This window comes from Zingiber officinale, unplaced genomic scaffold (assembly GCF_018446385.1).
Source record: "Zingiber officinale cultivar Zhangliang unplaced genomic scaffold, Zo_v1.1 ctg69, whole genome shotgun sequence".
Taxonomy (NCBI): domain Eukaryota; kingdom Viridiplantae; phylum Streptophyta; class Magnoliopsida; order Zingiberales; family Zingiberaceae; genus Zingiber; species Zingiber officinale.
In genome coordinates, this window is record NW_024589965.1 from 1 (window position 1) to 144056 (window position 144056).

At 40.2% G+C, this 144056-nt stretch overlaps 7 protein-coding genes, 1 long non-coding RNA gene and 3 other non-coding genes across 15 annotated transcripts; 6 read left to right on the forward strand and 5 right to left on the reverse strand.

Annotated features, from left to right (window-relative positions):
• The first annotated feature begins 21490 nt into the window (after positions 1–21490).
• Positions 21491–67314, forward strand: LOC122037624 (probable LRR receptor-like serine/threonine-protein kinase At1g06840). 3 transcript variants are annotated; one of them, XM_042597139.1, is made up of 20 exons: positions 21491–22117; positions 22272–22416; positions 23349–23420; positions 23594–23665; positions 25963–26106; positions 26182–26253; positions 26329–26400; positions 39882–39956; positions 41812–41880; positions 43561–43626; positions 43795–43866; positions 43979–44065; positions 44145–44210; positions 45198–45688; positions 46759–46905; positions 51541–51821; positions 53170–53221; positions 54944–55194; positions 63828–63962; positions 65463–65851. In XM_042597139.1, exons 2-20 carry the CDS (start codon positions 22313–22315, stop codon positions 65532–65534), a joined length of 2400 nt encoding a protein of 799 aa, XP_042453073.1. In that variant the 5' UTR covers positions 21491–22117; positions 22272–22312; the 3' UTR covers positions 65535–65851. The 3 variants fall into 3 exon arrangements, with proteins under 3 accessions (XP_042453073.1, XP_042453072.1, XP_042453074.1); XM_042597138.1 differs by lacking the exon at positions 65463–65851 and adding an exon at positions 66725–67314 and having other exon boundaries at positions 21509–22117; XM_042597140.1 differs by lacking the exons at positions 21491–22117; positions 22272–22416; positions 23349–23420; positions 23594–23665; positions 65463–65851 and adding an exon at positions 66725–67314 and having other exon boundaries at positions 25976–26110.
• Positions 67315–70988: 3674 nt separating this feature from the next.
• LOC122037622 lies at positions 70989–72989 on the reverse strand. Its single transcript, XM_042597137.1, has one exon. The coding sequence runs from the start codon at positions 72199–72201 to the stop codon at positions 71269–71271; it is 933 nt and encodes a 310-aa protein (XP_042453071.1). The 5' UTR covers positions 72202–72989; the 3' UTR covers positions 70989–71268.
• Positions 72990–73842: 853 nt separating this feature from the next.
• On the forward strand, positions 73843–73926 carry TRNAL-CAA. Its single transcript has one exon. It is a non-coding gene; the product is annotated as a tRNA-Leu (tRNA).
• Positions 73927–107274: 33348 nt separating this feature from the next.
• LOC122037625 (2,3-bisphosphoglycerate-independent phosphoglycerate mutase-like) lies at positions 107275–112974 on the reverse strand. Its single transcript, XM_042597141.1, has 10 exons — positions 112819–112974; positions 112337–112517; positions 111794–111921; positions 111419–111569; positions 111135–111338; positions 110375–110799; positions 109411–109603; positions 109246–109341; positions 108503–108658; positions 107275–107673 (listed from the first exon to the last, which is right to left on the reverse strand). Exons 2-10 carry the CDS (start codon positions 112487–112489, stop codon positions 107509–107511), a joined length of 1671 nt encoding a protein of 556 aa, XP_042453075.1. The 5' UTR covers positions 112490–112517; positions 112819–112974; the 3' UTR covers positions 107275–107508.
• A 1836-nt stretch (positions 112975–114810) lies between these two features.
• LOC122037628 (protein LURP-one-related 8-like) lies at positions 114811–115645 on the reverse strand. The gene is made up of 2 exons (XM_042597145.1): positions 115372–115645; positions 114811–115290 (listed from the first exon to the last, which is right to left on the reverse strand). The coding sequence occupies exons 1-2, from the start codon at positions 115627–115629 to the stop codon at positions 114943–114945; spliced, it is 606 nt and encodes a 201-aa protein (XP_042453079.1). The 5' UTR covers positions 115630–115645; the 3' UTR covers positions 114811–114942.
• Positions 115646–117147: 1502 nt separating this feature from the next.
• Positions 117148–120598, reverse strand: LOC122037626 (50S ribosomal protein L17, chloroplastic). Of its 3 annotated transcripts, none has more exons than XR_006127683.1 (4): positions 120326–120598; positions 118585–118994; positions 117572–117697; positions 117148–117420 (listed from the first exon to the last, which is right to left on the reverse strand). XR_006127683.1 is itself a non-coding variant. In XM_042597143.1 (3 exons), exons 1-2 carry the CDS (start codon positions 120540–120542, stop codon positions 118585–118587), a joined length of 627 nt encoding a protein of 208 aa, XP_042453077.1. In that variant the 5' UTR covers positions 120543–120598; the 3' UTR covers positions 117148–117420. The 3 variants fall into 3 exon arrangements, 1 of the variants encoding a protein (XP_042453077.1); XR_006127682.1 differs by having other exon boundaries at positions 117793–118994; XM_042597143.1 differs by lacking the exon at positions 117572–117697.
• Positions 120599–120667: 69 nt separating this feature from the next.
• On the forward strand, positions 120668–125014 carry LOC122037630. Its single transcript, XR_006127684.1, has 2 exons — positions 120668–120870; positions 124679–125014. It is a non-coding gene; the product is annotated as an uncharacterized LOC122037630 (long non-coding RNA).
• Positions 122677–124178, reverse strand: LOC122037629 (protein LURP-one-related 5-like). Its single transcript, XM_042597146.1, has 2 exons — positions 123838–124178; positions 122677–123200 (listed from the first exon to the last, which is right to left on the reverse strand). The coding sequence occupies exons 1-2, from the start codon at positions 124090–124092 to the stop codon at positions 122838–122840; spliced, it is 618 nt and encodes a 205-aa protein (XP_042453080.1). The 5' UTR covers positions 124093–124178; the 3' UTR covers positions 122677–122837.
• An 872-nt stretch (positions 125015–125886) lies between the features above and the next one.
• Positions 125887–126047, forward strand: LOC122037632. The gene has a single exon (XR_006127686.1). It is a non-coding gene; the product is annotated as a U1 spliceosomal RNA (small nuclear RNA).
• A 7389-nt stretch (positions 126048–133436) lies between these two features.
• Positions 133437–133597, forward strand: LOC122037631. The gene has a single exon (XR_006127685.1). It is a non-coding gene; the product is annotated as a U1 spliceosomal RNA (small nuclear RNA).
• Positions 133598–134230: 633 nt separating this feature from the next.
• LOC122037627 (ethanolamine-phosphate cytidylyltransferase-like) lies at positions 134231–143984 on the forward strand. Its single transcript, XM_042597144.1, has 8 exons — positions 134231–134917; positions 136592–136827; positions 137751–137929; positions 138586–138657; positions 141121–141188; positions 141307–141427; positions 143692–143757; positions 143840–143984. Exons 1-8 carry the CDS (start codon positions 134592–134594, stop codon positions 143981–143983), a joined length of 1212 nt encoding a protein of 403 aa, XP_042453078.1. The 5' UTR covers positions 134231–134591; the 3' UTR covers position 143984.
• Positions 143985–144056: the final 72 nt, after the last annotated feature.

Genomic DNA, 144056 nt, shown 5'->3' on the forward strand with positions numbered 1-144056 from the left:
GAGCATGCAGGTGGTTGAGTCATGAGTAGAGGCTGAAATTGGCAATGCTTGTGTATCGACCAAGTAACAATTAAAGATTACAAATGTTTGTGCTTGTGTCTTTATGTGATGTGGTTGCTAGCAGGTTGTTGCGAGCAAACATTGGTGGTTGGTGTTGGGTTTTTCGGGCCGCGAAAACCACTTTTCGCGTCGCGGAAACCCCGAATCACCCAAGGCCAACGGATCCGTGCAAGGAAAACCGAACGATAAATACGAGTACGAGTTTAAAAACCGTTTAGATCTACTCCTAGATCTACATGTTAAGAACTTTACCTTCGATGCGTGCCCTTTTTCGTATCCCGCTCGTCCAAGATTCGTCGGATCTCGAAAGTATCAAGGATAGATACTTCTCTATATGTATCCACACGAACACACTAGGTGGAGATGACCAAAACAAGGTGTGCTAGCACCTTTGGATGGTTCGGCCAAGAGAGGAGAGGGAGAGCAAAATTGGAGCAAGGAAGAAGATGAAGGAATGAATGAGATTAATTCCAAAATGAAACTTATCTCACCCATTCATGTGGCCGGCCACATTAAGAGCATGAGTAACTCCCATGGAATGCCAAGAGTCACAACTCTTGGTAACTCCCATGAGGTGGCATTCCACATAAGCAACCATGATGATGTGGAGCATTATCATTGGTCCACATCTTGCCCACTCACCAATGAGGTGGCATAAAGTCAAGTCAAACTTGACTCTTCATCTTCCTCTCAAGTCAAGTCAAACTTGACTTAATCTCTCTCATGGTTGATCTAATCCAACCATTTAATTCAAGCCAATTTAATATAATGAATCTAATTCATTTAATTAAATTGATTTAATGAGTCATAATCCAAATTAGACTCATTAAACACATGAATCAACTTGAGTCTAACTCAATTAGCCCAATTAGGATTACTCTTAATCCAATTTGATTCATCAAATGAATCTAATCCTCTTGGTTCATCATATGAACCTAATCTCCATCTAAATGTCCTTAGTGTGTGACCCTATAGGTTCTTGTAACGTTGGCAATGCCCCTAAACCCATTTAGAAGCATAAGTAATGAGCGGTATCTAGCAACACATCATTACTACCCAATGTTACAAGAATGTTGAGATCCAACATCACCTTGTGACTACTAATTGTGACATCGTCCTTCTATCCTGGACACCTAGATTGATCGATGTGAGGCAACGGTGTCATCCTCTAATCAATCTAAATCTTGAACTCAGTAGACTCACTGCTCGATCGAATGAGCTCGGCATCTGTTGACTCATTTAGGCGTAACCGCACTTGGTCCAACTCATCGAGAATATTGATGTCGCTCCCGTCGTATGGGAGGGATAGATCCCATCTACATCACTCATCCCTCTGTTACATACCCGATGTCGTCTTTATAGTCCACGGGTGACGTTTGAAACAAAGTAACTCCTTATGTAGGGATCCATGGTGACTTGAGTCTAAGGACTAATAGTCGTACTAATAGCCGAGAAAGTATATGACACTCATATAATCCATGATACTTTCTCACGTCGGGTCGTTCAGTATCATTCTCTGTCGTACTCGACGATATCTCCGTGACTTGTGAGATCAAGTCATCGAGCTGACCTACATGCTAGTCTTATTGTATTAACATTGTCCCTGAATGTTAATACTCGACTAGGAATGATTTAGAGTAGTGTTCCCTATATCATCTCACTATCGATTCAACTAATCGATTGATATAGGTATGAACCTTCTACTCAAGGACGCTATTATACTTAGTCTATTTGGCACTAATACAAATAAGTATAATAACCAAACTGATCCTGTCCGAATCGCCGAACCAAAGGACGTTGGGCACGTGACGCTCTCCTAGTCGATGACGCAGGCCTCCGAAGCTCCGGCGATCCTGCATAGAAGTCGGGCCGGGAAGGAGTTCCCGGCGGCGACCTTCCGACGCTCAAGTCAGGTAAGTGGCGGAAAAGGGAGCTCCCAAGCTTGTAGAATGCGTACCTCCGGCGAAGTCTACGGTTCTTTATATAGGGTGATGAAAAAGCTCCTACACGCCTATCGAGGCAGCGTCGTGACCCGTGTCTCGGTGGGTACTGTCGAGCTTACTGACGCCATCTGCGGCAATCCCATTCGCCTTGATGGGACAACCGGACACCCCATTGTCGGACTAGAGTATGCTAGCCGTATGATTCGGCTGTCAAGATGTTCCCCCTTTATCGCTCATAATCCGGCGTCCGAAGGCCGAGTGGAGTCCGTCCGTACCCTTCCTCCTTTGGCTGGGCGGCACTCACCTCGCGTCCGGCCGACATTGGGAAATTTCCGATTATGTAGAGGCTGCGATGTCGTTGTTTCTGGTTCTTCTCGGCTCTTAACTCTTGTTTGACGAGAACCTGACGATCGAGGCGCCTTTTACTACCGACTGTCCCTTAGTCAGCCGATCGGTCTGGTCCCTTTCTTCCAAGTCCGGTCGGCTCACCCTTCTTCGGCGAGCTGCTTGGCTATTTGACCTCTACGTGGCGTTGACCCCTCGTTAGGGGGTCCCGGGCTCTTACCACCGGATCACTTGCCTTCCCTTCGAGTCTAGTCGAAGGAGGCGAAGTCCGACTGACTGGACTGCCGATCTGACAGAACAACGATCATTGTATTGGGCCGCTCAGCCAGGCCTAATGATGCTCGTCCGTTCGGCGGTATCTGATCCGTGCCTTGTGGTCTCTTGGACCCCATGTCCGATGCTCTCCCCTACTATTCATCACGTGCACTGCGCACGGTAAGGGGAGCTCATTAAATGCGGCCAGTATCCCGCTGACACGTGGCGATCATGCGTTTGTCAGCGTATGGCGGTGGCGTCACTTCCGATGGGACAGCTGCCGTTTGAAATGGACGGCTGGATGATGACCTCGTTATCAACGACCTGGATCGGACGGTGGAGGTTGCTCCCGGGCGGCGATATAAAGCCCGCGACTCCGTTTCCGCCGCCTCGTTGCTTCATCCTCCTAAGGCGCTTCTTTGCTCGTTTTTTTCTCCGGCGACCTCGCCCCTCCATTCTTCGGCAAACCCCAGGCCCTCGTCGATCATCTTTCTTGCTCGTAAGACCCTCCTTCTTGTTCCCCAACGTTTTCTGCACTTTGTTACTTGTTTCCCTCAGTCGGTTTTCCTCCATTCCTTGCTTGAACCTTCTCTTTCGGTCCCGTATTCTCGTATTTCGCCCATGACTAGCACCTCGCAATCGACCGACGACGCTCCGGGTCTATGGTACGCGACCATGGAGAGCCGCTTTGATGAGGAAGACGCATTGCGTCTCGTTCGGACTTACGACCTGCCGACCAACCACCAAATAGTGTTAGCCACACCGACCGATCGTGTTAGTTAGAGCCCTAGAGCCAATCATTTGATGATTGTATGGACTCATGTATATCACATTCTTGTATATTAATAAAGGCATTTGTTTGATTATTATACTTATTTATATTAGTGCCAAATAGACTAAGTATAATAGCGTCCTTGAGTAGAAGGTTCATACCTATATCAATCGATTAGTTGAATCGATAGTGAGATGATATAGGGAACACTACTCTAAATCATTCCTAGTCGAGTATTAACATTCAGGGATAATGTTAATACAATAAGACTAGACGTGTAAGTCGACTCGATGACTGATCTCATGTCGTGGATATAGATATCAGTGACACGTGGGTACGCATTGAGAATGTATATTGAATGACCCGCCACGAGAAAGTATCGTGGATCGCTATATGAGTGTCATATACTTTCTCACGTGGCTATTAGTATGACTATTAGTCCTTTGACTAAAGTCACCGTGGATCCCTACATGAGGAGTTATGTACTTTGGTTTCTCGAACGTCACCCGTAAGGTGGACTATAAAGGCGACTGGGTATGTAACAAATTACGGAGGGATGTGAGTGATGTAGATGGAATCTATCCCTCCCGTATGACGGAGCGACATCAATATTCTTGATAGAGTTAGACCACGAAGTGCGGTTGTGCCCAAATGAGTCAACGTTAGATGTTGAGCTCGTTTGATTCAGTGAGTCTACTTGGGTTCAAGATTTAGATTGATTAGAGGATGACACGGTCTATGCCTCATATTGATCAATCTAGATGTCCAGGATAGAAGGACACTTGTCATATATTGTGAGTAGTCGCAATTGGTAGTCACAAGGTGATGTCGGATCTCGACATTCTTGTAACTTGGGTAGTAATGATGTGTTGCTAGATACCGCTCATTACTTATGCTCCTAAATGGGTTTAGGGCATTGCCAACGTTACAAGAACCTATAGGGTCACACACTTAGGACAATTAGATGGAGATTAGGTTCATATGATGAACCAAGAAGATTAGATTCATTTGATGAATCAAATTGGATTAAGAGTAATCTTAATTGGGTTAACTTGAGTTCGACTCAAGTTGATCATGTATTTAATGAGTCTAATTTAGATTATGACTTATTAAATCAATTTAATTTAATGAATTAGATTCATTATATTAAGTTGGCTCGAATCAAATGGTTGGATTAGATCAACCATGGTAGAGATTGGGTCAAGTTTGACTTGACTAGAGATGGAAGACCAAAGGTCAATTTTGACTTGACCTTTTGCCACCTCATTGGTGAGTTGGCATTAGGTGGACCAATGATGATATTCCACATCATCATGGATGCCACCTCATGGAAGTTACAAAGCCATTTTCTTATTAACTTCACATTAATTGCATTTAATGGGGAGTTACTCTAGATGAAAGTGGCCGGCCACTTTGTGAATGGTGGTGAATTCATTTTCATTCATGTGTGGTTTTTCTTCCTCCTTCTTCCTCTCAAGCTCTCCCTCTCCCTCTCTTCCTTGCCTTGGCCGAATCTCACCAAGGTGCTAGCACACCTTTGTGTGAGATTTTCTCCACCTACGTGTCCGTGTGGATACATCTAGAGGACCGACGCTTGACGGTCTAGAGATCCGGCAACACCTTGGACTAACGGGAAAGCGAAAGGCACGCAACAAGGGTAAAATTCTTAACATGTAGATCTAGGAGTAGATCTAAAAGGTTTTTCCAAATTCGTACTCGTATTCTCTTCGGTTTTTCCTTGCACGAGATCCTTGGCTTTGGGTGACTCGGGGTTTCCGCGACGCGAAAAAGCGGTTTTCGCGGCCCGAAGAACCCAACAGATCGGCCTCGTGAACCGCCGCCCGGCACAGTTCTTTTCTTCCGAGACCAATTTCTAGCCGGACTGCGTTTTCCACCCCACAAGTTTTTCTTAGAAGTTTGCAATTATTTTCGCATTCCGCTCGGCCAGGTAGTTCCCAACTCTATTAGGCTGCTGAGCGGAGTGATAGTTTTGTTCAAACTGAACGGCATCCCCTTAGACCCAAAAATTTTTCATTACTTCTACTATCCCAAGCAGGCAGAGTGGGGTACTTTTGTTTTTCAATCTAGGATAGGTTTCGTCCTCTTCGATAACATGCCGAGCTCCAACAAACATTGGAAGGAGCATTTTTTCTATATACGTTTTCCCGAGCGGCCAACTTTTCGGACCAAATGGCAGACGGCGATGCCGGCGCAACCGGAGCTCAGCAAATTTAGAGGCGACGTGGCCTACCTTCATGCAGTCGAGCTGGTTGGCGTATCGTATTGACAAGCTACTCCTCCCGGAGTAATGCACATATTCGGCTTGTCTCCTACCACAGACCTGCCCTGCAGCATGAGTAAGTTCCCTTATCTTCCCGTTTGTTTTGTTCTAACTGATTTATTTTTCTGCAACTGAAGTCGTGTGGCGCCAAAGCTACCGAGAAGCTCAAATTGAAGGCTTCTCGATCGAGGCGGTGACGAACAAGGAGGCGGGCCTTTCCCCAAACTGATCCGGCGGCGAAGAAGGTGAGGGACACCAACCGCCTCCGAGCCTCGACGCCTGCCTCACGACGAGGCCGGGCGGCATGTAACCTCCACTGCCGAGGTGGAGGCCGCTCGGCCGATGGCGTGCCACCACGCACTTAAGGCGCCGACCGAATCCGCATCCGCCTCAACTACACTTGATGAGTCACAGCCCGAGCGGGGCGCGGATGCACCGGTGCTGGGACGGTTTCCCTCGAGTACTCCGACCCTCGTGGTTCTCCGAGGGCCGGCTCTGAGGTGCCGCCGTCGCCTCATACGATTGGGCGAGCTTCCATCCTCGCCCACCGGTGAGCCGTCCGGTAGGCCGGCGCTTCCAAGAGCGAGCCGGCGCCGAATTTAATTAAAACTGCTCGCGCTTCCTTCGAGGCGTGCACTGGCCGATCGGCTGTGGTCCCCGAGCGCCAGTTACACTGACCACCTCCGCCCAAGCTTGGATGGACGCCGGCGTCGAATAGCAGTTGACTCCGGCGGCTCGGCAAGAATCTCAACGAGCCACCGGTATGCCTTTCTTTGTTTGCGTGTTTAAATTATGTTTTAACCTGTCTACATGCTAGCAGAATGGTGAAGCAGATCGCCATTAGCGATCGACCGCCGAACCGGAGGACGAGTTGAAAAAACAAAAGGCTGGGGCAGTCGACGGCCGCTCTGGAGAAGGCCAAAAAAACTACTGGATGCCGAACGGAAAAGGGCTTCCGATTTAGCGAGCAAGGTCGTTCGGCTTGAAACGATGATCAAGCAACGAGATAAGGAGATCAAAACGGCGACCACTCGGAAGCAACAGGCCATCAATGATATGGACCGCATGAAGGTGGAGATCAGGGGGCTGGAACAACGCATCAAAGATTTGGACGCCCTGCTAGCCACCGAGAAAGAGAGCCGCTCGGCCGATCTCCAAAGGTTTGATGGAGATTTGAAGGATCTTCAGGCCGCCAGCGATGCTGCCCACGCCGCACTTAAAGAGTATCAAGAGGGGGAGTCGGCCCGTTCTGACGAAGTGAGGAAGACTTCGGAGAGAAGTTTACTGACAAGATATCCCTCACTTTCGAGGAGGCGATCAAGGCGGCGGTGGGCTATCTGAAGACCAAAGGCCACCTGCCTGCCGAGCTGACCATCCCCCCCGAGGACCTCGCGAGCGTGATGGACTCCATCCCCGACGCTCTTTTTGATTTTGATGTGTGAGAAGCGTTTTTATGAACTTTTTTGTATTCCCGCCGTTCGGCCCAACTTATTCCTGTAATGACTTGTTTGATTTACCTAATGAGTAATAGATGACCTTCTGCTCCTCTCACTTCTGTTTTAGCAAGGCATTTTTCCCTCGTCACGTCAAAGTGTTCTTTATATCCTTTCCGCTCGGCACCACGCTTCTGTCCGGCTCAGTTCGATCGTCTTAATGACATCTATCATGCGACCGCGCAGCTGCTAGGCTTTCGAACGTAGCCGCTCGGCATTTACATGCTAATATCTCTAGCTTCCACTGACGAACTTTTTCTTTGTGCCTTACCCCCAAAGGGGTTTTCCGTACATTTTTGATAAGCGAGCCGCATGACCGTGCTATCGCTGATCAGATCACGCGATCGGCTATCCGCTCGGGCGTTTATGACGCCTACATCTCGATATTTAACGCCGGAGCTCGACGGCTTCCGCCCGGACGTTTATACGCCGGCTCGTCTCTCGATATTTAACGTCGAGCTCGGCGGTCTGCTCGGACGTTTATAGACGCCGGCTCGCCTCTCGATATTTAACGTCTGAGCTCGACGGTCTTCCGCCGGACGCGTTTATGACGCCTCGTCTCGATATTTAACGTCGGAGCTCGACGGTCTTCCGCTCGGACGTTTATAGACGCCAGCTCGTCTCTCGATATTTAACGTCGGAGCTCGACGGTCTTCCGCTCGGACGTTTATAGACGCCGGCTCGTCTCTCGATATTTAACGTCGGAGCTCGACGGTCTTTACGGCTAACTTCGACACTGCCGATCGGCGGAACCCTTGGCCATCCTTTGCATTAATTTTGTTTCCTGCATTACAAGGACATGGGCGACCAACATATACAAAAACGATTTACATTCGTGCACCTTTCATCCAGCTCGATAAGGCTGGAGATGATTTGCACTCCACGGTCGATCTAGCTGCCGCCCTTCTTCACCCTCCAAATAATATGCGCCCGAGCGGAGCTTTTCAATAACCTTGAAGGGGCCCGCCCACGGTGCCTCCAGTTTGCCGACGTCGCCGACCGGCTTGACTTTCTTCCAGACAAGATCGCCGACCTGGAATGATCTGGGAATTACACGGCGGTTGTAATTTTGCTTCATCCGCTGCCGGTACGCCATCAGCCGAATGGACGCCTTGGCTCGCTCCTCGTCGACCAAATCCAGCTCCATGTTCCTCCGTTCGGCGTTGCCGTTATCATAACTCTGAATCCGGACGGCCCCGATGCCGACTTCGACCGGAATGACCGCTTCGCCCCCGTACACCAAATGGAACGGCGTGACACCTGTCCCTTCCTTCGGCGTCGTTCGGATGGCCCATAAGACGTCCGGCACTTCATCCGGCCAACTTCCTCCCAAATGGTCGAGCCGGGCTCGCAGAATGCGAAGAATTTCCCGATTGGTTACTTCAGCTTGACCGTTGCTCTGGGGATAAGCCACGGACGTGAAGTGTTGCTCGATGCCGTAGCTTTTGCACCCTGATCTCCTCTCAGGCGCCCATTATCACCAATCGATGAGGGATGCCGAACCAACAGATGATGTGTTGCCAGATAAATTTTTTGACCATCTGTTCGGTGATCTTGGCTAGCGGCTCGGCCTCCACCCACTTGGAAAAATAATCAACCGCCACTAGCAAAAATTTCCGCTGCCCGGTCGCCATCAAGAATGGACCAACAATATCCATTCCCCATTGGTTGAACGGACACGAAACTGTGGATGCCTTCATTTCTTCTGCCGGTCGGTGGTCAAGTAGTGGTACTTTCGCGTGAAAGGCACGCTGACATTGTCGCGAGCGATCCGCTTGTAAGGTCGGCGTGGTATCCGTAGCGGGATCTTCCTAGCAAGCGCTCGTCCGACCGGATGTCCTCCGCATGATCCTTGATGTACCTCTTGGAGGATGTAAGCCGCGTCTTCCGAGCTCACGCACTTCAACAGCGGGCGTGAGAAAGCCTTTTGTAAAGCTGATCGCCGATGAGTGTGAACCGACCGGCTTTTCTCCTTAGCAGCTGGGCTTCATTCCGGTCGGATGTGCCCGATCGGAGGAACTCTATGATGGGTGTCCGCCATCATTGGAAATGCGAGGCCTTCCATCCGGCCGACGCGTGGGCCACCTTTTTCAATTGGGCTGAATGGCGACCGACGCCATCGTTGAGCTCATGAGCTCGCTAACTCATCACCGCTGATTTTACGCCTGGGTATCTTCTCGACAATAACTTCTCTAAAATCGGCTTTGAACTTCGTAGAGCTTGAGCCGAGCACTATTGATTTCGAAGGTACCAGAGAGCCGACTACGAGTCCGAGTGGAGTGTCACCCGACCGGCTCCCACATGTGCGCAGCTATGAGGGCCTCATACTCCGCCTCATTGTTGGTAGCTTTATAATCCAGTTGGACGGATAGGTGCATCTTTTCTTCTTGTGGAGAGAGTGATATCCAATCCCGCTTCGAGCCGAGTGGACGACCCATCCACATATTCTCCACATAGCTTCCGGCTTTGCACCTCAGCCACAAAATCGGCCAAGGATTGCGCTTTGATCGCCGGGCGGGTGGTATTGGATGTCAAATTCACTTAGCTCCGTCGTTCACTTGAGTCCGGATGCCTCCGGATTTAGTAGAACACGTCCGAGCGGGCTATTGGTTTCACAATAATAGTATCGCCAGAAATATGGATTTGCGAGCGGCGAGGACCGAGCGAAGCTAGCTTTTGAGTCCAAGAAGCGAGATTCAAGATCCTTTAAAATGTGACTAAGGAAATACAGACTCTTCTCATCGCCCTCACCAAGGCCAATTGCACCTTTCGAGGATAGATAAATACAGAGCGGCTCACTTATAGGGAGCGAATTCAGATATGCCTTTAAATCTTGAACGCCCGGCATCTTCGTCCATTGAAATTTTATAGCCTCGCGTAAGATCTTGAAAAACGGAAGGCTCGGTCGGCGGTTTTGGAGATGAACAGGACGAGCGGTTATCCGACCGCCAAACGTCAGACTTCCTTGTATTTCTTGGAGGCGGTATGTCTTGTAGGGCTTTCTTCTTGGGATTTGCTTGATTCCCGCTCGGTCACTATGTACCTCAGGAAGCGCCCTCCTTTGGCTCCGAACAGGCACTCGGGATTTAGCTTGACTCCGTATTTGCAGCGCTCGGAAGGTTTCCTCCATATCTTTGAAGAGATCGGCCGCTCGGACTTTATGAGAATGTCGTCCACATGAACTTCTAGATTCCGCCCGATCGCTCTCTGAATACTTTATTCATCAGGCGATATGTGACCCCGCATTCTTCAATCCGAACGACATTACATTATAGCAATAAGTGCCGGTACCACGGTCGACTTTTCCCGATCTTCTCAGGCGGCGGCACTGGTGATAGCCCACAGTAGGCGTCGAGCATACAATTAATTCGCGATCGAGAGTCCACCAACTGATCTATCCGGGGCAGAGGATAAAAGTCTTTCGGGCAAGCTTTGTTGAGATCCCGAAAATCTATGCATACTCTCCACTTGTTGCCCGGCTTGGAGACTAATACTACGTTAGCCAATCAGCTCGCGAACTGTACCTCGCGGATATGGCCGGCCTCCAAGAGTTTCTCCACCTCCGCTCGGATGATAGCATTCTGCTCGGCGCTGAAATCTCTTTTTCTCTGCTTCACAGGCCGTGCGTCCGGTCGGACGTGTAGTTCATGCTGCGCTATACTTGGTGAAATTCCGGGCAGCTCATGCGTCGACCAGACGAAGACATCATGATTTCTTCGGAGGCTTTGGATCAATTCTTCTTTCTGCTTCTCTTCCAGATCGGACGCTATAAACGTTGTGGCCTTCGATCAGGTTAGGTGAATCTGCACTTCCTCTTTTTCTTCATAAATTAAAGAGGGTGGCTTTTCGGTGATGGCGTTTACCTCGATCCGGGGCGCCTTTCGAGCGGAACAGGCCTCTGCTCGGACCATCTCGATGTAGCATAGCCGAGCTGCCAGCTGATCTCCCCGTACTTCTCCTACTTTATCCTCTACGGGGAACTTGATCCTCTGGTGGAAGGTTGAGACGACCGCTCGGAATTCGCTGAGCACCGGTCGTCCCAGAATGACGTTGTAGGACGAGGGAGAGTCGACCACCACAAAGTTTGTTGTCCTTGTCCTCCTGAGCGGCTCTTCTCCCAACGAGGTAGCCAGCCGGATCTGTCTGACCGGCCGTCATTACCTGTAAACCCGTAGAGCGGAGTTGTCATGGTATGATTCGTCACCGATCAATTCGGTGATCGAACGCCTCAAGATGATGTTGAGCTTCTGTATCTACAAAACGCGGTGGATAGTATAATTCGCTATTACCGCTTTGATGAGGAGATCGTCGTGGGGTACTTAACTCCTTCCAAGTCCCCTGGCCCGAATCGATTTGCCCGTTCTTGGCTGCAGCCAACGGCATGGATTTGGAGTGCCGGACGCCGCTTGCTCTGTTGGAGTCTCCTCCGGTCGGCCCGCCAAGAATAACGTTGATTTCGCCTCGGAGATATTGCTTTTATTTTCCTCTTCCGAGCGGACGGTCGAGACCGTTCTCGGACTCGGCGATTCTCCCGCCTTGGAGGGCGGTGCCGATCGGACGTGCCTATCACTCGCGCCCGATCGGCTTCTTGAATTCTCTGTCGTCGACCGAGGGAGACCGTCGTCCGGCATTCCGGGGTACGGATGAGACACAAAGGAAGACTTGCCTCGTTCGATCCGTCCGTGGAAGGAGCGTTGCCCGCCGCAAGGATCGATGGCCAGTGTCGCTGTGTTGGTGACGCAGAGCGAGGTTTGAAGCGGTGGGGAATTTTACGAAGCGATCATTTGGAGGAGCCCGGTTGGGGTTTCTTTTTTCCTAGCCGCCCTCTTCCACGTTGATGTATTCGTTCGCCGTGTAATACGTGATCATAGTCTCGGGCGGCTTTGACGAGCGATCGAAAGAAATCCCCATCCACCGGGCCTTGTGCGAAGGCATTCATCATGGTTTCGAGGTGCCGTTGGAATGTCCATCGCCACTGGGCTGAATCGCGTAAGCTCGAGCGATTCACGGACTTCTTGCTGATGGCGACAGGCTCACGCTTTCGGTAGCGTCACCGCTTCGAAATGGTGGAGGAAGGCCGTTCGAAATTTGAAGCTCGTGATGGATCCGTCCGGCAACCTCAAACCACCGTTGAGCCGAGCCCGAGAGGGTGGTAAGAAAAACTCGGCACTTTACTCCATCTGTTGATGGAGAGTAGCCGTGTTATCGAACTTACCGGATGATCATCCGGTCGGTTGTCCCATCAGACTCGCCGATCATCTGAGGCGTAGTGCTTCGGGCAGAGGGTCTCGAGGATAGCCTCAAAATCGGCGATTGATCCGCCGAGACGAGTCCGCTCGGGGCTTTCCCTTCCGTCATCTCGCCTGCATTTCATCCGAAGAAGATCCCATCCGGTGGGCTGCCCGGCCTGGTGCGAGCGAGCCGATGAAAGCGAGCGGTGGCGGTGGTGCTTCGCTCGCCGGACGCAGGTTGCCATCGCCCGCTCGGATCTTGCCTGCTTTTGTTCCACAAGTCATGCCCTTATCTCAATCAGAGCGTCGAGTTCCTCAGTTGAAAGTGTCACCGCGTGCTGTCGTCCAGCCTCGTCCATTGTTTCCGATCGGATACAGGAGCGTTCCCACAGACGGTGCCAAATTGATCCTGTCCGAATCGCCGAACCAAAGGACGCTGGGCACGTGGCGCTCTCCTAGTCGATGACGCAGGCCTCCGAAGCTCCGGCGATCCTGCACAGAAGTCGGGCCGGGAAGGAGTTCCCGGCGGCGACCCTCCGACGCTCAAGTCAGGTAAGTGGCGGAAAAGGGAGCTCCCAAGCTTGTAGAATACGTACCTCCGGCGAAGTCTACGGTTCTTTATATAGGGTGATGAAAAAGCTCCTACACGCCTATCGAGGCGCGTGCATGTCCGCAGCCCATGCCTCGGTGGGTACCTGTCAGAGAGCTTACCTGACGCCATACTGCGACAGTCCCATTGCGCCTTCGATGGGACAACCGGACACCCCGTTGTCAAACTAGGAGTATGGCCTAGTCATATGATTCGACGGCTGTCAGAAGATGTTCCCCCCTCTTTACTGTTCATAATCCGGGGCGTCCGACCGGCTGGACAGGGAGTCCGTCCGGCCGGCCCTTCCTCCTTTTAGGCGTTGGCGGGGCGGCACTCACCTCGCGTCCGGCCCGCCGTTGACATTGGTGTGCTGGGGAAATTTCCAGTGGGCGCTATGTAGAGACTGTTAGCAGTGTCATTGTTTCCTGGTTCTTCCGCTCGGCTCTTAACTACTGTTTCGACAGAGCGTCGGAACCCCGACCCGGTTAGGGCGCCTTTTACTACCGAATGTCCCTTAGTCAGCCGATCGGTCTGGTCCCTTTCTTCCAAGTCCGGTCGGCTCACCCTTCTTCGGCGGGCTGCTTGGCCATTTGACCTCTACGTGGCGTTGACCCCTCGTTAGGGGGTCCCGGGCTCTTACCACCGGATTACAAACAAATACCTTTATTAATATACAAGAATATGATACAATGAGTCCATACAATCATCAAATGATTGGTTCTAGGGCTCTAACTAATAGTTGGTGCTCGCATTCTCATAAGTCCTTATAACGAGTGGAAGAAAGAGGTCTTGTTATGAGAAGAGCTAGTATTTGTGGTGCTCCCCTCTCCTTGGTTCTAGAGTTGCTTTTAGATCTTTAAAAGGAAAATCCCTCTTTGATCCATGAGGCCTTGTGGATGTGCCTAGCATGTGGCACTCATCCTCTTAAAGGTAAGGAGAGTCTAATTGATGTGCAAGATTTGATGCTTGATGCTTGATGCTTGATGCTTGAAGAAGAGGGTGCATAATTATAAAAATTAAATCACAAACCAATACAATGGGACTTTAGGGTAAATCACTTGTGGACCCAAATATTGACTTAGTCGAGTTCATTTGCTAGATCTACCTAAATCAACTAGTTAGACCCATGGAATGAAATGTCTGTTCTGTGTCGCTCGGCATGGACAATTTTTATGGTTCCAATTTCAAGATGTGTCGTAGGTGCCTGAGCAGCCGCGGGACGCTTCCGACGGAGCTGAAAGCGTTGGGACGCTTTCAGAGACGTCGGGAGCGTCCCGCAACGCCTTTGGAGCCGAAGGCACCATTGGACGCCTCCTGCGACGCCGAAGGCGTCACAGGATGCCTCCGGTGACGCCTCTCACGCCGGTGGAAGAGTCCGACGATTCCTTTGATGCTGCCGAACGTGTCCGGCGCCTCCGGATGCATCCCCCTATTCGCTGTGGCCTCACGACCGATTTTTTTCAAGAAATTAAATTTAATTAATTTAAATAATTCCTAAGGTACGTGTGATATTTTGAACGGACTTTTATAAGCCCTAAGTAAATTATCTTAATAAAATATATAAAAAATATATTTAAAATTAAAATATATTTAATAAATTTTATTAATTAATATTTTAAAATTTTATATTTTTAATGTTTTAAATTTCATTTAAAAATTTTAAAAATATAATAATTCTATTTATATTCTAATATTTTTTTTAATTATTTTTTATTATTTTAAATTCCATTAAAAATCCTTTAAAAAATCTAAAAAATTTAAAAATTCTATTTTTTTAAAAAATTCTAATAAATTAGATTTATATTCTGATTTTTTTATCATTTTATATTTTTTTACTTGATATTTTTTTACTATTTAAAATATATATTATTTAATTAATAATTAATTAAATGAATAATAAGTTAATTTATATAATTATTATATACCTTTGTATTAATTTATATACTTATTATTATAGATAGAACAATTTTAATTCGAGTTATTGATAGATCAATTTTATTTAAAGAAAATTATATTTAATTATTTTTTCTACAATATTAAGTTGTTCAATAATTGAGAATTTATACAAAATCAATATACAACTTATTTTTAAATACACCATAAACATATTTATATTATAATTACTATATATAAATAAAAAAAATACCGAAATCACATCGGTATGACACGATATGATATCGAAATTATATCGTTCCAGTCTAAGATCGAAACCTTGACACGGGTTGAAATTTTAAATCTTGGTTAGACCATAAATTTATTGATTTTATTTATGTACTAGAAATTTAGGTAATGAAGAAGAATAGGAAATTATGTCACATAAATAAATAAGTTCCACCTCACAAATAAACACATTCCTTTTATGACATTACAATATGATGTATAGTAATAAAATAATTGGAAATTAAACGAAACAACTTTTATCTTGATACAAAGTTACTATTAAATAATGAAATATAAATACAACAACGACCAAGTCTTATCCCACTAGGCGGGGTCAGCTGCATGAATCCTTCTGCGTCATTGGCCTCTATCTCCTATTATATCATCATCTATACAACAACAACAACCAAGCCTTTTCCCACTAGGTGAGGTCGGCTGCATGAATCCTTTTACGTCATTGAGCTCTATCTCCTATTATATCATCATCTATATTTAAATAAATTTTATCTTGTTTTATTGTTGTTAACCAAGTCTTTTTTGATCTTCCTCTTCCTCGTTTGATATGCATGGTTATCATAGTTTTACATCGCCTAACTGGAGCATTTATTGGTCGTCTAAGTACATGTCTGTACCATCTCAAACGTGTCTCTCGGAGTTTTCCTCAATAGATGCAACTCCGAGTTTCTCTCTAATGCTCTCATTTCTTATTTTATCCATCCTCGTATGTCCACACATCCACCTTAGCATCCTCATCTCTGCAACTCTCATCTTCTGCTCATGTGCTCGAGTCATAGCCCAACATTCAGCTCCATATAACATAGCAGGTCTAATTGCGATTTTATAGAACTTACCTTTATGTTTAAGAGGTACTTTACGGTCACATAAAATACTCAACGCTCCCCTCCATTTCATTCATCCTGCTTTTATTCTATGTAAGACATCTCTCTTAATCCCTCCATCGTTTTGCAAAAATGATCATAAATATTTAAACCTCTCGGTTCCGAGTAACTCGTCCTCTCCTATCTTAACAATTGTTTCATTACTTCTAATATTGCTAAATTTAAATTCCATATATTCTGTCTTTAATCTATTAAGCTTAAAACCTTTCCCTTCTAGTGTTTCCCTCCAAGATTCTAGTTTAGCATTTACTCCTTCACGTATTTCATCTACCAAAATAATATCATCTGCAAACAACATGCACCATGGTACTGTGTCTTGAATGTGCACAGTGAGTTCGTCCATAATTAGTGTAAAAAGATAGGGACTTAGAGCTGATCCTTGATGTAGCCCTATCTTTATTGGAAATGTTTCAGTTATTCCGCCTGAAGTCTTTACTCTGGTCATTATATCCTCATACATATCCTTAATTAGCTCAATATATGTTACACTAACACCTCTCTTTTCTAAAATTCTCCATATATCATAAGTTTTTTCTAAGTTAATGAATACCATGTGTAGATCTTGTTTTTGCTCCCGATATTTTTCAATTAATTATCTAAGAAGATGTATAGTTTTTATTGTCGACCTTTCAAGCATGAACCTAAATTGATTTTCTGTCACTGTGGTCTCCTTCCTTAATTTTTTTCTATTACTTTTTCCCAAAGTTTCATAGTATGGCTCATTAGTTTAATACCCCTATAGTTTGCATAATTTTGTACGTCTCCCTTGTTCTTATATAAGGGAACTAGAGTACTTATCCTCCATTGATTAGACATTTTTTTCGTTTTCAATATCATATTAAATAATTTTGTAAGTCATTCAATACCTTGTTTCCCTAAGCACTTCCATACCTCTATCGGAATATCATCTGGTCCAACGATTTTTCCATTGTGTATCTCATTTAAGTTTGTTTTACTTATGAAGTTTGAATTCTACGATAAAAATTAAAATTTCTATGCTCATTTGACCTACTTAAATTACCTAAGTTAAGTTGGTCACCTAAACCTTCATTAAAAAGTTGATGAAAATACTTCTTCCACCGCTCTTTTATTTCTCCATCGTTTACTAATACCCTATTACATTCATCTTTAATAGATTTTATTTGGCTAAGATATTTTGTTTTCCTTTCTCTCACTTTAGCTATTCTATAAATGTCTCTTTCCCCTTCTTTTGTATCCAATTTTTGAAATAATCGTTCAAAAGTTTCATTTTTTTGCTTCACTCACTACTTTCTTAGTTTCTTTCTTGGCTATTGTATATTTTTTTTAAGTTTTCCTCGTTCTTACAAATATATAATTCTTTATAAGCTATTCGTTTTTCCTTCACTTTCTCTTGTACTTTCACATTCTACCACCAAAATTCTTTACTTAGCGGTGCATGCCCTTTTGACTGACCAAGTACACTCTTAGCTACTATTTTCAACTTTGATACCATCTTATCCCATGTTGTATTAAAGTCATCATATATTTCACCTAATGCTTGTACTTCTACCTTCTCCTTAAATATATTTTGTTTTCCATCCTTTAACTTCCACCACTTAATTCTAGGAATCGTATATATTTTCTTTCTATTGATACTATGTTTGAGGTGTATATCCAACACTACTACCCTTGGGTAGTTAAGCTTTCTCCAGGGATGACTTTGCAATTTTTACAAATCTTTCTATCCTTCTTTCTAACCATAAGAAAGTCAATTTGCGATTTATTATTCCCACTTTTGAATGTGACTAAGTGTTCTTCTCTTTTCTTAAAAAATGTATTGGCTAATATGAGGTCATATGCTATCGTAAAATCTAATATAGTTTTCCCTTCCTCATTCCTCGTTCCAAACCCATAACTCCCATGCACTCTCTCATATTCCTCATTTTTCACTCCGACATACCCATTTAGATCACCTCCTATTAAAATCATTTCATTTGGTGGAATATTTTGTAATATTTCATCCAAGTCCTCCTAAAACCTTGATTTGGTAGCTTCATCTAATCCTACCTGTGGTGCATATACGCTAATTATGTTCATAATTTCTTTTGCCACTATTATCTTTAGGGCTATAATTCTATCCCCTTTTCTAACTACTCCTACAACTTTATCGTTTAACAAACTATCTACAATAATATTCACTCCATTTCTTGCTTTATTCTTTCCAATGTACCATAACTTAAAATCTGAGTTCTCTATCATCTTTGCCTTTTCGCATGTCCATTTTGTCTCTTGTGCACACAAAATACTAATTCTTCTCTTAATCATCATATCTACTACCTCCATTGATTTACCAGTGAGAGTTCCTATGTTCCATGTTCCAAATCTTAGATTATTAGTTTTCCTATCATATTTGTTCTTATCCAACCTATGGTGTGAGAACTCTTGCCTATTTAACACTACACCCAAGTTCTCATGAAGATGTAGCGGTCGTTACAGTTGGACCCTATAACTCTTGCATATTTAGCACTACACTCGAGTTTTGGAAATGTAGCGGTCCTTGCCGAGTTGGACCCTGCCAAGGTTTAAAATTTCGACCCGTGCCGAGGTTTCGGTCCCAGACCGGAACGATACGGTTTCGATATCGTATCGTGCCGGTATAGTTTCGGTATTTTTTATTTATATATATAGTAATTATTGGATAAATATATTTATTGTGTATAATTTTAAAATAAGTTATATATTGATTTTATATAAGTTCTTCATTATTAAACAACTTAATATTGTTATAAAAAATAATTAAATATAGTTTAAAAAAAATAATTGATGTATAAATAATTCTAATTAAAATTGATACATCATAATATAATATGTTAAATGGAAGCAATGATTCTTGTAATATTTTACTTAGATAACTTACTTTTATAGTTCTCCAATGTCGAGATTAAATAATCATAATTATATAAATTAATACAAAATATTATTTTATATATAATATTCATATAAATTAACTATTTGTTTATTTAATTAATTAATACTTTAAATAATATATATTTAAAATAGTAAAAAAATTAGAATATCAATTAAATATTAAAACAGTAAAAAAATATAAAATAATTAAAAAATATATAAGAATAAAAATTTGATTTATTAGAATTTTTATGATTTTTTATAAATTTTTTAAATATGTTTTAGAATTTTAAATATTTTTTTTAGAATTTTTAAAATAATAAAAACAATTTCAGAATATTATTTAATAAAAATTATTATTTTTTTAAAAATTTAAATATATATTTTTATATTTTATTAGGATAATTTAATTAGGATTTATGAAAGCCTCTTTAAAATATCACAATTAAGTGGGAATGAGAATTGTTTGATTTATTTAAATTACAAAATTAATTTTGCACAGTAACCCACGCGAACGCAAAGCCGCGACTCACCCGCGACGTCACGACCCATCTGACGCCTCGCGGACGCCTCCGACGGCGCCGGAGGCGTCCGACGACACCTCCGGCGACGCTTCCGGCGGTGCCGGAAGCGTCCCGTGACGCTTTCAGCGCCGCCAGAAATGTCGTGTTGCGACGCCTCCATAGCCCTCGAGCGCCCCACGACGCTTCCGGCGGCACGGGAAGATTCTGGTGACGCTGTCCATGCTGCCGCGCGACGACGAGCGATGCACGACGCAACAAAATCTTCCCTAATTTGGTGCCGGTTTCGGTGCACGGGCGGAACGGTAAGTTTCGCCTGTTCCGCCTGGCACGGAACGAAATCTTCAACTATGGACCCTGCAACGCATTTCTTCCGGGGAACAACCTAGCATTAACACAATAGTTTAATGGATCCATTCATTGAATATTTGCCGTAGTGTTGACGCTGGCTGGCAACCTAACGCAACCCTCCTCCTTTATCTGGGCTTGGGACCAGCCATGATCGGTCGTCATGAGTGGAGTTTTATATCATCATCTATATTTAAATAAATTTTATCTTGTTTTATTATCGTTAATCAAGTCTTATTTGGTCTTCCTCTTTCGTAGTTTGTGGAGGGTATCTCTTTCACAATTTGTGGTTGCAATTAGTTCCATGCAACATGTGCGAAGAGGTTGACGAAAGGACTTCATTTTAGACTTTGGATTATCCCTTTTAGGAAACAACATCGGCAACACTGTATCATGTTGGTAAAGCCACTACTTTAGATTATGAGTTTGCAAGTAATGGTTGTTGCTCATTATCGATGGAAGTGACACCATCCTAACACCAATTAGGGTCAAAAAGTGTTCCTGAGGTTTGTGTTGTTGTATGGAGTGAGAGATCTTGGAGATGAGTAATAATAGCGAGTCATATTTAGTAGGATCTTATGGCAAGCAACTACATTGAGAAAATGTGGGGCGATGACCTGATTGTAGGAATGTAGGGAGAAGTCACGTTGCACGATGGGCACGTGAATCTTGGCTCTAGATGGAAAAGGCTCATGGGTGGCAGCCGAGGTTCATTTGAGCAACAATGTCTCTATTAAGGATAAGAGGCACTAATGTGTTGATTGGTTGCTTCATAGTGATTTCCTTGTGTGACGGTGATAGTGATAACAATAGCTCACACAAAACTACCTTGATGAGAGTCTTGTGTTTGCAGGGAGTGTGGTGGATGTAGGAGATGGGATTCTATCCTCATTGTTCACTTGCTAAAGCCGAGATTTGGAGATCATGAAATGGAAGTTAGTCTTTGAGAAGAGAGATTCATGGAAGAAGAAGACAACCTGCACATGTGGTCAGGTTGTTGTCTGTGTCAATAATCTCCCTAGTGCAGGAATATTTCTTTTGAAAATTCTAACCTTGGAAGGTGTCTCTAATACCACAAATAATTTGTGGATAGAAAAATATTGTATTGACTTCATAAAGGCATAGCCCTCTGGATATATATGAACTCACTATAAAGTCCTAAATCTGAAACTTACTAATATGGGCCTAAATTGACTGTGCCAATCTTTTTTTTTGGATTGTTAATGATAAGAAAAATAATGCTTCTTTTTTGCTTTGTGTTATGATTGTTAAATTTTCTTATATGCTACAAAGTGATATTTTGGAAGCTAAAATATATAGGATATGTTTATTTTAGTGTAAGCTTGCTAATAATAAAATATTTTGGCTATCCTTAGAGCATCCATATCAGTTTCTCTTTAATATCACTAAAATTTGGGCTAAACCATCCACTTTATTAAATTTAGACAATTATTTTTCACTACATGTTACATCAACTATCTTAAAATTTCCATTATCTTTATTTTTTTATTATTTTCTTCTCTCTCTTCCACTTTTTTATTATTTTTTCTCTCTCGCTATGTAATATCTACTTTTCATTATCTAATCCATTCCCTTTATTTTCTCTTTCTCCCAAATTAAATGATATTTTAGTATTTAGGGAATGAATTTCATTCCCTAAATTTAGAGAAGTATTATTCATGAAATCTAAATTTCGGGAATGGATAGAGTAACTGATGCAAAAGTTTTTTTACGTAAAATGTAAAATTTAAGGTAAATTCTGTGTTTAAGGAAGTTGATGTGGATGCTTTTAGTATAGCTAACTGTGAGCACCATTCAAAATATTTAACCCAATTTCCCAAAAGGGTAACTATGTTCGTTGCTAACTAATAACATATAGAAGGAAATGCATATTCTAGTGAGTGAATACCGGTCCTTATTGTGGATCGCATATATGCCTAAGGTAGGCCCTAATTGTAAGCTCAAAATTATATTACAGGTTTATTGTTGTTCTTGTATTGTTTAATGTTAATGTTCTGGCTAATTGAGCTCCTTTATGAATATTTAATGTAGGTGTCCATTTGTAACATTCCATATTTGCAATATTTTGCATTTGTAATAATATCTATATTTCAGTAGAGGAAGGACTAGCTAGGGTTTAGTAAGAAATAACTCCCCTTACATGGTATTGGAACCGTTTCTTTCCGTCCCATTTTCATTTTCTCAGGGAGAAAGCCCTTTGTCATCACTGCCTAAGTGTCCAGTCAAAAGCTTCCAATCCTGAATCATAGAGAAAGCTTTGGAAATCTAAGTAGAACTAAAGTTGAATATGTGAGATAGACTTGCTCTGTTTCAGTAATTTGTGATTTGAAGGTATGAGAAAGCTTTGAAATTTTGTGCAAGTACTCATGCATTACATGCTTTTCTATGTTAAGATTTGGCATAATACTGCAATAGCCAGAATTTGTAATTCTTAAATTTCCTTTGAGAAGGTTATTCAGGAATGATAATGGTTGCTTATATGCAGTCTATGCATTAAGGATTATCAGGAGCAATTTCACTGATCCTATGGGAAACCTCAAATCTTGGGACAATGGAGATCCATGTACATCAAATTGGACAGGCGTATTTTGTGCTACATCAAATGATGAATACCTACATATAGAACAACTGTATGATTGACACTTTGAGAAATCTTTTTTTATGGAAGTTGTTTCGACATTTTCAAATATGACAATGATACATTCGTATTTAATTTTAAATTTCTTTTGTTCTCTATTCTATTTCCAAAACATTCCTTTATTTATTAATTGAATTTCTTTGAGGAAAGGGAATAGGAACGTAGCTTTTCAGTTCTTATTTGACCACTATATTCTTATTCTTACCTTCATGCACTTGGCAGCATAAGTTTAGACCAAGGTTCCACGCAATGCTGTGGGAATGCTCCTGGACATATCTAGTTGAATGGACTTGGCTTCCTCTTTGTTGAATTATCTACACTAGCCAACTTCTTCCATCCAACTATATGCCTTCACTTCAAAAACAAAAATATATACTAGTTTAAAGTAGATTCCAAAATAATCGGTTGTTTAAGTGGATTTCCATTTACACTTCTGTTACCAGTCATCAAAAGACAATCTATGAATCATATGTTTGCTTGATGATTAACGTAAGGCATGTAGAATCTGTGATGAATTTGATTAAAAAATAATTGCTAAATTTTTGACATTCTCAGATTTTCTTAAAATAAATAGTTACCTATTAATTTGGACAAGAGGAGACTAGAGGTGTGACTTTGCTTTTCTCAAGACATTTTGATTCCAACGAAAACTTGAACTCAAAGAATAAGATCAAATCAAGCTTAACTCGAGAAGAATTTATAGAAATTTAGAAAATTGAGTTAGGGTATATTTGAGCTGAGAGTTCGAAAGAGTTGTATACTATTCAGATATGAAATAGCACCACCCTTATTCTTCCAATGCTTAGGTACTTTTGGTAGTGAATCAATTGATTACCTTGAAATTTCAGTTGTATTCAGTTGAGTTACTATGGTTGGATGTATATGCATATTTTTCACTTCATGCTGACACATTTTGCCTCCCAGGCAATTGTTAAATTATAATTTATCTGGAGTTCTGGCACCTGAGCTTGGTCTTCTGTCGCAATTGAAAATTATGTGAGTTATGATATTATTTGATTGCTGAAAGGTGACAATTTGAGCTTACTAATATGCTTGCAATATAGTTGAATTAGGTTTGCCTTACATTATAGAGCTGGGTTTAGATGAACACTTTTTCTTACTCTAACTGCTGACTAGCCTTTTGATTAGGTTTATTTCCAAATTTATAGGGATTTTATGTGGAATGCGATAAGTGGAACTATCCCAAAGGAGATAGGCAATATTACATCCTTGAGGCTTCTGTAAGATTTTATCCATTACCAGAGATTAGTAATAATGTACATTTTATTTTTCTTCCGTGGTACACTTGGTCACCTTCTCTCAGTTTCTTTTTTCTAATCTGAATAAATATGTGCTATGCCCTTTTGCGAAGAAATACTGTACTAGATCATGTATGTTTAGTCTGGGAAAGTATTAAAATGGATCACTGCAAACTTTTTCTGTAGGCTCTCCGATAGTATTAGGGAATGTAACTTGATTGTTTCATTATAATATGGCTTATATCATATAGATATTTCTAGAGTGTTGTTTTTTTCTCAAACTATCTCAATTTCTCTAAAACCTCTGAGGCTGGCATATTGGAATCTTGAGCTATCACTATTTAGTGAAAATCCTGGATTACCTTATAACATCCTGTTTATCTTATAGAAGTAACATAGTGTGCTTATTTGGCTACAGCTATTTAAACCACTGAAATATCATTTCATAATCTCAATTCTTTGCTACATGCTTGCATTTGAGATTGTGTTCTGAGTTCATCGCAATTTTCTTGGCAGTTGGGAAACCTATTTTGATTTTTGGGGTTGGAGGAGCCTTGGTGTCTTATCCTAAACAACTTCGATCATATATTCACGCAACATACAATTTCTTTAATTTATAATAATCAGATTTGATAATAAATTGGGCATGAGCCAATCCAAAGGACAACTGGAACTTAAATAGAACTGTGAATTTACAATCGATTCTTGCATACTTAAACTATATGTTTGATCGTTGAGATGTTATGTGATACATGAAATTTCTCCATCAATTAAGTGAAAAATGGTTACCAGTTGCAATTTCTAGTCATTTGATCTGTTAACTTTGGAGATCTCAATGGAGTTAATGTCATGTTCACATGGACGTGCTCGCGCATGTTCATCTACAATGTTGCCATATTCTGTTTGGCTGAAGTTTCACCATGGAGTTTTGGGTTTTTGTCTGCATGCCAATGTTGATTCATTACCCATATTAGACTTTCTAACTTAAATTGTTGATTTTGTCTTAAATTTATACCTTTTAAAAATCGGTGCTGTTATTTAGCATCTGCGTACAGTATGCACAATGTAAAGAATGGACGACTTAAGCTGGATACCTGGCACCAACTAAAAAAAGAATGGACGACTTAAGACCTACCATAGAGATGGCCATCTTTATGAGTCACTTAGGAATGGTATTAATATTGCTCATTATATCAGTGAGTTTGGTTACCAAGTTTTACCATAGGAGTCCTACAGCCCCACCAGTTGAGCATATTAGGCTGCTATGCTGCCACTACTGGTAGTGCTGATGGCCTTAAGTGCAGCAAATCTAATTCCGAGGCCTGGATCTTGTAACCTCTGGGAATGCCTCAAGGTTTTGATCTAAGTTTTAAAAAAATTAAAAAAAATCGACTGCTTGCCTGGTTTTCTAGGGATAAAGCTGCAATTTGTTGAGAACTTATCAGCAAATTTCAGGATAGGAAATATTGTTACTGCTCTTAAACTTCTGGTTAAGATTCTCAATAAATTGCGAATTCTATTAGCAGTGGATTTTTATTATTTCGATTTACAAAGTTGCCTGCCTCCACTATGCATAGTTAACTTCTCTCACTCTCTTGTGTCCTACCATCTCTCATGCCACTAGTTCTTATTGCACTCCAATCTTCATATGCATTCATAATGTGGCAAACATCAGCATGGTTAGATGATGATTGTTTTTCTTTTTTTCCTGTATTTTGACTTGTGATGTTATCATCTTATTTATTTTGTTATTTTTAAATAAATAAATTAATTAATGCTTTTGTGTGTATATACCTGGAGGCATATTTGTTAGGCTATTATTTGTTGTCCTTTTTTTTTTCCCATTGTGAGGATAGTAGATTAGGTGTTTGCTCACTAAAAGGTTAATTGGGCTAGACAATTGAAAACAACAATTATTAGGACATTAATGGGGAAAATCTTCAAGATGAGCAGGATCGTATTTCTTCATATGACTGCAAGTTATTTTCTCTGTTTGCTGTGTAAGATTTAACAACAGTAGAGTTGCAAGTGTTTGCTTCTCTTGTGTTGAAGATTGAAGTTATTATTTATTGTGATTCCCTTTTCCACTATTATGCTTTTTATTATAATTGTTATGCAACTATTTCATTTTTCTCTTCATTCTACTTTTTGCTTCTTTTATATTGGCAATACCTACCATCTTAGACTATTGTTCTATCAATATTATTTAGATGATTACATTTCTTTAAAATTTCATTAACCAATATGTTTATGTTTGCCCTTTTATCTTCTATCTGCAGACTTCTAAGTGGCAACAAGTTATCTGGCTCTTTACCTGATGAGATTGGCAATCTTCCTAGATTAAATAGGTTACAAATAGACGAGAACCATATTTCAGGGCCAATACCCAAATCATTTGCTAATTTGAGAAATATAAGTCATTTGTGAGTAGGTCCTTGTTGCTCATAATTGACACTTTGTAGAGGATTCTTACTGATTTGCTTTATTTTGTTCCTTAGACACATGAACAACAACTCATTGAGTGGGCAAATTCCATATGAGCTGTTTACACTGCCAGTCTTATTACATCTGTAAGTGTTTTGCAGCTCCTATTCTAGTCATGTATGACCTAAATTTACTTTTGTTTTCTTGTGTGAATTTGGCAGTCTGGTGGATAACAATAATTTATCTGGATTGCTTCCCCCGGAACTTGGATCGCTGCCAAATCTGAGAATCCTGTGAGTTTTCTACATGCTCAAATTTTTGTAAATGTAGGTTTTGTGAAATACTACTTTGCTTAGTTTTATTAGAAAGGTGGCATAAGTTGCATGGAGCTGAATGGAGAATAAGCGAATATGATTCATGTAGCCTGTCGAACTCCATCAACCACTGCATCATAACCATAGGACAACACAACAAGAATACACACAACACTAAAATAGTGATGAATGCTGAATTTTATTCTGACTGTTTATGCTGATAAAATGGAAAGTGGACGCATACTGGATGAAAAAAAAATACTAAAAAGGAAAGTGCATTAAGTAAACAAAACAATAAAAACAATGTGCAGTATAAAACTAAAATGACACTAGAATTTGCTGCTGAAGTAGTCATTGAATATCTTTGAACATGAGTTAACTGGTGTGTGACCAACCTCAAATGGTTGCCTCAAATTGTGAACCTGGAGGTCAATGGAAGGTTGTGTGTAAGCACACAAGTGCAAAGTAAGTTGAAGAGGATGGGTATGATTGCACGAACCCTACAATCTCCAAGTAAAAAATGATTTAAGTCTGCATAATGCATGAGAGTGTTGCCCCTTCCACTCAATTGTGTGATAGAGGTCTTGATACAGTGATGGATCATAGTCTGCATAATGCACTAATTGATTAAAGGCAGAGCGTAAAGAGGAATTCTTTAAAAAAAAAACATAAGGCACCCACCCAAGCATGACAAGATCATATGAAGCAGGAAATAAAATCATTTTCTTCTTTTATTTAGTCCCAAAATTTTCTTTTTTCCAGTTCTTGAGCAAGCATCATATCTCGATTTTTTTTGATAAGTAAATTTTATAGCATGAACCAAGAGTATAAGAATTGGCCCATTAGGAGTGACTTATCATATTAGAGTACATTCGCAAGGGTATACATGAATTTGCACACTCCTGAAAGTCTTCTCACAATCTAACTCATCCTCACCAAAGAAACTTTTATTTCTACCCCTCCATACATGGTGTACCATAGAAGACAAGACAAGATGATGAGCCTTTGCCAACATTCTACTCCCACGATAATATCTCTCAAAGACCCTCATCATCCGCTGGTATGTGGACATTTCCTGTCCCATTTGCAGCCAATCTTTCATCCTCCATAACTCCGCCATAAAGGGGCACCCGAAGAATATATGCTCATATGGCTCCAACACCTATAGACAGAAGGTGCATTGTTGGTCCTCTGGTACTCCTATTTGTCTCTTGTGGGTAACCTCCTAAGTGCCAACATCTAGAGGGTAACTACGTGACTTGGCTGTACATATGTCTTCCACATTGTCCAAGTCCATGGCTTCTTAGGACTAGGTTGCCTAAAGAAATCATATGCATGAGCCACCCCACCATCTCGACAAAGCCATTATGCTAGCTTTTGTCCAGCAACCTCTAGTGACCCTGTAGCTGATAATATGAGATCTCGTATCTGCAGCAACCGCTTGACTAGAGGTGATTATGTGTTGGCTGCCTCTCAAGTCCATAAATCCGGACGCCTGAGGTAAGTGTGATGCACCCACTTTATCCTCCAAAGTACTTTAGCCAAGAGGGCTAAATTCCAAATGCGTAAGTCTCTAAATCCCAAGCCGCATCCATCCTTCGGTCAACACATATATGCCCATGATATTGGAGGATGCTTAGATATTCACATTAAAGAGCTGCAAATGCTGTAGATGCGATCAACAATGTCATGGGGCAAAGGAAGGATGGATAGCTAGAAGCACTCAACCTCCTGTAAGACTAACGTGATTAGTTGCGCCTTGCCAGTATATGACAGAGTCTTTTTCAACTAAGCATTGATCCGACAGACCAGAGATTCAAGTGGGGGCTATAATAAAAAAGTCGGAGGCGCACCGCCGCTAGTGGGATCCCCAAATATTGGAAAGGCATGGTTCCTTCTTGAAAACCAGTGATGGTAAGAATCTGCTAGCGTGTCGAGTTTACAACTCCAACCAAGAAAATATTTGACTTTAGCCTATTAACCTGATGTTCTACCGTTGCACCAAAATCTAATAAACAAGTAGTCAGCGCACCTACGAATGCTACATCACCTAAAAGAAGATCATCCGCGTAGTCCAAGTGTGCTAAATGGAGATAACCACACTGAGGGTGAAAATTAACGTCCTCTCTTATGGTGCATATTTGTAGCTATCTCCCAAAAATCTCGACACAGATGCCGAAAAGATAAGGCGATAATGGGTCTTGCTGCCTCAAACCTCTGGCCCCTCTGAAGTGTCCAAAAATTCCTCTATTGATAGCCAAAGAAAAGGATGTGGTGGCACACATTCCATGATCCGTAAAACAAATCATGGTTTAAAGTGCTACACCGAGACGGTCGAAACGGGCGAAACATCTCGTTTTGCTTGGTGACTAGCACCGGCACGACCCCCGCACGAGACCCGCGACAGGTGCGACGTATTGACTGTGGTCATAACGGAGGGGTCGCTCGACCCTGCAATAGCAGCGGAGGGGTCACATAACCCTTCTGCTGCCGTCGCGGAGACATCGTGCGACCTTGCGGTTGCTGCAGAGGGATCGCACAACCAACGCGGTCACGCCGAAGGAGTCACGCAATCCCTGCGGCCATGACTGGTTGTGCAACCCCGCGACAGTGCCGAAGTCGTGTAGGCTCGCGAGTGGTGTCGGATTTCAGATTTTTTTTAATTAAATTTAGGTTAATTATTTTAATCAACTCCTAGCTATGATTGAGATAATCTAAAGAGACTTTATTAAACCCTAATAAAACTATCTAATTAATTTTATATTTCATATATTTTAATTTAAAAATTCTAATAAAATTTTATTTATTTATTTATCTATTTTCATATCTTTTCCTTTTTTTTAAAGATGATTTTTTATATTGTTTATTTTTTAAATATTTATGTTAAATATTTTAGTTTTTAATTAATATATTTTATATTTAAAAAATACCGAAGCTATATCGGCACGGCACGATACAATACCGAAACTGTATCGTTCCGGTCCAGGACCGGAACCTCGGCACGGGTCGAAATTTTAAACCTTAATACAAACTGCACAGGAAAGTTTAGTCCCAACATAGTTTCTTGCTGAAAGTCCCACTTGACTGAATCTAAGGTCTTCCGGAGGTCAATCTTTATGATGCATCAGGGTGATATCATCTTTCTGTTATACCTCTTAAAAAACTCCTTTGCTAAATGGATGTTGTCAATGATGAACTTGTGCTGCACAAAAGCCGCCTGAGACTGATGAAGAATTTGATCCACAACTTTTGACATTCTGGCTGCCAATACCTTAGAAATAACCTTAGAATACTGTACAACAGCAGATACGTCGATAATCTGATACTCTGCTAGCATGAGCCGATTTGGGACAAGTGCAATGTGTGGTTCCATCGACACAATAATTTTCCACTGCGAAAGAACTCCTGTACAATAGCAACAAAAACCGGCCCTATAGTGTCTCACGACTGCTTGAAAAACTTGGACCTGTATCTATCCGATCCCGGTGCTCTATGATCACCGATGTCAAACAATGCCCCCTTAATTTCATCAATGGTTGGCATACAGACAAGTTCATCATGCTGATCAGAACTCTCAACCGGCCAAACTGCAAGCTATTCTGTGGAAATTCAGTCTGGTCCACTTCCATGCCAAGCTGTGTTTGGAAATGGTCAAAAAAGGCTTTCACAACTTCCTCAAATGATGTGGTTAGTTGCCCATCCATCTTCTCCATAGCCATGATCTCATTTCGTCGGTTGTTCCTCTTCACGAATGTTCCTCTTCACTAGAGCATGAAAGAATGAGGAGTTGCGATCCACCTGCTTGAAATATTCCACCTTCGCACATTGCATACAAAAGTTGTGTTCAGCAGCACTTAAAGGTGCCGCGTCTTTGTTGTATGGCCTTGTAATTATCTGTCATGGTGTCATTTGCAAGCCCCTTAATCTTAGTGTTTTCCAAACATTGATGTGCCGCTGCTGTCCTCTGAGTTATGTGCTGAAAATGGTCAATGTTCAGCTGTTTTAGATCAATCTTCAGTTGGTTTAGAAGTTGTAGAAGCCGAAACTATTGGTGTGCCATTCCGTGTTTGCTGGGAATATTCTGTTCATTTGGTCTCCACAACCTGCGAGAACAGTTCATGCTTGGCCCACATGTTAAAAAGCTTAAAAAGTTTAGGAATCTGGTTACCACCATCTAGAGTAGAAACAATGCATGCCAAATGATCTGATAGGCAGCCTGGTGGGTGAATTCCGCAAAGCTGCGAAGCTCCGCTTCTAACCATGATTTGTTGATAAGAGCTCAATCTAACTTGCTACAAATATTCCATTTGTACATGTGTATCGGCAGCCCGTATATGTCAAATCTTCCAGCCCCACAGAAGACACAAAGCTTTGAAAGTCGGAGGCGCAGTATTGTGTTATTGGGAATCCTCCACATTTTTCATCGGCCGATAAGAATGAGTTGAAGTCCCCTAACATGAGCCAAGGTCTCCCCATAACAGAGGTAAGACACTGTAGGCCATCCCCTAATGGTCTCCATCCAACAATAGTAAGTTTTCCATACACGAAGGCGATCGTAAAAAGTTTGTGAGGCATTTTACAAGTCGCCATGCAGTGAACGAACTGATCATGCCACACTTGCACCTCTAGACCAACCCTTTGGTCATCCCACACCAATAATATTCGACTTCTGCCCTTTGGATTATCCTGTTGCTCCACCTGAAGTCGTTGAAACCTTTGAGATCTTAGTTTTTGATAACTCGAAACCGATAGTTTTGTTTCCAACACTCCTAGAACGCTCAGTTTATTTTTTTCGAAGAAGGTTTTCACCCTCTTTTGCTTGAGGCCTTTGTTGAGGCCTCGAATATTGCATGAGCCGACCTTCATCATGCCTGAGACGGCCTAAATCGTCCAGAAGTACCTGGTTTGTTTCTTCCTCTCACAGGTGCAGTTGCTTCTTCTTCCAATATAGCGGAGGTTCCACCTGTTCTTACTTGCCGGCCTTATCTTTGGGCATGACATCCACTTGATCTCCTTCTGCTATAGCTAGAGCCTTATCCTTAGAGTCATTGGGGGATAGGCCTGTTGAGTCCAGTCCGGTGCCGGCAAAGCAGTGAATTGTAAAGGCTGAGGGCGAAGTGCTGCTGGCTCAATGATTGCACATGTAATGGATTAATCATCTGTTGGATATTGGGGCCTTAAATGGACCAAAACGATTTAGAGGAAGGAAGCCATCAATTGTTGAAAGTCGTAATTGACTTCAAAATTGAAATCTACGATTCGCGTAGATAGATTTAGACTATTAATTTGCTCAAAACCGATTAAGGGTGAATGAGAAATTAATGTTTAAAGTCAACCCAAAATAACATTTGTTATTCATTAATAAAGTGCATAGGAGAATAGTCCCACATCGGAAATTTTCGATGTGTATTCTCTACTTATTAATGAAGATGTGTTAATGGAGTTAACACAAAAAATAAAAGGACAGGTGACCCCTTAGCCCAGGGCGAGCAGGTGCTCGCACATGTGAGCCCGCCACCCGCCACGTGCGCACGTGCGCAATGGGCGCTTTGTAGGCGCACTTTGCACTTCGCACGTACGCATCGTCGCGAGGAGCTTAAATTTATGCTCCAGGTGACATTGCAGTGCCTGCGTGGCACTCGGGTGACGTGTCAGGCTCTTACCTGACGTGGCAGTGCCTATGCGGCATCCTCGTGGGCAAAGGGAGATGACTGGACAGTTGACTTAGGGAATGGATGGCTACCGTTGATCAACGTTGATCAAATAGATATGATGGATCGCTTGTGATGCGATCTAGAGCGTTGGATCGCAAAGAGTAACGATCTGATGGCCTGGGATGAGGCTTGATCTGAAGCATCGAATCAATAGATCCAGATCCGATGGCTGATGACAATAGGCGAGATCTGAGGGTCACAACTCCTCAGATCTAATGGATGAGATTGAAGTGGGCTTGGTGAAGGGTTACAACCCTTCAGAATAGATGATCTAGATCGATCCAGCCCAAGGAACACATCCACTCACCCAAAGGACACTCAACCTCTTCGTTCAGTATAAATAGAACCCTCCAGATGATGGAATACTCACTCAATCTTCTCTTCTCTTCCTCAAGCATTCATCTCATCTTGTGCATTCAAGAGTCCAAGAAGTCTACTAAAAGGTTCGCTGGTCTCGGAAGTCGGAGTGCTACGATTCCGAGACGTTCGTCGTCGTTGTATCTTGGGAACGAATTGCAACAATCCGTTAAGCACCGTAGCGGAGATAGTGTCGAACACTAGCCTCGACGATCAGTTTGCATACTCCAGAAGCTAACCGGAGAAAACAGTCGTAAACGATATTTCCTGCAAACTGATATGGATACCAACGACATTCCGACGGTCGTTCCGACCGTCGTTCCGACCGCCATTCCGACAACCATTCCGCACGGAGAAAAGCCGGAGAAATTCACCAGAACCGACTTCAAAAGATGGCAACAGAAGATGTTGTTTTATCTAACAACGCTAAACCTTGTACGGTTTTTGCACGAAGACACGCCAGCCGCTACGGAAGGAAGTAAGGCTGCTAGCGATGCGTGGTCTCATGGAGATTTTCTGTGCCGCAATTATATACTCAACGCCTTGGACAACACGTTATATAACGTATATTGTTCTCTGGAGACGGCAAAATCTTTGTGGGAATCCCTTGAGAAGAAATACAAGACCGAAAATGCTGGATTGAAGAAATTCATCGTCGGTCGATTTCAAGATGGTGGACTCAAAAAGCGTCTCATCTCAAGTCCAAGATATGCAATTAATACTGCATGATCTGGACGCCGAAGGCATGAAGCTGAACGAGACATTCGCAGTTGCTGCGGTAATTGAGAAGCTCCCTCCGTCATGGAAGGATTTCAAGAATTACCTAAAGCACAAGCAAAAGGAAATAGGGCTGCAAGACCTGATCCTGAGGCTACGAATAGAAGAGGATAATCGAAAGCTATCCGACTCCAGAGGAACCAAGCGGACTATAGACGAAATGTCCAACCTGGTCGAGCCGAACGCCAAAAGCCGTTCAAAGGAAGGCTCCAGCAAAGAAGTTCAAAGGCTCGCTACAACTGTGGAAAGGCGGGACACCTATCCAAAGACCGCAGACGCCCAAAGAAGCCAACGAGGGGCCAAAGGATGTTGCGAATCATGCGCAACCTCTCTTGAGGACTTGGATCTCACCGCGGTTGTATTTGAAGCCAACTCGTGGATATCAACCCGAAGCAATGGTTCATCGATACCGGAGCAACTCGTCATATCTGCTCCGATAAAGCGATGTTCTCCAAGTATACTCCGATAAATGGCGGAAGCTCTATACGGGTAATTCCACGACGCCGCCAATTGTTGGACTCGGAAAGTTGTTATCAAGATGACGTCCAAGGAGCTAACACTCATTGACGTACTCCATGTTCCCGACATCGTAAGAACCTAGTTTCGGAGCGGCATTGGTAAAGGCCGGATTTAGGCTAGTGTTCGGTCAGACAACTTTGTACTTACGAAGAATGGTGTCTTCGTAGGAAAGGGGTACCTAGAAAAGGGTCTATTCAAAATGGTTGTAATGCCTGTACTCCAAAATTTTGATGGTAATAAAATAAATGCTTCCAGCTATGTTGTTGAGTGTTTTAATTTATGGCATGATCGACTCGGACATGTGAATAATAATACTCTCAAACGTCTCGTTAAATTAAATTTATTACCAAACGTCAATGTTGACGGAACACTCAAATGTGAAGTGTGCGTGGAAGCGAAAATGACGAAACTACCTTTTCATTCGGTGGAAAGGACGACAACTCCTCTAGAGTTAATACATAGTGATCTATGTGACTTGAAATTTGTGCAAACTAGAGGAGGTAAAAATATTTTATTACTTTTATCGATGACTGCACGAAGTTCTGTTATGTCTTTCTTTTAAAAAGTAAAGATGAAGCCTTAGAGGCGTTCAGAACCTATAAAACAGAAGTTGAAAATCAACTTGACAAACGAATTAAATAATTCTTAGCGATAGAGGTGGAGAATATGGTGCACCGTTTGATGAATTTTGTTCAGATCCTGGCATTATCCATCAAACAACGGTGCCTTACTCACCTCAATCTAATGGTATTGCTGAACGTAAAAATCGGACACAAAAAGAGATGATGAATGTCGTGTTAATAAATTCAGTCTTACCTCAAAACTTGTGGGGGGAAGCAATATTATCGGCAAATCACATTCTCAACAAAATCTCTCATAAGGAAAGTGATAAAACTCCATACGAATTATGGAAAGGTCGCAAGCCATCGTACAAATACCTGAAAGTGTGGGGGTGCTTGGCAAAGGTCGAAGTACCTAAACCAAAGCAAGTAAAGATCAGACCTAAAACGTTCGATGCGGTATTTGTCGGATATGCCCATAATAGTAGTGCATATCGTTTCCTAGTTCACAAATCAGATATTCCCGATATACATGTGGAACAACCATAGAATCTCGAAATGCGATATTCTTTGAAAACGTATTCCCAAATAAAAGAGAACGTTGAAAGTGATAACAACGGAAGTTCAAACAAAAATGGCGTTAACTTAGTGTTATAAAAGGACTATCGACGATCAGTGAAGAGCCACGTCGTAGCAAACTAGAGTTGAGAAATCGTTCGGGCGCGATTTCATACTGTCAGAAATGGAACCAAGAACATTAAGTGAAGCTCTCTAGACCGATGCTCCAATGTGGAAAGAAGTTGTCGATAATCGAATCTATCGTGAATAATCATACTTGGGAATTAGTAGACCTTCCTTCCGGTAATAAACCATTAGGTTGTAAGTGGATACTAAAACGTAAGTATAAAGTCGATGGATCAATTGACAAGTATAAGGCCGGACTTGTAGCCAAGGGTACAAGCAAGAGGAAGGCCTTAATTACTTCGATACATACTCACCGGTGACAAGGATTACGTCCATAAAAGTGCTAATAGCCATTGCAGAACTGTATCTCCAAATACATCAAATGGATGTTAAGACTACATTCTTAAATGGTGAGTTGGAAGAAGAAATTTATATGGAGCAACCCGAAGGGTTCATGGCTCCTGGAATGAGAAAAGGTGTGTCGACTTAAGCAAGCGCCTAAACAATGGCACGAAAAAATTGACAAAGTAATGTTGTCAAACGAATTCAGAATAAATGAATGTGACAAATGCATTTATGTCAAAACACACCAAGGCTATGTAATTGTCTGTCATACGTAGACGACGCTAATAATGGGCGTAATCATGATGTAATCATGACTACAAAGAAAATGTTGACCGGAAATTTTGATATGAAAGATATGGGTCAAGCAGATGTTATATTGGGAATTAAAATTCTCAGACATCAGAGGGATAGTTTTAACACAATCCCATTATGTAGAATCTGTATTGAAAAAATTCAATGCGTACGATCTCTCTACGGTGAAAACACCTATGGATCTAAGTCAACACTTAGCAAAACCATGGTGAGACCATATCGCATTGGAATATTCTCGGATAATAGGCGGTTTGATGTATCTCACAAACCGCACACGTCCGGATATTGCCTGTACGGTCAACAAACTGAGTTGTTTTACGAGTAATCCAAACGACACCCATCGGAAAGCATTGATGCGAGTTCTCGATATTTGAAATATACTATGAACTATGGATTACATTATGGAAAATATCCCGTATTGGAAGGATATTGTGATGCTAATTGCGATATAAAAGACTCCAAATCCACTAATGGATATGTATTCACGATATCTTGGAAATCCACTAAGCAGACTGCATTGCTCGGTCAACTATGGAATCCGAGTTTATAGCACTAAAAGCAAATGAGGAAGTCGAATGGTCATGAATTTCGGAAGATATTCCTAGTGGGTGAAACTGTCTGCCGATTAATCCATCGTGATAGTCAATCGCGATTGGAAGGGCAGTAATATGTATAATGGGAAGTCACGACATATACGTCGTAGACATAATACCATTAGGCAATTGATCTCGAATGGAGTGATTTGAATCGATATGTTAAGTCCAAAGATAATTTGGCGGATCCTCTAACGAAGGGTTAAGTCGAGATCAAGTATACCGCTCATCTAGAGGAATGGGATTAAAAATCTACAACTAAAACGATAGCGGTAACCCAACCTTGTTGTTGGAGATCCCAAGATCTTGGTTCAATGGGACAACGGTTACAGAAGTTGTGGTCCAAAGACATTAGATAGTTTATCTCATCCCAATCCTAGGATGAATTTGTCCTGTCCTACCTCATGGAGTGAGGTTAAGCTTATGCTTTTAGTGACTTCTATACCTGATAAGGTGGAGTATGGTAGGATACTCTTGATAGAAGTGTCACCTATGTGAGTGTGAAGACAGGCCGCTTCAATGAAACACTCATGAATCCAAGATGGTATCCATGGCCGAAACGGAACCAACCATGAGAACCTAAAGTAGGTGAGATAGATCTCTGTGTGGGTGTTATTGTCTAAGTATACACCAACAGCTGAGCAGTTCAAGACATCACGTTCACTGCGCAACCTAGTATACTCGATAGCATTTCACTACGGAAGGTTCAAAGCCACAAGCTACCTCTCCCGATGCAGTGACTTATCGATTGGACTCTTGAAAAATGTCAGCATGCATACACGCATTGCATTAATTTCCATTCATGTGGGGGATTGTTGGATATTGGGGCCTTAAATGGACCAAAACGATTTAGAGGAAGGAAGCCATCAATTGTTGAAAGTCGTAATTGACTTCAAAATTGAAATCTACGATTCGCGTAGATAGATTTAGACTATTAATTTGCTCAAAACCGATTAAGGGTGAATGAGAAATTAATGTTTAAAGTCAACCCAAAATAACATTTGTTATTCATTAATAAATTGCATAGGAGAATAGTCCCACATCGGAAATTTTCGATGTGTATTCTCTACTTATTAATGAAGATGTGTTAATGGAGTTAACACAAAAAATAAAAGGACAGGTGACCCCTTAGCCCAGGGCGAGCAGGTGCTCGCACCTGTGAGCCCGCCACCCGCCACGTGCGCACGTGCGCAATGGGCGCTTTGTAGGCGCACTTTGCACTTCGCATCGTCGCGAGGAGCATTGAGGAGCTTAAATTTATGCTCCAGGTGATATTGCAGTGCCTGCGTGGCACTCGGGTGAGGCACTCGGGTGACGTGTCAGGCTCTTACCTGACGTGGCAGCGCCTATGCGGCATCCTCGTGGGCAAAGGGAGATGACTGGACAGTTGACTTAGGGACCGAGACGTTCGTCGTCGTTGTATCTTGGGAACGAATTGCAACAATCCGTTAAGCACCGTAGCGGAGCAATATCGTTTACGGAGATAGTGTCGAACACTAGCCTCGACGATCAGTTTGCATACTCCAGAAGCTACCCGTAGACAACATCATCTCACAAGGTAAGTGTTAAAGAAAAATACAGAAAACACCACCTGAACAAGGACTTATATAGCATTGGCTCATTCCCAAAGATCTCTAAAGTCCTTCAATCGATGGATCTACAAGGATACACTAAAAGAAACACATATACTCTCAAAGCATAACACTGACAGTTAAAGAAAAATGAGAAAAATAATCTATGAATGCCAACTCTAACTTCCTATAAAATATCACTAAAGCATATCACTAGACTCACCCCTTCTTCATGAGAGAAAACTCACCCTTACAAACTAACCTGAAACATAAAACAGAAACTTAATGAACTCAAAAGCCAAGCTGATAAACAAAAGGAAACCAGTAATCACTCGTTCATAAGGGTTCCAATCCAACTTCAATACAAACAGGAAGATAACAAGAAACTGCTCTATTGTTGTCTTTAAATGATAACACATTCTCAAGAATCAAGCATACTCGGCATAAGAAAAGTGAAATGTAATCACAATGACCAAGGTCACACTGGAATGAGAATTATGTAAACAACATTTGCTATAAGGCATAAATTAGGAGCATAGGGCTGATCTTTACGTTGATAGCCTATCCAATATAGCCACATGATATGCAATTCAATCTCAAGGGAAGGAGGGGTACCTTCTGTTCAATTAAAAAAGGAGACAAGGATAAGGGAGGACTCACAAGCAGCAAAGCAAGAGGGAAACACTAACAGTGAAACTGATTCAACTACTCGGCTGAAATACAAGTTGACAAGGGAAGAAAAGAAAGAAGTGCTCAACTATAGCAACATGCCAGCAAAGATGAACTAGAAAACCAGGCAAGGTCTCCTTGGTAAGGGTTTCAGGGAAACAGTTAGGTGACAGGTCTAGGAAGTCAGTGCTAGGAAAAAAAAAATTCTGACACAACTAGGTCTCTGACATCTGGTGGGTAAGGGAACATAAGAGGAGTACCTCTGACCGAAGCTCTTGATGACATAGGAGTAGGATTTGAAGATGGAGCAGTTGAGGACAATGGGATGAGTAGGGTGTGAGGCTCACCAATGTTGGCGAAACTTTGGCTGAGGTGTCGTGGGGACTTATCCTGCTGGGTGCTGGAGAAGAAATTGCAGGGGCTAGCTGCCACAAGAAGGGAGGAGGAACACAGTAGGTTTTTTGCAAGAAGGGGGGAGGGAGAAGGGCTAGGTCCCTCAGCAAGCAGTGGGAAGGAAAAAGGAGGAAAAGAAAAAAAAAAAAAGAAAAAGAAATATAGAAAACACTGTTATATGATGGCTGGAGAAGAAGAAAATGAAGACATGGAAGTAGATAAAACAGAATAAAGATCTTGAGAAATATAGCTAAGAACACTTTTGATTGTAAACTTGGGCTGACAGATTCAACCGGCCAGTGTCAAATGCCATTTTTTTTGTTTTTTTTTTTTTGGAAAAACACTCAGTTCAAGTTAGCCTGCATGTTAGGCTTGAAGTTGGCCAGGTTTTGTCCAACCCTCACAAGCTAGGTTACTCCACACTTGATGTGTGTACAAGAAGAGAAGAGGAAGGCACAAAAATGAGAGAGAAGTGGCTTGTGAGATATAAGTGAGATTTTTTTTTATTGTAAACTTGCCTCTTTATTCCTTTCATTTATGGTGCATATAGAGATTGACAACAGTGTACAACAGATACATCTATTTATATCTGATCAAAGCTACATGTGATATTACTCTCCTCACATGTATCATTGCTCACTTCTCGAACAAAGTGCTTTCCCTCAGGCATCTTGGTAGCAGGACCACTTTCATAATGCCCACAACTAATACTACAGATAAAAACAATCATACACTTCGCTAAGCAGTAAGGATGATTAACCACACAAAGGAAACACACACCAACAACACGAATCAGTGAACTGTGAGTATTAGAGAACAAAATATGGAAGAAGAAGAGTAATCTTTTCAAAGAATAAAAAATGAACAAGTAGTGTACCCAACGCATAATTCAAACGGTATTCTTGTCTTTTTTATTAAAAAAAAGTTTAACCTCATGTGACACTATTGTTTTCTTTATGTTTGCAGTCAGCTTGATAACAATAATTTCAGTGGCAGTTCCATTCCAGCTTCATACAGCAATATGACAACACTTGTAAAATTGTAAGGCCTTCCTACAGCTCTTCATTTAATTGTATTTTATGAGCTTACTCCTTTAGTTTGTTCCTAAAGATCGCTATTACATGGACTCCATTTCTTCATGGCGCTATAAATATTCTGTAATAGTTAATCAAAGTTAAGACCCTGACATGTGACACGATAGTAACTGGAGGGAAGTTGGTTCTATTGAGAGGTAAGGTTTTGACATGTTGCACTTTAACATTACTTAGTAACCCGAAGAAGTTGGGTATATGATTACTTCAGCCTCAGTAATGAAGTTTGGATTGCTTAAAAATTTCTCAACGTAACTATTCAGCAACAGCTTGCAGAAGGAAATGACCAATACATGGACTATGAACTTGATCTTGTTTGTCGTAAGTATCTCCAACTAGATGGTAAATGTTTGACCATTCACAACACTCTTTTGCACCTCATATCGATGCAGGTGGATCTCACCTCAATTTTACATCAAACTCTTTGAGCAAAAACTTAAGTTTTTATTTATGTTTATCTCTTGTGATTCTCCATGTAGAAATGCATTTGTAACATGATCTATGAATCTGCCAATGAAACATCACAATGAGACAAATAAAGAAATTATAGGTATCTTTGTCATCGGTGAAAATTGACTGCATATTTCACATCATAAATTTCTTTATCCTTTGCCTGCTAGTTCCGCTCTTGTAGATTCTGTAGTTTGAGCCTTCTTTCATTGATCATAAATTCGCCATAGATTGCCATTGCCTAATTTACCCCCAGACCCTAGCTCCTCAACCAAATTTGTTAGTTTTGTCAATCAGATTGTATGGTATTTTTGTTAATTTTTGTTGTTGGATCGATCAGATTAATTGAGACAATTAGATAATTACATTGAATTTAATTAATTGTCTAACTTTTGTTGATCTTTGTGGGGAGCCTGGAACCCTTATTTGTGATGTATTAGAAGTTTGATTAAATCCTCGTTATTCTGGTTGCTGCTGATTGATTAAATTGATATTTGTCAATAGATTGCATCACATGACAACATAGTGTATATCCACTTTGATTTAGTTTGATAATAGTTTTCATTTTGACACTGATAGCAATTTTTTATTTGATACTAATTAGAACAAAGCAACCCTTTACTATGCCAAGAAAGATGATTGTTGTTAATCTTGATTGACTAACCATCTATCCCAAAACTTCGCTGGTAGGAAAGAAACTAATTATATAGTCATATTTTTAACACTCCCCTTTTATTTGTGGGTGGGGTGCTTTAACTGATTTATCCCGATCTCTGAGTAATCCTGATCTCTCAACACATGAATTGATTAGATATATACTTTTTTATACAGGTGGAATCAGAACCCTAACCTCCTGCTCTAATACTACTAAAGTTGATTGGCTAAGTACTTTCCCCAAAACTTGAGCTGTTAGAAAAGAAACTAATTTATATATTTATATTGTTAACAATGAAACTAAGTCAAAACTAATAACTCACCTCTCTCGTTAGCAATCTCTTCGAATCACAACCTTTGCTTCCAAGGTTCATGGTCCTGGTTTGCTATCAATTTTGGTAACATCTCAAACACATAGCATATTGATAGAGAGATGATACAACTCCGTATGGGTCGGAATATTGTATGGGTTTAAATCATAATTATTCTTCCATTTTTGTTTAGAGAAAGAAATCAACTTAGCTATCTACTGACTATCACAGTTTTATATCTTTGTGTGCTGGAGAGATTGTTAACCATTTCTAGAATCCCATAAGTTTTTGAATTTTTTTTTTCATGTTCAAAACGTTTTGTTTCTTAACAAGATGCAGTGTTATGTTCTTTTTGTCTTAATGGTTGATCACATTTTTTTTTTCTGACAGGAGTCTTAGGAACTGCAACTTGCATGGAACTATTCCTGATTTGAGTAGGATGCCTCAACTTGGCTATTTGTACGTCCACTGTGTTCTTTTCAATGACATAGAATATACATATCATAATATTTTAGGTTTTAATGATCTCAAGTATGTTTCTTAACATTGATAAAGTCTGTTTGATTACCCAGAACCTTTTCCTTATCATATTAAATGCTGATTGCATCTTGTAGTTTATACTTTTTATTATTAATGTCCTTCTAAACTCCACAGGTTATCTGTTTGAAAACAAATACAACGGCTGCAGACTTCTCAAAGTTGTAAATCTGGGTCACTGGGTAATAATGTTAGGGAGTTATGTGAGAATATGTAAGGACTAAAGGTTCCTCCTCTTTTAGTGAGGTGGATTCCTTCTCACTTTCTTGAAGGTGGGTTCCTTCATGGCTACCTTTCTCTCTTCTTGGTGAATTTCTTGTAAATGGAAATTTTTCCTTGGTGTGGTTGGCCTATCGGGTGTAGCATTGACTACTACCTTATCGACGACTTCTTCCTCCTTCATCTACTGCCAATTGTTCTACATTAAGTAATAAAAAGAATTCATAAAGAGTTGGATCCCACAATTATGGGAAAATGCAATAGGTAAAAAATAACTTCTAAAAAGAGGCTGCAATCCCACTAATCTTGTATTCTTATACAGATTAAAATATACTTCTGTGGTTGCATATACAAATAATTATTTTCTGATTTAATATGGTTGAATGTGTCTACTAAACAAACTTACTTCAACAACAACAATAACAATCAAGCCTTTATCCCACTAAGTGGGGACGACTATATGGGTTCTCTTATGTTATTGATAAGCAAACTTACTTCAATGTATACAAATTATACATAGTTATTCAAGGCGTGAGGCGCCCAGGAGCGCATAGGTGCTATGGGGCTTGAGGTGCACGATGCAAGGTGAAACACCCGCCTTACTGAAGTAAGGCGCTCTGGTATAAATTTTTACAATTCAAACATATATAGGGAATTTCTACCAAAATATTTCACTAACAAAACTATAGTTCATGAAATATCAAACAAAAATGTAAATTTAAAATTCACTAGCAAATAAATATATTATGCACATAATTCAAATTTTAAAAAAACTTTAAATATCTAAATCATCAAAATCTTTATCATCTTCCTCAATCATATCATTACCATCATCACCACCAGGTATTTCAGATTTGTATAGCTAAATCTTCATCTATTTTCTCAAGACCGATTTCTTCCTCCTCTCACATGGCACACACTTAAGGCACACAGGCAAAGAGGTTTTCTTGGCTAGGCGCAAGGCGCAACCAGGCGAGCGCCTTTAATAACTTATGCCTTTTTTTCATATTTTAGTTTGTAACTCATGAGTTATAATACAAGTTCAGGTATCTATTTTGGTTCTTAATTAGTCTGTAGGATCACAAATCTGATTATCCAGAGTTCATAGACCCTCTATCATGCCAAGGTTGTTTGACAATCACCTACTTGATTATCATTAACTAGGGTATTGACACATGTTTTCAACCACATTCTTGCTTAATCTGCTCGTACATGATGAACTATCTATTGAAATCATATTTGTTTCAGCTTGTTTGCAATCTTATTCTCCCATGGGTTTTGTCAAACCTGGAAAATTATCTTTGTTATTTTTCTAATGTTACTCAATTTTCTTTTACCTTTCGTTGGCTTTCTTTTAATTGTTCATAATTTTTAATATTTCAGGGATCTTAGTTGGAACATGTTGAATGGATCCATACCATCTAATCTTGCAATTTACATAACAACTATGTATGTGAGATTTCACTGCTTTGTTCTTTAAACTAATTATGCACCGTTCTTTCATGTCCCTTTCCTGATTTTAACTTAGAGACTAAAATACTTTAATTTGAATGCTATATATAAAATTGTTGATTCTTTCATGCATTTCTCTTTGATGAGTCTTTTGGTTTCTTACAGTGATCTATCACACAACTTTCTTAATGGAACAATCACTTCAACCTTTAATGGACTTCATAAGCTCCAACGGGTGTAAGTCAAAGATTAGCAAGACGTCATAAAATTTTGTCATGTCTTTCAATCAGAAGAAATGAGCGAACATAGAATACACTTGATTTTATGCACATATTATTTAAATATGCAGGTCCCTCCAGAATAATCAACTGGTTGGTTCTGTTCCATCCTCTATTTGGCAGAGCAGAGCTTTCAATCCAAATGACACATTAATCTTGTATGATCTCTCTAGCATAAGATATAGTCTTTAATACTTTATAACTCGCCATCTTACGATCTCTATATGCTGCATGCAGGAATTTCCAGAATAATTCTCTTACAAATATAACTGCTGCTGACTGTCCTTCAAATGTCACTGTATTGTAAGCTATCTTGTGCAATCCTTTGTTATTTTCTTGTTGGCCTTTTCTTCAGATTGCTTTCACTGGATACATTGTAGATGTTCTTGTTTTGTGTAATCATTACAATTTTCTTTTCGGTCCTTAGTCTTCATTTAAATCATAATTCTAGCCTTTTCTAGTTTTGTTTTATACCATATTCTCTTCTCTTTAATAAACTTTATTGTTGTTAGTGCTTTCTAATTGCAATTATGCTCTTCCTAGTTTTTGGTTTCTTACCTTTTGTCTCCTCATGTAGTCTCGTTCCCAAATACACTCCAGGGAATTTGTTTTTCTTATGAGCTAGAGTTTCCAAGGATTGTGATGTTGACACATGCAGTTTGCTCAGTCTTTTAGGTGTAGCAGTGTGAAACATATAAATATACGTGTTAGAATGTATTGGACGACTTTAATCAAAGTTCACAAGATTTGTATGGAGCAGACATCTCCTAAGAACTCAATGATGACACTCAGAATTGTTGGATAAGTTTCAAGGATTTGGTGGAGAATGGTGCAAAGATGAAAAGCATAAAGTAGTTCTGAACTATTAATATATAGTTAGAATTATGTAAATATAATGTGAAAATCCATAGTCTAGTACACATATAGCTAAATGGGGCTACCTAGGTTTTGATGGACTGGTTACCCATTTCCATAGAATCTATAAAACTTCATCTGCATAGAGAGTATCAATTGCAATATTTAAATGTCTATTTTTTTTTTTCAGGTTTTGATTGATAGATCATTTAGATAGTGTTATCATATATCAACTATTTTTTATAGATTCTATGGAAATGGGTAACCAGTCCATCAAAACCTAGGTAACCCCATCTAGCTATATGTGTATCTAGCCCCATCTATATATATATATATAACATGAATGTTTACAATCTTGTGTTGTTTAGTATGAATAACTTGAGCTTTGTGATTTATGTATATCATTTCTTACATTCTGGTTGCTACTATGTTTAGGTTATTTGGAAATCCTCTGTGTATCAATGCAAGCCAACTCAATATAGTTCATTTATGTCAACCAAAGAGTGTCAATCAAACTTCTGAAGGTCCAACAACATATCAAAATACTTGTCCCCCTTGCCCAGTAGATGAACATTATGAGCGCAACCCATTATCTATGTCATGCCAATGCTCCCTACCACTCACAGTTGCATTTCGGTTGAAAAGCCCAGGAATATCAGATTTTCCACCGTATATGAAGGATTTTGAATCCCATCTGACCTCACTTTTGCACCTGCTGTCTCACCAATTGTACATTGAGTCGTACATGTGGGAGAGTGGGCCAAGGCTGAATATGAGCTTAAAGTTATTTCCTAATAGTTCTAGTCTATTTAATAGCAGTGAGGTTGTTCGTCTTGCGGGCACCCTAGCTTCATGGGAAATTCACATTTCAGATGTTTACGGACCATATGAGCTTCTTAGCCTCTCGCGGGGGCCCCGTGAAAGTGGTAAGTCTTCTTTGACTATCTTTGCATATTAATGTACTTCTTTTGCTAGTCATATATTGACACGTAAAAAACAGCAACACTGAAAACATTGTTTGTTCACACAACTTAAACCTCCAAGATAATTGAAGAATAGACAAACTTTATGATCATGCATGATCTGTGAACAATGGACTGTAGTAATTTAGTCAAATTAATGAGAAAGGGCATTCTAGTGATCTTTCCTATGACCATCGTCCATAGATTTTGATGGGAGAAAAATGTGAGGAATAGACCGTTTCAACTTGATTTTGGTGCCTTTGGAAACATGGAAACAAATTTTCTGTTAATAATGATCTAAGCTAAAAGGCCGCGGGTTCGAATCCAGGAAACAATCTCTTGCAAAGAGCAGGGTAAGGCTGCGTACAATGGATCCTTCCTCGGGACCCCGCATGAAGGGAGTTTCATACACCGGGCTGTTTTTTTTTTTTTTAAATGATCTAAGCTAAACTGAGTTTTGGTATACATACTATATAAACTAAGTCTAGGATGGGAGTGGTATCCAAACAAGATTTTGACAATGTTTCCATCTCAAAGAAAGGCTACTTTTCAGTTTTCACTATTCAGCTGTGATATACCAAACTTGTTTCTGTTTCTATTTCGAAAGGAGGTTAGTAACTTAGCACACATAGATGATACTGTTGGAGCCTAAGGTATGGACAAAAAGTCATTACAGAACTTTAACAATAATCCTTGAGATATAGCCAACAAACAATATAACTCATTGTATCGAATATCAAAAAAATATCTACATCGATGGCTGTCAGAACTGGATAGATAAAACCATCAGGCAATGCGATCAGAACAAAAGGAAAGATCATGTTCTTACAATGCATATTTCCTGTTTAAGTAACATATTGTACACTATCATGCAGATATGTTTTTGAATTAGAATATTTATTGTGGTTATTTTTTTTGAAAAATTAAAACCCTCTTTTTGACTTTAATCATCATGGACTCTTCTTATAAGTTATACATTGCTTGCAATCAATATTTGTTATTGCAGACTCTTCAAAACTAATTGGTTATTGCAGATTCTTCAAAATCAAGGTTAAGTAAAGGTGCTTTGGCGGGCATTTTGTTGGGGGCTATTGTAGGTGCTGCTTCTCTATCTGTGATGTTAACAGTTCTCATCATGAGGAAACATCCCAGATATTACTCCATTTCAAGGAAAAAATCTTGTAAGTTCATTTATTCTGAGAAATTACCTTTAACTACAAATGCTAATCAGATGTGAAAGTGTCTTCTAGGTTGGTTTAAAACCAGTTTAATCAACAATTAACAGAGTAGTTGTCTGATACATATCATCAGGAAGCTCTGTTTGTTTCAACTAGTTGGGTAACCTTTATAAATTTTATTCTCCATTGAGGTCTATTTATAGCAATTTTGGTAATAATATTCAAATAAATTAAATTATTTTTTTGTTATAGTAATTAATGTTTTTTTGGTCTTCTACTCTTGTACCTTTCACTTGAATGAATTTAATTCTCTAGCTATAGAATATATCGGCCACCTTTGAACAATCCATACATTCTCAACTTATTTTCTCTCTTTTTATTTTTATCTATTCTTGTAACTCCACAAATACATATTAGTATTCTCTTCAATTCCAAATATACACTATAACTAATTGTTGTGATCCTCTGTTTTTGCTTTGAATATGTTTATTATTATTTTTTTCGTATGAATATGGGTTTACAACACTAATGTTGTAATTATATTTTGGATGTGTAGAATTTGGAGAAGGAAAACATTGTATTTCATTATCATAAAATAACCATATACATAAGGATACAAAAGTAAAGATTTGTATTTCATTATTATGAAATAACTATATGAAATAAATCCACTACAAAAAATAAATCACAAATTGATTTTCTTATGGTTAAGAAGAGAGATAGGAATATTTGTAATGATTGCAAGGTCATCTATGGAGAAAGCTTAATTACCCAACATAGGTTAGGAGTGTTGGATATACGCCTCAATCATAATATCAATAGAAGGAAAATATACATCTCCTAGAATTAAGTGGTGGAAGTTAAAGGATGAAAAACAAAATATACTTAGGGAGAAGGTAGGAGTACAAACATTATGTGAAATATATGGTGACTTTAATACGACATGGAATAAGATGGTATCAAAGTTGAAAATAGTTGCCAAGAGTGTACTAGGTGACTTAAAGGGGTAACACCACCAAGTAAGGAATCTTGGTGGTGGAATGAGAAAGTACAAGAAAAAGTGAAGGAAAAACAAACGGCCTATAAGAAATTATATTTTTGTAAGACGGAGGAAAACTTAAAAAAATATACGATACTTAAGAAAGAGGCTAAGAAAGTAGTGAATGAAACAAAGAATGTAACAAAGATGGTTATATCAAAAATTAAACACAAAAGAAGGGGAAAGAGACATTTATAGAATAACTAAAGTGAGAGAGAGAAAGACAAGATTTTATCTAAACAAGATGTATTGAAGATAAATGCAATAGGGTACTGGTAAATGATGGAGAAATAAAAGAGCAAAGAAGAGGTATTTTAATCAACGTTTTAATGAATGTTTAGGAGACCAACTTACTTAGGTAATTTAAGTAAGTCAAATGAGTATAGAAATTTAAATTTTTATCGTAAAATTCAAACTTCAGAAGTAGAACAAGTTTTAAATGGGATGCAAAATGGAAAAACCGTTGAACCAGATGATATTCCAATAGAGGTATGGATGTGCCTAGGCAATAAGGTATTGAATGACTTACAAAATCATTTAACATGAAATTGAAAGTGAAAAAAATGCTTGATCAATGGAGGGTAAGTACTTAGTTCTACCCTTAGTTCCCTTATAGAGGAATAAGGGAGACATATAAAATTATGCAAACTATAGAGGTATTAAACTAATGAGTCGTATCATGAAATTTTGGGAAAAAGTAATAGAAAAAAGATTAAGGAAAGGAAACTATGGTGACTGAAAATCAATTTGGGTTTATGCCTAGAAGGTCTATAATAAAAGCTATACATCTTCTAGACAACTAATTGAAAAGTATTGGGAGAAAAACAAGATCTACACATGATATTTATTGCATTAAAAAAAGCTTATGATAGAGTCAGGGAAATTATGTGGAGAATTCTAGAAAAAAGAGGTGTTAGCGCATCATATATTGAACTAATTAAGGATATGTACGAGGATGTAACGAGCAGAGTGAAGACTTCATGTGGATTAATTGAAGCATTTCCAATAAAGATAGGGTCATGTGAAGGACTAGCTCTAAGTGTATGTTGTTTGCAGATGATATTGTTTTGGTAGATGATACACTTAAAGGAGTAAATGTTAAACTATATGTTTGGCGGGAAACGTTAGAAGTAAAATGTTTTAAGCTTAGTAGAGTAAAGACAGAATATGTGGAATATAAGTTTAGCAATATTAGACGTAAGAAGATAATTGTTAAGATAGGAGCTGACAAGTTGTCTAGAATTGAGAGCTTTAAGTATTTAGGATTATTTTTGCAAAATGATGGGGGATTAAAAGAGATGTCTTACATAGAATACAAGCAGGATGATTGAAATGGAGGAGGGCATCGGGTGTTTTATGTGATCATAAAGTACCTGTAAAACTTAAAGTGAAGTTCTACAAAATGGCGGTTAAACTTGTTATGTTATATGATACTGAATGTTAGGTTATGACTTGAGCACATGAGTAAAAGATGAGAATTACAAAGATGAGGATATTAAGGTGGATGTGTGGATATAAGAGGATGGACAAAATAAGAAATGAGAATATTAGAGAGAAAATTAGAGTTGCATCTATTAAGGGAAAACTCCTAAAGAGATGTTTAAGATAGTACAGGTATATACTTTAGATGACTAATAAATGCTCCGGTTAGACGATATGAAGTTATGTCAAATACGCACATTAAACGAGGAAGAGGAAGACAAAAAAAAGACTTGGTTAACAATAATAAAATAAGATAAAATTTATTTAAATATAGATCATTGTAGGGGATAGAGCCCAATGACGTAGAAGGATAAGGCTTGGTTGTTGTATCCATATAGATAAGTTATAAACCCTAAATCTAGAGTACTAGTGTAGCATAAACCCACTACACCTAATACCTAATGAAGCCAATACGAACCAACTTGTTATATGCCCAATCTTCCCATTTAAGTTGGAGTATAAATGTGTCCAATCTATGCTGAATTTGTTATATGAATTAGATATATAGGCTAAGACATTACGACACGAGAGAAATTAAAAGGAAGAAATTAATGAAGCAAACAACCAATGATCCCTTTTATCACAGATCAACAAAGCTCTAGAAAAGTTGATGGAGCACACAAGCGACAATCTATTCAACCATTGATCAACACATCAATAAAGAGAGAAGATAAGAGATAGACGAAGTGAAATGAGAATGATGACAGATCTTGGAAACTATCTCTCAAGTGGGTTCCTGAAGTGATGCATACAACAATGCACAATAGACTGAGAGACCAAGATTACACCTATCTTCTCTTGCCCTTTCCTGATCACCCCTAACTTCAAATACCAAAAGATTATTATCAGATCAACCCTCTAAAGGCGAGAGACCTTATCAGTCCCAAACAATCACAGCCAAGCTTGATTTGCATAAATTATATCCAACCTAACCAATGCCATCTCACTTCTCTTTTATTAAATCAGCTACACCTTTCTCCCAAGAAACCTAGATCTGCTAAGCCAACACCTTCAATGAAATCAGCACAGCTAGAGCGACCTCCCTCAAGAAAATCTAGCTCCTCTTCTTGTCTTTAGTTTTACAAATGTGGTTAATATCTCCTACCACTAATGAAGTTCAGTTGGTATTCTGAACGATACTAAATAATCTCCACTGACTATCTCTTTGAACTAGCAAATTTCAACCAGACTCTAGACAACCTTATTGGAAGAGATTTCATTCCTCTTTACCCATCTCTCAGCAACATCAGCATTCAACTGTGTCTCTTGACTGTTCCAACAACATGAAACAAGGGTCAAATCTCCTTATATGCAGAAAGAGATTCTCAGTGCTGTCTTTCTTTCATTGTCTCTCACGTTCTGAAAAAATACCTATCACCAAGCCTTTTAGATAAGACACCCAACATTGCATTCCACCCTTTAACAATGGCCTAAACTTATTATGTCTACCAGGCATCGCTAGCACCTAAATCTTTATTCTTGTATACACCTACCTCTACAAACACTATCCACACAAAGTTCTTATGCCCTATTTTTCTACAGTTATTAAAAGAATTAGGCACATTCTTGTAAGATATGGACTGAAAAGAGATTATTCCAATCTCAATCCACAGTGCTTGCAGCAGTGGCCAATCCAGACTAATGAGAACACAAAATTTGTCAAACTTAGCCTGGTCCCCTAAGTAGTGACCTGGTCAATCTTCTTAGTGCTTTGCACAACCACAGCCAATGGATCTTCATGGTTCTGATCAAAAGGTAGCTAGGAAAATGCAACCTTATGAGAACCTCCATAGTATGCTCCACAAAGGGCTGCAAGGAAGGTCGTTTTGCTTGTTTGCTCTCTGAACAACTGAACCTTCTAATGTACTGTTATTAGTTCTACATATTAAATATTGGGTGAACTTAAGTTGTCCCTTTTACTTTTACAAAAGATGATTGAAAATTGTCAATTTTTAGAAAATCTGTGCACCTTCCCCTAAATTTTTCTTATATATATGATTGCCTAAGGAATGTAAAGGGCGAAGAATTAAGCATCATCATAACTCAAATTTACACTTAATTGAAAGATTAATTGAAGATGTCATGGTATGTTCATTTCCTTCTCCTTCTAATTGCAGCTGTGACAACTCTGAAACTCAACAATGTAAAATGCTTCACTTTTGAAGAAATGGTCCTAGCTACAAGAAATTTCTGCAAATCCACTCAAGTAGGCCAAGGAGGGTATGGAAAGGTATATAAAGGAACATTAGATGATGGAAGGCTTGTAGCCATAAAAAGAGCACTAGAAGGAACTTTACAAGGTTCAAAGGAGTTCTTGACAGAGATAGAGTTTCTGTCAAGGTTGCATCACCGTAACTTAGTTTCTTTAGTTGGATACTGCGATGAACAAAATGAACAGGTTTTTCCTTTGCAGATTGATTTATCTCCGCTTTTTTTCCTCAGGAAGTTTTCTGCTAAATATTTAAATACAAGAATTTGGACAATTACTCAATTAAGCTTCTTTCTCATTAATCTATGTATGTGGATCTGTGGAACTTACTTTATAAATTTGTAGAATTTTGAGTCAGAGAGCTCACAATTCAGAAAAAATCTGCATGTTTCCATTGTTTAAGAGTAATATCTAGCTAGATAGAATATTAATGATGCTGGAAGGTCTGCATGGGAAAAACTATGTTGTATTTTTTGTGGTTTTAATGCTCAATAAATTTCTAAATATGGAATACTGTAGTTACTCCAATGTAGGATTTTCTGATAGCTTAAAAAATCCTTGCTAACTCCAAAAAATCTTACTAACCTTGTAAAAATCACTTGACATGGGCCCAATCCGTATCTGTTTCTCTATTTTGATTTCGCATGTGATTTATCATTACAATATTCATCTGTAAGGTGGGAAAGCTCTTTGCTATGAACATATTTATGTTACTAGGCCATTTATAAAACTAAAACTGTACGTTCAGAACTTACTGTTAATTTCATTCACAATTTGGTCTGATCCCAGGATACTGTGACTCACTTATACTGCTGCAGTCACTCTTCATAGATTTTCTTGCGTAGGGTTTTGAAAAAGAATCAGCCAATCAGATTGTCAATTCTGTGGTGAATTTGGTCCTTCTCCTAATCTAGTAATATTGGTATTGACCTTTGAATATATATGTATGAGTTGATCCATGCCTAATAGTTTGGCAACTTATGATTCCAAGCTTCTCTAATCCATCTGACAGCTCTTGGTTCATTTAAAAATACAATAAATCTACAAGTTATTTAAAATGGAAAAACTGGAAAGAGAACCCACCGATATATTATTAGAATATAAGTTTTTGTTTTTTGGTGGTGTAGCTAGACCCTTGATTTATAGGAAACACTCAAAGTTGCTAGCCTAACTCAATGATGAAAACTAACTTCTAGGTATTGACACACAACAATATAAAGACCCTTTATGTGGAACTAGAATTGCTATGTGATAGATGTTTTTTGTTTTGTTCAATGTCTTTGTTAGTATATAAGTTTCTATTTGAATGGAGGAGACTGATTGAATCTCCATAATAGAAGGACAGGGTGGTCTTCATACATTCTCATCCACCAAAATCTTGAAATTGACTTCATAGCTTTTTAGAGTTTGTTTGGATTACAATTCTTTAACAATTATGTTGTTTTATTTAACTAACAGCTTACTGATATTTGGTGTTTAATCTAATTTTACCTTTATTGGTGTTATTAGTAGTATCATAATTGACTCTACTTTGCAGATGCTGGTCTATGAGTTTATGTGTAATGGTACTCTACGTGACCACCTTTCTGGTATGCATATCATCATAATCTCTTCATAAAGCTTTAATCACTATTCCTGTAGCAAGAACATTTTGCAACTATAAATTAAAACCCATGTTTTTTGGATCATTGAAATGAGTTTTTCTCAATGTGACGTGTGGCAAACCTTGGGAACAGAGGATGCTTCACATGTGGTTTAATAGAAAAGCCACGGAGAGTCCATGCATTCAGCTGTGGCCTATACGCCGCATTCTGAAAGCTACAATGTCCTCTGTCACTGAATGTGTGCATCATGCAAGTTGGTTGCTGACGGCAGGGACGGCTGCCAGAAGAGAAATATATCATCTTCTGTGGCAAACAGGGTCATCATTTCATCCTCATAGTTTGATCCATCACTACCTTCACCACTAGCATATGTTCTAATCTCACCATCATCTCAGATTTTCTTCTGAATCTACCACATTTCCACCATGCAAATCTCACCTTCCTCCCTCTTTCCATTCCAAGCTATCCTGATCGAAAGAAAAGGAAGGCTTTAGGTTATCAACCCAAACCATAATCAATTAAACCAAAGAGAATTGGATCTCACAAATTCAATCAAAACTCAACCAAATCAAGCTTGATTCAAGCCCAAATTTGGATGAATCCAACACCAGAATTATTATCCACCCAGTACAACCCTCAATTGACCAATCTAACCCCAAAAACACAAACTGGCTCTAAATGCCACTAAATCAGCCTTAGAACATGTTAGTTTAGCTAAAAATAATCTCACTACCACTAGTGATCCCAAATAACCAACCGTGGAATCTACTAAAAGAAGGCAGTCTGGTGCATGAAGCTCCCGCCAATGCCGGGTTCCGGGGAAGAGTCAAACCACATTGAGTCTATTGTACGCATTCTTACTCTGTATTGCAAGAGGTCATTTCCGCGACTCGAACCCCTAGCCACAAGGTCACACAGCAACGACTTTACCATTACATTAAGGCTCCACTTCCTGTAATCCACTAATTAGTCCTAATTAAACTTCAATACATAATAAGAAATTTGGTTCCAAATTTCATGTTGCTACTTCAAAACACTCCAAAATCTATATGAGCCACAACTAGGAGATGACCAAAATAACTATAGCAAGCATACAACTAGACCCACTAAGCTTCCTTGATTCACTCACGGCAGCACAACTCCTCAAGCCACAAGCCATCAACTACAATTTGATAACTAAAGCTTCCTTTCTAAATCTATATATCACCCACCAAACAAGGGCATAAAGGCATAAAGGGAACTAAGCAATGAACTTAAACAAGTAAACAGTGTCTTTTAGTTTATGAATTTGGACAGCCTAACAATTCATATCGTCTCCTAAATGCCAAAGTCTAAAATGGCCCACTTGATACATTTTGCTATCATGTGTGTTCCTGAATGAAGATCTTGATTGGAAGGTTCAGCAGGGCATAAAAAGACAACAAGAAAAGAATTCATGTGATGGCACCTTCCTTTTCTTGCTCCGGGAGGTGCATGGACCATTTTTAAGGATTGAGATGTTGTTTTGAGTTATATGTTCAGGCATGGTGAGACTTGAGAGAACTACTCAAAGATACTGTTTCCTTGAACAATTTGAGAATTAATCTCTATATTTGAAATCTTAACTTTGTTAGACAGTATGCTAATCTGGATAGTGTTAATGAATTGTTGATCAACGCTTTCAAACTGTTCAGTTTTCTTAGCTAACTAATGCCCTCTGTTAATCAGAGAAGCGAAATGAATCTTTGAGTTTCTCGAAGAGGTTGCACATTGCTCTGGGTTCAGCTAGGGGCATTCTGTATCTACATTGTGAAGCAGATCCTCCTGTATTTCATCGTGATATTAAAGCAAGCAACATACTATTGGACTCTAAATTTCATGCTAAAGTAGCTGATTTTGGCATCTCAAGATTGGCCCCTGTACCGGACAAGGATGGAAGCATACCTGGCTATGTATCAACTGTTGTAAAGGGCACGCCAGTAAGTATGGATTTCTGCATGACGTATCTCTTGTTCTCCTTTTTAATTTATAGCCACAGCTAAGGTTCATGATTCTAAGAACATGAAGTATTTAGTGAATGTAAAATGATGTGTACTAGTCAGAATATCATATTAAAGAAAGTCCTTGTTATGGACTTCTTGGCCACGTCAACAATTATTTCGGATTGCACATTAACACTTAAGTGAAAAAGAGACATACATTTAATTTAATGTTAATTGTATTTTCGATTTAATATAGAATGTGACGTCATAATTATAATTTGTTTTGATATACTTATATGAAATTATCCACTTCTTCTTGATAATCGAATGAGTTTGATTTTCAAGATTGGTGAGAATTAGACCAAATTTATGTATGTATTCTGTCTTCTCCTTTATCATCTTCAAGAAGATTGGGTTCTCCTCTCAATGAATCTAATGAGATATGGCACTTTACTGGATTATGTCGGTTAGCCTTACCGATTACCAATTACCAATTACCATTGGCTCCCATCTTACGTATGCACCTAGCAACACCTCAACTCCACAAAGTAAAGCAAACAAGGAAACAAATATCGCAAGAAAGAAAATAGTTTTGAAGAAAATAAATTGAAGATAAATTCGATATTGGTTCATCCACAATAAAAGGAATGAAATTGAAAATCTTTGAGAAGAGAAAATATTCTAGATTGACGTGCATCTGTAATAAATGAAATTAAATTGCAAAATATTCAAGATTGATGCATCTACAATAAATCATAGATTTAATTTTTGTTATTTGGTAATTATTATTTTCTATTTTGGTAATAAATAGGGAATAATTATAACCCCTTTTAGATTAGCCTATTTCCTTCATTTAGAATATATATTTCCATATTTATTGTTGAGTCGAATTTATAAAAAAGTCCAGAGTCCTATATTTTAATCATCTTTGAATTAATACAATTTTCAATTTCTATGTGTGAGACTTTTTCCTCTAGGTGAGGTTATTTCCTCATTCGCTTATCAATTTTGTTCCTAGTTCTTGGGTGGTTTGACAGTTCAATTTTGGTGTTGCATCACAAAGACCCTTATAATAGCTTGCTACAACTACTCAAACGGCTCTGTTGATATTATGTAACCTATTTGAAGACCGCACAAGAAGCACAACAACAAGAATAAAGAATTTTTGTTCCAAACATTCCTCTCTGTCCTCTTCTACAATGAGTATCCCTCTTCTTTGTTGCAGTTGTCTTTTGTCCTCCTTGGTGCTAGCATTTCTCCATGCAAAAATGGCCTATTCTCTTACCCTTCCTATATCAATTAGTACCAAAAACAAAACTAAAACACTTTGTTCACTCCCGTAGGTCACATTTGTATTCCTTGGACCACCCACCTACCAAAATTCACATATTCTTGTTGTTGAGGAAATTATTCCCAACGAGATACCTAGGTAGCCCACTTCTGCCTATATATATTACTGCTAAATAATATTTTAAATACAACCTTAGACTTTTATCTATTTGCAACTTAATCCAAGACACTACAACACTCCCCCTTAAGTTGGTTTGTATATATTACAAAAATCCAACTTGTTACAAAAGTACTCAACCTTAGTCCACCTTAGTCCTCTAGAGGTTTTGTCAACAAGTTTGCCTATTGATCATGGAGTTGACAAATAAAGCGATGATCTCATTTAATTGTACTTGCTCTTTGCTAAAGTGACAATCGATTATTTATTTTGTTTTCTTATGAAATACAGGGTAGGGTTAGAAGATATGATCATAGTAATCTAATTGTTGCAATACAACTTTCATTGGCTCTGCTAGGGCATATCCTACCTCAATCATTAATTATTTTATCTTAGGTAGTTCACTTGTAGCTAGGGTCATTGCCTTATATTTTGTTTTTGCACTTGATCTTGCTATAGTTGTCTGCTTTTTGTTCTTCTAAGAAATAAGTTTTCCTTCTAAGAGAACATAATAGCTAGAATAGATCATTTGTTTATCTATAGCAGAACCTACCCTCGCTAGATGTGAGTACTCCACAATTTGAAGATGACCTTGATCACATAACAAGATACCTTTTCTCGTAGAACTATCTCTCCCAAAATTTGAGTCATCAAATTAATAATAAATGAGATGTAAGGATTGGTGACCGGTGACTGAAAGATAATTTAATTTTTCTACCTACCTTTTGTATTTTTCTGGTTCAATTAGAGTCTCTCCGTCTTGATACTATTATGACATTTAGAGCCATAAGTGTATTTGCTAGTTTAATCCTTAATATGCCAATCTCTTTGATCATATCCAACACATATTTACATTGTGAGACATAAATACATTCTTTTGAGCAAGCAACCTCTATATCAAGGAAGCAAGTAAATTATATACCAAGGACGTACTTGAAATTACTCAAGCCTTTAGTATGGATGCGTCGTTAAAGATAACCTCTTCAACCTCCTTGAGCATATTCAACATATACTTACATTGTGAGACATAAATACATTCTTTTGAGTAAGCAACCTCCATAAATACATTGTCAAGATTACTTGCTTCCTTTTTTTGTAAAGAAATAAAAACACAAGTAATCTATATACCAAGGAAGTATTTGAGATTATTGAAGTCTTTAGTATAGACTTGTTGATAAAGATAATATTTCAACTTGACAATCCCAATAGAGACATTACTAGGGATGATAATGACATCCATATAGACCATAACAAGAACACATGTTTTGGATTTTGATATGAAATAGAACACCTAGTGATTCGAAATACTCCTAGTGGTACTGAAAAAGAGTTGAACTTAACTTCCTGAACTAAGCTCTCGGAGATGGTTTAAGTGTATACATTGATTTCTTCAGTTTACACAAGAACTGTCTCCTCAGCAACAAACGTAGAGTTTGCTCCATATAAACCTCCTTAGAGAGTTCACTGTAAAGGAATGTAATCTTAATGTCAAGATGATGAAGTGGTCAGTGGAATACAATAGCTAGTAGTAGAAAAAGATGAATTGAAGCAATCTTGGTCACCAAAGAGAATATAGAAGATTGACATCTCATAAAATAAGATTAATGCTCTCGGGTGTATGGCGTAGTTACAGAATCCTATATGACAGTGATAGAAGAATTCAACTTAACATGAACCAATTTGCTCACAGATTTGGATTGTGAGTTTTCTTCTTTGTTTCTATGGATAAAAGGTGATAGGATCCAAAAGGAGAAGCTTCCAGAGATCAGCCTCAAGATTTTAGAACTAGGATCACAAGGAGGAATTTGGACCACAAGGAGGAGCTTCCAGAGATCATTCGTGCCATGGACATATGGTGTTGTAGGAGGATGCAAAGCTTCTTGACCAAACCTAGCTCACATTCACTCCTAAATGCCAGTCTCTTGCGAGTGAGTGATGACATTAGGGAGTGAAGCATTGAAATTGAGAGTTGAGTTGATTCAGGAGAACTTCCATAGGAGATGACACTACTTTAAATGGATCTAGAGATTCACAAGAGGGAGAGACACAGAGACAGAGGTGCCACTAGAAAGAGAATGGTTTTGATAGAAGGCAATTTCTCAATGGCAGAGGAAAGATTCTAGGCTATGAGGAACTTACACTTGAGATCTTGACCAGGAGGGATAAAGGAAGCTTCAATTTGTGAATTCTTATACAACTTTGTCTCTTGGATATAACCATTGTGATTTACACTCTTGGACAAGATCAGGACTAAGGTTGATTAAGGAACTTGACTCTAATACTATTTTTTTGGGGGGGTGGAGGGATTGTTTCCCAAGATACTACACCTTCTTGTATGTCACATATTGCCTTATTACTATTTTCCATACACATCACAATCAATTTGTTTATTTACAATCAGGATGAACAATTACATACTTGAATCTGTGTCGCAGGGAGGAAATGCACATATTGCAACATTCAAGATTTAATAGGAGCTAATGATAGTGAACTAACATACTAGTGTGGCAAGTATAACAGAACTTGTAGATATCATACACAAAAAAATGGATCATTTTTGTACATCCACTTTTTTCAGTTTGAAATGACTAAAAAGATATTTGATTCCTAATAACAGGAAGAGACAATTTAAAATTTTCAGTTTTGTTGTAAAATAAAATAAAAAATGAGCAGAACAGTACATCTTCTTCTGCTTTAGATACAAATAAAAAGAATTAAGGAAATAACTTCCTAAGGAAATAACTTCCACTAACTGCTATAAACTGCTATAACTTCCACTAATTGCAATAAACAGTTATGAACTACTTCTAAAGCATAGTTTTAACACTCCTCCTTGCTTTAGGAGCTGCAAACACCAATTTCTTGTCTCAGAAACTCAAACTTGCTGACAGGAAGAGGCTTTGTGAAAAGATCCGCCAACTGATCTTCAGATTTACAATAAATTAACATCACCGATTCTTCTTTCTGCACTTCTCTTAAAAAAAACAGCTTTATATTGAAATGCTTAGTTTTCCCATGAAACACAGGATTGTGGGAAATGGCAATAGCAGCTTGATTATCAACAAATATTTGAGTGCTTCCTTTTTGATCAAACTTGAGATCCATTAAAATCTTCCTTAGCCACAAAGCTTGATTAACAGAAGTTGTTGCAGCAACAAACTCTACTTCTGCAGTAGATTGAGCCACTGTTTCTTGCTTCTTCGAACTCCAAGAGAAAACACCAGATCCGAGAGTAAAACAGTAGCCTGAAGTGCTCCTCATATCATCAATGGAACCTCCCCAATCACTGTCTGAAAAGCCAATAAGCTTGAATTCTTTGCTTCTTCTGAATTTGACTCCAAAGTCACTTGTCCCTTTGACATAACGAATTACTCTTTTGGCAGCCTTGAGATGCAATTCACTTGCACAATGCATGAACCGAGACAAAATGCTTACAGCATTTAAAATATCAGGCCTTGTTGCTGTGAGATACATTAAGCAACCAATTAAGCTTCTGAAATACCCTTCATCAACCTTTTCAGCACCATCTTCTTTACACAACTTCTCCTTTTGATTCATAGGAGTGCTTACTTCCTTGCATTCTTCAAGCTTAAACTTCTTTAATATCTCCTTTGCATACTTCTTCTGACAGATAAAAACTTCATGCTTAGCTTGTTTAATTTCCAATCCAAGAAAGGAAGTCATCAATCCAAGATCTGTCATCTCAAAAACTTTTATCATTTCAAGTTTGAACTCCTCAACCAGCTTTGCATCATTTCCTGTCAGTAGAAGATCATCAACATAGAGAGAAACTATGAGAAGATTACTGCTTTCATGTTTGACATAAAGAGTGGCCTCAGATAAGCTTTTCTCAAAGCCCAAACTTAGCAGATGATCATCAATCCTGCTATACCAAGCTCTTGGAGCTTGCTTCAAACCATAAAGAGCTTTCTTGAGAAGAAACACATTGTCTTCCTTCCCTTTCCTTTTAAAACCTTCAGGCTGCTCAACATAGATTTCTTCTTGCAGAACACCATTTAAAAAGGCTGATTTTACATCAAGCTGATATACTCTCCAATTCTTGTGAGCAGCAACAGCAAGCAACAATCTAATGGTGTCCAATCGAGCAACTGGTGCGAATGTGTCAGAGTAATCCACACCAAATGTTTGAGCATAGCCTTTCACCACAAGTCCTGCTTTGTGTCTGTTGACAGAGCCATCAGCATTGAGCTTGGTTCTGTACACCCACTTGACTCCAATTACTTTTCTATCTTGAGGCCTTTCCACTAGGATCCATGTCTTGTTCTTCTCAATCATGAACAGCTCCTCCTTCATTGCAACTATCCACTTTTGATCATTTTTAGCTTCCTCATAGTTTGCAGGTTCACACACGGCAATGTTACATCTTTCATAGATGTCAGAGAGCAGCCTAGTTCCTCTTACAGGAACATCATCTACTGCTTCATCCTGCAAACCTTCTTCATCTTCAGTGTTTAAACTAGAAAACTTGAATTTCAAGTCTGTCACAGTGTGATTTTTCTTCTTTGTATCCTCCCAGTTCCATGCTTCATTCTCCATGAAGTAAACATCCCTACTTACTATAATATTTCCAGTCTGTGGCTGGAAAACTTTATAGGCTTTGCTGACATTACTATATCCTATAAAAATACCAGGTGCAGCTTTTCTATCCAGCTTATCACGCTTGTTTTGTGGAATATAAGTAAAGCATAAACAACCAAAGATTCTAAGAAATTTCAGAGTTGGTTTATAACCATACCAAGCTTCAAATGGTGTTTGATCTTTCACTGCTTTTGTGGGAAGTCTATTTTGAAGAAACACAGCCGTGTTTGCTGCTTCTGCCCAAAAACTTTTTGGCAAATTCTTCTCATGCAGCATACACCTTGACATTTCCATGATATATCTATTTCTCCTTTCACTAACTCCATTTTGTTGAGGAGTGTAGGGAGCTGTAAGTTGATGTTCTATGCCTGCATCTTCACAAAACTTGTTAAATTCTGTAGAAGTATATTCTTTCCCATTATCAGATCTTATAGTCTGAATTTTGCAGCCACATTCATTTTCAACTCTTGCCTTAAATTTCAAAAAAACTTGAGCTACTTCTGATTTGAATTTCAAGAAGAAAATCTAGCACATTCTAGTGAAGTCATCAATAAAGGCAATGTAATAGAGACTACCCTTTAAAGAAGGTGTTCTTTGAGGCCCTGAAACATCCGTGTGAATCAATTGCAACTTCCTTGAAGTTCTGCCAGTTGACTTGGAGAATGGTTTTCTATTGAGCTTGCCGAATTGACATGCCCTACAATATGAAATCTGATCAGCAAATTCTGGAAGCTCTTCTAGAATCATCTTGGATTTCATTTGCAGCATTCCTTGGTGATGATAATGCCCGAGTCTCTTGTGCCAAATCTCAGTGACATTTTCACGAATTGAGAAAGCAGTTTGCTCCTCCTCTAATGGTTTTAGAGCAAAGCTTTTGCCTTTCATCTTTATCTTAAAGATATCTTGATTGGCTGCATCTTTAATGAGGCAAAAATTGTCTTCGAAAACAACTTTAAATCCCTTTTCAATCAACTGACCAACACTCAACAAATTTTGATGAATTTCAGGAACAAAAAGAACCTCAGAGATGAGTTTTGTACCTGAACAACTGGTTATGGCAACCGTTCCCTTTCCTTTGACTGAAATATAATCACCATTTCCTATTCTTACTTTGGTGATTTTAGTTGGGTGCAAGTCTTTGAACAGTTCCTTGTCATTGGTCATATGATTGGTGCAACCACTGTCAATTAGCCAACTCTCAGTTTCTACATTGCTTGCAAAACAAGTTGCTACAAAAAGTTGATCCTCGTCTTGATCAGCAACTTCGTCTTGATCAGCAACTTTAGCCTCTTCTTCTTGCTGTGGATTCTTATTTTTGCAAATGACAGCTTCATGTCCCATTTGATTACATTTTCTGCATTTTGCATCGGGTCTTCTCCAACATTTGAAAGGTGGATGACCTTTTTTGCCACAATGATAACATGGAGGATAATTCACTTTTGCACCAGCTTTCCTGTCTCCTGCCTTGTTCTTATTGCCCATTAATGAACCTTCTCCTATTGCTTGAGGATTCTTGTTTTTCTATTTTCTGAAATTGCCAACATCATTATGCCTGGCTGGTAAGGCTCCTTCAATTTCTCCCTCTCGCCTCATTGCACGCCTCTGTTCTTGTGCTTGTAAGGCATTCAAGAGTTCTGCCAGTGTAATTCTGGTCAGATCCTTCGTATTTTCGAAAGTAGTGATGGTAGCCTCAAACCTTTCGGGCAGAGTTACAAGAATTTTCTCAACAATTCTTGAGTCTGTCAATGAAGAACCTAGTAATCGAACTCGATTTGCTATCCCAAGAAGTTTGTCAGCATACTCCTTGATGGTCTCTGTTTTCTTCATTTTCTGCATCTCAAAATTACGAATTAGATTCAACACCTGCATTCCACGAATTCTTTCATCTCCTTCATATTCTGACTTGAGATAATCCCAGATCTCCTTTGCCGTCTGAAGAGACATGATTCGAGAAAATATAGTGGCTGAAACTGCAGCAAACAAACAAGCTTTAGCCTTTGACTTCTTCTCCTTATGTACTTTGATCTAAGCCATGGTAGGATTTGCAGGAAGTACAGGAATTTCGTAATCAACATCGAGTGCTTCCCAAAGATCCAAAGCATCCAAGTATGTCTCCATGCGTACTGCCCATATCTGGTAATTATCTCCATCGAACACTGGTGGAGAAATAGTAGAGAAACTTGCTTCTGCTTCCATGGTGTGTTAAAGTTACACAGGTCCCTTAAGAAGAAAGCTTTGATACCATCTGTTGTAAAATAAAATAAAAAATGAGCAGAACAGTACATCTTCTTCTGCTTTAGATACAAATAAAAAGAACTAAGGAAATAACTTCCTAAGGAAATAATTTCCACTAATTGCTATAAACTGCTATAACTTCCACTAACTGCAATCAACAGTTATGAACTACTTCTAAAGCATAGTTTTAACAAGTTTGTCTGAAAATGATGGAAGACATCTTTGCTATGTTCCAGATTCATTTCAACTTGTGTAAAGTAAAATTCCAAGTAGATTTATTATCATATATTCCCACAGGCTCGCTGCTTATACTTTCAAGTTCCTTAGGTTGGTTTTATTTACTTTTCAGGGTTACCTTGATCCAGAGTATATTCTAACTCATCAGCTGACAGACAAAAGTGACGTGTACAGTCTTGGGGTTGTATTCCTAGAACTTCTGACTGGGATGCGACCAATTTCACATGGCAAAAACATTGTAAGAGAGGTAAATAACTGTTTTGATGTTTTTGTCTCTTTTTCTTTTCCTTTCTTTCCTGGAGTGGCTTGTTCTTTGTTCAACTTCAAAATAGTGTTGTTTTTATTCTTCGTATATTTCTATAGGATCTTATAAAGATTAAAGTGACAATGTCTTCAAATGAGTTGGTATGTTCCTTGTCTGCGTCAAATTGAAACCATAGCATAATGAAGTTTGTCAAGATAAAATGAAATTTATGAGAGGTTACAGAGTGGAAAACATATATTAGAATTTCAACATCTGCTCTTGTAATGAAGAGTTAATAGCTGGAGAGACTAAGTAAAGCCCAGCATAATCTAAGAGACACGAATCATAGAGAGGAGAGTATAAAAAATATGAAATTTGCTCGAGGAAAGATGACATAGGAAAAGGACAAAGATTTATCCATCCTTTTGAAGCTTTAACTGATAAAGATAAGTGTTGTTGAGTAGGGCTTCAAACATCTTTGTAAAGGGAGACATGCTGGATGGAGATTGATATGTCAATCATCTCACTCCAATACAGTATATGCTGGGAGCGACTAAGTTGAATCTGACACCAGCCCCAAGAGAAAAGAGATACTAGAATAAAAAAACAACTAATTTCATCTTATATCATGCACAAGATAATTAAAGGACGATGAGATAAAAAACTAGACCTCAAGATGAGACAAAAAGAAGAATAAGAAAACATGAAGACCGGAAATAAATGATCTAGCATAAGTATCTTTTAGTTAACTATTTTATCTTTTTGTTCACCCACATCTCTCTCTCTCTCTCTCTCTCTCATTTTTAATGATCCCAACCATTCCAATTTTTGTAATCCTTCCTTTTCTTTTTAAAACTAGCACTTTGTTTTCTTAACTTTCTGTAGCTTTTTTCCTAATAAAACTACATTGTTCACTTCTCTTCCCTTTTTTAAACAACCATATTTTTTCTTAACTTCAACCAAAGTTTGAAATCTCGTTCCTTCTTGAGGTTTTACAATTGGAAGAAGATATGTCAATGGTCTACCAAGGTAGTGCTGGTCTACACTGATCATCTAGAGGAATTGAGGGGAGGAAGAAGAAGAAGAAATGAGAGCAAAACCTTGTGGAATATCTTTTTATGTCTTCGAGCTTGCAGAAGCCTCTAGAAAGCTTTTGAAATCCTAGCTCGCGGAAGACCTCACAAAAGATCTCAATGACGTCAAGCTCGTGGAAACTTCAAAAGGTCCTTGCTAAATCCTTGTGGGGTCCTCTAGCAGAACCTTTGCTCACAAAAGACTTGAGTAGACTGGGGAAGCCTCATGAGTTGACAGCCTCTAGGATCATCTGTATTTGATGAGTTTTGTATGTCGGTCACTAGGCGAAATGGTAGATTTCACATTTACCAACCAACACAATTCTAATTTTAAACCATGATCTAAGCCCACTTACTCTCTTTTCTCTAAATATTTTTTCCTTAAAGCCTAAGAAAAAGAGATCATTCCATTTCTTCTCCTGTGAAGCAGCAACTAGTACAGTTCTCGACAAAAGGCATTGGCTGTGGTTATCTTTGGAGGCAAAGACAAGCCTACTGTTGAGGACTATGTAAGAGGTGACCTAGCCCCTAGGGGAAAGAGGAAGAAGTAAATGGTGATGGGCTTTCCCTGGAAGATGTTCTAAGAGGAGTTGGATGTATCATGGCCAATTGGGATGCTCAAAGCATAAAGGTGGGCGACCGCTGCTATAGGCTGGCACAATGAGGAAGTGAAATGACATGAGTTGTAAACTTACCTAAGAGAACAAAGATGATACAACGTGGTTGTTGTTAATGAAGAGAATGAGGATGACTACACATGAAGGAATAGAAGGGATTTGCTGCCTGGAGGATAGAGAGCCTTCGGAGACACAACAACAATTTGAGTGGAATGGTAAGTGAAAAATTAAGATATTGCAATGTATAAGACTTTTACTAATTTAACAAGCCAAACATCTCTTGAAATTTATGCTATAGCTTGGGATGTAGTAGAGTTGAAATTTAAAGTTCATCATGATATATAAATTGTCCTGCATAAGATTTTATATCGATGGACATTATGTCCGGGACTTATATGATTGCAATATTTCTCGTTTGAATACTAACAAAAACATTTTCACTGAGTGCTGCTTGGTTTTCTTGTTGATTAATATGTCAATATGACTGGCAGTGCATCACTGCTTAAATGTCAAATTTCTGGAATGGTGTGAAATATGACCATAGCTTGAGTTTACATAGGTTTAAGTGAGAAGAAATGAACAAAAATTGAAAGTGAAGGAAAAGATAGGAAGTCTAAATGGAGAAGAAAAATCAGAGAGGATTATCAAACAGAAAGTAGTATTTTGTAATCTAATTTACCAATTCTGTGATGTTTATTTCCTTTCATTTACTCTTGCTGATGCGTCCACCCAATAAAGTATGCATTTCATTTATATGCAATCATTTATCTTCCTGAGCTATTTGAGATTCAGTGGTTCTATATATTTACTGCTTCATAAAACTTGGTTTTCTATCCATTATCACAATAGTTCTCTTTCTTTAATTTGGAACTTGGTTTGTTGCCAAACCATATAAGACATTTGGCCACACTTTCATGTGACATTATTCTCTATTGTACTTGATTAATTCTTGATCGAACACCACATATGAAACTCAGCAAACAGCAAGAAGACCCTAATCAGCTTGGTCCTTTCCAATCGTTTGTGTTTTCATGATAATTCTCACACACTTTTGCTATTTTTTCTTCTCTTGCAGGTTAGAAATGCTTGTCAATCGGGATTGATGTTCACACTTGTCGACAACCGCATGGAATTTTATTCTTCAGAATGTGTGGAAAAATTCAGTTCTTTAGCAATACAATGTTGCTCAGATGAGACTGATGCAAGGCCATCAATATCGGAGGTTGTGGCTGAGTTGGAGTGCATACTTCAAATGTTGGGAGATGATAGTTCACATGAGGCTCCTGCAACAGGTTCAATTAAGACAGTCTCAAGCTCATCTTTGTTATCAGAAAGTTCAGGTACGGAACCTCTTGTCAGCGGCTCAATCTCTACCATTACAGGTCATTGACACCACCGCAGTTAATATCCATCCATGTTTATTTTGCTATATTCTTCAAAAAAAAAAAAAAATCACACCTTTCTTCCAAGTTCAAATTAGAGATCGAGATAGAAAAGAAAGCGGTATACTATCGGTAGGAATTATGAAAAAGTGGATGCAACACTTTTGATGATTATCTATACGGAATTTAAAAAATCATCATATTAACTGGGGGCGTGGGTTGATGAGAATAATGATTAAATTACTAATGTTACTAACACACTCCCTATTTGTACTTTTGTAAATATTAGCAATCTTCAGTTGGAGAGATAAGCTATGTAATAGATTTATTTTCATCAAAGAATTTCTTGACATTTAAGAATTTTTTTGAAATAACAATTTTTTGAGAATTTTTTAAATTTAAAGATGAAATTTGTTCTGGGGCGTATCCCATGAACTATACCGGCTTGATGTATGAAAAAAGAGGATACATTTCCTGATTTCCTGATTGTTCGTTAAGTACTGGGACATATTTTCTACCTTTTTTTTTTCTGGAAAGATCAAGTTGAGAATTATTCTTGGCGATAACTTAGTGCATCAAATCACTTTATAAGGAGGTTTGGATGTTGGTGATTTGATTGGTGAAAATTTTGAACTTTTGACAAATAATTCGTTTGAAGAGCTTCATTTCAGTTCCATTGGTGTTTGGGTTTAAAGCCTATCTGGTTCAATAAGTTTGGCTATAACTCAAGTGCCAAATATTTTTATTTTAGTATTTTAAATAATTTGAGCATAATATTACATGGTCATAACTAAGTCTTGAACTTCCCATTGATTAAGTGTGCTTTGTAGGGGTCAAGAGGCTCCGTGATAAGGATTTTTGTTTTTTCTAAGCTAATGAGTCAAACTAGGGTTGTTCAAACTTATTTGAAAGGGTAATTGGTCAAGTTAAATCTGAAATGAATTAAGTTTGATTTGACTTGTTTTTAAAGTTTGAACTTGGTTTATTTAAATATTATCAAGCTTTTAATTTAAATTTGTTTGTTTTAAGAAAAAATTATGATAAACATATATATTGAGGAAGAGGAAGACCAAAAAAGACTTTGTTAACAACAATAAAATAAGATAAAATTTATTTAAATATAGATGATAATATAATAAGAGATAGAGTTCAATGATTTAAAAGGATTCATACAACCAACTCCATCTAGTAGGAAAAAGTTTGGTTGTTGTTGTTGTTTTAAGAAAAAATTATAATTTTAAATTTGAGCTTGTTGGTGAGTATAATATTATAAGTTTTGATTATTCATTTTGAGAGTTTTTTTTATTCGTTTATAAATTTGATAATAGTTTTGTTAATGAATTTTGATTTGTACACTTAGTTTTTAGACATTAATCATGAATATTATTTTATAATTTTTATTCATGAATATTAACCTGTTGAATACTTTTATTAAAATTTATTTATCTAATTTAATATGTTATTTAAATACATTTATTAAATTTTATTTATTTAATTTAATATGTTATTTAAATTTATTCATTTATTTGATCTGATGTATATTGAATTAATATAAATAAGTCTTTATTAAAGCAAAGATAAGTTTGTTTATGAATACTTAATTTATTTATAATCTTATTTATCGATGTTAATAGAAGAATTGAAGGAGGATCACAAGGTGTTCTTCTTTATGGTATTCTACATGGTAAAAATGGGTAGATCGTCAAATATTAAAGAGAGCAATTAGAGGATCATACATAAATAATATGATATTGTTGGATTAGATCATTAAAGTTTTTGAATAATTATTAATATGATTTTACATGACGGTTAAGGTATGTTTAGTTGAAGGTTATTATTGATAATTTTAATTATATATTTAAAATTATATTATTTAATCTTATTTGATTCAAGTAACGAGTGATTCCGGATTACGTTCACATCATTAAATGAGATATATAACTCAGAATGTGATTTGGTTCCAAGTTTAATAAAACAATTCTATTTTTTTTTTCTTTTCAATTTTTTTTCATGAGTATAAATAATATTAAGTTATATTTCATTATCTATAATCTTGATTATGTGACCATATAATCAAGGTTATGCATGTAAATTGTCTTTGGGCTACAATGCAGTGAAAGAGCGTCAAGTTATCATTTAAGTATTTGTGGTTTAATATGTAATTACGACGTATTTGTAAAGATTTTTTCTTCCAATGGGACACACAACAACGAGATGTTGGGTTTGTAAACCGTTTATTGTGAGCGCTTTTCGATTTAGCTTGATGGCCGATGAAAAATTTTTATGGGGCCGAATTAGTTATTTCATATTCAGTGTTACCTGGTTAAATACAAGGTTATGCCTGATGATTGAATCAAACACGCCTCAGAGTTATGAATTTCCAAGCCAACGTTACAATAAAAAATAATAATAATCAGCAACTGGATGATTTATTCGTACTGTCTTTCGTGCCAAAAGAACAAACTTACATGGGAAGCACTCTTCGTCTTTCAGCAAGCAGCAACACCCACTTATCATTAGGATTCAAACCGTAGCATCCCTTCTCAACTCGACAAAGCACGCAGTGATGAACGTATTCATAAGTTGCTTTCTGGAGCAAGTTAAAAAAAAAAACACTTATATTGAACTTTGAGGATTCGTCAATTCCTATACTTAGACCATTTCAACGAAAATAACTGTTTTCCTTTGAACTATCCTGGAGTTGTTTAGGCTTCAAGCTTGTCAGTTCAGTCCGGACGATCTAGACAAACTCATTGGCAACCTAGAGGTTGATTTTTAATAAGAGTGGAAGGATCACGGCCCCGTGATAAAAAATTACTTCCGTTCTTTTTGAAAGAGTTCTCTCTTCCAAAATAACTATGTTTTAATCAATCAATGAAAACGAAACTTTAATCATACAAACAGATGAAGCTTTTAGTTGCACTGAATTGAAGACCACATTTCCTTTCAATTGATCTCGAACAACCACATATCAGTAGTCTACGCAACGGATGTAAGGGTGTGTTCTGTTTTGAGAACGCCACGTGTTTAAAATAAGTAGGATTTATAAATTCTAAGGCCATGCATACTCATGAAACTCTGGAGGCGTTTTCTCACGTACGTAGCTATATTCCATTGGAAAATTGAGGAAGATCCGGCCTGTCATTAAAGCCGAGGAGTGTTCTTATTGGCTTCTTTTGTGGGGGTCGTCGACTCTTTCTGAAAGCAGTTAACGAGTGCTAATGATGTCAAAGTTATGCATCAGCCTTGTGCCTGCAACATCGAATCCTCCGAAATCAGACACTGAGCCATAAAGGAAGAAGACAAGGCGCCTAGAAAAACGAGTTCCACAGTGACTTATTTGTTCCTTTGGACTTGGCCATGCATCTCGTGACATTAATGTTCTACCTGTGGACAGCTCAGGTACACGATCCTCCTCTCTAATTTGTTTTGTTTCCTCTCAGCAGCCGAAGTGATGTTTTCTTGCTTCTCATAATTCTGTCGTATTTGTGGATCTCAAAACAGCTCTGTGATCTCGAAACTTGATATATACTTGCTAGCAACAAGTGTCTCCTCAATATTCATATTCTTGCAGAGCAAATCTCACATAAAATTCTGACAAGTTGACCATATCTGATAGCTATCCTGTATATCAAAGTGATAATTCAAATCTGACAGTATCAATCTGTAGCATACCAAGTGCATGCCACAAGGGAAAGAATTTGTATACCTTGAGGTCCAATTACTTGGATGGATCATACTAATTTTTACTGAAACATTACTATGTGTTCAAACAGAACTTGACATTATCGACACAATCAACACTTTTAGTGAACTTTAAATGGCTTCAAGGATGACAGAAAATGTACCGGTAACTGAAACCAGGACGCACCAGACTGGATGAATAATCTTAGTGTTGTTAGCAGTATCCCTCATAACATAACCAACAAATAAATAAAAAATTGAAACAGTTACAGCTAACAAGAACTGCCATATTCTTCATTGTGCTTATGGCCTTTTACATGACAGTAGGCAATGTCTTGTTAGGTGATGACTAGAGAACAGTGGAAGATCTCAACATAAAAAAAGAAATATGATAAAACAATGTCTACTTTGTAAGTGCTGATTGCAGATCCTAACCCGTATCATGGAAATTTAATTTCAACATGACCAGTCAGCAGTGATGGTTTTTCGCTCATTCTGTACATTTGAAATACTTGAATGATAGTCCTCATCAAGCATTTTCCTCGCCATGTAGTTAAGCAACGAGTTCATTCTCAAGGACTGGTTGGGTCCTTGTGCCAAAAGCCACATGAACCTGTGTATTTCCAACGCTTGCTGTGTGTAAGGATATTCCTGCATCTGCATGCTGCTCCATCTTTGCCACCTTTTTATTCTGGTTATACTTGAGCATTAGGTATATGAGTGAAGCCAAGAGAATTAGAGCAATTACTCCACCAACAACAGCAACAATTATCTTCCATGGCTTGACAGGATTTAGAGACATCCCTGGACCTTCACTTGGTCCAGGAGGAAGAGCAATCTCACTGGAGTTAACCACAATGGAGAAGTGACCTTGGTGAAATGCAGTGCACACACTACCAGACTCCAAATCTCTGAAATCTGGTGAGCCATTTAAACCAAACCACACACATTTGGCAGTCAAATCACTTGGCACGGGAAAGATCACATTGGTGAAATTAATAGATACAGGTAAGTTTGTAGCTGCAAAATCTATTTCAGACAAATTAGTAGCAGACAGATTTGCAGCATCATACGCAAGGAGACCAAGCACAGGAGTCAAGTAGGTATAACCGTGAAGAGGGTAGTAGAAAGAAGACCAATTGCCAAGATTCTGGTAAACCAGAACCAACCTTTCTGCATAAGGCTGAACAACAATGTTAGGTGGGATGTCAAATTCCTTCAAGTTATCAAATCCTCTCCTTTTCAAGCTCCCACTTCTAAGCCTTAATGCTGCAATCCTGATGCCAGTGAGATTGCTAGGGACAGTAGCATCATACACAATTCCGGTGTGGGGATGAACAAGTGCACGGTAAGCATAGTCCTGAAGGAGAGTATCTAACGTTCTCGCTTCACCTGTAGATGAACCTGTTGACTGGGCTTCATACTGGCTTGTGAATAACATCCTGAGAAGCACTAGGGGAATCATGTATTGGTGAATGAACTCCATGGATCTGGAAGGTTCTTTAGAAAGAATCACCAATCAGAAACAGAGATTCAATATCAAAATCAAGATTTGTTGAACTACAGGAAGGATCTAAATAAACCCAGTATCCGGAGAGCTTACTTTCCCATCTGTCATCTAGAACTAAAGCACAGAGGAGATAAGAACCAAAAGCATGTTCAGAGCAAGATCAAATTGCCTTCAACAAAGGAATATGATTCCTCCTCAAGAAAGACTCCAACTTTTTACAAAATAGAATCATTTTCTCACCGCATTCACATGAACTGAGAATCTGAGATTAAAAGCTGCTAGAATACCTGGAGCATACCGAAGACTATGGCACAGCCGAGATTGAATCAAACTTCAACAATGAGAGTGCTTCTGAGATATGAGTTATTAAATAATGGCACAAAAGTCCCCCTCTCGGAAGAACTCTTGCGCTCAGCAAACCGCAATATATCTAGCAGGAAATCCGACCTTTTCAATGCCAAGAACGACAAGAAATTCCGAAAAAAGATCACTCAAATAGGAATGTAACACAATGTAGCCCCAAATAACGCTAAACCTTCAGAGAAATTTCACCAAGAAAGGCAACACAGATGTGCCAGCCGCAAGATACAGCTACTGATGAGCTGAAACGGCTACGGATGGAATCCCACACCGCCAGCCAATAGACATACCACGGAGAATGCGTTCCAATTCGATGGATATTAGGGTTCCCCGCAATCCTAAATGCCTGCCGAAACTTTCTACTTTTGGCAGTACGATCGACGATGGGGAGGAGACGGAAGAGATGAGACAAGAGACGCGAAGAAAAATGACATAAATAAGCACGAGCGACACGCAAATAAAACCCACTGACATTTCTCGAAATTCCCAAGACACCCTCCTTTTTTTATTATCATCATCCGGTATTTTTACCGACGCTCTGATTCGGTTATTCCATTGCCCGTTTCGCGATTTCAGAAGTTTTAGGGTTGTAAACGAAAAGTGCCACCTTGACAGGAGAATAGAAAGTTATTTAGTCCGTCCGATCGAGATCGTGCGGCCAAAAACGAGGCGCGAGATGGCCTGCCTGGCCAGCTCACTGTGAGCAGGGATGTCAGTATTCCAAATCAAACGGTGTTTTGTAACGCGTGCCATACTGCAGCAGTGGCGCCGGTGCTTCGCTTGCTAAGGTATGTTTCTGGGTAGGAGTATTTAAGGTTTGTTTGCTGGATGATAATTTATCAAAGGAAAAAAAAATGTGAATATTTAATTTTATGTTTTAGATGAATAATCTCAGGTCATTGTTCATATGATAGTCCAAGTAGCACACTATCATTAAGCTTTTGCCTTTTGCCTACCAATTATGAAAGTGACTGACTCTCAATTCTCAAAGAGAATATAAGAAAAAGGAATAGTTTGATGAGTAAAAGGCAAGTATTATATACACTTGAAGCAACAATGACTTCCATTTTCCACCAGTTTACTTCCTATGTACATTTATAACAACTAAAGATGGAGTGAGGGGAAAGAAGCTAGCTACGTCACGTGCTCGATGATTGATGAAATCTCTATATGCAACCTCTATTTCCTCTCGTGTTGGTGAAGGTTCTGATAAATATTTATTTTATTATGTAAATGTAAAACGATTTGAATGCTTCAGTCAGGATGGCCGAGTGGTCTAAGGCGCCAGACTCAAGTTCTGGTCCTCTAACGAGGGCGTGGGTTCAAATCCCACTTCTGACAATGCATATTTTCTTTTGTGTTGTATTTCCATTTATAATTGTTTTTTTTGTTTACAAGCGCTTCGGTATCGTCCATGTGTCTTAAATGGGCCAAGCTGAATCACCTTCAAAGCCCAGTCCCATTATTGTTCTTTTTATGATTATTATTAGTTTTTTAAGTTGACATTAAATATCCAAGCTTTTGACTCGATTAATAGGATGATTGATTTGATCTTATAAAAATTTCTATTGATCATCTAGATAAATTCAAAGAAATACATATAGAAGTACATCCTAACAACCAACATTTTCTGGTTGATTATCCGTTAGAGAGAAAATCTTACATAATATATTGTATTTGAATTTCAAATTTCAGAACTATAATGAGACGACCTAATCATGGTATGATGCACCCTTGTAAAAGGCGTGTTCTTTTATATACCATATAATCAATCCCGTGGAATAAGGTTTGATTATCAGGACGGATGCACACGTGTAAATCCTCCAATGTTAATGCTTTTTACAGTAGGCGTTATGTCTCGATTAAAAAGGAATATATTTTTAGATATTTTCTATGTTAGTGTAATAATACCCCTAGTACATTCATCCTAATTTTATGATTGCTCTAGTTACTAACAAAATCTTGATCCCTGTCATGACTTTTGATCTGTCTAAAAATGGTGAAAATGATAAATTGGGGGTGTGGCTTCAAACTTGACGTGACGAAGATTACACGTAATCCTGAAATACAAAAGCATCAGTGCTGGTCCGAGAAGGGGTTCCTGGCATTGGTCCTCCGACTCTCAAATCAGTCTCCGATGATCTCAATAAATGGAGAACTATAGTTAAGAGATGTAGAAAGTGAAGTTGCGCATATCTCTCCCTGTAGATAGGAACTTCCTTTTATAGCATCACTGTAGTGCTCATGCACACATCCTAAATCATGGGCACATTTTCCTAGGTATCGTAGGAAAAGACAAGTAAAAAAGTGTATCTGACATTATTCCTTAAGCAACCATGCAGTTTTCTGATGTGACAGCCATGAAGTTTTTAAAGTATGATTGACTGTTGGACATGTCTTGCTATCAGCGGCACAAATTCCTAAAAAGATATGATAAGATATTTGATGGGGTCATGCGCAGCCGACCGGAGTCCGCTCAGTTGGGCTGTCTCCACTCGGCAGTATCCTTAATGCCTACCGGCCCATCTCTTTCCTTGCTTCCTGACCCTTGTCAGTTATCCCCCTCTAATCGGACACGAAGCCCAGTCGGTGAGACCACCTACTGCTTAGCTCTCTTTGTTGTCGGAGGGAAATTTTATCCGGCCAGGGAGAGCTCGACGTACTTGTCTCCTGAGCTAGTACCATCCACTCAGCAAAACCCCGGTCCTCTTGGCAATACCCGGTCCACTGGCCAACTTGGCTATCCCACTTGACTTTGTCTTCCATGTCAGCCGGTCTTCCTACTTTGACCTATCTTTGGTGGGATCCTCATCTTTACCGGATCATAAGCCTCCCCTTCAAGTCTAGTCGAAGGAGGTTGGAAGTCCGACTGAATGGACCATTAGTATTTTCCTGCGCCTCTCTCCCTAATTAGGCGCTCTGCCACTCAAGGCCTCCCATAGACTTTGCTGACGTCCTCACACGATTTTATAGCTGTTGTTCGGCTGCGGGTGGCGAAGCAATTGGGTTTTATAACCGCCATTCGGTTGTTGATGGCTAAGACATTAGATTTTATAGTCGTCGTTTGGTTGCTGACAACATAGACATTTGATTTTATAGCCGTTGTTTGGCTCTGTCATGTGTGATACTTAGCCAATTTTCTCTAGAATCATTCAAATCTTCAGCCATTAATGCAGAGCACTCTCAGTCATGCCCTGTAATCATACTTTCTGCCTCATTATTAATTCCACCTGTAACAGAATGCCACGTGTCACCTCTACATGTCGCTGCATGTGTGATGTGACAGACGGTTGTTTGAGATTGATGTGATTGCCACCTTTTTGAATTCAACGGCTACGATGAACTCCCATTTTTCAAAGTTCTTAATAGAACGACTTAGAGCGGCCGCTGTCTAGGTTTTTAAGCCCTCGTCTTTTTCTCTTCCCCTCATCATCTTCCTCGCGCTCACCGTCTCCTTTTCGTCACAGGTGATTTTCTATGCAATAAGCTGTTGGAACCACAAGGTTATTTTGATGTGATCAACAAGTTAAGTTAGGTCCTGTCATGTTTTTAACCTTATGTCTAAGTGTGCAGGAGCTTAGGAGCACAGGGAGTCGAGCAAAAGATGCAGCTAGCAAGAAGGACAGCACGGGAGGGAGCCGACGGGCTCGGTACATCTGAGGTATGAGGCACTGCGGAAGAGTACGCAGGCGGACGAGAAGGAGGCACGCGACATTTCTGAGGGACGAGAAGTCGGAGCGAAAGGTTGCTCGAGAAGGCCGAAATTAGGTTCGGGTGAGCCTTATTTCGATTGGCCGAAATCACCCAAGTGAGCGAAGCCGGAGCGGAAGACCTGGACCGAGGCGAGCAGCACCAGAGTAGAGGGACTAGACCAAAAGTCAACCCTGTCGACTTTAGTGGTCCGGGCGCTCGGAGCCATTCCGGGCGCCCAGAATTGAGATTTGACCAGGACCGCGTCAAACGCGATCCGTTGCGAAGGGGATAAAAGTGTATCCCCTCCCAGTCGCCTGGACCCCTCCCAGGCGCCTGGACCTCTCCCAAGCGCCTGGACCCCTTACAGGCGCCTAGACCTCTCCCAGGCGCCTGGACCCCTTCCAGGCGCCTTGACCAAGGCTATAAATATAGCCTTGGTTCAGAAGCTTCATATCAACTCAAGAATTGTAATTCCAACACTTGTGTGCATCCTTTAGAGTTTAGCTTCTTTCTTTTTGTGTTTTCATTGCTATAAAAGGCTTCTCCGCCTGAAGGAGATATTCTAGTGTGTTCCACTCCTTGGATTAACAACCTCCCCGGTTGTAACCAAGTAAACATCTTGTGCCTCTTCTTTTCTGTTTTAATTTATTGCTTTTCTATTTTATGCAAGTGCTCTGTTGAAAGTTTGAGAAGGGTTTGCTTTTTGTTTGCAGGCTTTTCAACCCCCTTCTAGTCGGCCGCCGCGATCTAACAAGTAGTATCAGAGCAAGAGCGCTTCAGGAGGACTAACCGCCGAATGAAGCACCGAACTAATGGTCGGACCAAGCATCTACCCGCCAAAATTTGAAGGGAAATTCGCTACCTGGAAAAAGCGAATACAAGTATTTTTTTGAAACCGATTTTGATTTATTATTAATTATGGAATTCAGTTTTGTAGCACCAGATGGAAAAGAGAAGTATTAGTGGACAAAAAAGGAGCAGGCCGACTACGTGGCAAGTGGCAAAGTAGAGTACTATCTGCTGAACGTTCTTCCGTCACAAGAAGTCAACCGAATCAGCAACTACGACTCCATGAAGGAACTTTGGGAGAAGTTCCTTGAGCTACACAAAGGGGCGTCCGAAGTCAAGCTCGCAAGATGAGATCTACTTCACAACCAGCTCACCAACCTGTGACTTGGAGAAGACGAAACAACTACGTATCTGCACTCGAGAGTCAAAGAGCTTATCACCGAATTTTCGAATCTCGGAGAAAAGGTAAGTAACCGAGATTTGCTCAAGTACGCACTAAATTCTTTTCCTAGAAATACGAAATGGGCATCACTAGGAGATGTCTTTTATATTTCTAAAGATTTAGAAAAAAAATTACCTTAGAAGAATTATTCTCGACATTTGAAGTGCACGAATCAAGATGTGCAGGTACGAAGGAGCCCAAGCACAACGTCGCTTTCAAAGCATCGAGAGACGAACCTGAGTCAGAGTCCTCTCTCGACGATGAGGAAATGGTTATGATGGTAAGACGTTTCAAAAAACTTTGTAAATCTAAAAATCCTAACCATTCGCAGGGTAGAAAGAAAAGGGCAATCCGCTACTACCACTGCAACGAAGAAAGACACGTCAAGGACAACTGCCCCAAGCTGAGGAATAAAGACAATGACAAAGGTAAGAAGTCTGTTCAAAAATGCGAGGCCTCAAAAGTGACATGGGATGATACGTCGTCCGAATCAGAAGTCGAGGCCTTCTCCGGACTTGCACTAATGGCAAGTCATCAAGACGACGACTGCGAGTCAAGCTCTTCAGAAATGAGCATCAAGAGCATCGATGAAGGGGGAGCCACGTCGGAAGATAGCAGTAATTCAGGGGGAGACACAGACAACGAGATCGACAAGGTAAGTCAGGTACGATATCTTCCTCCCGATAAATTATTTAAGTTTATTAAACTGTTAACCAAGGATTGCTGTAAGTTAGAAAAAGAAATTAAAAATTTAAAAGTATTACTTGCTAAATCTTGCCCTTTAGAGGAGTTAGACAACTTAAAATTAGAAAATGATAATTTAAAAATACAAGTAAATAACTTGAAAACCCGTGCATGCTCATCTAATACAAATGTTAGAAAATTTAATAATCTAAATTGGTATTTTAGATACCACAAGGGGCAAGGAATATCTAAAAAAGTATGTCCCTAAGAAATTTTTAGTCAATCCAGTAGGTTGGAACCTGTATTGGGTTCCAAATCCTGTTTAACGTGAACTTGAACTATTAGATTTAGAGCTTTCAGCGAGAAAATTAGACAATAAATTTCTTTATGAGGTTTTATCTAAGAAAGTGGTTATTGTTCCAATAACCAAAAAGGCCTAGTGTCTCGCCACTATCTGGAAGTTAAAATATTGAAATAAAATGTTTAATTAACTTTCTGATAAAACATTAAGATTAAAATTTTAATAATTCTTTAAAATAAATTCAAATATTTTTTTTGGAAATCTTTCAAAAATATTTTTATACTTAGAAAAATTTTCTTACCTAACATTTTTATTTAGAAAAAATCTCAAAAATTATTTTTTCCTAACTTAAAATTTCTTCTGAAAATTAGAAATTGTTGCTTAAATATCTTTTTACTCAGAAAATTTTCTTACCTAGAGTTTTACTTAGAAAATATTCAAAGATTAAAGTTAGAATTTTTTTTTTCAAAAATACTTCTTTTGCAAATTTTCTAACTTAGAATTTTTTTAAAAAAACTTAGAAACATTGTTGAAAATTATTGCAAATTTTTAAGTAAAATCATTGAAATTATTTTTAAATTTTTCTAAGTTTTAACCCTTAGATTTTTCTCGGGACCTCATTTTTTATGTGATCAAAGGGGGAAACGGAAAATTATATGTCTAGGGGGAGGTAGACCAATTTTTTCCTATAATTTCTCTATCTTTTTTGTACTTTATTGCAATATTAGTTATTTCTTTTTATGTCTATTTACCCTAACTTAACTTGGGTTGCTTACATCAAAAAATGAAAGATTGTTGGAACCCCAAGGTTATTTTGATGTGATCAACAAGTTAAGTTAAGTCATGTCATATTTTTAACCTTATGTCTAAGTGTATAGGAGCTTAGGAATACAGGGAGTCGAGCAAAAGACGCAGCTAGCGAGAAGGACGGTACGGGAGGGAGTCGACGGGCTCGGTGCGTCTGAGGTACGAGGCGCTGTGGGAGAGTACGCGGGCGAACGAGGAGGCACGTGACATTTTCGAGGGACGAGAAGCCGGAGCGGAAGGTTGCTCGAGAAGGTCGAAATTAGGTTCAGGTGAGTCTTATTTCGGTTGGCCGAAATCATCCAAGCGAGCGGTGCCAAAGAGGAAGACCCGGACCGAGGCGAGCAGCACCGGAGCAGAGAGACCGGACTAAAAGTCTGTTGGTGCAGCGGAGACCGGCAAGAGGGGGGTGAATTGCTGTAAACAAAAATGAAACTACCCTCCTCAGATTTCAACTCAGAATAAATACAATAGTAAAATAATAAAGACAGAAAATAAAAATAGAAACAGAAATTTAACCTGGTTACAACCAAGGAGGTTGTTAATCCAGGGCAGTGAAAAGCGCACTAAGAAAAATTCTCCTTCTCTGAAGGCGGAGAAGCCTTTTACACTCTAATTGCTCAGAACTACTGCTAGGAATTGCTTACAGATTGATTGCTTGAGTTGTTGTTGAATTCCTAGCTCAGGGGCCTTTTTATAACTCCTGGAAAGTCTATCCCGAGGGTCCAAGGCGCCTCCAACAAGGTTCAAGGCGCCTCCAACTCGATCAGCGGATAAAACTTTATCCACACGCAAACGGTCAAAACTGACCTGTTGAGGGCGCCTTCAACAGGGTTGAAGGCGCCTTCAAGGGCGCCTCCAATCCTGCTGGAGGCGCCTCCAAACTGGTAGCCTCATCTCCAGCTTGTTTTCTTCAGCTTCCGACGCTCCGTTCTTTTGGGTGATTGCGGCCAACCGGAATAGGGCTCACCCGAACCCAATTCCCGGCCTTCTCCTCGAGCAGTCTTCCGTCCCGTCTTAACGTCTCTCGAACGCCGCACACGCTCTTCACGCCCACCGGAGTACTCTTCCGCAGCTCTCTCGTCCTTCAGACGCACCGAGCCCGTTGGCTCCCTTCCCGTGCCGTCCTTCTCGCTAGCTACGTCTTCCGCTCGACTTCCTGTGTTCCTAAGCTCCTGCACACTCAGACGCAGGGATCAAACACAGCAGGACCTAACTAACTTGGTTGATCACATCAAAACTACCACGGGGTTCAACAATCTCCCCCTTTTTGATGTGCATCAACCCAAGTTCAAGTTATGGTTAAAAAGACATAAATAGTAATTTTTAAAGGAAATTACTAAACTAACATTTGTAAGCATAGATTTGCAATAAATAAAAATTATAACACATTTTAGAAAAATATTAAATTTCAATTTTCCTAACTCCCCTAAACTTGTACTTTTCTCTTCCCCTTTGATCACAGCAAAAATGGGGTCTTTAGAAAAATTTCCTAAGTAAAAATGAATTTTTGAAAAAAAAATTCAAGTTGAATTAAAAAAAAATTCTAAGCAAGAATGAACTTTATAAAACAAATTTTTAAGTCTAAACTGAAAAATTTCTAAGTCAAATGAAGTTATTTAGGATTTTTCTAGGAAAAAAAATTCTAAAAATAAAAAATAATTTCTAAGTTAGAATTTTCAAGAAAAATTTTTTAAGGAATTTTTGTTTATTTTAACAAATATTTGATAAAAACTTTCAAAGCATTATTTAATTCTTGTTTAATGCTTTTTCAGAAAGTTAATTAAACATTTTCTTTCAATATTTTAGCTTCTAGGTCGTGGCGAGGCACTAGGCCTTCTTGGTTATTGGAGTGATCCTGTCCGAACCAGGAGTCAATGGACGTTGGGGATGTGGCGCTCCCTGCTGGATCCTCGAATGCTCCGGCGAACCTGCAACAAAACCGAGCCGGAGGGGGTTCCCCGGCGACGGCCCTCCGACGCTCAAGTCAGGCGAAGGAATAAGAAAGTATGTGGCTCTGAATATGCGAGACTTGTGTGTGTGTGTGTGTGTGTGTACCTCCGGTTGAAGAAGTGGAGGCCTTATATAGACCTCTCGAAGGAGCCTGGGCACACCAATCGAAGCAATCACCTGCTTTCGACCATACCTAGGTGTGAGCCTGTCAGAAGGGCATCCATAAGACCATACTGCTACTGTATCAACCTCTCCGTGACGTGATGGTGGGGCCTTTAATAGTGCCATCTTGCGTACAGTCTAATCATCATGCCTTTGCTGACATACCATATCCCGAGCCGAGCGAATAGGCCGCTCGGCTAACCACTGTTCCCTCGCCACGATTCCGGCCGAGCGGACACCTCCGCTCGGCCATTCTGTCCTCGGCCGAGCGGGCACCTCCGCTCGGCCACTCGACTCCGATTCTGCTTTGGCGTCGGAAACCCAAACCTTTGGCTGGGTAATCTCTGGTTCCGCTCGGGCGGGACCCCATCTGTGGGTCCCCCATTCTTACCGCCGGATCATTTGCCTCCCCTTCAAGTCTAGTCGAAGGAGGCAGTGAGTCCGACTGACTGGACTGTGTGTCCGAGCGGGCGGTCGTCGCCTTACCGCTGCTGCTGATATCCCTTGAGCCGTTCGGCCCTCATACCAAATTTAGCCGCTCGGCTCTTCGCTTGGTATGCTTTGGCGCCCAATGTGGATGTTTGCTTGTCTAAATCCTCTTGAAAATCGTGCAAGTCTTTTTCATTAAGCCGAAGCATGCGCGGTATGGGCGCATTAATTGCGCTTGGTGACAGAGCGCCACGTGGCTCGTCTCTAGTGGCGGTGACGCTCCGTACGATGGGACGCCCTTTGTTTTGAAATGGACGGCTAGATGATGACCTCGTCTCTTGTGCCCTGCATCCGACGGACGAGGCTGAGCGGTCTCGTTCGTATAAAGCCCTCGTCCTGGCCTTTACGCCGCACTCTCCGTCTCATCGCGCGTCCTCTGTCGAAGCTGCCTGCTGCTGGCTTACTCCGGCGACTCCCAGTGCTTGCTTTCCGGCGGTTTTCGAGTTCCTGGGGATTCTTTCCTTTGATCTTCCCTCAGTAAGCTTCTTCTCTTCTCTCGTCCCCTTGTTTCCGAGTATTGCTAGGCTTCCTTCCCTTCTTTAGTCATGGCGAGCACTTCTGCACCCGCTACCGAGGTTCACGGTCCGTGGTATATGAATATGGAGAGTAGGTTCGATGAGGAGCGCGCCCGGCGCGTTGTTAGGACCTATGGGATCCCGAACGACCATGAAATAGTTGTAGCCGCCCCGACCGATCGGCCCCATAACCCGCCGATCGGTACTATTTGTTTTTTTCTGGACCAATTTCAGGGCGGCCTTAGATTTCCTGCCCATCCATTTATTTTGAAAGTTTGTAATTATTTCCGCATCCCGCTCGGCCAACTTGTGCCGAATTCCTTTAGGCTACTGAGCGGGATGGTCGTCCTCTTTAGGCTGCACAGTATCCCACTTGACCCCAAAATATTCCACTACTTCTTCTACCCCAAACAATCCGAGTTGGGTACTTTTATTTTCCAAAGTAGAATAGGCTTCAAATTTTTTGAGAACATGCCGACCTCCAACAAGCACTGGAAGGAGTTCTTCTTCTATATACGTCTTCCCGAGCGGCCCGCATTCCGAACCAAATGGCAGACCGCTGTGCCGACCCAGCCGGAGCTCGGCAAATTCAGAAGCAATCCAGCCTACCTTCATGCGGCAAACCGCTTGTCCGGTCAGCGGTACAAAATCGACCAGTTGCTTCTTAAGGGGGTGTTGTACATTTTTGGATTATCTCCCGTTCGGGCCAATCTTCCCTACCGCATGGGTAAGGACTCTTTACTCCCTTCGCCTTTTTTGTCTAACTGATTTTAATTTCTTCCACTGCAGCTGAAGTCATGTGGCGCTCCAAGGCTACCGATCATCTGAAATTGAAGGCCGTGGAAATTGAGGCGGCCACCAAAAAAGAACTCGCCGAGCGGGGTCTTATCCCCAGCCGCCCGGCGAGGGGGGCCGCCCCCGAAATAGAAGTTACCCAATCCGCTTCAACAGAGGTTGAGGCGGATCCTGTTTCCTCTGCTCGAGTCCCCCAGGCCGGGGATTCACTACTGGAAGTTCGGCGGAAACGTCGAAGGGACTCCAGCCTTCCGCCGACCCCAGAGGGCGAACCACAGGCGCCGATCGAGATCGCTTCTCCAGATCGCACGCCGTCGCAGATCAGGACCCCCGTGGCCTCGCCCACCGCCCAGTCCTCTGGCTCTCCTCCACGGACTCGTCGTCGCTTACGACGGTTGGGCGAAACTTCAACCATAGGGGAGTCCTCGGGCCAGGTGACTGCGGCTGAGGAAGTGCCGGCCGGCCACCCGACCATCAAGGCTACCCTTCGATTCCCATCGGAGGAATATTTATTGTTTGCCGATCGGCCATCAAGCCCCGTTCATGAAATAACCTTGACGGGTCCGCTCGCCAAACTTTTCGAGGACGCCCAGATTCGAGTGGCCCTCATGACGCCCAAGCAGCTCGGCGATAACCACATGCAGCAGGCCACTCAGGTAGGTTCATTTTTCTTCCTGCGCCATGCTACTGTTCGGTTCATGATTTTATTATTTCACTTACAGCATTGGGCGGAGCAAATCGCCACTAGCCATCGGCTGGCCGAGCTGGAGGGTCTCATGGAAAAGCTCCAAGTCTCGGGGGGTCCATCGGCCGAGCGGGAGAAACAAGCCCGTGAGGCCGAACAGAAGAAGGCCGCCGACCTGGCTATAGAGGTGGCTCGACTTGAAGGCTTGGTGAAGAAACGCGACGCAGACGTGAAGCGCGCCAGTAGCCGGAAGAAGTGGGCGATCGCTGATCTGGACAAGATGAAAGTTGAAGTCCGAGCCCTAGATCAACAATCTAAGGACCTGGAAGCCCAATTAACTGCCGAACGGGATGGGCGATCAGCTGAACGCACTAAAGCGGAGGTGGACCAGAAAGTTCTCCAAGATTCACTAATTGCCTCCCGGGCGGCGCTCAGAAAATATAAGGAGGGAGAGCCGAGTCGCCTAGCAGCAGCGCGCCAAGAATACCTCCGCTCGGAGCGGTTTGGCGAAAAGTTCGGTGGCAACGTCTCCTCAACTTTCGCCGAGGCGGTCAAGGTCACCATGGCGTACTTGAAGAAGGGTGGCCACCTCCCGGCGGGAATGCACATTCCCGCCTCCGATCTGGCGGCCATGATAGACGACATTCCGGACGGTTTCTTCAACTTCGAAGACCCCGAGTGAAGAGTGTTCCTCGTCTCTATCTTGTTTTTGCGTTTCTTACGCCCAGCGTAACTTTTTGTACTTGCCGTACGGCATGCTTTCCCTTTAATGCAATTATGTCTTTGCTTGCATCTTTCTGATCATTATCCATAATATTCTTCTGTTTGCTTAACGTTTATGCTTAAAGTCAGTCATGCTCCAAGTGTTCTCCGTCACGTGGCCAATCAGCTTAACCCATTAAACAAATTCCGAGCGGGAGGGCCTACTCGCTCTGCACGTATCTAGCCTGTGTGAAGTCAACACACGCCAAGTATCGAAGGACCAACGCCCGAGCGGGCCTAAAGGTTTTAATACTAATCCTCTGATATTCGTTCGTCCGCCCGGGGTATTTATAGTCGCCGGACCGACTCGATTTTTAACGATGGTGATTGTCGGTTTTCCGCTCGATTTTTATAGACGTCGGCTCGTCTCTACAGTTTAACGTCTGGGCTAGACGGTCTTCCGCTCGGAGGGTTTATAGCCGGTCGGCGCGGCTCTCGATCTTTAACGACGGAGCTCGTCGGCGCGGATATTTATAGCCGGTCGGCGCGGCTCTCGATCTTTAACGACGGAGCTCGTCGGCGCGGATATTTATAGCCGGTCGGCGTGACTCTCGATCTTTAACGTCGGAGCTCGACGGCGCGGATATTTATAGCCGGTCGGCTCGGCTCTCGATCTTTAACGTCGGAGCTCGACGGCGCGGATATTTATAGCCGGTCGGCGTGGCTCTCGATCTTTAACGACGGAGCTCGTCGGCGCGGATATTTATAGCCGATAGGCGCGGCTCTCGATCTTTAACGTTGGAGCTCGACGGCGCGAATATTTATAGCCGGTCGGCGCGGCTCTCGATCTTTAACGACGGAGCTCGTCGGTAGACGGATTTATAGCCGGTCGGCGGCTCTCGATCTTTAACGTCCGGAGCTCGGGGCGGATATTTATAGCCGGCGCGACTCGATCCTTAACGACGGAGCTCGTCGGTAGCGGATATTTATAGCCGGTCGGCGGCTCTCGATCTTTAACGACGGAGCTCGTCGGCGCGGATATTTATAGCCGGTCGGTGCGGCTCTCGATCTTTAACGACGGAGCTCGTCGGCGCGGATATTTATAGCCGGTCGGCGCGGCTCTCGATCTTTAACGACGGAGCTCGTCGGCGCGGATATTTATAGCCGGTCGGCGCGGCTCTCGATCTTTAACGACGGAGCTCGTCGGGCTTTTAAGCCTAATTTGAATGTTTACCTGGCCGAACGGCACAGGGTCTTCGGAATTGAGCCTTTGGCTCGTACAATATACCTCCGGCTGAGCAGCTCAGGGCCTTCGTCGTCGAGCGCTTGGCTCCGATAATTTACCTCCGGCCGAGTGGCACGGGGCCTTCGGAGAACTAACCGTTCGGCTATGAACACAGAATGCCTTGGGAATAATTTGTTTCCTGCGATAAAAGGAGTACAGCTATTTTGAATTTACACAAAATAGAGCAAAAGTGCACCTCTCACACAGCTCTATATGGCTGAAGGTGATTTGCACTCCATGGTCGATCCAGCATCCGACCTTCCGCATCCTTGAGGTAATAAGCGCCCGAACGGAGCTTCTCGACCACTTCAAAGGGTCCTGCCCAGGGAGCTTCCAACTTGCCGACATCTCCGACTGGCTTGACTTTCTTCCAAATTAGGTCGCCTACTTGAAAGGCTCTGGGGATCACGCGCCGGTTGTAGTTCTGTTTCATACGTTGCCGGTACGCCATCAGCCGGACGGACGCTTTAGCTCTTTCCTCTTCGACGAAGTCTAGCTCCATGTTCCTCCGTTCGACGTTATTTTCATCATAATTTTGTACCCGAATGGACTTCACCCCAACTTCAATCGGGATAACTGCTTCGCCTCCATATACCAAGTGAAATGGAGTGATGCCCGTTCCCTCCTTTGGCGTCGTGCGGAGAGCCCATAGGACACCCGGCAGCTCGTCTACCCAGCTGCCTCCTTCATGGTCGAGCCGAGCCCGTAAAATTCTGAGAATCTCTCGGTTGGTTACTTCGGCTTGACCGTTACTTTGAGGGTATGCCACCGATGTAAAGTGCTGCTCGATGCCATAACTTTCGCACCACTTCCCGAGTAGCTTTCCAGTGAATTGACGTCCGTTGTCGGAGACGAGTCGTCTTGGGATGCCAAAGCGGCAGATGATATTTTGCCATATGAACTTTTTAACCATCTGCTCGGATATTTTTGCAAGTGGCTCAGCTTCTACCCATTTTGAGAAGTAGTCGACCGCCACCAATAAGAACTTCCACTGCCCGGTAGCCATGGGGAAGGGTCCCACGATGTCCATCCCCCATTGGTCGAACGGGCAGGCCACAGTTGATGCTTTCATCTCCTCTGCCGGTCGGTGGGACATGCTGTGATACTTCTGACAGGATAGACAATTTGCAACGGTCCGGGCGGCATCCTTTTGAAGTGTTGGCCAAAAATACCCAGCTAGCAAAATCTTCCTGGTTAACGACCGTCTGCCTGGATGTCCACCGCACGAACCTTGGTGCACTTCTCGAAGGATGTACTCGGCATCTTCCCAGCTGACGCATTTTAGGAGCGGACGGGAGAAGGCCTTCTTGTAGAGTTGATCTCCTACGAGGGTGAACCGACTAGCCCTTCGCTTCAGCAAATGAGCTTCTTCCAGGTCGGAGGGGGTAACTCCCGAGCGCAAAAACTCCACAATAGTTGTCCTCCAGTTGCTCGGGTATGTGATGCCCTCCATCCGATCGACATGTGCTACTAAAGATACTTGCTCGATCGGCTTCTGATAGCCGACCGGGGATAATGCGCTTGCCAGCTTGGCCAATTCATCCGCCACTTGATTCTCCGCCCGGGGGATCTTCTGAATAATCACCTCCCTAAAGTTGAGCTTAAGTTTTTCAATAGCCTCCACGTAGAGCTTGAGCCTTGTACTATTTATCTCGAAAATCCCTGAGATTTGCTGAGCAGCCAACTGGGAATCTGAATAGAGGATGACCCGGACGGCTCCAACGTGCCGAGCGGCCTGCAATCCAGCAATAAGGGCTTCATATCGCCTCGTTGTTGGTCGCTCGGTAATCTAGCCGGACGGAGAGCTGGATCTGTCTTCTCGTGGGGACACAAAACTATGCCAATTCCGCTCCGTGTCTAGTGGACGATCCATCCACGAACACTTTCCATTACCTCCGGTTCGGGTTCTGCACCTCAGTCACAAAATCGACTAAGGCTTGTGCCTTGATAGCTGAAAGGGCTGATATTGGATATCAAATCGCTTAGCTCGGTTGTCCATTTGATGAGCCGTCCGGAAGCTTCGGATTTAAAAGCACTCGTCCCAACGGGCTATTGGTCTTGACGATAATCGTGTGCGCCAGAAAATAAGGACGAAGTCTCCGAGCGGCTAGGATCAGAGCAAAGGCCAACTTCTCGAGTCCGGTGTAGCGGGTTTCAACATCTTTCAAGATATGACTAAGGAAATATACAGGTTGCTCCTCACTTCCCGACCGAACTAACGCTGATCCCACTGCCTGCTCGGTTGAGGATAAATAAATGTACAACGGTTCGCCGACAGCTGGCTTGGCCAGCACAGGTAGGGAGTTTAAGTACGTCTTCAATTCTTCAAAAGCCCGATCGCAGTCTTCATTCCATTGGAACTTTGTAGCTTTGCGGAGGATTTTGAAGAACGGAAGGCTCCGGTCGGCAGTCTTGGAGATGAAGCGTGATAGCGCTGTAATCCGACCGGTCAGCCTCTGTACTTCCCTTGTGTTTCTGGGCGGTAGCATGTCCTGAAGAGCCTTCACCTTGCTAGGATTAGCTTCAATACCCTGTTCGGTCACAATATAGCCCAAGAAACGTCCTCCTTTGGCGCCGAACAAACACTTATGAGGATTTAGCTTGACCCCATATTTTCTAAGTGTACGGAAGGTTTCTTCCATATCTTTGCATAAAGTGGCTGCTCGGAAGGATTTGATGAGGATGTCATCTACATAGACCTCCAGGTTGTGTCCGATTTGCTCGCGGAAGACCTTATTCATCAATCTTTGATATGTTGCTCCGGCATTCTTCAGCCCGAACGGCATCACCAGATAGCAATACGTGCCGTCCGCCGTAACGAAGCTAACTTTGTCTTGATCCTCCTGGGCGAGTGGCACTTGATGATAGCCTTGGTAGGCGTCCAGCATACATATAAGCTCGCATCCAGCGGTAGAATCTACAATCTGGTCGATTCGGGACGGAGGGTAGAAATCCTTCGGGCAAGTTTTGTTCAGATCTCAAGTCGATGCACACCCTCCATTTGTTGCCAGGCTTGGAACTCAGCACCACATTTGCTAACCAACTTGGGAATTGAACCTCCCGTATGTGGCCGGCCTCTAAGAGCTTCTCTACCTCCGCCCTAATGATAATATTCTATTCGGCACTGAAATCTCTCTTCCTGAGCGTCTGGCCGGACGTGAAGCTAATGTTGGGCTATGCTGGGGAGACACCGGGCAGCTCATGCGTCGACCAGCGAAGACGCCATGATTCATCCGAGGCATTTGACCACTTCTTCTTTCTGTCCTCCGGTCGGCGGCAATAAAGGTTGTAGCCTCCGATCGGCTCGGATGGATCCGGACCTCCTCCTTTTCATCATAAATTAAAGCGGAGGTTTCTCGGTTATGGCGTGTACCTCGATCCGTGGAGCCTTTCGTTGGATTCGGCTCGGACCATTTCCACATAGCATTTCCGAGCGGCCATCTCCTCGTATTTCACCGATTTTGTCCTCGACCGAATTTGATCTTCGGTAGAACGCGTCGACGCAATGTGGACCGCTTAACGCCGGCCGCCCAAGATCACATTGTAGGATGAAGGAGTCGACCACCACGGTTTGTTGTCCTCGTTCTCCCGAGCGGTTCTTCCCCTAAGGAGATAGCCGGACCTGTCCGACCGGGAGAACCTCGTTGCCCGTAAACCCGTAGAGGGGGGTTGTCATGGGCAGCAGCTCGGCTTGATCAATTTGTAGTTGATCAAAGGCCTTTCTGAAGATGATGTTGACCGAGCTGCCAGTATCAATGAAGATACGGTGGATGGTGTAGTTGGCTATCACCGCTTTGATGATAAGGGCATCATCATGCGGCACTTCAACTCCCTCAAGATCCTTGGGCCCGAAACTGATCTCGGGCCCGCTCGCCTTTTCTTGGCTGCAACCCACCTCATGGATTCTCGAGCCGGGCGCTTGCCTTTCTTGCCCTGTGGATCTGCCCACCCGCAATAATATTGATTTCTCCCCGGGAGGTGTTGTTTCTGTTCTCCTCTTCCTGAGCGGACTGCCTAGGTCGCTCATTGGACCGAGAACGATCTTCATGCCTTGGAGGGAAGCGCTGTTCGGGAGATCTCCTATATGTTCGCCGACCGGACTCTTGATGCCGTTGCCGGCGGTCGGGCGAAGGCGGTCGACGCGGGCCACCCCGTCGTACGGGATGGGTGATTGAAGGCAGGCCCCGACAGTCGCGGGTGTTGTGGGAGTCAATATTATGGAAAGAGCAAAACATTGGGGTCCATACCCTCTTTTTCTTCATCTTTGACCGCTCGGCCGCTACCTCTTGGACCACCGGGGACTTCGCATGATGTGCCCGGGATGCCTCAACTCTTGGTCCTCTTGGTGGCTGATGGGCAGCGGGCTGCTTCCGTTCGGCATGGGTCGGACGTTCGGCATGAGTTCCCTTCCGTCGGGCAGCCTCCGCCTCTTCCACGTTTATATACTCATTCGCCCGGTGTAGCATGTGGTCGTAGTTGTTAGGACCAAAAGTAGCTAGAGGGGGGGGTGAATAGCTCGTCGCGTGCTCGTTGCTCGGTGTTGCTTGTTTCTTCTTGGATGTGCAGCGGAAAATACAGAAACAAACACAAAACGCTAACACTAGGATTTTACTTGGTATCCACCTCACAAGAGGTGACTAATCCAAGGATCCACACCAACGCACACACCCTCCACTATGAATAACACTCCTTCATGGTAACTACCAAAGGCGGAGAAGCCCTACAACACTCTCAATACAAGAAGAAGAAAGGGAAATACAAGTTAAGCAAAAGCTTACAAGATGTGCAGTAAAAACCCTAACCCTAACTTCTTCCTCTTGCAATAGATCCGCCTCTTGACTTGGAAAGCCTCCAAGAACCTTCAAGAACTGGCGATCACGTGCTTGTAGAGAGCTGTGGAGGAGCTGGAATGAATCTGAGAAGAGCTCGTAAAGAGATGCCGAAGACCACGCTCGCCTGCGGCTTTAAACCCGACGCAAGTCGGATCCCGATCGATTCATGTTCCGATCGATCGGAGGCTGAATCGATCCACGGATCGATTCGAGCGCTCTGCGAGAAGCGCTGGATCGATCCACGGATCGATCCGCTATCACGCCGGCAAGATCGTCCCGATCGATGGATCGATCGGGACCTCGATCGATCCACGGATCGATCCGTGGCTCTGACCACTGGAAGAATCGGATCGATCCACCGATCGATCCACGATCGATCGATCCACGGATCGATCCAAGACTTGGTTTTTGCCCAAACCAAGTCCCAAACCTCCCTAACCAACATCCGGTCAACCTTGACTGTTGGTACATCATGCCTCGCATCCGGTCACTCCCTTGACCTGCCAGACTCTCACCAAGTGTCCGGTCAATCCTTTGACCCACTTGGACTTTTACTCGTCGTGCAAGTATCCGGTCACTCCATTGACCTACTTTGACTTCCACCGATGTCCGGTCAACCTTGACCCATCTGGACTTCCTTCCTTGCCAAGTATCCAGTCAATCCTTTGACCTACTTGGACTTCCCAACACCAGATGTCCGATCATCCTTGATCCATCTGGATTTCCTTCCTTGCCAAGTATCCAGTCAATCCTTTGACCTACTTGGACTTCCCAACACCAGATGTCCGATCATCCTTGATCCATCTGGATTTCCTTGCTTGCCAAGTTTCCAGGCAATCCTTTGACCTACTTGGACTTCCCAACACCAGATGTCCGATCATCCTTGATCCATCTGGATTTCCTTCCTTGCCAAGTATCCAGTCAATCCTTTGACCTACTTGGACTTCCCAACACCAGATGTCCGATCATCCTTGATCCATCTGGATTTCCTTCCTTGCCTGGCTTCACTCACCAGGACTTTCACCTAGCTTCACTCACTAGGGTTTTCCATCTGCCTAGCTTCACTCACTAGGACTTTCCATCTGCCTAGCTTCACTCACTAGGACTTTCACCTGGCTTCACTCACCAGGATTTCCATCTGCCTAGCTTCACTCACTAGGACTTCCTTCTGCCTGACTTCACCAGGATTTTCTCTCACCAGGACTTTTCTTCTGCCTGGCTTCACTTACTAGGACTTTCATTTTGCCTAACATCCCAGTTAGGACTTCCCAGTCAAGTATCCAGTCAACCTTGACCTACTTGACTTTTCTTCAATCAATATCTTATTGTCAAACATCTAAACCCAAACCAAGACTCAGCTTGGTTACCCAGGTCAACCTTGACCTGAGGGATATTGCACCAACAATCTCCCCCTTTTTGATGTTTGACAATACCACAATAACACTTACAATCTCATATGTAAGTTAGGCTAATCCCATAGCCTCCTTCTTCATGCCACTAGGTAATGAAAGTATAAATTAAGCTCTTCATTCTCCCCCTAAGAGGGCAAACTCCCTCTAGGTAATGAAAGCCTAACTTACTCCCTTTCATGAGTCCTTTCATTCTCCCCCTATGACCTTCCCATAGGTAATGAAGGACTAAGCTTAACCATACATTCTCCCCCTATTGGCACACATCAACCCATCGTTGGACACACATCAACCTATGCTCCAATTCTGGGCACACTTCAACAAATCCATTTGTTGAAGACTCTCCCCCTGAAGAGTTGCTCATCGTTGTTCACAACATCACTAGTTGTGATCAACACGATAATGAAGGTCCCATACCCTTCATTTATCCTTAACTTCTCCCTCAATGTAGACAACTACCCAACCTTGAGCATTATCTACCACTTGAGTGTCCACTTGAAATAATGAGGATATCCACTTCCCATTTCTCCCCATTTCAAGTTTAAATGCTCAACCTTGAGCAAGTTCGCAACAGAAGGTTAACCACCTTCCAAGGTTCATGAAAAGTAATTTTTATGTCTTTAAAGAGTCCCTCCCCCTAAAGACATGGTGGTAACTTCTGTCATTGCACCAACAATGACTTGGAATCCCTAAACCTTTAGGAAACCCAAATATAGAAGTTTTGAGGTTCAAATATTCAAAATTTGAAACAACCTCAACCTAAACTTCTACTTAGTCTTCGTTAACCAATCCATCCTTGTTTTCAACATGAAAACACCCTTTGTATGTATACAAATGTATTTAAGGGGTTTGGAATGGTTACCTAGACTCGAAGAGGTTCAAAAATGCTGAAATCAGGCCTTCCCAGCCAAAATCAGCAACTTGGATCGATTGGAGTTGGGTTCCAATCGATTGAACCTTTCTGAATCGATCCACTGATCGATTCAGACTCCCTGGATCGATCGGCTGATCGATCCAGCGAGCTTCTGCTCGCGGGAATTTCCGTTTGAATCGATCCATGGATCGATTCATGGAACTCCAATCGATCCATGGATCGATCGGAGCTCTGATAGTTGCTGAAATTCCTTTTCAGTCAACTTCAGAAACCCCTAGAAAATTCTACAAAAATCCAAAAATTATGAAATTTCGTGTAGACATTATTTAGGGCATACTTAATCATGGAAAAATAGTTTTCTATGAAAATACATCATATTTTTAAAGATTGACACAAACTTGAAAACTTGCAAAAATTTTAGTGTTTTTCTTCAAGTTTGTGTCTAACTATTCAATGGTGATTACTATCAAAAGATAGCCTTCACCAAGGTTTTCCAAAATCATTTTAAAAACATTTTCAAAACCAATATCCCATCATGTTCCTTGGGCATAATGCACATGACTTGTACATTAGCTTTCCCAATGATGGGAAAACACATAACTATGTGTTTTGCTGAACTTAAAACTCAAAAGAATGCACTAAATCAACATCTTGAGTTTTGTTCATCATCCTAACATCTCACTTGTATCTAATGTGCACTGAAACACATACAAGTCATCTTATAGGTCTTTGTGAGATGTAAGATTTTGGTTTTGCCCTATTCTAGGGATCATGCATATCTATCTAGGCATTTTGAGAGGTAGACATCCACAAAGGATGTTACTTGTTGATTTACTTGTTTAACAAATGTCACTTATTTAACTAATGCCATATGTCCTTAATTTTTAAGGAAATAAACATAATGCATGATAATGTTATGGCATACATCAAAATAAAATAGCTTTCAAAAGAAAGATTCCTATAACTACATGATGTATGTATGGCATGACATGGTATTTTTGTATTTTTCATGATAAGTCATGAATGCAAAATACAAATAAGATAAAATATGATGTCATGGCATATTATGAGCAAACAATCATGGCAAAGTTTAGCATAAATAAAATATACCTAGATTACCTATCTAAGTATCGTTAATCTTAGCTAATCCTAAAACTTAAACCCTAGATTGCCCAAAGTGCTTCAAGAGAGTGCCAAAACCTAAATGGGCATTTCTAATTCTCTTGATTAATTTATGCTAATTGAAATTAAGCTTATCCTCAAATGTTGGCATATTCCATTTTTCCACAAGAGTAGCACTTTAAAGTTAAGGCCCGGATTGCCTTAAATTTCCTAAGAACATACTAAAATCCCAACTTGGTAGCTCTTATGAATTTCCCAATATGTGCCTTTTAAGATTAAAATCAAATTTTCCCCACTAGGCACATTTTACTCTTTCAAGGAGTAAATAATAGTTCCATTTCATTTTCAAAGGTTAACCAAACCTTGAAAATGCTCCTTGAGTGTCAATTTCCTCAAAGTTGGGTTAACTACCCTTCTAATTGGAGTTGACACTCTCTACCCATTTATGGGGTAGAGAAGATGCTCCTAGGAACCCAACACCTATTGGTGCTCCTTGGATGCTCTAGGTACTCACTAGGATAACTTCCCTAGATACCTTCCTAGTGACCTTGTTGGGCTTCTTAGAAGCCTTGGTCACATTTTCTAGGTCAACCCTAGGGATAGCCTCCCTTGTGACCTTGTTAGTGACTTTCTTAGACTTCTTAGAAGTCTTAGTCACTTTGGTTGCAAAAATACTCTTAGGGATGACTTCCCTAGTATTCTTGACTTGACCATTAAACCTAGGGTTTGTTCCATAACTATATGGAACCCTATGATAACTAGGCACATCCTTCTTAGCCTTTGGTTTGTATCCCAAACCTCTACGGCTATTTGATGGCTTTGACTTTCCTAGCCCTAGGTTTTGCTCATTTTGCCCTTTTAGGATATTTTCCATCCTTTTTAGGGTCTTTTCCATTTTATCAAGTCTTGATCTCAAGACTTGATTTTCTATCATTAAGTCCTTAGTTTTTTGTTTTCCATTAAGTTCATGAGCATTTTTGTTTCTAGGCTTGTAGCTACAATCCTTAGAGTTCTTGCCTAGACTTTTACCTACATTCCTAGCCTTAGGGATAGTAGTTTTGGCATGTAGGGCCACATGCTTTTCCTTAAAGCCCTCATGCTTCCTATTCTTATGGTAAATCGCATTAAAATGATAAAAATTTGACCTAGCATGCTTTTTACCATTTTGCAAGGGAATAGGCTCAATGAAAGTTACCTTCCTTTTTACCTTGGAGGCTCCCCCTTGACTAGTGCCTCCTTGAGCCTTGACCACCTTTTTCCCCTTGGGGCATTGACTTCGGTAATGCCCTTTTTGTTGACACAAGAAGCACACAATGTGCTCCTTGCTCTTCTTTGTCCCGGGGGTGGTCACCTTGGGCTTCTCCTTGCCCTTTTGTGCCACTTGGCCCTTCTTCTTGGCCAAGTTGGGACACTTGCTCTTATAGTGCCCATGTTCCCTACACTCAAAATATATTATGTGATTTTTATTATTAATTGAAACATTTATACCTTTGCTTGTAGGGGTGGCATCTTTTTCTTTGGATCCGGAGGTAGAAGCTTCCTCTTGATCGGACCTTGATTCTCCTCCATTTGATTTTTCTTGACTTGTGGAGGTAGAAGCTTCTTCCTCCTCTTCTTCTCTTGACCCGGATGTAGAAGCTTCTTCTTCTTCTTGATCCGGTGTCACCAAGGATTGCTCCCCCTCAATCCTAGAGGTGGAGGTTTCATCATCTTGAATGTGAAACAAGGAGTATGCTCCCTCCTTGTTCCCTTCGTTGCATTCCCTTGAGGATGAAGCTTCTTGGATTTCCTCTTCTTCGGAGGTTGAGTATCTCTCAACCTCGGAGTCCTCCTCTTGGTCTTGCTCCAAAGAGTCACCCTCTTTGGATTCTTCATGATCTTGTACAGTGGAGGGGATCTCTTCATGAAGCTTGGCCAATTTGCTCCAAAACTCCTTGGCATCTTCGAACTCTCCAACTCGAGCCAAGATGTGGCTAGGCAATAAGTTGACCAGAAGTTTGGTCACTTTGTCATTTGCCTCGCCCCTTTGAATTTGCTCTGAGCTCCATCTGCTTTTCTTTAGAAGCTTGCCCTTGGAGTTTGTTGGAGCTTTGAAGCCTTCCATTAGAGCAAACCATTGCTCTATCTCCATCATAAGAAAATTTTCGATTCTTGATTTCCAAGAATCGAAACTTGTAGAAGTGTATGGTGGAGCCACCCTTGTATCAAATCCAAGTCCATCTTGGAATTGCATCTTGAAGTTGAGCTTCTTGAATTCTTTGACTTTGATGAATTTGCTCCAACTTCTTCACCCTCTAGCTTTTCTTGATATGCTTGACCCTTCCGGCGATGATTCCGGTGAAGAGCAACCTTGCTCTGATACCACTTGTTAGGACCAAAAGTAGCTAGAGGGGGGGGTGAATAGCTCGTCGCGTGCTCGTTGCTCGGTGTTGCTTGTTTCTTCTTGGATGTGCAGCGGAAAATACAGAAACAAACACAAAACGCTAACACTAGGATTTTACTTGGTATCCACCTCACAAGAGGTGACTAATCCAAGGATCCACACCAACGCACACACCCTCCACTATGAATAACACTCCTTTATGGTAACTACCAAAGGCGGAGAAGCCCTACAACACTCTCAATACAAGAAGAAGAAAGGGAAATACAAGTTAAGCAAAAGCTTACAAGATGTGCAGTAAAAACCCTAACCCTAACTTCTTCCTCTTGCAATAGATCCGCCTCTTGACTTGGAAAGCCTCCAAGAACCTTCAAGAACTGGCGATCACGTGCTTGTAGAGAGCTGTGGAGGAGCTGGAATGAATCTGAGAAGAGCTCGTAAAGAGATGCCGAAGACCACGCTCGCTGCGGCTTTAAACCCGACGCAGCGGTCGGATCCCGATCGATCGAATGTTCCGAATCGATCGGGGCTGAATCGATCCACGGATCGATTCGAGCGCGCCATGATCCGAAAGCGCTGGATCGATCCACGGATCGATCCGGCGCTTATGAAGCGGCATCGTCCCGATCGATCGGCCGATCGATCGGGACCTCTGAATCGATCCACGGATCGATCCGAGCTTCTCATCGGAAGATCTGGATCGATCCACGATCGATCCACGGATCGATCGATCCACGGATCGATCCGACGCTGGTTTTGCCCAAAACCAAGTCCCAAACCTCCCTAACCAACATCCGGTCAACCTTGACTGTTGGTACATCATGCCTCGCATCGGTCACTCCCTTGACCTGCCAGACTCCCCACCAAGTGTCGGTCAATCCTGACCCACTTGGACTTTTACTCGTCATGTCCAAGTATCCGGTCACTCCATTGACCTACTTGGACTTCCACCGGATGTCTGGTCAACCTTGACCCATCCGGACTTCCTTCCTTGCCAAGTATCCCAATCCTTCGACCTACTTGGACTTCCCAACACCGGATGTCCGATCATCCTGATCCATCTGGATTTTTCCTTGCCAAGTATCCGATCAATCCTTTGACCTACTTGGACTTCCCAACACCGGATGTCCGATCATCCTTGATCCATCTGGATTTCCTTCCTTGCCAAGTATCCAGTCAATCCTTTGACCTACTTGGACTTCCCAACACCAGATGTCCGATCATCCTTGATCCATCTGGATTTCCTTCCTTGCCAAGTATCCAGTCAATCCTTTGACCTACTTGGACTTCCCAACACCAGATGTCCGATCATCCTTGATCCATCTGGATTTCCTTCCTTGCCTGGCTTCACTCACCAGGACTTTCACCTAGCTTCACTCACTAGGGTTTTCCATCTGCCTAGCTTCACTCACTAGGACTTTCCATCTGCCTAGCTTCACTCACTAGGACTTTCACCTGGCTTCACTCACCAGGATTTCCATCCGCCTACTTTTCTCTGCCTGACTTCACTCACCAGGACTTTTCTTCTGCCTGGCTTCACTCACCAGGACTTTTCTTCTGCCTGGCTTCACTTACCAGGACTTTCATTTTGCCTAACATCCCAGTTAGGACTTCCCAGTCAAGTATCCAGTCAACCTTGACCTACTTGACTTTTCTTCAATCAATATCTTATTGTCAAACATCTAAACCCAAACAAGACTCAGCTTGGTTACCCAGGTCAACCTTGACCTGAGGGATATTGCACCAACAGTAGTCTCTGGGCGGTTTGCGAATGAGCGCGCGGAAGAAGTCCCCTTCCACGAGGCCTTGCGTGAAGGCGTTTACCATTGTCTCCGAGGTGGCTGTGGGGATGTCCACCGCTACCTGATTAAATCGCTGTATATACGCCCGGAGAGATTCTCTTTATTCTTGTTTGATGGTGAACAGGCTGACGCTTGTCCTTTGATAACGTCGGCTGCTCGCAAAGTGATGAAGAAATGTCGTTCGGAACTCCTGGAAACTAATGATAGAGCCGTCCGGCAACCTCTGAAACCACCTATGTGCAGATTCCGATAGAGTGGTGAGAAATACCCGGCACTTTACGCCATCGGAGTACTGATGCAAGGTGGCGATGCTGTCGAACTTCCCTAAATGATCGTCGGGGTCGGTCGTCCCATTGTAAGCTCCGATCGGCGGTGGTGTATAGTATTTTGGTAACGGATCCCGATGTATGGCTTCAGAGAACTGTCGGTGAACCTGCTCGGGTGATCCCGAACGGGAGGCTCATCAGATGAAGATCCTTGCTCCCCGTGAGCGGGCGCGATTTCTGGGGGAGTACGGAAGAGTGCCTGAGGGAACCCTCCTGTTGAAACATATTCCGGGCGGTCTGCTTGCACCGCCCGGCCTGCTGAAGCTGAGGTTGTTTGCTGTTGTGCTCGCTCAGCTTGTGCTTTCTCCTTTTGCTGCACCACTATCTTGGCTGCCCTCGCCTCGACTATAGCGTCCAACTCTTCTTGTGAGAGTACCACGGTATGTAGTCTTCCAGTCTCGTCCATTGTCTCTGCTCGGATGCAGGTGCGTTCCTACAGACGGCGCCAAATTGATCCTGTCCGAACCAGGAGTCAACGGACACTGGGGATGTGGCGCTCCCTGCTGGATCCTCGAATGCTCCGGCGAACCTGCAACAAAACCGAGCCGGAGGGGGTTCCCCGGCGACGGCCCTCCGACGCTCAAGTCAGGCGAAGGAATAAGAAAGTATGTGGCTCTGAATATGCGAGACTTGTGTGTGTGTGTGTACCTCCGGTTGAAGAAGTGGAGGCCTTATATAGACCTCTCGAAGGAGCCTGGGCACACCAATCGAAGCAATCACCTGCTTTCGACCATACCTAGGTGTGGACCTGTCAGAAGGGCATCCATAAGACCATACTGCTACTGTATCAACCTCTCCGTGACGTGATGGTGGGGCCTTTAATAGTGTCATCTTGCGTACAGTCTAATCATCATGCCTTTGCTGACATACCATATCCCGAGCCGAGCGAATAGGCCGCTCGGCTAACCACTGTTCCCTCGCCACGATTCCGGCCGAGCGGACACCTCCGCTCGGCCATTCTGTCCTCGGCCGAGCGGGCACCTCCGCTCGGCCACTCGACTCCGGTTCTGCTTTGGCGTCGGAAACCCAAACCTTTGGCTGGGTAATCTCTGGTTCCGCTCGGGTGGGACCCCATCTGTGGGTCCCCCATTCTTACCGCCGGATCATGGAGCAACAACCACTTCCTTAGACAAAGCTTTCATAAAGAATTTCAATGTTTAATTTTCTCACTGTAAGCTTTTTAATTTTTGAAAAATTAATTAAGCACAGATTTTGGAACCCAATAGAGGTCCCTTCCTACAGGATTATTCAAAAATCTATGGGGTACATAGTTTCTTAGTATTTTTCTAAGTTGACCTTGATGCTTCCTTATATACCAATTTAATTTACCATAAATTCTAATTTTTGACTTTGGAAATTTCTTTAACCATGCATCATTTTTCAATTTTTCAATTTCTAATTTTAAAATTTCATTTTCTGATTTCAAATTTTTATTTTCTTTTTCTAATTTATCTAATTCTCTAGAAAGAACTTTAATAAATCTAAAAGATTGATTCGGGGTTAGATTGCGTACCTTTCTAACCTGATCTGGTGACGCTCCCCCTTCACTACAGCTTTCTTCTAACGTTCCTCCCCCTTCGTCGATGCTCATCTCTGAGCTGGACGTTTCTTCTAGCTGATGGTTGGCCATCAGTGCTAGTCCCGATAATTCTTCGACTTCCGATTCGGAGGATGACGAATCATCCCACGTGGCCTTTAGGTTCTTGTGTTTGGAGGGTTCTGGCTTCTTGTACTTTACCCTTTCTTTCTCCTTTCTCTTTAGCTTTGGGCAGTCATCTTTGATGTGCCCCTCTTCGTTGCAATTGTAGCAACGAATCGTCCTCTTCTTTCGATGATGCCTCTGCGATTTAAATTTGTTAGTACTAAAAAACTTATTGAAGCGTCTTACCAGTAGTGCCGCTTCGGATTCGTCGACTGAGGCTTCGGAGTCAGAACTGTTCATCTTTGCCTTTAAGGCAATGTTTTGACTTGTCTTCTTTGCTCCGTTGGGTTCTGAAACTCGAGATTCGTGAAGTTCAAAAGTGAAAAATAATTGTTCTAAAGTACTTACCTCGAGGTCCTTAGAGATGTAATACGCATCTACTAAGGAGGCCCACTCTGGAGTTCTCGGGAAGGCATTGAGCGCGTATCGGATGGAATCCCGGTTGGTTACCTCTTCTCCAAGGTTCGTTAGTTGCGTTATCAGCTCCTTGATTCTCGCTTGGAGTTGCGCTACCTTCTCGCTTGGAGTTGCGCTATCTTCTCGCCTTGGTTCAGCCGGAGGTTCGTTAACTGGTTCCGGAGGATATCGCGCTTCGATAGTACCTTCGTGAAGCTCCAGGAATTTTTCCCAGAGATCTTTCGCGGAGTCGTAGCTTCCGATCCGATTTACCTCCTACGGCGGTAGAACGCTGAGTAGGTGGAACTCAGCCTTTCCGTTAGCGACAAAGTCTGCTTGCTCCTTTTTCGTCCAGGTATTTTCCTCCTTGTCTTTCGGAACTGCATAGCCATATTTCGTTATTAAAAGAATGTCAAATTTGGTTTTAAAAAATACCTCCATTTTGCGCTTCCATGTGGCGAAGTCTCCGTCGAACTTCGGGGGATGGATGTTTGCTCCGACCATCGTCTTGATCGTAGTACTTCAGTTGGTAGTTAGTCCTTCTGAGGCGATCAGACTCTGATACCACTTGTTGGTGCAGCGGAGACCGGCAAGAGGGGGGTGAATTGCTGTAAACAAAAATGAAACTACCCTCCTCGGATTTCAACTCAGAATAAATGTAGTAGTAAAATAATAAAGACAGAAAATAAAAACAGAAACAAAAATTTAACATGGTTACAACCAAGGAGGTTGTTAATCCAGGGCAGTGAAAAGCGCACTAAGAAAATTCTCCATCTCTGAAGGCGGAGAAACCTTTTACACTCTAATTGCTCAGAACTACTGCTAGGAATTGCTTACAGATTGATTGCTTAAGTTGTTGTTGAATTCCTAGCTCCAGGAGCCTTTTTATAGCTCCTGGAAAGTCTATCCTGAGGGTCCAAGGCGCCTCCAACAAGGTTCAAGGCGCCTCCAGCTCGGTCAGCGGATAAAACTTTATCCGCACGCAAACGGTCAAAACTGCCTCCAAGCTGGCAGCCTCATCTCCAGCTTGTTTTCTTCAGCTTCCGACGCTCCGTTCTTTTGGGTGATTGCGGCCAACCGGAATAGGGCTCACCCGAACCTAATTCCCGGCCTTCTCCTCGAGTAGCCTTCCGTCCCGGCTTAACGTCCCTCGAACGCTGCGCACGCTCTTCACACCCACCGGAGTACTCTTCCGCAGCTCTCTCGTCCTTCGGACGCACCGAGCCCGTCGGCTCCCTTCCCGTGCCGTCTTTCTCGCTAGCTGCGTCTTCCACTCGACTTCCTGTGTTTCTAAGCTCCTATACACTCAGACACAGGGATCAAACACAGCAGGACCTAACCAACTTGGTTAATCACATCAAAACTACCATGGGGTCCAACAAAGTCAACCCTGTTTACTTTAGTGGTCCGGGCGCTCGGAACCATTCCGGGCACCCGGATGATCCGAGCGCCCAGAATTGGGATTTGACCAGGATCACGTCAAACACGATCTGTTGCGAAGGGGATAAAAGTTTATCCCCTCCCAGGCGCCTGGATCCCTTCCAGGCGCCTCGACCATGGCTATACATACAACCTTGGTCCAGAAGCTTCATATCAACTCAAGAATTGTAATTTCAATACTTGTGTGCTTCCTTTAGAGTTTAGCTTAATTCTTTCTTTTTGTGCTTTCATTGCTATAAGAGGCTTCTTCGCCTGAAAGAGATATTCTAGTGCGTTCCACTCCTTGGATTAATAACCTCCCCAGTTGTAACCAAGTAAACATCTTGTGCCTCTTCTTTTCTGTTTTAATTTATTGCTTTTCTATTTTATGTAAGTGTTCTGTTGAAAGTTCAAGAAGGGTTTGTTTTTTGTTTGCAGGCTATTCAACCCCCCTTCTAGTCAGCCGCCGCGATCTAACATAAGCCTCTCCTCCTCTTTTTCTTTGATTCTTAGTTTTTCTTCCCTCTTTCTTCCTTATGGTGGAATCTCTTAGTCCTCCCTCGGTTATCCCCTGTCTCTGGTACACCTCCACTGTCTCTAAATTATGTTGGGGTTGCAAGGTTATAAACATAGTCCCACATTGAAAACACATGGGAAAGATTATGAGTTTATAAGAGAAAGATATCTCCATTGACATGAGGCCTTTTGGGTAAAGCCCAAGAGCAAAACCATGAGGGCTTAGGCCCAAAGTGGACAATATCATACCATTGTGGAGATATCTAAATTCTTTTCGATCCTAACAATTGGTATCAGAGCCCGGACTGCCAGAAGGTTTAACCGTCGACTATGCACAAGAGCTATAATCTGATTGAGCCATGTGGGTACAATATTGATCTCGAACAAAGAAAGTGGAGGCTCCTATGTTCAGATCAAGAGGACCAGACACCGGGCAGGAAGTCCTAGTTGTAGCTAGGCAAGGAAGTCCTAGTAGGTCGGGTGGACCGAGGGGCAGGAAGACCTGGTGGGTTTAGGATCGGACGTGGGAAGCCTGTGGTCCTTTGTTTGAGGGGGAGATTGTTGGGGTTGTAAAGTTATAAACATAGTCCCACATTGAAAACACATGGGAAAGATCATGGGTTTATAAGAGAAATATATCTCCATTGGCATGAGGCCTTTTGGGTAAAGCCCAAGAGTAAAACCATGAGGGCTTATGTCCAAAGTGGACAATATCATACTATTGTGGAGATATCTAAATTCTTTTCGATCCTAACAAATTTAACGGCGACGAAGTTGACCAAATTAAGCCCACCTATCGCTTTCCCTTTGATTATCAAATCGTCATCCCTTCTGCTTATGATCGTCCCACCTATCGCATGATAACTTTCTTCCTTTCTTTAAGGACCAATTTTATGCCAACCTCTGCTTTCCTGTTCACCTCCTTTTCTTGGAAGTTTCTAAATATTTCTACATTTCTTTGCACCAACTAGTGCCCAATTCTTTTAGGTTGTTGTGCAGGGTGATCATACTTTTCCGTCTGTATGGGATTCCCTTAGTACCTCGTGTGTTCCACTATTTCTATTACCCTAAGCTGTCCGAGTTAGGGACCTTTTGTTCCAAGCCAGAGTGGGCGCGCTCTACTTTGATAAAATGTCTTCCTCCAATAAACACTGGAGGGAGCGTTATTTCTTCGTCCATCTTCCCGACCGACTCGATCATCCGACCATCTGCAGATAGAATTGGCGAAATCTCCCTCGCTCGGCAGATACCACAGCAGACCAGACTACCTCCAGGCAACCTCAAGTCTCGCTGGTTAGAATAACACATACATTGGCTGCTGTTGGAGAAAGTTTTATGTGTTCGGGCTAAGCTCAATCCGTGCGCGGGTGGGTACCCATCCCCCTAGACATGTCTTTTTACTACCACTCATCTTTGAATCTAATTGATTTCTCTTTCTTTTTTGTAGCACAAATCATGTTGAGGGGCACGGCTGAACGGCAAGAGCAGACTCACTGACACGGAGATCAGTGCCAAGGGTATCGTCGAGTTAGAGAGTCAAGGCTTATTGCTGGTCGAGCATTACAATCCTTCCGACGAGGCAGGAGGAACCCCCGCGGTAGCTAGCGAGGTAAGAGGCAGTCGAGTGGTGGCGAGTGATGTCACGGCCATGACAGGCGAGCTGCCTCCCGAGCGACAATCCATGGCGCTGATTGCGGTGCCTTCGGAATTGACCACATCAGGCCAACCATTAATCCAACACTGCAAAAGGCATCGAGGGGAAGCTTCTTCCCACTTGACCACCTCTCGCCTGCATTGCAAACGGGGTGAAACCTCATCTTCCTCTATCCCGAAGAGGAGGATAGCTGCACCAACTCCTCCATCGTTCGATCAGATGCCTTCTTATTTGTGCTGTCGGTCGAGACAATATATGCACATACAGTTGCTTACATACCACCCTAGCCAGTCGGCCTCGCTGCCCAGGTATTCATGATCTGCTCCTCCTTGATGTCCAAGTCTAAGGGTCTGGCCACCTCAGAGCCATCAGATCTGAGCAGTCGTAGACATGTTATCCACCTGCCGACCAATGAGTGGCGTCACCTTGATGACGCCAAGTCGTGCTCTCTCGAGCACCAAATTAAGATCCAAGGGCCATTAGCGTAGGACTGGATAGATGCTAGGGCCCGAGCTGTGATTATTCCGCTCGGAGAGCTCGCGGACGACTTCACTTAGAAATTCATCGGGGTATATTTTTAACCATGTTTTTCCTTTCCATACCTCGATTGACGCTAATTAACTTTTCCATCCTGTAGTATTGGGTTGAGAGTCTGACCATATGCCAGAGACTGACATTTTTGGAGCACGAACTCCAACAGCTGCACGCTCAAGTCAAGTGATTAGAAACCTCCCAGGCCCGTATTGATCGACTACGGAAGTGGCCCGACTAAAGGAAGACCTGGATTGGAATTCCAAGCAACTATTGGGCTTTGAACGGGCGCTCACTATTGAGAAGAACAAAAATCATGAGCAGACCCTTCAACTTGACCGGTTGACCAAGCATGCCCACAACTTCGAGTCGAAAATAAACTCTGCCAATGCTAGGAAACTTCGAGCCATTGAGGATCTCGACATAAAAAAACAAGGAGGTTCAGATTTTGGCCCAGAATCTCAAAGAGGCAGAAGCGACTCTGTTAGCCTACCGAGATAGTCGAACTACGGAGCAAGCAGCGAGCACACTCCAACTTGATGAGAAAGATGTCGAGCTGACCGTCTTAAAGGCTGAATTAGAGGAGTCCAAGGCGCCTTTTCATAAGTTCCAAGAGGAGGAACCCGCCCGGTTGGAATCATTCAAAGTATGACTATCTCCGCTCTATCGCTTTCAATAACATGTTTACCAACCGAAATATCCGCCTTTTTAATTATAGCATCGATGAGACCCTCTAGCAACTTAAGTGTTGGTGCAATTTTTCCTGGGTCAAGGTTGACCAAATTGACTAAGATTGAGTTGGATCAAGCTTGGGTCTTGATGTTTGAGTTTTGATGTTTGACAATGTATGAAGATTGCAGGTGTAATTGTCCGTTTGAAGAGATTATTAGTGTAATTCTGCTCTGGTCAAGGGTTGACCATGTTGATGTAAAAAAGAGTCAAATAAGTCAAGGGTGATCAGGTGTTTGACTAGATTGTCGTAACTAGATGTTAAGCAAGGACAACTCCAATGGGAAGGTTGGTAAAAGAGGGAAATTCAAGTGGGTCAGAGTTGATCGGATACTTGGTGTGAAAAATCCTGGTGGGTGAAATCAGGCAGTTGTGAAAGTCCTAGTGAGTGAAGCTAGGTAGATGGAAAATCTTGGTGAGTGAAGTCATGTAAAAAGTCCTAGTAAGTGAAGCCAAGTGAAAAGTCCTAGTGAGTGAATCTAGGCAAAAGGGAAGCTCTAATGAGTGAAGCTAGGCAAAAGGAATGTCATGGTGAGTGAAGCCAAGCAGTGGAAATCCAGGTGGATCAAGGTTGACTGAACACCTGATGTTTGGAAGTTCAAGTGAGTCATGGAGGATCGGACACTTGGTACGAGATGATAAGTCTAAGTGTGTCAAGGTTGGACGAACACTTGGCATGAGGTGAAAAGTTCAAGTGGGTAGCAAGTCAACATGGACTAGATGTTAGATAATGAGAAGTTTCAACATGTCACAGTTGACTAGATGTTGGAAATGGAAACCCTAAGCTTGAGTGAAGCTAGTTAGGGTTGGTCAATCGATCAGGTGATCAATTGAACTAGAGCCCAATCAATCAATCCATTGATTGGGAAGGTCTTGTGAGCAAGGACAGTCCAATCAATCAGTTGATCAATCGTTAAGATCTGGTCGACCTCCACCGCCGCGGCAAGATGGATCATCTCCGTCCCTCGCGCTGAGATCCTATCGGGCGGCACCGCCGCCTCCCCGACCTGGTCACCCTAGTGGCGGAGGCAGATGAGGCCGTCGGAGCCGTGGGCGAAGGAGATGTAGTTGGGGTTGTGGAGGCGCACCGCGCACGAGCAGGTCGAGGGTGATGTTGACATCAACGCGCGGCGACAAGAGGGTGAAGTGCGGTGAGGCGCCGACAACGCGGACGGAAACGAGGGCCGCCGAGGGGTTACGGATCTTGAAGATGGTGAGAGCGAGGACTCGTCTGACGACCGCGAGGAAAATGAGGAGGAGAAGGCAGCATAGGAAGAGGAAATGCCGACAGCGGCGTTGGCGATGGGGCTTCGAGCCGCCGGAGGTTAGGAAGGGACGATGACGGCGAGCGCCGATTGCATTCAGTTTGTCTTTCGAGTTTCCGAAGCCGTGATTTGCATATTTATTAAATTCCATATACAAATGCTAAATTAAACTTAATTTAAAATATAAGCATTTTAAATTTCTGATTAATCAATCACATATTTGGCCCAAAATCGAAATTAAAAACGCAGCACCTGATGCAAAGAATTGAGTTCCTAATATGTTCACTTAGTTGACCCCGAATTCAACAGTAGTTGGCCCAAAATTCAGCTGAATGATTCCGCGCGCAGCCGTAGTAGGATTCAAGATCGGAGACGAACTTCTTACCGCTGCGCTAAACAAAATAAATACCCTCATAATTTATCTACTACACCATTATCAAATTCAATTTCATTTTATTCCAAATATACTCACTACATGATGGACGAAGTACGAACAAATGTACTTGCGTCAAAATAAGTAGAGCATTTGATCACAAGAAAATAAGTAAAAGCATTTAGCAACGAAGACTGTGATGTTAAGTTACTCCTAAAGTCATGCAACTTAATCATCCAATATAAATTATTGAAAATTCAAACTCGTAAAAAAAAAAAAAAAAGAAAGTGGCGTTTAGTTGTCAACTACTTCAATGAGGGTTGTCTCGTAGTCGCTTGGTGCCACGAAACCATGCAGATTCATGACGGTGGCAGCGACATTGGCAAGGCCACCATCAGGCACATCCTTGCGGTATCTGACACCAGCTGCAAGTCCAGGGCCCCCGATGGCAATCGGCACCTGCAAAATTTTCACATGATCAATTGAAATAAGGCATGGATTCATCTTGTTTTTTACGTTTAGCATTGTCATGCAGGAGCTGGAATAAGAACAGTTGTTTGACTCTCAACCAAAATGTACCCAACAAATGTACGACCCTTAACTGTGCACGTTTCCAACGCAGAAAGGAAATGTGATGAGGCAGGGAACGAGTTTCCCTCTGTATCTTAAAGAAATGGGGAGGAAACAGAAAAAAAGGAGAGCCATGAAATTCCCGTCCAAATCAGTGCAACTGATCACGCTTGATCCCCAATAAGATGCCATGAAATTCCAAATATACAGATGTAAAAATAACCATCATATTTAGATAAGTAATGATGTGGGTAATATTACTCATTAGCTTCAAGATCTGCCAGATAGGTAAGGCTATGCGGATGAACAATGTAAGCAATGATTATGGATTGCCCCGGAAGCAACTAAAAAGGTGACGCATGGTTGCACAAGCGAATCAACTGTTCTACCTCAACTCAATTGAAATCTATTGTCGTTTGCCCATAACTAAAATTGTGATTTAACTGTAGTATCTATTTGTTAATATGATCCTACTCTGACCAATAATTTTTTGTTTGTTTCATCCACTTTCTATTAAAATATACCTTATTGAACAAATTTTGGAAGTATTCCATCATTCTCTGACAAAACAATATTGATTGGCTTATAATCCAGGACAAAACTTATCATTTTCCAAGTTAATTTAGCAAAGACAGGTCTACTGACTTGTTAATATAGTGCGGCGCTATAGTAAAATATTAAACTCTGATAACAGTTCGGTAATTTCAAATGTACTTACAGGTTGAAGAGTATGAGAAGTGAGAATCTGAATGTTCCCAGATTTGTCAAGTTCTGGCTTGCCAGATTTGTTTCTCTTTACCATGTCTTCAGCATTTCCATGATCTGCTGTGACAACGTAAATGCCACCAACTTGCTCAATGGCATCTAAAATGATCTGTAAAAAGGGGCAATGCCATTTGTCATCCAATCAATCATTCCAATCACCAAAGGAAGAACTATAAAAATAAGCACCAGCATAAATTTTACTTTCAAACATGATTTGCAGAAAGAAGGCATGTTCTTTTCATTCAGAATCAGTTATTTCAATCACTCAAGTACTTGAACAACAAAGCAGCAACATAATATTTTATCTTCTAACTTGCCATCACCTGTATATTTGCCTCATCATCTAGAGTTATCCATACCATAAGATTGAAACAGTACAACCAATAAGTTATTCAAACAGATGGTTTATATATGTGGTATTGAAACTTAAAAATGAGCTATAATAAAAACAAAACTCAGGTGCTATCAAAAGAATTGAGCCCAAATTTAAGGCACAGCATACCCAAACCTGTCAATTAAAGAATTTGAGTATTCAAAAGGCAAGGGAATTTTTTGCCATCTAACAGGATGAATAAAGAAGCTATGGGACATAAAAGACAGTATACATTGTAAAGGAAAATTAACAACAAAAGTTCATATAATATATGCAGTAAAAGAAACACAGAAGGCAGTCCAATTATCCAATAGATCAATTACCTTAACTGCTTCATCAGCCGCTTTGCAAGCCACAACAGTTGCCTCTATGTCACCAGTGTGACCAACCATGTCTCCATTTGGTAAATTCACACGGATCTGCAGGAACATAGAGAATGTGTAAGAGAGTAAACAGAATTATTATTTGCTATTGAGAACATGTTTTACCTGGTCAAATTTGCGACTGAGGATAGCATCCCTTGCCTTCTCAGCAATTTCTAATGCCTTCATCTTGGGTTGAACATTAAATGTAATACCAGAGTCACTAGGAATCTCAACATACTCTTCCATGGATGGATTGAAGTATCCAGATCGATTTCCATTCCAGAAGAATGTGACATGACCAAATTTGACAGTTTCACTGTTGGACAGATATAAACAGGTTTCTTAAATATAGTAATAGATACAAAAGAGACAGAAAAATTAGTTAAAGCATACAGGATTTAACATAGGTAATATAACAAACACCAAATGTAAAAGCATGAGGATGCAATTGGAAGTGGCCTACAATTCTCTGGATCTGACCATTCTAGTTGGATAATCACACCACACTAGATCAACATATACAAGGCGACATTAATAGAACATGGCCTTTTGCACACCATTTGGGTGGTTTAGCCAAATTAATTCCAGTTAGAGTCAAGTTCAACGAAGGGGAGCTTTGGCACAATGGTAAAGTTGTTGCCATATGACCAAAAGGTCACGGGTTCGAATCCGGGAAACAGTCTCTTGCAAAAAGTAAGGTAAGGCTACGTACAATGGATCCTTCCCCGGGACCCGCATGACGGGAGCTTTGTGCACCAAGCTGCCTTTTTTTTAAGAGTCAAGTTCAACATTTGCGTTTATGTGAAGAAGAAAGAGAAAGAGCCATGAAAATTATTTGTATGCATTATTTGCTATTATTTGCATATATTCCACTATCTCTTGTCATGACCTTTGCCATGTAAAATGTTTCTAACGTGTTTTCTAGTAAAAATCCCCTTATTAATGTGCATGCAAAAACGAACTAGAGAAAAGAAAAAGCAAACTATAATTCAAGTAAATAAAGATAAGATTTTTTGATGATTACTAAAACTGCATAGTATTGATTACTTCTAAGCATGTGCAAAATTGAGATGCTATAGCACAATACCTGCAAGCAAAAGTACGGATACCATTGTGCACCAAATATTCACCAGATGTCCTCTCTATCTCTGGAGGAGAAACTAGGTAGTGGCTTGGGAGTTTCAATTCACCATCATATTGAAGCATTCCAGCATATCGAATCTTTGGGACACGAACACGATCAAACTTGTCAAAGTTTTCATATTCTAATGATTTAGCAATCATGACCATACGGTCTGCTCGAAAGTTGAATGTTACAACAGCATCACCATCAACTATTGGACCAACTGCCTTGCCATTCTCATCAACTATAACAAATGGCGGCAAATATTGATCATTAGTTTTGTGTTCCTGCCTTAGTGTTTTCACAGCTTCAAGAGCATTTCTAAATTTGTGAGGTGCTTCACCAAGAACCTGTGCATCCCAACCGCGTTTAACGACACCCCAGTCATTCTGCAAAAATATACCATCAATAGAAAACAATCAAGAAAGATGAAAACAATACCATCCTATAAAAAGTTGTCAAAATATGCAAAAGAAACCAACAGAAGTAACTGCAAAGAAAAGATGGTTCCCTGATTTCCATTCAACTCAATAGAAGCCCCAGTAAAATGAAAGTTAAATCCAAAAGAAACTAGAGTCAAATGTGCATTTCATGTCTAACCATGTATTTGAAAGACATTGAGGATTTTTGATGCACAATGAAGAAAAAAAAAAGAGAAGATTTTTCTGATTCTATATCTACTTATTGATTTCTTATTTTCAAAAATATAAAAATAATTGCATACCTCATACCGATCCATGGTTACATACATTCGACCACCACCAGATGCAATTTGTGCATCAATACCATTCTCTCGTAGATTAGCAAGATCCTTCTCCAATGTTTCAACAAACCCAACACTTGAACCATCCAAAACATCACGTCCGTCAGTGAGAATATGTACACGTATTCTCTTTGCACCATTCTCACTAGAGCCTTTCAAAAGCAACTGCAAGGATTCACAGCCACTAGAGCAATTTGGCCATATATAGCAGCAATCAAATGTGTAATAGATTGGTCATTGCATACCTGCAACTGATCAAGCCGAGAATGTACACCGCCATCACTCAGCAACCCGATGAGATGTAAGGTACCTTTATCGAAGCATTCTTTAATATATTTAAAGCCTTCTCCTTCATATATTTTCCCAGAAGCAAGGGCAAGATCCACCAACTTAGCACTGGTTTTCAAAAGAGAATTCTTGTCAAAATTTATAAGGCCTACTAGAAAGGCCTGAAGTGTTCTAGTATCCAATTGGACAGTAGGAAGGATACATTTATAGCTAAATTTAGCAAAGTTTCCAATCAAAATGTAGAAGAATATAATGAAAGTGACAACAGGCTGATAATCTGATAAGGGACAAAAACAAGTCATCAAATAAGAATATGGACTTAGATATTATACCCTTGCGCATAAATCCTTCCAGCTCCAAGTGCATTGTGTCCTACTTCACTGTTACCCATGTCATCCTCAGTTGGAAGCCCCACGGCAGTTCCATGAGCCCTTACCAGCCTCCATCTCTCTGGAGCACCCTTTTTAAAGAAACAAAGAAGGTTAAAAACCTTGTTGTCAAATGGCATCAAAGTACCAACCCAAAGGAACCCAAAAGTAAACAATGTTTTTTTTTTCTTGCATATCAAATAGAAACTAGGCATGATAAAATTTATGCAATTGAAATACGATAACGCCCCCACAACTATGAGCTTATTCTTATATTTTACACCAAAAACATTTGACTCTTTAATAGAAATAGAATCGCCAGATTATCAAGATTTTATACGTTTATTACCAGAATGGACTTTATATGCTGCATAGAACGGCCATGTCAAATTTCGTGTTTGAATCATAGCAATAATCTACGCAAAGAAGCCACCTTTATCTAATCTATGAATGAAAAAAATATCTATGAAACAGACGAATAAATTATCCTTCCAACGGAAAACATACCTTCTTAAGAGAGTCCATAGTCGGAGTTTGGGCGACATGAATGCAATTATACTGATCCGGATTCGCCTCACCCCAACCATCCAAGACAACGACGGCTATGGTCTTTCCCTTGGGAAGCTTGGGATGGTCCTCCAATTTCCACGAACTACCCATGCCGTCAAAACGCTTCAGATTTGCAAATCTGTAGAACACAAGGACACTCCTCTCCGTAAAAATCCCAAACAAATTAAACTAAACAACTAGTGGGTAAATTCTCCTTCTCATTAAGAAAAAACAGCAACTAGTAGAAAAGGTGGATCGTCAATCGATTCAATAGAACCTAATCCAGATCTGAAGGAAACCACCATAGTAGCTCAAATCAAATGAGTTAAATGGGAAAAAACAATACAGACAAGAAGAGGAACCAGAGAGAAATCGATGGGAAAACTACACAAAAACCCTGAAAAAAAAAAGTCTAGAAGAAACGAGAGATGAACAAGAACCTCGTGCGAATAGATCTCTTCCTTGCTGGGAACGCTGGAACCTTTCGGTTGCATTTATAGAGATCTCGTTCCCAGGGTTAGTATTCACGCCCCTATTTCGTCGAATCACGCTCCGGCATATTCCAGTCGCCCCCAGAATTTTACTATAGGAACAGAATGGGAAGCCGTGGATAAAGCGAAAATCAGGGTTGTAATAGCAAATTGCCAAATCATACGATCGGACGGTAATGAAACCCTACTTTCTATTAACCGAACGGTTCTTAATCTACGGCAGTCGTGCCGGATAAATGTACGGATAGATTTTGACGATGCTGAAAACAGACGATACCTGATGCGCCGCCCGCAAGAAGTTTCTAGAGGTGAAGGAGCCGATTACAGTCCGATTCGTTTTGCCATTAGTTACCCGTTGTTATACCCGCCTTGCGTAGATGCGGGACCCGCACATTCGTGCGATAAAAAAATAATTAATTGAATATTTTGTTTGTTTTGCTGGCGTGGTATTCACGCTTGTGGAGAGAGAAAAAAACCGGGCCGGTTCATGAAAATAATTTTTATCAAGTAATCATTTAATTATTCATGTTCCACTTTTCTAAAAATGAGTATAAAATTATTTATTATGGAAGTTCTTAAACTGTTAAATAATATACCTTCTTCCACTATCCACGTCATGCGACTGCATGAGCCACACAGTCAGCTTGCATCTCTAATATAAAATTATTTGAGCTCTGTAGAATTTAAAAAGATACATAAAAAAAATTTAAATCATTACAGAAGTAGTTTTTAGATTTGTAATCTGTTCTTTTTTTTATTGAAATTGATATAAATTCATACAAGTATATATTATAAATTGGACCATAAAAAAAATCATTTAAAATTATAATGTTAATATGATATATTGAAAGCATTAAAAAAATTTAGGGTTAATAACTTTAAGTCCCCTAAATTTTATAGCAAGTTATGTTTTGCTCCCCGCTATTTAAAAAGTTACACTCGACCCCCCTTTGACATGAAGTAAAAAAGGGAAAAAAATGATCAAAATAATTATAATCTAAATCAGACTTATAGAAGAAATTGAAAATAAAAATAAAAAAATCTCATAAAATGATTGAAAGTTTAACCTTAACCCAACCTAATTTATATATAAGTCTAAAATTTCACTTGTTCCTAAAAAAATATCCTCAGAAAATTCATATATGCACTAGTATAAACAACAAAAAAAATAATAATTCTAAATTCTAAATTAATGAATCAAAATTAAATGAAGATAGAATAAAATTTGTCATTAAAAATCAAAATGACGACTATTTATGATTTAGAAAAAAAATCACCCTTTTAATTTTTACTCAAAAGTAAATTTTCATTTCAAAACAACGCCCTCTTGAAACAAATTGTATTTTTAACTGTTTTGAAATGAAAATTTACTATTTGACAAAAATTAAAAGGATGATTTTTTTTTTCTAAATCGTCAAAGGGTCTTCATTTTAATTTTAAATGATAAATTTTGTTCCATCTTCATTTAATTTTGATTTATTAATTTAGAATTTTGACTTTTTTTATTTGATAAAATTATTTTTTGACTGATTATTCCTTTCAGAGTTGCTGTCTTTCTGTTGTTTATACTGGTGCATGTATGAATTTTGTGAGAATATTTTTCTAGGAATAAATAAAATTTTGGACCTATATATAAATCAGATTTGGTTAAGGTTAAACTTTCAATAGTCTTGTGGATTTTTTTTATTTTTATTTTTATTTTTGTTAGAAGTCTGATTTAAGTTAGGATTATTTTGATCATTTACGTTTTTTTTCCTTTTTACTTCATGTCAAAGGGGCTTGAGTATAGTTTTTTAAATAGAGGAGGGCAAAATATAACTTGCTATAAATTAGGGGACTTAAAGTTATTAACCCAAAAATTTATTTGGAACTCTAATTATTAAAGAGGTCATTAAATTGGTTTATATGTTAACTCACTGTTTAAGAAAACATTTAAGATTAAACAAGTGAGATTTGGTTAATTATTGGCGTATTTATGTTAAAACGAGGTAATTTATATACACACTCTCATTTTTTTTTGATTTTTCTAGCCGATTTATTAACTGATGATTAGAAGATATTAAAAACATCTAATCACCCAAACATCTGGTCGAGCGCGATCACGACTGCCATTGCGAGACACGAGTCGAAATCCGACTCGACCACGAGACGGAACACGTCACCGCCGAAGGCCACGCCGCCGGCGGCCTCCTTCCGCCGGACCTCCGCCACCGGACGCCGGCGCTCGTCGTAGACGCGGCAGCTCCGCCGCGCGTACGACCCCTCGACCTCGTACCGGCCGCCGCCGCTGTTGTGGCAGGGCGTCACGTGCGCCAGCGCCCTGCCGTGGCGGAGGCTCACCGGCCGCTTGACGGAGAAAACCGGGTCGACGGAGTCCTCCTCGCCCTTAAATATCAGCCACGTCTCTCCCAGGCTCAGCTTCTGCAATTTAGCAAAATAATTCAGCGAAAATTTATATAAAAATTAAATGAAAATGAACATATTTTTTTAATAAAATTATACCTTTCGACGGAGGGTGAGCACTGGGTTGCCACAACGATCCATGAGGACGAGGACACCGACGGCGGAGCCGTAGACGTCGACTCTAAACGTCAAATTGCCCTTCGAGTCGAAGACGGTGAACCCGCTGCAACCGAACAACAAAGACTTCCGCCAAACCGTCAGCGACGCCGCTCCGCCGACCTCCTTCCGGCCGACGGAGATCTCCGGCGTTTTTTCATCCTGAACGGCGGCCGTCGCGTTGGGATGGACCTTCGCCATGGAGACTGGAAAGGGAATTGGGAGAGGAGCAAGGAGCTGGAGCAGCAATATATAGAGTCGTTAGACCAAATAGCCCTTGCGGAATGAGTGTATTTACACGTTCAAAAGCTGAAGATTATGTGGAGATATCTGATATTAATTCAGTTTTGATTTCAAATTTATGATTTAAGATATTAATTTAATTGATTAAATTCAACCTGTTCATTAGTCGATTATCTCAAACCGTAATTTTATGATTGTGCCTCTCTTATAAGATGTTGTCATAATGAGATATGAAGTTTTAATCTCAATAAAGTCGAGGTAAATACCTTCCTTATGTGTTAGTCATTATTTCAAAGACTAATAACTGTCCATGATTTACCTCCTCTATATTGGTCCTGCACTGAGAGCGAACATATTCATTTTTTATCACAATAATTGAACCTCTCTCAATCTCCTCCTCTCACTCGATTTCTTCATGATTCTAAACCCTAACCTCTCATCTCCTCCTGTACTACGATTTCTTCATGATTCACATCTTTGGCACCTCGACTGCTTGGCTGAGAACTTATCATCTGAGATGCGAAGAAGGATAACTAGTCGCTAATTGCTGAAGATATTTGTGTCACGAGAACAATGGCAATCGTTTATTCATAAAGCGGTTAATTTGAAGATTCAGTGTTGGACCAGTTTTTCAAACCGACCGACCTTGTCTCGTTCAATCTACATCACGAGTCAAGTCGAGAGAATGAGTTTTGATTTTTGCTTTTACAACGTGCTTCGAATATGTGGCAAAATCTCCACCTTAACATGGTCAAACCAAAATTACGAGCCAACTTAAGACACAAATTAATCACATTAGTCACTTTCATTTCTAATCTAGGCCACCTATTTTCCCTTCAAAACTTGGACTAAGCATTCAATTATTTTCTCGGTAGGAACCCAAATTTTAAAAAAGATAGATTTATTTATTGTAAATATAAAAGCATGCGAGCTCGATCAGCATCCTTTGTCCTTGACAACATTATTACTAGCACTCGAGCAAGTGTATCCCATAAACAAACAAATGAATAAAAAGAATGTATGATATGCATGGTGTACATAGAAACCGCCAAAATTAAGGTACAAACACTTTTTTTTCATAGACAAAATCATTACCACCACATCATTTTGCACCAACACTAAAGAGTAGTTTATTTCATCTTAATTATCTCTCACTAAAGGTCTATTTTCTTAAGAAGCACTTTCGCATAATCAATTCCTTGAAACCTTAAAATAGGCAACACGTTTAGACATGTTAACCCCTCTTGACTCCCTAGATTAGCTACACAATTAGGAGCAATGAATTCTAATTATTCCAATCCCAACATAATTTACCATGCCTTTACGTTCTCTATCTCTACTTTTGCCAAAGTTCAGTGGATTGTCTTTAGCAAACTGCACTATATATTTTAAAATGAGTACTAGTATTGTATTATAAAAATATTTTAAACAGTGACATATATATATATATATATACAGGTTCAACAGGTCATCATCTGGGTAAAAGCAGCATCTATTACACAATTCTCCTCCTGTGAGATTGAAGAGTACTTTGCAAGTGTAGAACAACCGAAGATGTAGCATAATTGCTAAGTCTGGCTACATGCAGCAATAAAGACGTTTGAAGAACTTGAACAATAGACAGGAAGCAAAAGGATACAAATGTGGTTGCAAGGAATGGAGAATTAAAATGCCCTCGAATTATGCAGTTCAATTTTGAGAATCTTTCATCCCTTTTTCTTGCTCAGAAAAATGGTGCACCGGTAAGCGCTGAAAGATAAAGTGACCCATCAGTTCCAAAGTCAATGGTTAGCCAATCTAAAACGTCGACTAATCTGGAAGACAATCGCGAGTAGTGAATTCATAAAAATATGGTTGCCAAAAATTAGTCGGTCAACACCAAACACTAAGTGTACGATACCTCTGCCTTTTAGACATTGCCCATACTCGTAGGTTATCCTTCAAGCATGAAGATTGAATAGAAATTCAACTTCATTTAATCCGACATTTGATATTCGGGTTCCTTTGCTATGAAAGACTATTGAAGCTGAAACAGAATTGAAAAGACGGATAATACAAGTGAATCTTATGAAATGTAATTCTGATTAACTTCTTGAAATTTGATTGATTAGAGAGTGTTACGTTGTGACTCGGGTAACACTGAACAGACAACAAATGAGGTTGCATCACAAGCTGGGTAACATCTACTGGTTGATTGGTGCAGTATCCACATCATATCACACATGATGATGAAGTTCCCTATGGAGGGGATGTAAGCAATACTCCTAATAGTCCAAATGTAGCATGAAAATGTTACTTGGCAAGTGAAGTGATGACAAGAAATCGAACATCCCCAGCAATAAATGGATCTGACAAAGCGACAATCACCCAACTAGGCTGGAGCTGTCAGTGCTTCTCACGCTCACGCTCGCTGTCAGTGCTCCTATTCTTAGCGCCTTGACTAGGTATTTCTATGCTCTCACACCCTCTATAATAACTAGTAAAGTGAGGTAGGATAAATATAGATTCACTCTCTTTGATATCTCATCCTGTAGTTTTTGTCTGTCCTATATTTCTTTGCATCTTGTGACTATTATGTTGGATGAAGGGGGTTAACTGATCTAAGAATATCAGCCCATTTTTTCCTTAACTCCATACAAATCTCTACAAACAAGCAAAACTAAGAAACATGACATAAACCCAAATTGAAGTCCCAACGCTCACAGGCATTTGTAAGCAAGGCTTGATTTGGGCCACATAGAAGGAAAAATGCCAAGACAATATTTGTTGAATTTGAGGTCCAATTAAAACCACCCAAACCAACACCATTCACAAACATAGGATGAGTTGCACTTCGGAATAGCATAGAGGGGGAAAAACTCATATGGAAACTTGCAAATACATAAATATTATTTCAGATGAGACACAACTAACCTAAACAAGTTCAATGTAAGCCATAGGTGCATTGTCTCCACGCCTTGGTAGAGTTCTGATGATTCTCGTATAGCCTCCGTTCCTGTCTCCATATCTATCTGGGACCTCTGCAAACAATGCATGGACAATTTGCTTCTCATATATGAATCCCAATGCTTGTCTTCTCTTATGGAGAGAACCATCCTTTGCCAATGTTATCATCTTGTCTACAAACTTCCTCATTGCACTTGCCCTTGCTCTGGTAGTTTTTATCCTACCATGTTTTAGTAATTGTGTTGTAAGACCACGTAGAAGAGCTCGACGTTGATCTGGGGGTCTATTGAGTTTTGGAACACGTCTTCCATGTCTCATTGCGTAGAATTTGCTCCCAAAGTCAATATTGCCGAGCATATGTTCAAAGTTATCAACCCCTGTAAAATGCAGAGAAAAGATGACAAATAGAATAGTCCAGTAGTGACAACAGAGAATTAAAAGATAATTAATAATAAAATGCAGTAGAGAAAAGTAGAAAACATATAATATGTCGAGTTGTGCCGGTGTTGTGTACTGAAAAAAAGGAGAAACATTTAAGTGTTTAGTATAGAAGAAAACAATATGGCAACAGCATAAATTAGAAGGGGCAAATCTGAATAGTCTTCTCACGATAGTAGAACCAAAGGGAAGAAAGTAAAAGAATGCAGGAGAGGGAAAAAAGGAACAATAGTTGAAGAAGGAAAGCAACAATTGGGCTGAGAAAAATAAATCGAATAAACGAGAAAAAAATGGAATGAGAAGCTAGTGCAAGAGATGGAATACAAAAAAGGGAGGAGAGGAAAGATAAACTAAGATTGTACTCATCATGTCACGAACAGTGCTAATTGTTGCAAATTGCACCGCTGAACCTTCAAGAAGCAAACAATCTGCCTCCAAAGAATGAATGAAATCATTTTAAATACCAAAGAAACCAGCTTGTGAAGCATAAACAGTTGCTTTTATTAACAATTGTCAAGGCAGATTGCGTTCCTACAATTTGACGTGAGACTAGCTTCATTACACGCTAATACTTTAGGTAAAGACTTGGAGCTTGCAGTTGCACTCACAGCTCCTACAATTCCAAAGTCTCCACTTTGGCCTCTCTTTTAATCTCCTTTTGCAAATTCACATGTCTGAAAAATATGAATCTAAAGCTCTTGTTTTAATGCAGGAATTTTGGAAAAGGATCATAAAAATTTGTTACCTGGTTTTGTTTATTAAGTTCCATGTCTTCCAAAACAAGGAGTAAATTTTTGTAATTCAATGTAAACACCTAGTAGGGCCACAGTGGATCTCCAGTTGCAAAATAAGAGAAATTCTCTTCTTTCACAAAGGACGCTACCACGTGCAACCAAGAATCCTAGAAAAATGGATAAACCCTCATATTTTGCATTTTTAACAATGCCTTTTAGTATCAAATTCACAAATGACAATCCTTTTTGACGATCATGATACTAGAACCCTAAATGAGTATATGACTTACACCACAATCAGATAGATATCACCAACAATCACCATAATTCTAACTACTGCTGACCAAATTTAGTCAAACTGGTTAATTTACTTACCGAAAATTAAAGATATTGTCAACTACTAATATATATGGAACCGATAAGAGTAATTCTGCTTCAAATTTAAGAAAAAGAGAAAAAGGAAAGGGGAGAAGATATGAGCGATGAACTTTGAATGACTTCAAAATTAAGAGAAAGTGAGCATTTGCGATATTTACCCATGCCGACAGAGAGAAGAAGACTCATCGGAGCAAGGCCAGAAAAAGCCTGCAAGGGCACGGACCGAGCACGACCAGAACCCACTCGAGACGACGAAGGGAAGGACGAAGGAGGTGGGAAGCGAACCGAAGTAGGGCGAGGAGAGGGAGACGGGGGAAGAGCGGCGCGAAGAGTGGCCATACTCCACGGCGAGAGCGAAGAGGAAGCCATCGCCATTCAAGATGGAGAGCAGCGGTGAGGGGGAGGGATAAGCCCCAGAGAAAGAAATTGGACCGAGTGGATAATAAACGTCCTGCCTTTATCGCAGCCCATTATTTCGAACCGCGGCCCTTTGATGATGCCTTAAGATTCGTGCCACTGATATTAGTGCCCCGTCTTCGTCTCGCCCCATCTCTCCGATCCTCTCCCATTTCGTTGGCGACTGCCAACGGAGGTCGATCGCTGCTTGGCGCTTGCTCAGCCTTCGTTTGATCAACTCGATTCCTCGTGCTTCGTCTCCGGCCTAGACCTTGTCCATTGCGAACTCCGGACTTCTCCTCACTGGGTACTAGTTCCTCCAACCTCTCTCTCTTTTGCTTCGTTCTGTTGAATCTTTGTGCGCTTTACAGAAACTTTTCGATCGGAAGCTCCAGTTTCCATCTTTATAATAGCTTAAAGGTTATGATCACGTTGTGCCGATTCGGATGCATTGGATTTCATAACATGCTGAAATAGAGTTCGGTCTGTAGTTGAATTTGTCCAACGAAAACAGATATAAATAAGCTGGCAAAACCGTTTATGAGTACAAGAATTTCTACACTCTTGGTATCTATCTTACCTCGACAGAAGGGATTTTGCCCATTCTTTGTTTCTTTTCCTTCAGTTGCATATCGATACTGTCATATATGTCATTCACAGAAGCGTGTATTTAGACTCTCGTAGATGTGTCTGTTTATTATTTCCTGAGTATCATGCAATGCTTGTGCACTTATGCTTCAATTTGTTATGCTATTAAATTTATATTTATATTTTTTTTGTGCCAAAGAAATAAGATAATAATATTGTGCCACAAGAAGAAAACATTATTCTACTGAGCTATATGTAAGAACAATTGAAGAGGAGTTATTGTATTTCATTATGAAAGAAGAATTAGAACAAATCTTAATCATTACTTCTAAAGATGGGTTTCACCTGTGGTGCTTGAAACTTCTCCATGTGCTAAATTAGGAAAACAGTTGAAATCAACTTTTTGATGCTCGATTAGCAAGCCTACGCTTCGAAGGATTCAACTGGGCTGCTATAAGAAACTTTACATTGGCTATTTAAATGTTCAATAAACAATCAGCATAGGTATATCACATTGGTTTTTTTGTAGACTTCTCCTGTGCTTGTGCTTATTATTCATTGAAATCTGACAAAGTGAAGATGGGAAGATGGGAAAATTTCTTGAACAATTGCTAGAAAATACTGACAAAGGACCAGTTGCACACTTGGTAGCAGTTAGCAGATCTATGCAAGCGCTGGGCTAAATCATCATTAATTAAGCAACCAGTCATCAGTGCCCTCAGTCCGTACATGCCCGCTGGAACTTTTATAAGATTGTAAATCAACATACAATTTCAATGTCTATGACGAATTATAATTTACAATCTTATACAAGTTCTTGTGGATCTATACAGAAATTATTACTGAATACTTCCTTTAGCCACACAAACTTAAATATGTAAGCATAAGTTATTTCTGTTGGATAATCTATTTTCTTTTGCTTCTATTTAATTGATATGTAGGAGAAGAACACTATCTGAGTTCTAAAGTTTAATGGCTCTTGAAGATGATCAAAAAGTTGTGTTATTTACTTGAGATTTTGGTTGACCTCTTATTTTATTATTTTGGTGGAATTATGGTAATGTATGAATTGTACTGATTGAAATGATGTGTAAAAAGTTAAATATATGGTGTAGAAAGCTCATATGAGTATACTGAAAAAAATACTCTTTTTTGTACTCATTTTTACCCACATTGGGAAGTAATAACATGTGTTATGTTTAAAAAACCAATGATTGTTTTAATTAATGACGACATTAATACATTAATATTGCTACTTTTTAATGCTATTTAATAGTCAAATTTCAATCAGCATGGTGCTGGTATTAATACTAGTAATGCTTCGTTCTTCAGTTATTCACTTCCCATCTTCTTAATCAACATTCCATCTGATAGACAAGGTCCCCTTTCAACTGCTTCCTCTGAATTCATGTTTCTACAGTATTGAGAAAAAGTTCTCTTTCCAAAAGGAAAACTAGAAAATGATGCTAGACCTTACAAATAACTTTCATGTAGTTGAGTTCTTCTAAATTCTATCAACACAGCCTTTTAAAAATAGTATCACATCATAATTATATAGATGTTTTAATAATTTCTATAACAACTCACTTACTATGCTTTTGTCTACCCTAACCATCATTAATCTATGTGGTATATTACATTTATCTATCATCTAGTCATGAACCATGTTAGACTTAAAGAAAAGTTCTAGCATATGCGGTCCATGATAACCAAAAAAGCCATTATAAGCTCAGTATCCATGGATGGCTGAATGATCAAGCTGAAAACTTCATCGCCCAAAGTGACTGAATCATTCACTTGTTTATGGATTATATGTGCCACCTCATCGCCCTTGCTGTCTAGGATCTTGCAATTTCTTGTTTTGAAGCATCCTTCAGTTCTGAAGTTTGGTTCAGATGAATGGTTGTCAGGACTGTCCATGAACACCTCTGCTTTATCAGCTCTCTGAATAATTGAATGCCTTCTCATAGAAAATACTTCAGTTTTACAACTTGTGTCCATACCATCCTTGTCTTTGAATCCCTTCCACCTGTTGTGCATGCTCAAGATCTGTCATTACGCAACAGGCATGGTTATAAATTGTGTTGTGGCAATTTGTTCAACATGTAAGAAAGTTTCTTTTATAGCTTATTTCAGTATCATCAACAAAACCTTGCTTCACAGAGTCATTTTTTTGACTTAATTTTGTCTTCTTAATTGCCAACAGTTTGTCATTAAAGCTTGCTTGTGCGATTTCTATTTCCTTGATAGGTTAAACTAATTTTTGGGGGTATTTATATGTATAATGTGAAGTTGATATGGGTAGGTCAGATGACCTTTAACTTTGGTACTTCTAGGTAAAAGTTTTTGAAGGAAAAAGTACTTAATGCATTCTAGCATATCATCCTAAAAGATAGGCTATCCGTGCTACTTTCTTCAAGCATGACTGTATTTTCTGAGAACATTAAAAAGTTTCTGCAGGGAGTTTACGGTCAATCAATATCATATATAAGCTTATTAAATCAGGATAAAAATTCTAGAATGTTTTATTCTATCTAATCATAGAAAACCAGTGTGAAATTTTAACTGCACGTCTCTCAATCTGTAGATTTTGAACTTAGCCTTTGTTATCCGTAGAAGTTTTCTTCTGTCTTACCATATTATGGCTATTGAAAAGTGGCAAACTAAAACAACGTTCATGGTATACCTGTGGCCTCAGAGCCATGATTGATTTCCCATCCCCGTTCATGAGCAAAAGCTCTCCTGCAAAACATTTGTGCTTTCTTGAGTAATTGTCAACCCGAAAAGCTAATCTTCCCTTGCTATCGTAAATTGTGAATCCATCTGTTCCTTGAAAACCCATGCTTGACTTGTTCCATACTGTCCATACTGATGGATGGCTTGCTATTGTACTAAACTCTTCATCATCATTCCTGCTCGGTCTTGGATGAACCCTAGACATTCTCTCTGTGATCGGATTACAAGGAAGGGTGCTAAGAACGCTTCTCAATGGTGACTTGGTGAGGTTGCCTCTGTCATGGCATAATGTATTTATAGAGCACACTCTCTTCAGGGTTATGAATATAGTGGTAGAAGTTGTGTATGATTTGGATTTTGTGATGAGAGGGGAGAGTTGTCTTTTTCGAACTGTAGATGAAGATAATGCCTTCAGGAATGAGATTCCAGGTATTCTAATCAGCCGAAAGAACAAAAGCATAGAACTTTGAATACAACCACTGTGTTCATTGTTTAATGAACTTGCTGCTGTGCTGATGCAAGTAGGCAACAACAGTAAAGAAAATATTCTATTTCTCCCAAATTAAGCAATAAATTGGATCATCTGATACCTCAAAGAAAGTACCAAATGAATTAATTTTGAAATGAATGTTCTTTTGCAGCCTACTTGTTCACAAGAGTTGATAGCTACAATTTTTTTATGCATCGAATCTTGGTTTATGGAATGGTAACCCATGCAGAGATGTCTTCGCATTTCATCTTGGCTGAAAATTCTTTTCTTTGGCTTGTAAAATTTGTATTTCTCATGGCAGGTAAAGTAGCTAGTTGTAAAGGAAAAAATACAGCCCAGATAATGCTGATAGGCAGGATCTAAAACGGAGGGTGCATTAGTCAGAACCAGCCTTATGACTTTACCCATTTGAGAAACGAGATATTGTGATGGCTACAGCTAAACTGATGCAGCACTGCTACTACTAGAGAGTAGGGGCTTTAACTTGTATAATTAGCACATTAAACTGGTGTTTCATCAAGCCATGTTAGCTTAACTCATTTTGTAGAGAGGCTAACTGGGATTAATATTTTTTTTTTAAATCATTTTGTTGAACTGTGGTAGATCCATTTTCTTAAAAGCTCGTTTTTCCCCAGAATTTTGATTTAGCTATGTTAGAATTTTGGAATATCACACAACTTCCGCTAGTCTGATTGATGTAATTGGAGAACCTTTGGCTTTTTGCTGTCTCTAGATGAACGTGCTCCACTTTATTTTATTCTCCAGCTCTGTGCAATCTGTGCATGCACTATTTTTTCACAACATTCATCAAGCTTCAAGTCGACAAGCCATTCCGTGTGCTTAAGTTGATGGATTCCTTCACTGGCTTCACATGCAAGTTGCAAGGCCTCAAACTAAAAAAAGGAGATGCCATGGAACTTTGAACTTTTGCGAGTTTAATCCCACAATGCCGAGATGCCACACTAACGCATCTTATTGTACAGGAATTTTTTTATCATTTTGTTTTGGAAACAGTAGCTCACTGAGAGACTACAATTGAGTTATTTATTACCTTCATTTCCTCTTTGCATCTGGTCCAATCTTTGTCTACATCTTTGGATTTTTTTTTTCTTTTACAATTGTATGAATACTTAATTTAATATTTTCTTTTTCTTTCACTAGAGGCTAGAATTTGGTTGAGGGAAAAAGGTTAATGAAAGGAAACCAAAGGCATCCTTCTCAAAATAATGGAGATAAAAGAGGGGCAGGGGGGATACATGTAGGGCTAGTGAAGTGAGCACATCGCTGCATCCGAACTGTAAAATCGCAAGAAGGAAGGCATGGTTGAAAGTGGAACCTCGATTCTGCTCTGGTTCGCAACTGACCTAGAGTGATCTCTGTTGTCCGCTTCAAAGGAGAAGGGAGGGATTCGCAACCGACATTGAAGGGTTTTAGTCCCACATCGCTGAGTCGATGTAGGAGAGTGCAGACGGCTGTGTATAAGAAAGGAGATGTGTGCAACGTTGAATCATACTTACCTGGACGGGGTCGACGGGCGATCAAGAAGGCTCGTGGCCTAAATCAACGACTTCCATTGCACTTCGGAGGGGCGTGGGTTTATCATCTCCTCAAGTAGGAGAGTGGATGTCATAATTTGTGATAGAGGGGGTACGCGCTTGCGCGGCCCCTGCAAATAAAAATTAAAATTTTGTTTGATTATGGGAAACATCTCTAGTATTTTGTCACTTAGGGTGCAGAGCTCCTATATTACAAACGGCCTTGAAGATTTCACCACGACGGACAGTTTGTCTCACGAGACGTACCTTCATTAATTAGAAGATCAAAATTTGTTTTTAGCCAAGTTCGGTTCGCTGAACAAATATAAATCAGTGCAACCAGATCTAGAAAGTAGAATATAAAACATGTTGAACTCAGTGCCCATGTTTACTCCCTAAGACCATCTCCAATACGTATAATTTTCATACTAAAATTTTTCATAATACAATTTTAGCATAAAATATTATTTTAGTTCCAATCCATTTACATCATATTACACCAAAAATTAATTTTTCATTAATATTTGATATTTTATCTTTTTTAAATTCAGTATTCAACTTTTATATATATATATATATATATATATATATATATATATATATATATATATATATATATATATATTATAAAATCATATACAATTAGGATAAAATATTTTATTTTTTTATTTAAAACAAACAATGATATTTAATTGAAAATATAATATTACATGATTTTAACATTCAGAATTACTATATTGTTCCCATAAATATTTAATTAATACATTTCGAAGGGTAATATGAGCTTCTTTGTCTTTGATTTATCTGTATCGAATTAGAAACTCTTCATATTGAGTACTATAATCTACTGTGGGCTCAACATCTGGAGTCGGCACCTCAAAGTATTCCACGATTGGTGCATTTAAATTACGTTTATCTTCAATTATCATATTATACATAATAATACATGATGTCAATATATCATATAAAATATTTTTCTACCAAAAACGTGAAGGTCCTACAATAATTGTAAAGCGTGATTGGAGCACGTTAAATGCTCGCTTAACATCCTTTCTACACGCTTCTTGCTTCATTACAAATAATTTATTCTTTCGATCTTGTGGAGCATGAATCATTTGAACAAGTGTTGACCATTTTGGATATATACCATCAGCTAAATAATAACTCATATTGTACTCTTTTCCTTGAATGACATAACGAGCAGGAATAGTAATACCTGCAGCAAAATTAGCAAAAAGATAAGAAGACTCAAGTATATTAATATTATTGTTCGATCCTAGCAACCCAAAATACGCATGCCAAATCCACATATTATAATCGGCTACAGCTTCTAGAATAATTGTTGGCTTTCCACTACGACCAGAATATTGTCCTGCCCATGTTGCTGGACAATTTTTCCATCTTTAATGCATGCAATCTATGCTACCTAACATACTTGGAAAACTTCGTTGCTCACCAATTTGAAGTAGCCTAGCAACATCGTGAGCATTTGGAGATCGTAGGTACTGCCAAAATAGTTGTCATGATTACTAACTGTTGGGGTTACAATGTTGCAAACATAGTCCCATATTGGAAACACATGGGAAAGATCATGGGTTTATAAGAGAAAAGATATCTCCATTGGAATGAGGCCTTTTGAGAAGAGCCCAAGAGCAAAGCCATGAGGGTCTAGGCCCAAAGTGGACAATATCATGCTAATGTGGAGATATCTAAATTGTTTTCGATCCTACAATTGGTATCAGAGCCCGGACTGCCAGAAAGTTTAACCGCCGACTGTACACAAGAGCTATGGTCTGATTGAGCCATGTGAGTACAATATTGACCTCGAACAAAGAAAGTCGGGGCTCCTATGTTCGGATCAAGAGGACCAGGCACCAGGTAGAAAGTCCTAGTAGGTCGGGTGGACCGAGGGGTAGGAAGACCTGGTGGGTCGAGGATCGGACGTGGGAAGCCTATGGTCCTTTGTTTGAGGGGGGTTTGTTGGGGTTGCAAAGTTGCAAACATAGTCTCATATTGGGAACGCATGGGAAAGATCATGGATATTCTTCGAAACAGTGCATCGTTATACAATGCATTTTCGGCGAAATAATCATTGAATAGATTACAATCAGCAACTTCACGATTACGATTGATCATATTATGACTAAGAATTGAGCCTCGATGCATGCTTTTGTTACTTCCTTCATTGACATAATTCAAAATAATTTGATTGTTGGTAGAAATCACCTGAGCGATCAGTTGTTGCCTTGCACCAAAACTTTCCGTATAGTTATTATCATCAGAGCTTGAAGATGATAAATTTGATGAACCTTCAATGTTGTTATCCATTTTCTGAGATAATTGAATGGATGAGGTACATGTTACTTATGGAGTATGTATTTATAATGTATGTTATAAACACATTTGGACATAATTGTACATATAATGTGACACAACAATGACAATATCGAGACAAGTTGAGCAGGTGACATGACCGAGCACTGAACACACAATTTTGTTTGTCCATATAACGTGACCTAACAATGAACATATTTGGACAAATTTACACAGATGACGTGACACAATAATGACAACATCTGGACAAGTTTAGCAAGTGACATGACCGAGCATTGAACGCACATTTCTGTGTGTCTAGATGACATGACCTAACAATAAATACATTTGGACAAAATTACACAGATGACATGACACAACAATGACAACATCGAGACAAGTTGAGCAAGCGACGTGACCGTGCACTGAACACATATTTTTGTTTGTTCAGATGACGTGACCTAATAACGAACATATTTGGATAAATTTGCACATATGACGTGACACAACAATGACAACATCGGGACAAATTTAACAAGCGACATGACCGGGCATTGAACACATATTTTTGTGTGTCCAGATGACGTGACCTAATAATGAACTTATTTGGACAAATATGCACAGATGACGTGACACAACAATGACAACATCGGGACAAGTTTAGCAGGCGACGTGACCAAACATTGAACACACATTTTTGTGTGTCCAGATGACGTGACCTAACAATGAACACATTTGGACGAATATGTACAGATGACGTGACATAATTGTTGGGTTTTTCGGGCCGCGAAAACCGCTTTTCGCGTCGCAGAAACCCCGAATCACCCAAGGCCAACGGATCCGTGCAAGGAAAAACAAAAATAAATACGAGTACGAGTTTGAAAAAACCTTTTAGATCTACTCCTAGATCTACATGTTAAGAACTTTACCCTTGTTGCGTGCCTTTCGCGTTCCCGCTCGTCCAAGGAGTTGCCGGATCTCTAGACCGTCAAGCGTCGGTCCTCTAGAAGTATCCACACGGACACGTAGGTGGAGAAAACCTTACACAAAGGTGTGCTAGCACCTTGGTAAGATTCGGCCAAGGCAAGGAGGAGAGGGAGAGGAAGAGCTTCAAGAGGAAGAAGAAGAAGATACACCACTTGAATGAAAAAATGAATTCACATTCAAAATCAAAGTGGCCGGCCACTCTCCATGATGAAAACTCCCAAATTAATTGCATTAATTGCAATTAATATGAAGCCATTAAGAGAATGACTTTGTAACTTCCATGAGGTGGCACCCATGATGATGTGGAGTATCATCATTGGTCCACCTAATGCCAACTCACCAACGAGGTGACAAAAGGTCAAGTCAAAATTAACCTTTGGTCTTCTTCTTAAGTCAAGTCAAACTTGACCCAATTTCTTCCATGGTTGATCTAATCTAACCATTTGATTCAAGCCAACTTAATATAATGAATCTAATTCATTTAATTAAATTGATTCAATAAGTCAAAATCTAAATTAGACTCATTGAACACATGAATCAACTTGAGTCGAACTCAAGTTAGCCCAATTAGGATTACTCTTAATCCAATTTGATTCATCAAATGAATCTAATCCTCTTGGTTCATCATATGAACCTAATCTCCATCTAATTGTCCTAAGTGTATGACCCTATAAGTTCTTGTAACGTTAGCAATGCCCTAAACCCATTTAGGAGCATAAGTAATGAGCGGTATCTAGCAACAAATCATTACTACCCAAGTTACAAGAATGTCGAGATCCGACATCACCTTGTGACTACTAATTGTGACTCCTCACAATATGTGACATTTTTCCTTCTATTCTAGACATCTAGATTGATCAATATGAGGCATAGACCGTGTCATCCTCTAATCAATTTAAATCTTGAACTCCAAGTAGACTCACTCGATCAAATGAGCTCAACATCTAATGTTGACTCATTTGGGCATGGTCATGCACTTAGTGGTCTCACTCTATCAAGAATACCGATGACGCTCCCGTCATATGGGAGGGATAGATCCCATCTACATCACTCACATCCCTCTACATAATTCGTTATATACCCAGTAATCGCCTTTATAGTCCACCCAGTTACGGGTGACGTTTGACGAAACCAAAGTACATAACTCCTTATGTAGGGATCCATGGTGACTTCAGGTCAAAGGACTAATAGTCATACTAATAGCCACATGAGAAAGTATATGACACTCATATAACGATCCATGATACTTTCTCATGGCGGGTCATTCAGTATACATTCTCTAATGCATACCCATGTGTCAGCTTGATATCTCTATATCCATGACTTGTGAGATCAAGTCATCGAGCTGACCTACATGCTAGTCTTATTGTATTAACATTGTCCCTGAATGTTAATACTCGACTATGAATGATTTAGAGTAGTGTTCCCTATATCATCTCACTATCGATTCAACTAATCGATTGATATAGATATGAACCTTCTACTCAAGGATGCTATTATACTTAGTCTATTTGGCACTAATACAAATAAGTATAATAACCAAACAAATGCCTTTATTAATATACAAGAATATGATACAATGAGTCCATACAATCATCAAATGATTGGCTCTAGGGCTCTAACTAACAATAATAATGACAACATCGGGACAAGTTAAGCAGGCGACATGGCCTAACACTGAATCAAAATTTGCATAATTTTATATTCACATTTTTTCACTATATAATGACTTACCAGATATTGGTATAACTTATTTTATGTCAACAATTTTTGTGAGAGTTTCTCTTCTACTAAAATGAGTGTAACCCCCTGACAAGCTTCATACTCATTTGAAGAAGATAAACACTTATGTCATGTTTAATTACCTTCATATTTCACAAAATCCAATCATTGGGATCAACCAATCAAAGGATCAATTCTGGGCAAGAGTTGAGAAAGAGTTTCATGCAGGTCCGAATTTTGTGCATCATAGCCGACCGCCAAGATCTTTGCAAAAAAGAATGTCTTTTATGCTAAGTGCAGTATCCAAAATGAAAGGTTGCATTCTACAAATTGAACATCTGAATCCTAGTGGAGCATCCGAACAAGATATTGTAGGTTATTTTGCTCATATTTATTTTAGATTATCTAAATTTTAAAATCAAAGTCTAAATTTATTAATATATACCATTGTCTTCATAACTGATGTTCAATTATTTTCTTGCAGTTAACTCGTGCCAGAATGCTATTTGCAGAAGACCCAAAATACACAAAGAGTTTCAAATTTGACCATGTCTGGAATATTCTCAAAGACATTGAAAAATACCGACACTATGAATACTGCATGCATGAAATCGCGACAACAAAATGTTAATGATAATTCATCTAAACAACAATTCTCCGAGGAAGCATTTCATACACCTTCATCTCCTTGTGTGTCTGCTTTTGATCTTAATATCACTGATTCAAATAGTGGTACTACTTCTAATAAACGACCTCCAAGGGTGAAAAAAACAAAAATGAAGAAAAAGAATGATGAACAAATTGCAAAGGTAATTAATATTAATGCTCAACTTGTTGAGGCAATGAATGCAAGTACTGCTGCTACTACAAAAATGACAGATACTATGCTTTACAAGGAAGAAACTAAAATTTTATTCAAAGATTTGAACTTAATCTCTAACCCGATGATTCGTGAATATATTCACAATGAGTAAATTAGAATTATGCAAAAGAGAATGCAAGTACAAAGATCTCAATCAATTGCACATCATGGAGAAGGATCTCAAAATCTCTAATACAGGGAGAAGGATCACAACTCAATCAATATCAGGGTGAAGATCAAGAATCTTAGAATCCTACGAATATTTTCGGATAATTTCATAATTATTTTAACGGAATAGGGAGTGATCTTCCTGAATATTAATATTATAATGTTATTAAAGTAATTTTAAGTTTACGTATGCTTTATTAGTATCGTTTTTACCATATATTTGTTTGTTAAGCTTAGTTATTCATGTTTTTAAGTTTGTATTAGTAATATTTTAATTTAATGTCATTATTATCTTTATTTTGTATGTTAATGTAATGGGTAATATATTTTATATTTATATTTATGCATATAAAATTTTTAATATTTTATTATATTATTTTTATGAAATTAGTGATAATTTGTAAATGTAATTATAATTAAAATATATTAAATAAATTTAAAATAATAATTTTAATAAATTAAATATTTACAATTATACATAATAACATTTAAATATGCTATTAAATACACTTAATTTAAATTTATAATAAATAATAATTACATTTAAATATCCTATAAGTAAAGACAAAAAAAATTAATTACATTTGATTTTATTAATTATATAATAAAATTAAAAAAATAAAAACTCTCTTCCATATCAAATATGGTGATATGAATAGTCCATCACCAAACATGGAATTTGGTGTGAAATTTGATGTATGAGTTGGAGTCTTTTAGTGTTTATTTGACATTAAATTTGGTGTTTTGACGATGGAGTGGAGATAGTCTAAATAATTTGAAGTTAATGCATTTGTTATTCAGAAACAGAGTTTCTCTGCAACATATCGTCATGTCATTTGCGAATCTATCCAATGGCCTCAATTTGACAAAGCTAACCCAGAAGGCCGTGCGAATCTCCACTCGGAAACCACATGAACATGAAATTAATAGGCCTTAAATGAATCAGACACCTGCAAGGCAACCATTGATCCCTCTCCGTATGAACTCAGCACCGAAAGGTGGAACTTCCTGGTTCATGAACCACCGTGAAACAGCAGTGACAATGATGATCAATATCACGAAAAAGAAACGCAGGGTTGTGGATGGGAACTGGAAGATGCTTTGGTTCACAAATTGACCCAGAGGGAGCTCTGTTGCCCGTTTCAAGTAAACAGAGGCATCCTTCTCAAAATCATGGAGATAAAAGAAGGGCAGAGGGAATACCATGTAGGCTAGTGAAGTAAGCACATTGCTGCATTCGAATCGCCATGAAACAACCGCGATGATGATCAAAATCGCGAGAAGGCAGAGTTGAAAGTCGAAGCTCGATTCTGCTATGGTTCGCAACCGATCTTAGAGGGAGTTCTGTTGTCAGCTTCAAAGGAGAAGGGCAGGATTAATCACATTCACGGGTTTTAGTCCCACATCTCGGAGTGGAATCTAGAGAACTCAGACAGACGGTATAAGATACGCGCTGTGTGCAACGTTGGATCATACTTACCTGGACGGGGTCGACGGGCGATCAATAAGGCTCGTGGCCTAAATCAACGGTCTCCATTGCACTACGGAGGGGCGTTGGTTTACCATCTCCCTAAGTGGGAGAGTGGACGTCATAATTTGTGTTAGAGGGGGTACGCGCTTGCGCGGCCCCTGCCAATAAAATTAAACTTTTGTCTTTGCCAATAAAATTAAAGTTTCTTTTTTAATTGAACGAAGAATTTAAAGAGGCCGTTTTCGTGAATTTTGCATCGCTTACGTGGATTGACTGATATACTTTTCTTTTACATATATTGGAAATTTTCCTTTGATGGCTACACTGACAATTAATATTTTAAATTCTTTTCTCTTCTCTTTATTAGATAAATTCCTGTCAATTAATATTTTAAACTTTATTCATTCTTTTCTCGTCTCTTTATTAGATTAATTCCTTTCAGATGATAAAATCGGGAATTGAATATCTAGATAATAACCTAAATATCTTACACATCGTAACCCTAAACTTATTTGACATCCTTAATTGCTATAAAATATTGATCACAAACATAAATATCAAGAAACTTATTAAATGATTTAAAAATATAAGATTTGAAGATTTTATATTTTGCGTGCGCTGGAAGTCATGCATGCGGTCTTTGGTGTCTGAACGTGGAGAAGGATGTTTTGATATTATTATATTTTTAATTCACTTTTGTTTTTTTAAAAAATAAAAAATAATATGTTTATTTTTTTTTCGTGAGACGCAAAGGAAAATAATAAGTGTTTCGTGTACAAATAAAAGAAAAATTAAAAGAATCCCGAAGCCACGTCGTCGCCGGTTGCCACCCCATCGGATTCTCTATAACCGCCTCGCGTTGGAACGACCGACGGTGGCAGGTGGCGATTCCGTCCGTCCATCCATCCATCCGACGGTCACCATTTAATCCATCACGCTTCCATCACCTGCTGCTTTCTCGAACCATCTATTTCCGAATTCCCTCTATCATCGTGCTTCACGCACACCGAGAATCGAGGAATCCGCAGCTTTCGCGCCTATATATAGGGCATCCGCTTCTCCCGGCTACGGCGGCAGTTGGTGGAGCTCCGCCGACGGCTGCTGACCACTTGAAACCCTAGGCTCCAACTTAGATCCATCCCTCTTCGTCCTATTGATGGGATTCGGAGCGTGCGCCGTGGAGGTCCTTGGATACCCCAGCTTCGCTGTGGGTTGCCTTGTAGGCTGTCTCTTCCTCGCTCTCTCCTTCCTCTCCGTCCGCCTCCAGTCGTTAGTCCTTGGTGTGCGGCTCCCCGGGATCCGCCGCAGGAGGAAGCGCCCCGTCAGGGTCTATATGGACGGGTGCTTCGACATGATGCACTACGGCCACTGCAATGCCCTGCGCCAGGCTAGGGCACTCGGAGACCAGCTCGTTGTTGGAGTGGTGAGTGATGACGAAATCAAGGTGAATAAGGGGCCGCCTGTCACTCCTCTCCATGAAAGGTAGGCATTCGACATCTCATCAAGGGTCCCCTGAGATATGGAGTATAGGATTTTAGACCGTAAACTGTCTTTGACCTTTTATTTCCTTAAAAAAATTGTGGCAATTACATGGTTTTAGTCTGTCTTTTTAGTCAATTAATTGGCAATATTTCATCTTCTCGTTGTCTTGGTTTCGCTACGCTGTTTTCAGATTAATGACTCAAAACACTAATTCGTAATCTGAGCCTATTGCGTCCTTCGGCCACTGATCACCATTGCTTGGTTATCATCTGTTTTTTTTTTTTTTTTTTTTGCCTATTAAGATGGCTACTTCCTTCTCTTTTAATGGTTGAAAACTGAAATACAATTCTTTTTTTTTTTTTTGGACTATTGTGTTTATTCACGGGTTCGTCCTAAAGAATCAGAAAGAAAACCATTTTGTTTGAGCACTTGAGAATTGTCAATAACTTGAAGTTTTTACTACCATCTCTTGGCCTTTCAGTTAGTAATGCTTCCTGGAAATTTCTAGTTGTCTATACTATATTTCTTTTTCATGAGATTCATCTCTCAAATTCTCCGGATTCTATTTTATGGATGTTTGATATGATATTTTGATGTTTTGATGTCTCAACTGTTACTACCTAACATGAATTGCCTCTTTAACTATCATGAAGCTATCCATTTTCTTTTGTTAAGGTTGATATTGCTAACATTATATCTCAACTTTTCAAACAAGTAAGAACAAAATATAGCTGCCATTTCAGTTGATTCTGCCTTTTTTGTTGTTGTTTTTTTTGGACATCTCAATTATTTTAGTTCTTCATGTTAATTAAAGTTTTGGGCAAATTTCATGTCACCTCCCAATGGTTACCTACTTTTTCACAATGATATTAGAGTTTTAAGATCGTCAAAATTCCCCCAAATCTCTGAAAAGTCCCTACAATTTTACCCTTCAATCACAACACTATCACTATACTTAATGGGATAACGTAGTTTTCAGCTCCAATAAAATGATACCACATAATTTCAACTTTTTGGGGGCATTCTGACGATATCAAAACTCTAGGAGACGTTTTTAAAAAGCAGATGAACTTTTGGCAGGCGAAAGAAATTTTTCCCTACAAGTTTTTTTCCCACTTTTTTTTTTCAGTTTCTCAAACACAGTTTTGCATCTCCCCTCTATGTTAGAAAATTGATATGTATCTGATGTTAGATATGATTGTGATGGTATTGATGATCCCTTGATTTCCCCACTCAAATTGATTGAGAAAGAAGGAAAAAATGATGGCTGGCTATCGTGTGCTCTCTTTCCTGAGTTTAGGGATAGCATATAAGCTGTGTTACTATGCCAAATATTAGTCAAAATAGTTTAAGATGCTTCATTGTATATTGTTGCAATCACTTAACATCTTATCTCAAACTCATTGCATTCTCGTTTATACCTATTCCCCTCCATTTTTTTTTCTTGTCATTTGCTTCAGTTGCCCCTCTTTTCTCTTTCCTTTTCTTGGTCTTCTTTCTTAACTGTCAAGTTACCTTGATTGGCCAATTAAGGACAACTTTTTATATGTCAATGTAAAAGTTTATATTACACCAATTTTGTAGTTTCAGTGACATTGTTTTAGCTTATAAACAAAGTTGCAGTTCAGTGACATTGCCATTTCTGTAATTCTTTCATATTTCCTATTTTGGTAGGATGATTATGGTAGGCGCAGTGAAGTGGGTTGATGAGGTCATTCATGATGCTCCCTATGCTATAACTGAAGAATTCATGAATAAGTTATTTACTGAATATCAGATAGATTATATTATCCATGGGGATGATCCTTGTCTGCTGCCAGATGGTACTGATGCGTATGCCCTGGCCAAAAAGGCTGGTCGATATAAACAAATCAAAAGAACTGAAGGAGTATCTAGCACCGATATTGTTGGTATTGATTCTGCCCTATGTTTTTTTGTTTGCCTTTTTAATTATAGCCCTTTTGTGACCTGAACAATATCTGTTTCATCTATTTGAACACATTCAATTTGAAACAGATGCTCTGGTTTGGCAATTAGTTTTTATATTTGTAAATTTCCCTCGTTTGGGTGGACAATTCAATTGAAAAACCATATATTTAACTGTCTAAGGCCATTCAACTTTTGCTGGATAGGTAGGATTCATAAACTAGAACTCTTGCAACAATATCATGTTAAGTTTGATTTGATTATTTAGTGACAAGTGACAACATATTCAAGCATAATCTTGTTACAGAGGATAAAATATATATTTTGATGCTCTCAATAGATTCATCATTGGCAGGTGTTCAATGTGCTTATCAACATTTCTTAGATTTTGAAATTTTAAATTGATCTTGAATATTTCTTGTGAATTTGATCCAGTTCTGCTTTCAATATTTGCTACATGATCTTCATGCTCAGTTTTAGCATAATGCATACCTTACAGCAACAAAATTCATGCGGAAGATCTTTTTGCCCTAGGCTCAGTTTTAGCATAATGCATACCTTACAGCAACAAAATTCATGCGGAAGATCTTTTTGCCCTAGGTATGTCACCTGTTGGCAACATAGATCTGCATTCTGCATTCTTCAAATTTGAGGCATATTGGCTTATCACTGTCACTACCTTTTTTATTTTTGTCAATCTTTAACTTTATAGATCTATGTAGTAGTCTAAATATTGTTTTTGTTTTTCATATACCACTGATTCTATACCTATATAATGTTGTTCATTTTTCTTATTTATCAAGGTTTTAGCTTCTTTTGTTCTAGAGTTCATTAAACTTAACTGATCACTTAACATATTTGAATTTCTGCTGTTATCCCTAGTACCTATTGAAATTGACATATACAGGTCGCATGCTGCTATGTGTAAGGGAGAGATCCCTTGTTGGTAGTAATCATTCTTCTTTGCAAAGGCAGTTCAGCCATGGGCACAACTCGAAAGTTGATGTTGCAGGATCTGCTACAGGAACTCGGATATCCCATTTTTTGCCAACATCTCGGCGAATAGTGCAATTTTCTAATGACAAGGTATAATGCGAGAGCATTTTCCAAGTTAAATGCTAGTAATTGTTGTTGGAATATTTCCTACAATTATTTGACCAAAATTCTATTCCAACTCAAAAATTTGTTTTCATGATAATTGAGATTACTTTTCTCATTGATGATACAAGAATAATTTGAGCTTTGGTCAGTTTTTGGCAAAAAAGATATGCTTGAGATTTTTACTAGTAATAGATCACCTAATTGTCTTTTTCAATACTATCATCCTTAATCCCGAAGAAAACAATTTTTCCTTGTAGCTGAGTTTTGTCAATTATATTATTGCCACTTGCTGTGCGTGGTATACATTCTTGTTTTATGTTTTTAGATATTTTGTTACTCCCCGGAGATAGAAATTAACAATCATTAAACAAACAGTTGGGCTATGCTAGTCAGCAGGTTCTTGTGCCTGTATTCTTAGCACTTGATTTTTTTTTAAAAATTAAATCATTCTAAATCCTGAGTAAAGTTAAGTGCAGTAGTTTATCTTAAGATTTCCTCTATGTTAGTGTAGCACATATAGTGCACAAATATTGTGCTATACTGACTTTTCAATTTTAAAATTATTTTTTTTTCTTATTTTGGTTTCAAGTATAGTCATAGTATTTGTCCTTACCTAATTCTTTTTCCCATTTCTTATTCAGGGTCCAGGTCCCAATGCTCGTATAATTTACATAGATGGTGCATTTGATTTATTCCATGCTGGACATGTGGAGGTGTGATTTACTTCCTTTTTCTCCTGTTTATTCTGTGGTAATTGTAGGACTCGTTTGTAGTATTGTAAATGGTGGTATGTGGTGGCAGAGCGGTTAGTGACTGCCTACCGCTTCAGCCGCTTAGGCAATTAAATTTTTTACTATTTTTTATACATAATATTATAAATAATCATAACTCTTATAATATTTACTTTTAATAAAATATATTAATTAAAATTAAATATTAAATATAAATATTTAAAAAACAAATAAATAAAATTATATATTTATATAATTAATGGGATAATTTTATTAGGTTTTAATTAAGTCTATTTAAATTATCTCAATCATAATTATGAGTTGATTAAAATTATTAACATAAAGTTATTTTATTAAATCCTAACTTACAAACCCGTGTATCCTATTTCGGCAAGGCGATGAGTCTGACGCGTCATCGGGACTGAGCGACAAGTTAAGACACTTCGTCAGGACTGCGCGATGTGTTCGGACCGGTCGTCGAGATTGTGCGACGCGACCAAAACTTTTTCCAACCTAGGCGATGCTTCCGAGCATGTCGTCGGACTCGAGCGATGCATCCGGGCTCGCACGACGTCTCCAGACGCGTCGCCAGGGCCAGGCGACACGATCGGGTTGTAGCCGGGCTTGGGCGACACTTTCGGGTTCGGGCAACATGTCTGGACTTGTTGTCGGGCCAGGTGACGTGTCCGAACGCATCATCGTGGTGAAACAACGGCGACAGTGTCAATTCGAGGTGTAGCGGAGGTGGCAGAAGGAGGTGAGTTACTGGCTAAAGCACCATCTCAGACAAAGGTAGTGTGGTTGATGCCTGCCTCCTGCCTAAGCGGCCGCCTCAGTCACCATTTATAACACTGTTCGTTTGTTATACATGACATTTGAAGGGATACTAGACTTCTGATAAATTTGTTCTATTAAAATATGAAAAAACAAGTCCACTGCATTACCAACATAAGGATTATTAGAGCTCATCATTAGGTGTTGCATCATTTAGATTCTTGTGAAACTTGGATTTTGAATAGTCCATTGTACCATGATGAACAATCTTAAGGTGCGCTGTGAATCAACTTCTATATTTGAAACATGTATAAATAATGGTGTAATGAAGTTATATGTGAAATAATAAACAATGCTAAACATAAATCACAACCCATGGTTAAACAAATAAAATAGAATGAAACATATATTCAACAAGGAGATAAGGGTATTGTGTTAGAAGCTACGTACAAGTAGGAAAAAATGCTGGAATTAAAAAAGATACTATGGATATAATTTGTATATGGGAAGACCAAAGAGTGTGGTCCTCATTCCTCACCATTGTGAGGTGGTCTTCATTTCTCATTTGCTTGATTGGCTAAGATGAAACTAGAAGGGAGAAGAACATATCCCAAAAATGTTGGCTGAGGTGACAAGTGTGGCGACTGCACAAGCCAGCATAGAACATATCCTACACTCAATTAGGTGGGGTCGGCTATATGAATCCTTCTACGTCATTGGGCTTTATTCCCTAATATATCATTGTTTATATTTAATAAAATTTTCTTATTTTATTATTGTTAACTAAGTCTTTTTTTTTGTCTTCCTCATTTATTTGCACATTTGTTTCAATTTCATATCATTTAACTAGAGTATTTATTGATTGTATTATCTTAAATGCGTCTTCCAGAGTTTTCCTTCAATAGATGCAATCACGACTTTCTCTCTAATATTATTATTTTTTTATTGCATATCCACCTTAACATCCTTATCTCTGCAATTCTCATCTTCTGTTCTTGTACTCGAATCATAGTCCAACGTTCAATTTCATATAACATAGTCAGTCTAACCACCGTTTTATAAAACTTTCTTTTAAGTCTTAGAGGAACCTGCAAAGTGACAACTCGAACACAATTACATGGGCTGTGTAGTTACGAGTACCCAAAAAGCCTTGCTCTGTTGCCACCCCTATGAATATTTCTAGTGTTCAAAGGCTAAAACACCAACCTAGATTAATCATACTCCATGGACAAGGGGGGAGGCTGGGGCACTCTTGTCCCCTTCTCTTATCAAGATTGCGCCTTAATGTCATCAATCTTGTTTGGGTATTGGTAAGAATATCTTGTTATAAGATCTAACAATTGACTATCAAATTTATGACTTCTAATTTCTCAACAATTTAAATTGTTTCTCTGCTGTTTCATGTAGATAGAAAATATTTCCTTGTTGCGATATGGTTCTAGCATAGTCAAGCTTATTATTTTGCATTGGACTTTGAATTAACATCTAATAGTAACTTTCAGTCATACCAAAAGTCATACATCCAGCTAATGCACTGGGAAGCATTACAGCATTTTTCCTTTTCCATTTGAGCTACTTGTTAACAAATATCTTTATTGCTTTATTTCTAAACTTTTCTTTTTGTGGCTAGCATATGGTATAGCATTGCCTGACTATTGATTTCTTGTGCAGATACTTCGACTTGCTCGAGAACTTGGAGACTTCCTTCTTGTAGGAATTCACACAGATCAAACAGTCAGGTTGCTTTACCCAATTTTGGGCTTTATCTTTCATTGAACACTTTTTTGTATCATTATTAATTGTGAAAGTTGGCCAGAGAAATGATTCACTTATTGTATATATATTTTTCATGTGCAGTGCCACTCAAGGACTCCATCGTCCAATAATGAATCTCCATGAGAGAAGCTTGAGTGTTTTGGCATGCCGTTATGTAGATGAAGTGATAATTGGTGCACCTTGGGAAATTTCGAAGGATATGGTTAGTGCCTATTAAACTGCTTGTGTGTGACCCAAGGTCTTTAGAAAATACCTCACTAACAAAAAAATGATCTCTTTATCAAAACCTTGGTTTGGTTGTATGAAGAAGCTAACCTAATGTTTCTCCATCTGTATGGCTATTGACAATATAAAAGGCGTAAATGCCTCGAATCGTATATAAGTGATTGGGTTTTCTGCTACAGGATATACCGATTTTTCGTTGCACTAAAACCTACAAAAATGAATAATTTTGATCTCTCCCATGGAAGTTTCCCACCGGCCACCAGGGTAAATCGGGAAGCGCTCGCAGCGGGCAACCCAGGAGTCCAGCATCCTTTAGTTGCATGCTTCATTTGGAGGAAAAATTTCTGTAAATTCGCCATAGCTGGGGCTGGAACCGCGGGTGCCTGGGTGATAACCTGGATGCCTTGCCGTTGCACCATAGCCCAGGACTCTTGTGTCTAACCTAATGATGGCGAAAAGGCAAATACGCTCGCCCCCAGCGCCCTCGCCAACCCGACCCAGGCCAACACGGAGGAGGTAAATCACGGGGCAGCTACTAGCTTTTGGAATAGTGACTAGCACATAAGGGAGACATTTACTTCGGCTTTATCGAGATTCGAACCCCAAACCTCATGATGGCAACACCTCATGCGCTAGCCACTAGACCCATCCGAGGGGGCCTCTTGTGTCTAACCTAATGTGGCAAAAGGCCAAATCGCTCGCCCCCAGCGCCCTCGCCGCACCCGACCCAAGGCCATCACTAGGGAAGTAAATCACAGCATCCTGAGTGAGCATGTGGCAGGTGAGGTGAGTTGCACAGGGACCGGGGATTTATGCCCCGACTATCTTGAGTTTCGACCCCGCGACCTCATGTGGCAAGCATCCCACCACATACCAACTCGGATGACCTATGGGGTCCCTCTTGTGTCTAACCTAAGCTCTTTGGGATAGAGGCCAATAACAAAAATTGATCTTCTTAATCAAAGCCTTGATTTGGTTGTATGAAGAGGCTGACCTAATGTTTCTTCACTTGCATGGTTATAGACTGAATAAATGAAGGGTCAATGCCTCAAATCATACGCAGGTCTTGGGTCTTGCTGTCTCATACACCAACTTTTTCAGTGCACTAGAACTTTCATAAGTGAACAATTTTAATCACTCTGGAAATTAAATTGACTCATGGGGACAATAAATCTGAGACACCTATTCAGCATTTGACTATCAAAAAGAATAATAACATTTAATATTCCTCATTTTTTTTCCTTTCCCCGTCTCTTCTTTGTTATTCCTCTGTACTACTTGCATGAGGCATTGCCATTAGAGTTGCTATCACAAGAGGTTGCACTTCTATGCACATGTTACAAAGGCCACTTTCTCCACCTCCTGTGACCTGTAACATTTAAAACTCTGGCAGCCGTGGCTCTGATGAAATGACCGTAATGAGATAGAAGGGGGAGGGAAAAAAAATGGAAGACACAGTAGAGGGAGTTGCAAAGGAATTTTATCTATCTATCTATTTATTTATTTATTAATAAAAGTGGTGACTGAACAACCTAGACAATTTCCCATCAGCATCCCTCTATTTAATTTTGGAGTGTTAATAATCTGATCAATTTGACAAAGTTCATACATGCAACTGTACTTAAAATTTGTTTATGAATTTGGCAATATACCCCAGTTTTGTGTGATTGGAAGCATTTATCCTGACAAAAGACATGGATTAGCATTGATAATCACATTTCTTGTTGTTTTATCTCTCAAAGTTCAGTTAGAGGATGCTCTTTGTGAAGTTTGTTCATATCCCAGCTTATGCATTCTTGTTGGAATTATGATGAATGTATATTAACATAGATGATCTATGGTTCCCTAATTTATAAAACCTGATGAAACAGCTGCTTCTTGATATTTTTATACCCATTTCTAATGCCAAAAATAAATCAGAATGCTTGGCATGTATGTTAGGATCTCCAACTATCGGCATTTGCATACCACTTTTAAGTATTCAGATAACTTCTATTATGGTAGATACAATTTCTGAATCTTGAAATCATGCTTTCTTTGAGTGGTTCTGAGAATTGGCTCATGAACATGAAGGTTGTGTATTAATTGTGTATTGATTATTATTTTTTGTTATATGGATGCTTGTATAAGTGTTGAATTGCTCCATTCATTTGTTGTTTTAGCGGTAATTTTCTGCATGAAGCAACATTTGTTGTAGTGTCTGCTATAGATTAAGCTGACCCTTTTTCTGTGTATCTACAGATTACCACATTTAATATCTCATTGGTTGTTCATGGAACTATAGCTGAAAATATCGATTTCTTAAAGGTACTTCTATGATGTTGGATGTTGTAGTACCAGTAGAATATCGATAGCAGAACTATTGACACTATGCTTTGTCTGTCTATAGGAGGATTCGAATCCATATGCCGTTCCCATGGCTATGGGAATTTACAAGCAACTAAAGAGCCCTTTGGACATCACAACTAGTACAATCATAAAGAGGATTGTTTCTAACCATGAAGCATATCAGGCATGTTCAAATTACTTTTGAGGTTATCGTATTACAAGTATTGTTTTTTTTTATCATCATCCTATCATATCAGCTTTGTTTATCATATTCTTAG

Coding starts and splice junctions, on each gene's coding strand:
- LOC122037624 (XM_042597138.1), top strand. CDS start 22,313: ATGGGAAACCTCAAATCTTGGGACAATGGAGATCCATGTACATCAAAT. Junction 39,957..41,811: donor ATGACAACACTTGTAAAATT/GTAAGGCCTTCC, acceptor TTTTTCTGACAG/GAGTCTTAGGAACTGCAACT. Junction 41,881..43,560: donor ATGCCTCAACTTGGCTATTT/GTACGTCCACTG, acceptor TTAATATTTCAG/GGATCTTAGTTGGAACATGT.
- LOC122037622 (XM_042597137.1), bottom strand. CDS start 72,201: ATGGAGTTCATTCACCAATACATGATTCCCCTAGTGCTTCTCAGGATG.
- LOC122037625 (XM_042597141.1), bottom strand. CDS start 112,489: ATGGGTAGTTCGTGGAAATTGGAGGACCATCCCAAGCTTCCCAAGGGA. Junction 111,922..112,336: donor CTATGGACTCTCTTAAGAAG/GTATGTTTTCCG, acceptor TTCTTTAAAAAG/GGTGCTCCAGAGAGATGGAG. Junction 110,800..111,134: donor TAACCATGGATCGGTATGAG/GTATGCAATTAT, acceptor ATATTTTTGCAG/AATGACTGGGGTGTCGTTAA.
- LOC122037628 (XM_042597145.1), bottom strand. CDS start 115,629: ATGGCGAAGGTCCATCCCAACGCGACGGCCGCCGTTCAGGATGAAAAA. Junction 115,291..115,371: donor TGCTCACCCTCCGTCGAAAG/GTATAATTTTAT, acceptor GCTAAATTGCAG/AAGCTGAGCCTGGGAGAGAC.
- LOC122037626 (XM_042597143.1), bottom strand. CDS start 120,542: ATGGCGATGGCTTCCTCTTCGCTCTCGCCGTGGAGTATGGCCACTCTT. Junction 118,995..120,325: donor TCTTCTCTCTGTCGGCATGG/GTAAATATCGCA, acceptor TGCATTTTACAG/GGGTTGATAACTTTGAACAT.
- LOC122037629 (XM_042597146.1), bottom strand. CDS start 124,092: ATGTCTAGGGTTCATCCAAGACCGAGCAGGAATGATGATGAAGAGTTT. Junction 123,201..123,837: donor TCATGGCTCTGAGGCCACAG/GTATACCATGAA, acceptor GCGTAATGACAG/ATCTTGAGCATGCACAACAG.
- LOC122037627 (XM_042597144.1), top strand. CDS start 134,592: ATGGGATTCGGAGCGTGCGCCGTGGAGGTCCTTGGATACCCCAGCTTC. Junction 141,189..141,306: donor CACACAGATCAAACAGTCAG/GTTGCTTTACCC, acceptor TTTCATGTGCAG/TGCCACTCAAGGACTCCATC. Junction 143,758..143,839: donor AAAATATCGATTTCTTAAAG/GTACTTCTATGA, acceptor GTCTGTCTATAG/GAGGATTCGAATCCATATGC.